A 144,179-nucleotide genomic window follows, 5' to 3' on the forward strand; every position below is an offset into this window, starting at 1 on the left:
AGGAAAGAACCTATCAGCAGACAGTGCCATCATAATTTTAGAAAATGAGCTGTATCTGGACAGAGGGGAACTTGCATGAGAGACTAAATAAGGAGAAACCCAGGCCTGGTGTAGAAGAACCTCAGTGTATGCTGTGCCCTCCAGAAAGGGTTGGGGAAAAGAAGCACCACATAATTTTAGAAAATTGAGGAAGATGACATTGCCCATGTTGGCACGCACATGTGTGTGCACAGGTGTGCATGTGTGTATGTGTGTGTTGAGGGTATTGGGCAGAAGGAAGAATACAAATAGACAGAGTGGTCACCTTGGGCCTCAGAACTGAGTATGTGACCCTTGGAAGCTTACTGTGGTTCAGTTGAGGTAAGGGAAACACATAAATTTGAAGGACTGATAACTTACAACCAAAATTTGATGTCCATTCTGGCCTTTCTGAACAGAGCACAGCTGAGCTGAGCTGTGGAGAAAAAACAATGAGAAACAATGAGAAGGAGACCTGGGTGTGTGGATCTGTCATCCAAGGGCTTCAGCCTGAACCCTTCAGCGGAGAATGATCAGATTTTCTGCTTTTGGCTCCAACATAGGCATCTGAACATACACAGGTAGTGAGGAGGAACACTAGCATAACAATAGGTACATTGGGCGCCTGGGTGGCTCAGTGGGTTAAGCCGCTGCCTTCAGCTCAGGTCATGATCCCGGGCTCCTGGGATTGAGTCCCACATTGGGCTCTCTGCTCAGCAGGGAGCCTGCTTCCTCCTCTCTCTCTCTGCCTGCCTCTCTGCCTACATGTAATCTCTCTCTGTCAAATAAATAAATAAAATCTTTTAAAAAAAATAGGTACATTGAAAGAGCTACAGTGATTAGTCTAAATGCTTTGCCTTCTTATCATAGTGTGATTTATTTCTACCTTAAATCATAGAGTGTGAACATGCATGATTCTTACAACATTTTTTTCATAATTCTTACATTTTATGTTGTTTACATAATTAATTAAAAGCAGTTTTTTAAAATTATGAAATGCTTCTGGAATTTGCATGTCATTCTTGCACAAGGTCATGCTGATTATCTCTGTATCATTCTAATTTTAGTATATATGCTGCCAAAGTGAGCCCTACCTGTCATATTTTCAGTAAGTGCCATCCACCCACTTTTATCACAGATGCAGTGAATAAACATATCACAGTTCGCTAAATCATTGATCCACAATCCTCATTTCAATATAAATTTTACTCATGTTTATTTTCAGTTGTAATGGTTTTATTTAAAGTTGCTTAATGCCCACTGGGTGCTGTCCGCAACTGATGAATTGTTGAACACTACATCTGAAACTATGTGAGGTACTATGTGTTGCTAACTGAATTTAAATAAGAAAAAGTTGCCTAATGCAAAAGGATGTGGGGTAGTGAGACTCTCAGCTAGAACACAGAGAATTATGACAGGACTCACACAACTTGCTATACCAGGAAACCCCTGTTTCCCGTTCTGGGGCCACAGCAGCACATAACCAGCAATCCTTTCCTCATCCTGTCAAGTTCTTCTCACAGTGCTGAGCCCTGAAGTTGAAGGGGAAGAAGACATTTTCCTTCTAGTGGGAGAACTCAAACATGTTGCTCTCCAACCTTCTCAAGGTGGTCATGGCTTCCGTGTGGCTAGGTAAGGATGGTCCCTGTTGGAATGTGTCTCCTCTATGACTTAAAATCAAGAGAGATAGGCAGGATCTTGTGCATACCTTGGGAAGAAGGGATGACAGTGGGTAAAACAGATGTTCTTTGTGCCACTCACCTATTCCAGAAGTCTCAGATTCTGTGTTTTTTTGTTTTTGTTTTTTTTGTTTTTGTTTTTTTTTCCCCCTTCAGGATCCAGTATTGCCCAGAAGGTCACTCAAGCCCAACCAGCAATGTTAGTGCAGGAGAAGGGGACTGTCATTCTGGAATGCACATATAACACCAATGAACCACGTTATAGTCTTTTGTGGTACAAGCAGCCCAGCAGTGGGGCAATGGTTTTTCTTATTCGTCAGGATTCTTACAACCTGCAAAATGCCACTGAAGGTCGCTACTCACTGAATTTTCAGAAGACAAGAAATTTCATCCAACTTGTCATCTCAGCTTCACAGCTGGAGGACTCTGCAGTGTATTTCTGTGCACTGAGGGAGGCCACAGTGAGAGGCATGATGGAAGGAGGTATACCCAAACCCCAGGGCTCTTGCTGATGCTTCTTCCTGCAGTAGGGCCCAAGTGGGGCAATTGCCATCCCAGACAGGAAGTGGCACAGGTGCAGGTTTAGAAGAAGAACCTCACTTTAAGAAAATACCGCTATGAAAAAAAAAAAAAAAAAAAAAAAAAAAAGAAAATACCGCTATGGACACTGGGGAGGGTATGTGCTTTGGTGAGTGCTGTGAAGTGTGTAAACCTGGTGATTCACAGACCTGTACCCCTGGGGATAAAAATATATGTTTATATAAAAAATTAAAAATTATAATTAAAAAAAAAAGAAAATACCGCTCTGAATAAGAGTTATCATTCTTCAAACACTTCCTAATCCCTGAAAAGTTGTGCTAAAATAATTTGTTGAAGACTAGAGTAACCACAATTTGCCATTTTGCAGTTAGATTCAGCCAGAGAATTGGCTAAGGAAGTTTAGAAACCTTTGGCTCAAGGTCAGCAATAATGTGTGTTAGTTGTTGGATTTTTCAAATCACTTTGTTCAGTAAACATTTACTGAGCTTATATTGTTGCTCAAATATTATTGAGCATATATTATGTTACAGACATTGCAAAATATGATAGGCCATGAAATGTTTCTGTGGATATGTGTGTGTGTGTGTGTATGTATGCGTGTGTATACACTTTATGCATATGTGTATATATATACACACATACATTCATATGTGTATATATATGCACATCATGCTGTTTTATACAATTTAGTGACAGTTTAATTGGGTTTGTTTGCTGTGAATTAATTGTACTCCCATTTAGTTTCCAAGGAGTCTGCTCTATAGCGTAGTTTTCTCATTTTATCTTATTAACACCACTTGTTAATACTTGTACTTAGTACAAGTACAAGTACTTAGTACTAAATACTTGTACTTAGTTTGCATATAGGAGGTTTACCTGCTATCCACCAGACTTATCCACAAATACTCATAATTAGGGGCTCTAGGGGGACACTGTGAAGGACAGAGTGTGAATTTTCCTCTATATCAGCTCCTGCCCTTCACTTCAATCTTTCTGCAAAGATTTTGTTATTTCACCTTCCTGGTTCCAGCGCTCATAGCATCTCCCTCCCCCTTCTGTTTAATTTAAGTTGGTGAGACTACTTTGGAAAATATTGTGGATGTTCCACAAGAAATTAAAAATAGACCTACCCTATGACCCAGCAGTTGCACTATGAGGCATTTATTACAAAGATACCGAGGTAGTGAAAAGAAGGGTCACAGGCACCCCAATGTTCATAGCAGCAATGTCCACAATAGGCAAACTGTGGAGGGAGGTAAGATGACCTTCAACAGAAGAATGCATAAAGATGTGATCCATAAGTACTCAATGAACTATTACTCAGCCATCAGAAGGATGGATACCTACCATTTGAACTGACATGGATGGAACTGGAGGAGAGTATGGTAAATGAAATAAGTCAGACGGAGAAAGTCAATTATTTTTTGGTTTCACTTATTTGTGGAACATAAGGAATAGCATGGAGGACATTAGGAGAAGGAAGGAAAAAATGAAGGGCATGGGAATCAGTGAGGGTGATGAACCATGAGAGACTATGGATCTTGGAAACAAACTGAGGGTTTCGGAGGGGAGGGATTGGGGGTTGGGTGAGCCCAGTGATGGGTATGAAGGAGAGCACATATTACATGGAGCACTGGGTGTTATACGCAAACAATGAATCTTGGAACACTACATCAAAAACTAATGATGTGGGGCGCCTGGGTGGCTCAGTGGGTTAAGCCACTGCCTTCGGCTCAGGTCATGATCTCAGGGTCCTGGGATAGAGTCCCGCATCGGGCTCTCTCCTCAGCAGGAAGCCTGCTTCCCTTCCTCTCTCTCTGCCTGCCTCCCTGCCTACTTGTGATCTCTATCTGTCAAGTAAATAAATAAATAAATAAAATCTTAAAAAAAAAACCCTAATGATGACTAACATCATTAGTGGTGATGGTGACTAACATATGTAATAAATGTTGACTAACATAATGTAAAAAAAAGCAATTATGGTGCTAACATAATATAATATGGTGACTAACATAATGTAATAAAAAGCAATTAAAAATCATCTATATTTAAAAAACATAAAAGCACATTTTTTGGCCAACAGATGAGTTAGTTTGCACATTTCCCAACCATCCTTTTTGATCAATGTTCCACACTCCAAATCTTCATTCTCTCCATTTTCATCCTCCCAGTTCTAACCCCAATGACCTAAGGCCTTAAAATTAAATGGTAATAGATGGTTGATAGTTGGTCTTACATCAAACACCCTCTTATATTTGTTTGGTAGGCAGATTTGTAGAGTGGAAATCTTAAGTATCTCCTCAAGTTTCTTTAGTCATAGAACCTGAATATTTTCACCATTTGAGAATATTTTGAGTGTATAGTTCAGGGTTATGAAATACACGTACATTGTTGTTCAATCAGCAGCACCTTTCATTTCTAGAATCTTGTCACCTTGAAAAACTGAATATTTGGACTAATTAAACAATAACTCCCCTCTATTCCATTCCTTCACTCCTTCAGAACTACTATTTTACATTCTCTTTCCTTGAGCTGAAGCTCTTTAGCTCTCATAGAAGTGGAATTATGCAGTATTGGTCATTTTCCAAAATGTCGTTTGACGTACTGTCTCCATGATGCTTCCACTTGCATTATGTGTCAGAATTTCTTTACTCTTTAAGGTTGAACAATATTCCTGTGTATGTAATATACCATTTTATTTATCCATGTCTATCTGTTGATGGCCTTTTGGGTTGCTTCCTCTTTTTGGTAGAAACTGGAATTCAAAAACATCTCAATATTTATGGAAATATCAAAATTCTTTCAATTTTTGAGTATATATCAGAAGTGGATTGCTGGGTCATAAGGTAATTCTATTTTAAGAAATTTAGACATATTTATAATGGTTATTTGTAAAAACTATGCTCTAGACTGCAGTATCGCAAATAAGTTCAAGGAACAGAGAAACAGAGTGATCACTAATCATGAATGGAGCCCGGAACCTGATGCGGGACTCAATCCCGGGACTCTGGGATCATGATCTGAGCCAAAGGCAGTCACTTAACCAACTGAGGAACCCAGGCTCTCCGGAAGGATAATCTTAATAGGTACTGAAAAAGCATTTGACAAAATTCAGATCCATTCCTGATTAAAACTCCCAGCAAATTACACAAAATTGAAGGGAATTTCCACACCTTAAAAAAGGGCTTAACAAAAAGTCTACATCAAATGTCACACTTGATGGTGAAAGCTTAAGTGCTTTCTCCTTAGTTTCAGAAGTAAGGCAAAAGTTTTGGCTTCACCACTTGTATTTAATATTGAAGTAGAGGTTCAATCCAATGTAATAAGGCAAGGAGAAGAAACAAAAGCCATACAGTTTAGAAAAGAAGAAGTGAACTTATCTTTATTACCAGAAATCATATCTGTGCATAAAATGCAAGGGAATATCCAGAACAGAGTGAAACAAACTACTAGAACAAATTGGTTTAAGAAAGTCAAGTGTACATCTACCACGTGATACATCCATTCTACTCCCAGATATAGCCCCAGGGGAAATAAAAGAATAGGTCTATAAAAAATCTTATATGCTAATGTTCATAGCAGTTTTCTTTGTATGGACCCACTGGAACTACTCCATATGGCCAGCAACAGGTGAATAGACCAACTCTTTTATAGGCATACGCTGAGATACTACACAGCAACAGAAGGAAACACTCTTGATAGTTATGACTATGGAAGAATTTTAAAATAATTATATTGTGAAGTGCCAGATAAGAGCATAAATATAATCCCATAATTCATAATATAAGTTATGCAGACTAAAGCATGACAAAAGCGTTCCCTGGAAATGGGAGTGGTGAGGGTTGAGAGAGGGGTTGCAAAGAGACATGAGGAAACTTTTGGGATGATGCATATGTTCATTATCTTGAATATCTTTTTTTTTAATCTTGAATCTCTTGAGTGCTTCACAAATACAAATGTCAAATTATATAGAATTGTCTAATTGGTGCAGTTTATTTTAATGTAAAATATGCATTAATAAAAGCCAGTAAGTATCCATATTTACTATGCAGTACCTTCCCTCAATGACATGCAAGTCCTCCGTGTGACACAGAGTGCAAAATATTTCTCCTGTAGGTTTTCATTGACCTGAAATTTTTTCTAAAGTTATGGATAGGGATGCCTGGGTGGCTCAGTCCATTAAGCGTCTGCTTTTGGCTCATGTCATGATCCCAGGGTCCAGCGCTGACCCTGCATGAGGCTCCTTGCTCAGCAGGGAGTCTGCTTCTCCCTCTGCCTCCTGCTCCCCCTGCTTGTGTCCTTTCTCTCTCTCTCTCTCTCTCTGACAAATAAAAAAATAAACTATTTAAAAAATTAAAGTTACAGATAATGACTTTCTGCATCCATGTACTATATTGTTTATTTTCCTTTTTAAAGAAGATTTTATTTATTTATTTTAGAGGGAATGATAGAGTGATAGTACGAGAGAGACACAGAGAGAAAGCAGACTCCGAATGAAAGCAGAGGCCCATGCAGGGCTCTGATCCAGAGATCATGACCCTAGCCATAACCAAGATCCTAAAGCTCTACCAGGTGAGCCATCTTGGTGCCCCATGTTTATTTTCAACCATTATCATTCTAACCTCCTTGAGATTTCCCCTGCATATCTGAATACAACTTTGCAGGCGTTTGTCCCAAATTCCTTTCTAGTATAGTTATGTGCAGGACTGGCAAAATGATTTGGAAGGTCAAGGGGAAGCAAAGGGACACATGAACCCAAACAGTATCTAGACCTGAATTTCTTACTTCCCTCTGCATTTGGGAAAGTGTTTCCATGTTGGTTCTGGACTCATGAACCTCCTTGATCTGAATCTCTTGGAGAGTGGCATCCAGGGTATAGCTTGGGCTAAGCTTCCATCTATGTGTTTAGAAATAAATGTTTACAGGGCTTTACAGAAGATGTGTCCCTTTCCTTACATATTAGTCATGTATTCTTGGTTTCAATTAATTTTTTATGTAATTGGTTTAAAATATAAACTTATCTTCATACCTCTATAAATATAAAGCCTGTGAAAATATACTTTAAACAATTCAAGAGGGTATGCAATAGAAATTTTTCTCAGGCTTTTAAATAAACATTGTAGACTAGGGATGCCTGACTGGCTCTGTGGGTAGAGCTGGGACTCTGGATCTCAAAGTCATAAATTTGAGACCTGTGGTATGTGTTGAGAGTACTTAAAATCTCTAAGAAAAAAAAACCCATTGTAGATTAATAATACTATTTATCTCTTGATTTCTCTAAAACCGTTTTAAAAAGATAGTGCAGATACTCCAAAGGGCAGAAAGCCACAAAAAACAAAGAGAAACAAGAAAGAAGCTATCAGCAGTCAGTGACATCAACCACTTTTAGAAAATAGGCTGTTTATGGATAGAGGCACTCTTGCAGGAAAGATTAGATAAGAGGACACCTGGGCCTACTGGGAAAGCACCTGTTTTTTTTAAGATTTTATTTGTTTATTTGACAGAGAGAGCAAGCACAAGCAGGGGGAGTAGCAGGCAAAAGGAAGGGAGAAGCAGGCTCCCTGCTGAGCAGAGAACCCCATCTGGGACTTGATCTCAGGACTCTAGGATCATGAGTGTGCTCATGTGTGTGCTGTGTGCTGTGCCCTCTGGAAAGGGTCAGGGAAAAGAAGCACCACATGATTTTGGGTAATTGAGGAAGATGTTGCCCACGCTGGTGCATGGGTGGGTGCGTGCATGTGTTTGCATATGTTGAAGGTATTGAGGTGGAGGGAAGTAAAATATGTGGACCCAGTGAGGCAATTTTCCAAGTCACAGAACAGCTATGCATCCACGACCCTATAAGAAACAATGATCATCTTCTAAACCCAGCAGAAAATGGGATTTTGGTCTTTGAGGAATTGAGAAGAGGACATAAAACATTTTCCCCAAATATTGTGCATTACAGAGCTTTTTGATTTTTGCTCACCAATTCAACTTTCCTTTACTTAAAGATGTTCTTCTGTTCTTCCCTCTAATCCCTGGCAACCACTGGTCTTTTTATTGTCTGCATAGTTTTCCTCTTCCAGAATGTCCTATCTTGGATGTCAAACAGATGCAGCCTTTTCAGATTAGCTTCTTTCACTTTGAAGTATGCATGTAGGGCCCCCTGGGTAGCTCAGTGGATTAGCCATCTGCCTTCAGCTCAGCTCATGATCCCAGAGTCCTGAGATCGAGTCCCATGTCGGGTTCTCTGTTCAGCAGTGAGCCTGCTTCTCCCTTCCCTTTGCCTGCTACTCCCCCTGCTTGTGCTTGCTCTCTCTGTCAAATAAACAAAATCTTAAAAAAGAAAAAGAAGAAAATATTCACACATGTTTCCTCCAGGTCTTTCCATGGCTTGATGGCTCATTTCTTTTCAGCACTGAATAAGATTCCCTTGTCTGGCTGTACCATTGTTTACTCACCCTTTCTTCTACTGAAGGATGTCTTGGTTACTTTCATGTTTTGGCAATTATGAATAAAGGTGTTATAAACATTTGTGTGTTGATTTTAATTCTTTTTGAAAAATACTCAGAAGTGGGATTACTAGATCATATGGTAGTTCTATTTTATACTCTTGGAAGAACTTTTATACTGTTTTCCATGGTTACAGCATTGTGCATTGCCTCCAACAGTGAACAAGTGTCCCAATCTCTTCACATCCTCGACCACACTTGCATTTTGTGTTTTTGAAAATAGAATTCAATTTTTTTTTTTGATCTTTAAAGTATGAAAGGTACCAGGGAATTTGTTGTAAATGTAGAGGCAAATACATTGAGATAGTCATCATTAAAAAGGAACTAGAAAATTACACATTTAAAGTATTTTCTTTTTTACTGCCACCTCCAATTTGTGGCTAGTACCAACATTTTATTTTATTATATTTTATTTTTAAACTATTTAAATTCAATTAATAAACATATAATGTATTATTAGTTTCAGAGTGATTCACCAGTCTTATATAACACCCAGTGCTCATTAGATCATGTGGCCTCTTTGATGCCCGTCACCCAGGTACCCCATCTCTCCACCCCACTCTCCTCCAGCAACCCTCAATTTGTTTTCTATGATTATGAGTGCCTTATAGTTTGTGTCCCTCTCTGGCTTCATTTTGTTTTATCTTTTCCTCTCTTCCCTGATGATTCTTTGCCTTGTTTCTTATATTCCTCATATCAGTGATATCATAAGATAATTGTCTTTCTCTGATTGATTTATTTCATTTAGCATAATACCTTCTAGTTCCAACCATGTCATTGCAAATGGCAAGATTTCAAAATTTTTTTTTTCTTCAAAGATTTTATTTTTTTGACAGACAGAGATCACAAGTGGGCAGAGAGGCAGGCAGAGAGAGAGAGGAGGAAGCAGGCTCCCTGCTGAGCAGAGAGCCCAATGCAGGGCTTGATCCCAGGACCCTGAGATCATGACCTGAGCTGAAGGCAGAGGCTTAACTCATTGAGCCACCCAGGCACCCCAAGATTTCAAATTTTTTGATGGTTGTGTAATATTCCATTGTTTATATGGTCAATAGGTTTAAGTTTTGATTTCTTTTTGAATTATTTTTATTTATGTTCTGATTACTGATATATTTGAACTTATTTCTAATATTTTGGTTTTGCTCCATATGCTTTTGCTTATTTCTTCTCTTTCCTTTTTTCTTGCACTGGTAGAATTTTCTCTTTTTTTTCTGCTGATTTGGGAAAAATAAAGTACCTTTCTGTTTCATGACAATAGCCTCAAACTGTTTGTGTGTGTACATGTGCAAGTGTGTACATTTTTTCTCTAATTTTATTCTGTTATACGTTTTCCTTGTATATTCCATGGCTTCTCCTTGGGTGTGCTTTTTCTCCTGCTGATTTAGTATATTTAGAGAACCTCAGTGCCTGATTGAAGCAAACTATACACTATCTCTATATCAGGACAGAATTTCTGAAATAGTTTATCAAATGAGCTGATAAGCTCCAGTTTTAATGCACATTAAGGAAAACATAGAAAATGAAAATCTTCCGGCACAATAATGAGAACATGAGTTCTCTTCATTCTTCTTCAAGCCCTTTGTCCCTGACTTTCCTCCACCTGGAGTAATTTTCACCTGCCAGCCTCAGGGCTTATTCTTCATTTCCTCCTAGTCTCTGTTCCTAGAAAAACATGTGCTCATGTGAGGAATGCGTATAAGGTTTGTTGTAGTGTAGTATTTCCTAGATTAAATAAGTCGACATAACCTTTAATCAATAGAGAAAATGATGCATAAATGGAAGTATATCCACAATATGGAATATAATGGAACAAAGGATATATATGGGTTAATGTAATAAGACCTACAAGATTTACTATTGAGGTTATAAATAAGAAATTTATATTTATATTATAATAAAGTCTAAATAAAATGCTGTATATTTTATGTTGGTTCAAATCTAGTAAAACATCTGGGAACATCAACCCCAAATTGTCAAGATGAATAAAGAAATAAGGTAATAAGTGATGAAAGCATCAGAATTGAAAGTGGTAGTCAAAAAGGATTTCAGGTGTATATATAGTGATGCAAAACTTCCACAGATCACCCGTGCTCATCAGGAACAGGGCACTCCTTCATGCCCTCACCTATTGAACCCATCTCCCAACCCTATCCATCTGATAACCATCAGTTAGTTCTGTTTAATTGAGTTGTTTAATTGATTCGTTTTTGTCTTGTTTTTTTCCTCCTTGCTTGTTTGGTTTGTTTCTTAAATTCCACTAGAGTGACATCACATGGTAGTTGTCTTTCTCTGACTGACTTATTTCCCTCAGAGTTATATTCTCTAGCTCCATCCCTGTCATTGCGAATGGCAGAATTTCATTTTTTGATGGCTGAAGAATATTCTACTACACTTTATATATTCTGAGCATCTAGGAAATTACCCCTTTGAAAAAGCTCAATGAATACTTATGGATTTCTTTCTTTTGAACTCTGGTAAAGAAATAAAATGACACAAAGTGAAATATATAAAATTTATTTTCTGATCTCAATTTCCATGCAATTTCATTTTAAAAGTAGGATTTGGTTTACCTGTAATACCCATTCAAACTAAGCAGTTATCTTCTTTTCTGACCATCTGCATTTCTTTCACCAGGAAGATTGGAATGAAAGGGTCTGGGGATTTGAGTCTGCTGAGTGGCTTGTTCTAAGAGATCTTTGCCACCAGCTTCATTCCTCTAGGGGGCACTCTAGACCTTAAGAGAAACCAGACTTCATGATGGGTGGAAGGTTGAATAGATACACAAAACAGAAATCATGAGAGCCAGTCCACTTATAGATAGCAAAGATAGGAGAGAGAGAGGACAGTTTTTTTTGTAAAGACCGTCTCAGGTTTTCAGTTCTGCCATTGCATATCAACTTCAGACATCTGGAGGCCATGTCCCTAGAAATCCATTATGCAGATAATTCTTCACAGGTACCAGCATAGGAATATTTCTGGGCATTGTGAGTATGGAAACTCAACAGAAAATATCCCATTATCTGCTGTCAATTATTATGAATAAAATCACCCAAATTTACTGGCCTTGAAACTATTTCAATACCCACATATCCTACCTTTTCAAGTGCTGAGCGTGGAGGGAAACAAAAATGAAGAGAAGAGAGGAAACAATAAGGAACAAAAAGCAAAGTAAAGGGAGAGGACAATATTGACTTTGGCCAGCAACGTGTGGCTGGTCAGACTGAGCTCTGTGGGTGAGCATGGTGTCTAGCAGTAGCACAGGAGAGATGGAGAGGTGGAAATTACATCAGTGAGGACATTAAGCACCACATCCTATCTTTCACTGACCACATTCTGGTAGGAATCATTTTCTTTACAGACGGTGACTGTCTGTCTTGGTTTCTAGAACTCTTTTGATGAATTGTATTTACTTCTACAATACTGAGTGGATGCTATCAGATAGTTTTCCTTTATCAGTATTTTTACATAACTGAATGCTCACATTGTCTGTCAAACTATGCAATTTGGGGAATGGAGTCATTCTTCCCTATGATTCTTCAAGGTTGTGGGTAATCCCATAAGATCTGCGTCTTCTAGAAGAATCATTCACCTTTCTTCACACATTAACCCACACTTTTCTTACATAAAGTGTTTTAAGAAAAAAATAAAAAAAGCCTTACATCCTCCTATATTGGAAATATTACTCCTACCTGCTGGCACTGCCCACAAGCACAGTTTGGGAGAGATTCCTGTGCAGTGTTAAAGGGCTCTGTGGGTGGAGTCTCAAGTTCTGTGAATGACAGGGCTGAGGTGTGATTGGTGCTCAGTGATTTTGGTGGGAAGGATTCACTGTAAGAACACAATTCCTCTGGACCCAAGACTACACTCTACACAGTAGGGGTGAAGGCACCTCATTAACTAGACAAAGAATTATGAGGAGACACTGGGGAGCTCTGCTGGGAATCCTGTGGCTCCAGGTTTGCTGTGAGTGGGGACGTTCCAGATGGGGGATGGGGAGTGTTCCACAATGCACAGTGATGGGAGGAGCTGACTCTGAGCTCCTAGAGTCCTGTATCCTCAGGGATGTGTTTTGAAATATTTTGCAAATTTGAAAACTGTATCAGTGACTCTCCAGTGACATCATTTGTGTTTGTTTCCTTCTTTCCACACAGGGGTGAGAGGGATGACGGTGGAGCAGAGCCCTTCAGCCCTGAGTCTCCAGGAGGGAGCCAGCTCTACTATCAAGTGCAATTTTTCTAGCACAGTATACAATGTGCAGTGGTTCCGACAGCACCCCAGGGGCGGCGGCCTCACCAGGCTGTTTTATATAACTTCAGGGATGCAGCACAGTGGAAGGTTAAACTGCACAGTCAATACTAAGGAACAGTCCAGCACCCTCCACATCATGGCGTCCCGACTGGAAGACTCAGCCACCTACCTATGTGCAGCCCAGGCACAGTGCTCTCTGGTGATCTGCAGCCTGCACCCAAACTGCACCTGGGCCTGCAGACCCGCCCTTCCTCGGGGCCGGCGCTTGCTCCCATGCAGCCTTTGCACATTTTCAGATTTATGTAACCGTGTCTTTTCCCTCCTAAAATTAGACCTACCGATGCTCTCATTTCACTTGCTTTTCTTGCACTTCTTTTTCCAAAAAGCTCTTCGCAGGTAAAAAGCTCTACCATGGAACCTTTGGAACAAGTGACAGAGATGTCCATATCCAGTACCCTGGGAAGACAGATGTCCTTGCCGCTACCATATAAATTATATATAAATTACTTAAATGGAAAATCCTAAAAAAAAAAAATAGTCATGAACAAACAAACAAAAGACGTGACATAATTTTTAAGTTTCCTGTAGGTTATTTTTCTGTATAATGTAAAGAGACCATGTAGAATGTTTTTACAAGTCTATTCAGCCTTTTTTTTTTTTTTTTTACAACTGGAAATAGAAATGTAATAAAATAATTCCTTAGAGGTTCACTCACTCTACTTATCTTATTACATTTATTTTCTTTATCAGTAAGATAAAACCCTGTAAATAAGTACTTTCATTTTATGCATGAATAAAGGGAGGATTTTAAATTTTTTATTTTTTTTAGAGCACAAGTGACTTGGTGGAACTCATATCATTCCAAAGTTGGTGAATCTGAGGTGACACAAATGCTTATCCTCTGAATGCCGATACAGAAGACCCTACAGAATCACAAAATCTCAGTGATTTCTATTGATCAATTTGTACAATATGTTAACAATATGTTATTGATCAATTTGGACACCACTGACAGAAATATCCATTTAAGTCATTTCTAAATAGCACCTTTTGTGGTTAAGCTCATGGAAATAATCATTCTGTTCCATGAATATCATTGCTCTTCCTTTCATTTTGAATGAACCTTTTTTCATGATCTTGCAGCTTCATTCCCAGTTTGGAAAAGGGAGCAGAAATCCTCCAGGACAACCCTAAAAGAACCCTTCTCGTTGTCGCCATGGAGCAAGACTGTTGACCCCAACACCAAAGTTGAAACTTGCATGTGGAAGATTCCAGCACATACTGAGTTCCAGCCTGCACTAGTTTTTATGTTGAGAAAAGGGCACTGATAGGAAGGCCTGTGCCCCTGAAAATTCAGATGAAGGTAAGTGGTCAGACTGCTAGAAGCTAGGAGCAGAGTCAGCTTCTGGATCATGGGACCTGTGCAGTTACACAGCCTCCAACTCTCCCAAGGTGGTTAAATGCTGTGCCCCCATTGTTTTGACACTAATACTAGTTTTATCTTTGTACCTGACTTTTAAAAGTGGGTTCCATAAGTTGGAAGAACAAGTGCTTGAGCAGAGAGATATGTGGGCAGCAGGACTCAGGCAGGAACACATGCAGACTCAGGTTCTGGGTCACAGCAGTCTGTGTGTGAGCTGAGCAGTTGGCTAGGCCACCTGTGGTGTCTGTGCCTGCTTTGGACTAGCTGGGGCTTTGACATGCAACCAAGGGTGTAGTAAGTATTGTTGGAAAATTATTACAAATTGGAAGTGTATATCTGGACATTTGAAAAAAGCAGTTTGGCAGTTTTACAGACCTAAACATACTCTTACCATATTGTCCAGACTTCCATTGTATTTATCCAAAGGGTTTGAAAAGTTATGTGTACACACAGACCTGTACGCAGGTGTTTTATAGAGGTTTTGTTCATAATTACCAAACTTGGAAGTAAGCAACATGTCTTTCAATAAGTGAATGAATAAATAAATCGTGGTACATTGAAACAATGGAATATGATTTGGTGCAAGAAAGAAATGAGGTATAAAGCCATGAAGAGAGAGGTGAAAATTGTATGCATTTTGCCAAGTAAAAACAACCCATCTGAAAAGGCCTTCAGGTATGATTTAGACTCTATGGCTTTCTGGAAGACAAAACTCTGGAGGGAGTAAAAGATTGTTGTTGCCAAGGGTTGAGGGGAACAAGAGGTATCAGTGTAGCTCAGAGCATGTTTAATGTAATGACTTACTCTCTATGATACTGCAATGGTGGATACATACTTTACACATTTGTTCAAACCCAAAAAACATACAACAGCAAGAATGAACTCTAGAGAAACTGTGGGAATTGGGTCACATGATGTGGCAACATAGGGTCTTCCACGGTGAAAAGGTCATGGGGAAGGTGATAATGGAAAGGCAATACCTATGTGGGGTCAGAGGGTATACAGGATACCTCAGCACAGTGTCCTCCTTTTTCTTTGAACCTGGTTGTGATGGTTGAAAAGAAGAAAAACTTTAAAAAATTAAATTGGGAGACATGAAACTAATATGTATGAAGAGTTAAAGCATTTTAGATAAATGATTCCCATAGAAACATTACCTAATGATGTATTTTAACCTGGTTTTTGAATTATGTTCCCAAGTTTTCATTTTGAGATGATCTCAAAAATTGTAGGGGCATCCCTGTTTGGAAATTTTGAAACTATGAACTAAAGATTCAAAGAGAAAGCCAGAATCCATAAAATAATTTGGCTGTTTTAAAAAGTGTATTTCGCTTTCTATATTAGTCAGCTCATCCACCTCCCCTAGGTTTTCTCAACTGCAGAGATTGTTTCTTTTTTCATACAGAACATAAGTTATCTGTAAAAGATATTTTTAAGAAATTGAAACATCAAAAGATTTTCCTGCTTACCCATGGCTCAGGTCATAGTGCACTCTCATCTCAGCGCCTCTTAAGGACTCCACTCAGTGAATAGATTCCCATTTTATTCGATGTTAATTTGGATTTATTTCTCCTTGATACATTAGTGATCTTAGAGAAGAAATGAATACCTAGATAGTGATCTCAGAGAAGAAACGAAAACCCAGGTAGGATCTCATCTTATTTCATCCTGCTGAAGAGGCCTCGGGGTGAGTTAGGATCAACCTCAGACCCACTAGATCACATGTGGTTATGAAAATGGTCCTGGGGTTCCATGATGCAGGCAATTTCACCCAATCTGACACCAGTCCACATTACACACAACCAGTCATCAATAAATATTTGCTTCGTTATATAGCATAGAAGAAATTAAGAGCTAAAAGGGCCCTTAGAAATTCTTGAGTCCAATTTAATTTTACACATCTTGACTGTTTCCAAGATGACTGTATGGAAAAATTAGGTAGTGAATGAGCTGGAGGAGAAAGACACTGGGTTTCCTAATTTCCTCTTTAGCATCCATTCCCCTGCCTCCATCGTGCTGAGCAAAGAGAAAGTGTCTAATGTAATCCCAGGCATTTATCTCTGTGGTTTGGGTCTGAGAAAGTTGTGGTCCCATCAGTTTGAAACCCTGAATGGAGAGTTCCAATTTGTATAAATGTCTGAGACCTTGGGCAGGAAGGGAGATTCAGGCTGAGCCACTATGATTTTACCAGCAAACTCATGCATCACCCACTGTTTTTATAAGAGTAAGCCAAAGGTGTTGGCACCATGTGAACACCTACATGTATTTCTAAGAACTTACCTTAAAAAGAAAAAACAAAACAAACATATTTAATATGCCAGTTGGGCATCCCTTGAAGGCATGATGCGCATAATGTACATAACTCATACATTGTCTGCAAAAAGATCACTGGAATTGGAAGACTTGCAGCTGGCAGTCCATGAAGATGGTAGATGAAGGTTTTCTAGGCCAACACTAGGAACATACTAAAACAAGAGTCTATGAAATAAGGAGTTGGAAATTTTGCATAAGGGATCGCCTTTTGTGTGTAATAGTGGATAAATGGAAAAGTGTTATTACACAGAAGGATCATATTCATACCATTACATTCAGTTCTAATAGTCATGCCTAAAAAGTGCAAATATTGACCTAAATAATGTATGTTGGAGAAGAGGGAAATTTACCCAGAGTAGTGTGAGAATTCTTACTTTATGAAGAATGTGTGAAAAAATGGAAGATTCTCAGAACCAAGAAGTTTTCCATACATAAAAACACATTTCATATATACACATATATTAATATATTGAGTTGATGTTCTGATAGCTGTCTTTAAATCTTCCAGGGTAGAACAGTAGAAAGAAGAAGAGTTGTATTCTTTGTCATTTGAGAGGCTCCATGAGTAGGAATCATAGGAAAGGGGATTCCATTTTTGGAAATGAGGTAGTCTTGGTTTCTCAGAGACCATTTCTCTTGATCAGTTCTTTAGGACCAATTTTCTGTTGGTACCATCCCCCAGCACACACAATATTTATGGTTTCCTGGATTTTTTCTCATAGAGGTCATCAGAAGATTCCAAAAAATTCATATGAATGAGAAAGGGGTTTTGGAAGAGAGAGATAATTCTGGAAACTCACAGGACTAGAGAACTTTACTAATGAGTCCTGGGGAAAGTACACTGTATTGGAGTTTAGGAGAAATATAATGGAGTATGGAATGTGGAGTAGTGTTGACCAGGAAGTGGGAAGCATGACAGGATGGATGGCTAATACTTTAGTGGAAATTCTCCTTAGGCTGTGAGTCAGTAACATTGGAGGACATGCCGTGTATTTTGATTTGAGAAAAGGAAATCACCTCAAGGATAAATTTACATGTGTTCATATTTTTCAAGTTTGCAGATTGATGTTTTTTTCAGAATTTCTATTGGGATTATTCTAAATATACTGTTAGATATCTCTATATAAATATTAGCGCAATATTAGGTCAAAAAGTTTCCTATCGTTGAAAAAGGAATAACAGTTGGAAGTTATCTTTGCTCCCTTATCATTTAGAGTTTGTCCATGACTTTTTGTCATAGTCATCTTAACTGAAAGGATAGTCCCCATTTTGACTGTTGGTACTGTCAATTCTTTTGAAAAAACAAGGTCAGGCAACACCATCCAGGAAGCAGAGCCTGAGATCAGAAGCATTTGAAATATCAAATAATCTTCTCTCTCTTACTGTAATCTTTGGTTACATTTTCCTTTTACAAAAGAGTTTTCTCTGTAATAGACAATTGAGGACAGTGGATTTGATAGAACAGAAAGAAAGTAAATAATGATTCCTTCCTGATTTCAAACATATACACCAGGACCATCACTGAATAAACAGCAATAGCATCTACCTCTTTCCAACTTACTAACAGTGACTCAGTAGTGTGCAGGTGGGTAAACCTTGATTTCCACATTCTTACTGTGCCCTTCATCCAGCATCTAAGATATAATTTGCTTGACCAATTGCTGCCTTGATGCATGTGAGTCCCTCAGAGGCACAGGCTAAGAGAAGAGCATTTCCCCAGAGAGTTCAATAGAGATGTGACCACAAGACGGCACTGCACCTGTGCTGATGCAGAACACATGGAGAATTCATCTTAGTGCACCTGATGGACTAGACCATGGCAGCAGCGGAGTCTTTACTTATTGGCAGGTAGACAGTGTGGGAATTACTCTGTTAGAGGAAAGATGGCCTGATAAGAAAAGGAGCTGAGCTGGCTGGAGGCTGCAATTCTGAACGTGAGCTTAACTGGGAGGAACTATGAAGACATCCATGGGAGCTTTAATCATGTTCTCATGGCTACCACTGAACTGTGAATTGAGCGTTTATGGGCAACAGAGTATATTAGGGGATATTACTCAGAGGTCAAGACTGGCTTTACTCGGGTTTCCTTCACTTAGTGTAGAAAAAGAGCATTCTGAAGCACAATAACCTGGAATCTCTCCTCTTTTCTCTGACCTTTTCTTTCTGCACAGGGTTCAGCCTGGGAGAGAATGTGGAGCAGCATCCTTCTACCCTGAGTGTTCAGGAGGGAAGCATCTCTGCTACCAACTGCAGTTATTCAGACAGTAACTCAGACTTACTTCCCCTGGTATAAGCAAGAACTTGGAAAAGGTCCCCAGATCCTTATGATATACATTCTTTCAAGCATGGCCGCAAAAGAAGACCAAAGACTCACTGTTTCATTGAATAGGACTGCCAAACAAACGTTTCTCCCTGCACATCAGAGACACCCAGCCCGAAGACTCAGCTGTGTACTTCTGTGCAGCAAGCACACATTGCTTCCCAGGCCTGCTGCCTGCACTCAAACGTGGGACTGGGGCAGCCCCCTGTCCTTTGACATATGCCTTCAAGGATAGGCTTTGTCCTGTTGTTTTTCTGTACATTGAATCTAATATTTTATTATTTTCTAAAATTTAAATTCAGTTAGCTATTGTATAGGACATTACTTGTTCCAAATGTAGTGTTCAATGATTCATCCGTTGCATGTAACACCCAGTTCTCATCACATCACATGCCCACCTAATGCCATCTTCCAGTTACCCCAGAAGCTAATATTTTAGACATTAAAAACAAATTATATAACTGTTATGATGATAGTAACCCAAAAAGGGTTAGAACACTTTGTTGGATGACTAGTGCTTAATGGATTCTTGAATGGAGTTAGTAATGTTTTATTTTGAAATTCAGGCATTGAGGAGCTCTACATTTGTTATTGAGATTCCTTTCCTTTAAATAACTTTTCAGTACCAGTTTCACAATTCTTATTATCAATGGTCACTTAAATATTGTGTTTCAAAAGGAGTGATTATGATTTTCTGATTCTAAGACATTGCATGCTAAATACAGAAGGATTTAAGATGCAAATATAAATGTCATAATTCTGTAATCATGTAATATTGCTAATATACCTTTTACTCTCAGAAATTCTTATTATTATCAGGATCATGATTTTTTCACCTCATGTGTTTTGATTTGAGTATTCCCCAATTCCTCAAGTCACTACCTCAATCATCTCCTTTGTTTTAATTCTATTTTTTGTTTTAATTTATGTTTTACAGTAGCTCTGTGAGATATTTTAATTATTTACAGTTGCATTTTCACTTTGTTCCCCTTTATTTGGGGCAAAATATCACAGCCATTTCATGTGTCTTCATCACTTTCTTGTTTAGAAATTGTGTTATGAGATTTCCATAAGAGTTCGGGGATGGCATGTGTTATTTGTGTGTTTGAGGGAAATTAAGAAATTTGACAATGTGAGCTTCCGATCAATCTCAGAAAAATATTCTTGTTTACAAATTCTGTCCATATCTGTCACAATAATTCTCTCAGAGGATTTATAAGACTGAATTTTATATTCATTTATTGCTATATTCGCAGTGCCTAGCACAATCTTTTCCACATGATTTATTATCAGTAGATGCTAGAGAAGAAAGAAGGGATAATTCTGTTACTGACTCATAATTTTAATTTAAGCTTTCTGTTTGAATTATATTTATAAATTGATTTGTGAAAAATAAAACTCCTTAAAGTATATATGTGATTATTTGATTGTTTGAAAACATACTGTTTCATTCCATTTTTATGTCTCTTTCATAATGATGCTCTGCTGTTAGAAGATTATTCAATTCATTCTTGAACTTGTAATTTTTTGTTATCATAATGAAAGGCTTTCTTTCTGAGGTATATGGGAAAACTTTTGTGTGCATATGTCAGCTACCTTACTATTATTAGTAGATTGCACAAAGGTATTTGGACTAATTGCTAATGTAGAGATGACGTGCTACCAACCTCCCTCCATGTTCACGTTTGACTGATATAACATGAACCACAACAGTTATTAAAAAAAAAAAAATTCCCTAGTGCTGCATAGAAATCAATGGAATTAAACAAATTGAGTAAATATTTGATTCCCTCATTCTCCCACCCCTGCTCAAGGGTAGTAGGCTCCTTTCAAGGTCCCTCCAAGTTTTCCTAAATAATGATGGATATAATTGTTAGGGTGGATGTTATAATTGTTCGGATGGTTATAATAAATAGAGTGACAGTTGTTCCTCTTAGCTGAGTTATGGTTGCCAGGTATTTGGTGAATGGCGTTCTCTTCCTGGAGAAGTCCCCAGACTAAATTCAGCTTATCACATCTGACCAAAGGAGGTTAGAACTGTAGCGCAACACGTCAGCGGGCTACTTTCCCTTCTTACGCTGCCAGCTCCTGTGCAGTAGAAGGAAGACGACTCCTGATTCATGCCTTTCCTCCAAGCCTGATAATGGAGTCAGAAGGAAGCATGCTTCTATATTATTCATATTTCCTTTTAAATCAATTAGAAGCAAGCCAGAGGGTACAGTTCCTACAGGTTTGAATGCTTGATCAGACTGAGGTGAGAATTGATGCAGTGGAAGAAAAGAAGTATTTAGCCTGAGTGTGCACTGAGTCTCAGATCCAGAAACATTCAGGTTTAAACCTTCATCACGTTTGATATATTTGTTTCCTACGTCAGAGGACAAGGTAGTACAAACTTTTAGGCCTTCTCTTGATCCTGTGAAGCCATACTGGGTGCTGAAAGTCTCCTTTTTGTTTCCTTTCTCTAGGATGGTGCTGACTGAATTTGTGTGATTTCTCCCAGTTCAGGATAGTGGGTCTACTCTCTGCGCATGCTCACTAGCCGCTTACAAAAGCTCTCTGCTGTTGTTATTCTGTGTGCACTGGTGGGAGGCGACAGGGTGGGATGATGTGTGGGTGAGGGACTGAGTGTTGTGCGTGCTCTGGACCACTTGTGGGGGTTTGCAGGCCATCTCCAGTGGGTCACAGGCAGATTCTTAAAAGAGGCTGCGCCATGGTGTGTAGGGTCCATGCTGTTTTACTGCCCTCCTAGAGCCCTGGGTGCTGTTCTGCGAGGAGGACCCCACACCTTAGTGGCAGTACAGCTCAAGTATTCTGGATGGGGCTAGAAAGAGGTCCCTCTTTGGGAGCATCCTTCAGACCTGGAGCGGCATATGTTCACTCACATATACCCACGTCCCTCTATGGGGAAATCACAGGCTGGAAGGTTCCTCTTGGTTGGGAGCTGTGCCATGCGCAGGGGTGAAGAAGGATAGTGAAATTGTTCTTCATGCCATCCTTAATATGTCAAAATCGTATTTGTTGTTGTTGTTCAACAGTGTGCTACGTGTTCTCTGCTGGACTTTTTCATAGGTACTCTTTTTAGTTTATGATTTTGAAAATCAGTAGTCTTGGGGAGGGGTGGAGATGGTAAAAAATTTCTATTTTGCCATTTTGATCTCAGTGTTTGAATTTTTCTTTTTAAAATAATTATTAGGAAAAATGGACTTTGTGTGTGTGTGTGTGTGTGTGTGTGTGTGTTTACATGGCTCTATTTCTTTTTTTTTTTATTTTTTATTTATTTTCAGCATAACAGTATTCATTATTTTTGCGCCCCATCCAGTGCTCCATGCAATCCGTGCCCTCTATAATACCCACCACCTGGTACCCCAACCTCCCACCCCCCGCCCCTTTAAAACCCTCAGATTGTTTTTCAGAGTCCATAGTCTCTCATGGTTCACCTCCTCTTCCAATTTTCCCCAACTCCCTTCTCCTCTCCATCTCCCCTTGTCCTCCATGCTATTTGTTATGCTCCACAAATAAGTGAAACCATATGATAATTGACTCTCTCTGCTTGACTTATTTCACTCAGCATAATCTCTTCCAGTCCCGTCCATGTTGCTACAAAAGTTGGGTCTTCATCTTTTCTGATGGAGGCACTATTTTTGATGTGCAGCTCTGTGAATTTTGAATTTTAGTACATTGTATAGATCATGTAATGATACAAGATCATGACACAGAATAGTATCATTACCCCCAAAAACTCCCTTGAGCTAGTCTAACGCTATCTCACATTTCCATATTCCCCACTCCTTGCAAACATTGGTCGATTCTTATTTTGTGTTTTTAAAAATGTCAGAGTGATGGGAGCATACAACCCATAGTCTTTTGAGTACTGTGTGCCTTGGTGGGAGGAAGCACATGCCACAGGACACATGTATGACCTCACCCTTGTCACCTGTCTCAGTGCTTCCTACCCCTAAGGTTTTGAACTTTGAAGTTATTTTCATAGGAATAGTTCATCATTTCAAGTGTTTGAATTCCTTTAGACAGTTGATTTATAGTTCTACAAAATATATTTGGCAATTGATAATGCAGAACTGGTGTTGAAGTTTGGATCATCTTATATAATCAAGTGGAGTCATGTTCTGTATACAAGTTCTATATACAAACTCCTTTCTAAATTATTATCAATAGATACTTTCTCACATTTTGAGGGTAATTTAATTAATGAAGGTTCATTCTAGCCATACCCATTAGAGTATGATTATTATTTGGCTTTTACAGGAGTCGATATGAAATAACATATCCAAAAATTCTTATACTTGTAGCATTCACAATGTCTGTGCAGAGCGGAACTATAGCAATAGGGTGGGTATTATGTCAGATAAAGGCCATACCCATGCAAGTTATTTTATTAGTAAGAGAACAAAATCAGAATAATCAGAAACACATAATATTTTACCATTAAAGTGGGAAAGTACCTCTAACGGGGTAAAAATAACCTGAAAAGTTCCATCCACCTCATCACAAATGCAAGATTTCATTTCTGATGGCTGCATAGTATTCCATCGCATATATATATACCACCTCTTCATTATCCATTCATCTGTTGATGGACATCTAGTTTATTTCCATAGTCTGCCTATTGTGGACATTGCTGCTATAAACATTCAGGTGCAGGTGCCCCTTCAGATCACTACATTTGTATCTTTGGGGTAAATACCTAGGAGTGAAATTGCTGGGTCATAAGGTAGCTCTATTTTCAACTATTTGAGGAACCCCTATTTTCCAGAGTGGCTGCACCAGCTTGCATTCCTACCAGCAGTATAGGAGGATTCCCCTTTCTGCACATCTTTGCCAACATCTGTCATTTCCTGACTTGTTAATTTTAGCCACTCTGACTGTTGTGAGATGCTATCTCATTGTGGTTTTGATTTGTATTTCCCTGATGCTGAGTGATGGTGAGCATTTTTTTGAGTATCTGTTGGCCATTTGTATCTTTTCTTTGGAGAAATTTCTGTTCATGTCTTCTGTCCATTTCTTGACTGAATTATATGTTCTTGGTTGTTGTGTTTGATAAGTTCTTTATAGATTTTGAATACTAACCCTTTATTTAATATGTCATTTGCAAAATCTTCCCCCATTCTGTAGGTTGCCTTTTGGTTTTGTTGACTGTTTCTTTCACTGTGCAAAAGCTCTTCATCTTTATGAAGTCCCAATAGTTCATTTTTGCCCTTGCTTCCCTTGCCTTTAGAGACTTGTCTAGTCAGAATTTTCTGGGCTGAGGTCAAAGACATTGCCGCCTGTATTCTCCTCATGGATTTTGATGGATTCTTGTCTCACATTTAGGTTTTTCATCCATGTTGTGTTTATTTTTGTGTGTAGTGTAAGGAAATTGTCCAGTTTCATTTTTCTGTGTGTGGCTGTCCAATTTTCCCAACACCATTTGTTGAAAGACTGTCTTTTTTCCATTGGATGTTCTTTCCTGCTTTGTCGAAGATTAGTTGACCATAGAGTTGAGGGTCTATTTCTGGGCTTTCTTTTCCATTCCATTGATCTATGTGTCTGTTTTTGTGCCAGTACCATACTGTCTTCATGATTAGAGCTTTGTAACAGAGCTTGGGGTCAGTAATTTTGAGGCCCTCAATTTTGGTTTTCTTATTCAACTTTTCTTTGGCTGTTACAGGTCTTTTCTGGTTCCATACAAATTTTAGGATTGTTTATTCCAGCTTCGTGAAAATGGTGATGGTATATATTTCACTGACTGTATATCTTGCTCTGGGAAGTGTATACATTTTCACAATATTTGTTCTTCCAATCCATGAGCATGGAAACTCCTCCCATTTCTTTGTAAACAGTTGCCTTCTTATCATAACATGATTTATTTTTACCTTCAGTGAAAGAGCAGCATATAGAGTGTGATGATACATGATTCTCAACCTTACATTGTGTTCATGATCCATTACATACAGATTGTTATGTAAGTGCCACCCACCCACTTCTGTCACAGATGCAATGAATGAACATTTTCTCTGACAATTAATGGTGGAAAAAACTGAGAACAGGTTTTTGATATCTTCCTGCTCTGTGTTCTAAGCTATTAGCTCTGCCACAAATTTCTTGATACTTAGGAGCTATGTTTCATTATTTGCAAAATGGGAAAATTGCATTTTCTTTATATTTTATTGTGACTATTTATCAATAATATTAAAGATATTGACAAGAAGCCAATAAGCAATTAGGGATGGCATCTCAATAGGTACTGAAAAGACATCTGACAAATCCAGATCCATTCCTGATTAAAATTTGATTAATTTGCTTTACTGATTGCTGCCCTGATGCTTGTGAGTCCCTCAGAGGCACAGGCTAAGAGAAAAGCATTTCCCCAGTGAGTTCAGTAGAGATGTGACCACAAGATGGCAGTGCACCTGTTCTGATGCAGAACACGTGGAGGGTTCATTTTAGTGCATCTGATGGACTAGACCCTGGCAGCAGCAGAGTCTTTTTCTTATTGGCAGGTAGACAATGTGGGAAGTTACTCTGTTAGAGGAAAGAAGGGATGTCCTGATAAGAAAAGGAGCTGAGCTGGCTGGAGGCTGAAATTCTGAACCTGAGCTTAACTGGGAGGCACCATGAGGACATCCATGAGAGCTTTAATCACGTTCTCGTGGCTGCAGCTGAACTGTTAGTTGAGTGTTTATGGGCAACAGAGTATACTACTGAATATTCTTCAGAAGTCAAAATTGGCTTTACTCAGGTTTCCTCCACTTAGTGTAGAAAAAGGGAATTCTGAAGCATAGTAACCTGGAATCTCTTCTCCTTTCTCTGACCTTTTCTTTCTGCACAGGGTTCAGCCAGGGAGAGAATGTGGAGCAGCATCTATCTACCCTGAGTGTCCAGGAGGGAAGCAGCTCTGTTATCAACTGCAGTTATTCAAACAGGGCCTCAGAATTCTTCCCTTGGTATAAGCAAGAACTTGGAAAAGGTCCCCAGCTCCTTACATATATTCGTACAACATGACCACAAAAGACCAAAGATTCACTGTTTTATTGAATAGGATGGCCAAGCATTTCTCCCCGCACATCAGAGACACCCAGCCTGAAGACTTAGCTGTGTATTTCTGTGCAGCAAGCACAAATTGCTTCCCAGGCACCTGCTGCCTGCACTGAAACCTGGTACTGGGGCAGTCCCCTGTCTTTGACATAGACCTTCAAGGATAGCTTTTGTGCTGTTGTTTATCCACAAGTGGAAGCTAACGTATTAGACATTAAAAGCATATAAGAGGAAAAGTAATTTAAGGATGACCTGGACAGAGTTAGAGCATTTTGTTAGATGACTGATGCTTAATGGATTCTTGAAGGCAGTTAGTAATGTTTTATTTTGAAATCTGGGTTTTAAAGATGACTTTACATTTGCTATTCAGAACCCTGTCATGCAAATAATTTTTAATACATTAGCACATCCTATTATGGATAAAGTTTTAATTCTTGTCTTTCAAATGTTACAAATGTTAACTTTTTCCTTGTTATAAAAACATTACATGCTAAATACAGAAAATATGTAAAATATAAATAGTGAAATTGGTAATTCTGTACCCAGATAATTTATTACTAATGTTTGGTTTGCTCTCTTCTTAAATCTAATGTAAGTAGGATTCTGATTTTTTTTTCACTTAATGTTATATCATGAATTGAGTATTCTCAATTTTAAGTCTCCTCCTCCAACACCTGCTTTTTAATAGCTCTGTGAGAGATTTTCAGAATTCACAATTCTGTTTTTAATTTTCTTCTTCTTCTATATTTCTGGTAAAATTTGAGAGCCCTTTCTACACATTCTGATTATTTTCTTATTGAGAAATGTGAATTAGAATTTTCTTTAGAGCCCAGCAATGGTACATATTGTTTGTATTTTTGAAGGAAATGAAAAAAGTGATTTCTTCAAGAATGAGTTGAGGATTAGACTCCTTTCAAATTTTGTTAATGTCTGTTAACATTTACACTCATAATTTAGAAGTAAAACTTGTATCTTATATAACACGAACTTTTTTTATTATTATTACCATGTAATGTATTATTAGCCCCAGGGGTATGGTCTGTGAATTGCCAGGTTTACACACTTCACAGCACTCACCATAGCATATACCTTCCCCAATGTCTATAACCCAACCACCCTCTCCCTAATCCCCTTCCCCCCTGGCAGCCCTCAGTTTGTTTTGTGAGATTAAGAGTCTTTTATGGTTTGTCTCCCTCCCGTTCCCATCTTGTTTCATTCATTCCTTTCCTATTCCCCAAACTCCCCATGTTGCTTCTCAATTTCCTTATATCAGGGAGATTATATGATAATTGCCTTTCTCTGATTGACTTATTTCGCTCAGCATAATACCCTTTAGTTCCATCCATGTGGTCACAAATGGAAAGATTTCATTTCTTTTGATGGCTGCAATATATATATACACACACCACATTGAAGCATAGTAACCTGGAATATATATATATACACACACACACACCACCTCTTCTTTATCCATTCATCTGTTGATGGACATCTAGGTTCTTTCCATAGTTTGCCTATTGTGGATATTGCTACTATAAAATTTGGGTGTACGTGCCACTTGGATCACTAAACTTGTATCTTTAGGCCAAATACCCAGTAGCCAATTTCTGGGTTGTAGGGTAGCTCAATTTTCAATTTTTTTGAGGAAACCTCCATGCTGTTTTCCAGAGTGGTTGCACCAGCATGCATTCCCACTAACAGTGTAGGAGGGTTCCCCTTTCTCCTCAACCTTGCCAGCATCTGTCATTTCCTGACTTGTTCATTTTAGCCATTCTGACTGGTGTGAGGTGATATCTCATTCTGCTTTCAATTTGTATTTCCCTGATGCTGAGTGATGTGGAACACTTTTTCATGTGTCTGTTGGCCATCTGAAAGGTCTGTTCATGTCCTCTGCCCATTTCTTGATTGGATTATTTGTTCTTTGGGTGTTTAGTTTGATAAGTTCTTTATAGATTTTGGGTACCAGCCCATTATCTGATATGTCGTTTGCAAATATCTTCTCCCATTCTGTTGGTTGTCTTTTGGTTTTGTTAACTGTTTCCTTTGCTGTGCAAAAGCTTTTGATCTTGATTCCCTTGCCTTTGGGGATGTTCCTAGTAAGAAGTTGCTGCGGCTGATATCGAAGAGGTTGCTGCCTGTGTTCTTCTCAAGGATTTTGATGGATTCCTTTCGCACACAGAGGTCCTTCATCCATTTTGAGCCTATTTTTGTGTGTGGTGTAAAGAAATGGTCCAGTTTCATTTTTCTGCATGTGACTATCCAATTTTTCCAACCCCATTTGTTGAAGTGACTGTCTTTTTTCCATTGGATATTCTTTCCTGCTTTGTTGAAGGTTAGTTGACCATAGAGTGGTCTATTTCTGGGCTTTCTATTCCATTCCATTGATCTATGTGTCTGTTTTTGTGCCAGTACCATATTGTTTTGATGATGACAGCTTTGTAATAGAGCTTGATGTCTGGAATTGTGATGCCACCAACTTTGGCTTTCTTTTTCAACATTCCTTTGGGTATTTGGTCTTTTGTGGTTCCATATAAATTTTAGGATTATTTGTTCCATTCTTTTGAAAAAAAATAGATGGGATTTTGACAGGGATTGTATTAAATGTGTAGATTGCTTTAGGTAGCATAGAAATTTTACCAATAATTGTTCTTCCAATCCATGAACATGGAACGTTTTTCCATTTCTTTGTGTCTTCCCTAATTTCTTTCATGAGTAATTTATACTTTTCTTAGTACAGATTCTTTGCATCTTTGGTTAGGTTTTTTCCTAGGTATCTTATAGTTTTGGGTGCTATTGTAAATGGGATTGACTCCTTAATCTTTCTATCTTCTGTCTTGTTGGTGGTGTATAGAAATGTAATAATTTCTGTGCATTGATTTTGTATCTTGAGACTTTACTGAATTCCTGTACAAGTTCTAGCAGATTTGGAGTAGAATCTTTTGGGTTTTCCACATAAAATATTATATCATCTGCAAAAAGTGATACTTTGACTTCTTCATTGAATATTTGGATGCCTTTAGTATCTTTTGGTTGTCTGATTGCTGAGGCTAAGACTCCTAGTACTATGTTGAGTAGCAGTGGTGATTAGCACAAACTTTTTTACATTATTTATCATCAGTAGATATTTATTAAAGAATTAAAGAAAAGGTGAATTCTGCTATATATTAAAATTTTTATTTAGGCTTTGAGATTAAATTAAATTTATACATTAAATTTCTGAATTTATAAGTTAACTTGTGGTTAATAAAATCCTAAAAGTCTGTATTTGGTTACTGAAGTACATAGTATTTCCTTCTAGTAATCTATGAATTTCTCAATTAAGCTCAATTGTTTTAATAAGCTAAATTCTAGCCATTTCATTTTTATTGTTACTTATCATTGAAGTATTTATTCTTGGTATATGGGAAAAATTTTATACACTTTTATCATGCACCTTACTCATGTCTTGCTAGTGGACTGCAGAAGATAGTGAGATTAATATTTATTGTAGATATAATTTATTACAAATTTTCCTGTCTTATTTTCATGTTTTGACTGAATTAAATAGTACTTCTTCCATTTTTAAAAAGTAATTTTTTAGTGCTGAAGATTAAATTAATGTAAGGAAAGAATTTGCATAAATAATTGATTCCCTAATTCTCCCACCCCTGCTCAGGGGTAGGCTATTTTCTAGATATCTCGTATTTTTCCTATGGATGGATATAACTGGTGATTTGGTATGATGAGAATGATCTCTCTTAGCTGAGTTATGGTTGATGGTTATGAGCTACCTGGTTTGTTCTTCTAGGGAAAGTCGTTAGGTTTAATTCAGTTTAAAATATCTGAATAAGAAGGGAACCAAGGTGGCTCAGTTGTTAAGCATCTGCCTTCACCTCAGGTCATGATCCCATGGTCCTGGGATCAAGCCAAACATGGAGCTCTCCCAACACCCCCCCCCCCACACACACACCCGTAACCCCTCCTAGCCTGGCATCAGGCTCCACGCTCAGCGGGATACCTGCTTCTCCCTCTCCCACTCCCCTGCTTGTATTCACTCTCTTGCAATCTTTCTTTCTCTGTCAAATATATAAATAAATTTTTAAAAATATCTGGATAGGAGGGAGGAGTCAAGATGGCGGAGAAGTAGCAAGCTGAGACTGCTTCAGCTAGCCGGAGATCAGCTAGATAGCTTATCTAAAGATTGCAAACACCTGAAAATCCATCGGCAGATCGAAGAGAAGAAGAACAGCAATTCTGGAAACAGAAAAACAACCACTTTCTGAAAGGTAGGACCGGCGGAGAAGTGAATCCAAAGCGACGGGAAGATAGACCCCGGGGGGAGGGGCCGGCTCCCGGCAAGCGGCGGAGCAACCGCGCACAAAATCAGGACTTTTAAAAGTCTGTTCCGCGGAGGGACATCGCTCCAGAGGCTAAACCGGAGCGAAGCCCACGCGGGGTCAGCGTGGCCTCAGGTCCCGCAGGGTCACAGAAGGATCGGGGGTGTCTGAGTGTCGCAGAGCTTGCGGGTATTGGAACGGGAAAGCCGGCTACAGAGACAGAGCCGACAGTAAGCTCGCAGCTCCGTATTACCTTGAACCGGTCGCAGGCTCGGTGAGCTCGGAGCGCAGCCGGAGGTCAGGCAGACGGGAGTAACTGGGCGCTGTTCTCTGAGGGCGCACTGAGGAGTGGGGCCCTGGGCTCTCGGCTCCTCCGGGCCGGAGACCAGGAGGCCGCCATTTGTATTCCCGTCCTCTGGAACTCTACGGAAAGCGCTCAGGGAACAAAAGCTCCTGAAAGCAAACCCGAGCGGATTACTCACCCCGGCCCCGGGTAAGGGCGGTGTAATTCCGCCTGGGGCAAAGACACTTGAAAATCACTACAACAGGCCCCTCCCCCAGAAGATCAACAAGAAATCCAGCCGAGACCAAGCTCACCTACCAAGGAGTGCGGTTTCAATACCAAGGAGAGCAGCAGAATTCCAGAGGAGGAGAAAGCCAAGCACGGAACTCATGGCTTTTTTCCTGTGATTTTTTTTAGTCTTGCAGTTAATTTAATTTTTTCTTTTTCATTTTTTTTTTTTTTCTTTTTCTCGCCTTCGGGTAAAATTTTTTTTTTTTTTAACTGTTACCTTTTTCTTTTTTAACGATTTTTTACTAGTTTATCTAATATATATATATATTTTTTTACATTTTTCTTAGGTGTTTTCTTTTTTAAAAAAAAATTCTTTTCTTTTTTTTTTTTTTTTTTTTTTTTTTTCTTTTTTCTTTCTTCCTTTTTGAACCTCTTTTTATCCCCTTTCTCCCCACTCACGATTTTGGATCTCTTCTAATTTGGCTAAAGCATATTTTCCTGGGGTTGTTGCCACCCTTTTAGTATTTTACTTGCCCCTTCATTTACTCTTATCTGGACAAAATGACAAGACGTAAAAATTCACCACAAAAAAAAGAACAAGAGGCAGTACCGAAGGCTAGGGACCTAATCAATACAGACATCGGTAATATGTCAGATCTAGAGTTCAGAATGACAATTCTCAAGGTTCTAGCCGGGCTCGAAAAAGGCATGGAAGATATTAGAGAAACCCTCTCGAGAGATATAAAAGCCCTTTCTGGAGAAATAAAAGAACTAAAATCTAACCAAGTTGAAATCAAAAAAGCTATTAATGAGGTGCAATCAAAAATGGAGGCTCTCACTGCTAGGATAAATGAGGCAGAAGAAAGAATTAGTGATATAGAAGACCAAATGACAGAGAATAAAGAAGCTGATCAAAAGAGGGACAAACAGCTACTGGACCACGAGGGGAGAATTCGAGAAATAAGTGACACCATAAGACGAAACAACATTAGAATAATTGGGATTCCAGAAGAAGAAGAAAGTGAGAGGGGAGCAGAAGGTATACTGGAGAGAATTATTGGGGAGAATTTCCCCAATATGGCAAAGGGAACAAGCATCAAAATTCAGGAGGTTCAGAGAATGCCCCTCAAAATAAATAAGAATAGGCCCACACCCCGTCACATAATAGTAAAATTTACAAGTCTCAATGACAAAGAGAAAATCCTGAAAGCAGCCCGGGAAAAGAAGTCTGTAACATACAATGGTAAAAATATTAGATTGGCAGCTGACTTATCCACAGAGACCTGGCAGGCCAGAAAGAGCTGGCATGATATTTTCAGAGCACTAAACGAGAAAAACATGCAGCCAAGAATACTATATCCAGCTAGGCTATCATTGAAAATAGAAGGAGAGATTAAAAGCTTCCAGGACAAACAACAACTGAAAGAATTTGCAAATACCAAACCAGCTCTACAGGAAATATTGAAAGGGGTCCTCTAAGCAAAGAGAGAGCCTACAAGTGGTAGATCAGAAAGGAACAGAGACCATATACAGTAACAGTCACCTTACAGGCAATACAATGGCACTAAATTCATATCTCTCAATAGTTACCCTGAATGTGAATGGGCTAAATGCCCCTGTCAAAAGACACAGGGTATCAGAATGGATAAAAAAACAAAACCCATCTATATGTTGCCTCCAAGAAACACATTTTAAGCCCGAAGACACCTCCAGATTTAAAGTGAGGGGGTGGAAAAGAATTTACCATGCTAATGGACATCAGAAGAAAGCAGGAGTGGCAATCCTTATATCAGATCAATTAGATTTTAAGCCAAAGACTGTAATAAGAGATGAGGAAGGACACTATATCATACTCAAAGGGTCTGTCCAACAAGAAGATTTAACAATTTTAAATATCTATGCCCCCAACGTGGGAGCAGCCAACTATATAAACCAATTAATAACAAAATCAAAGAAACACATAAACAACAATACAATAATAGTAGGGGACTTTAATATTCCCCTCACTGAAATGGACAGGTCATCCAAGCAAAAGATCAGCAAGGAAATAAAGGCCTTAAATGACACACTGGACCAGATGGACATCACAGATATATTCAGAATATTTCATCCCAAAGCAACAGAATACACATTCTTCTCTAGTGCACATGGTACATTCTCCAGAATAGATCACATCCTCGGTCCTAAATCAGGACTCAACCGGTATCAAAAGATTGGGATCATTCCCTGCATATTTTCAGACCACAATGCTCTAAAGCTAGAACTCAACCACAAAAGGAAGTTTGGAAAGAACCCAAATACATGGAGACTAAACAGTATCCTTCTAAAGAATGAATGGGTCAACCGGGAAATTAAAGAAGAATTGAAAAAAATCATGGAAACAAATGATAATGAAAATACAACGGTTCAAAATCTGTGGGACACAACAAAGGCAGTCCTGAGAGGAAAATATATAGCGGTACAAGCCTTTCTCAAGAAACAAGAAAGGTCTCAGGTACACAACCTAACCCTACACCTAAAGGAGCTGGAGAAGGAACAAGAAAGAAACCCTAAGCCCAGCAGGAGAAGAGAAATCATAAAGATCAGAGCAGAAATCAATGAAATAGAAACCAAAAAAACAATAGAACAAATCAACGAAACTAGGAGCTGGTTCTTTGAAAGAATTAATAAAATTGATAAACCCCTGGCCCGACTTATCAAAAAGAAAAGAGAAAGGACCCAAATAAATAAAATCATGAATGAAAGAGGAGAGATCACAACTAACACCAAGGAAATACAAACTATTATAAGAACATACTATGAGCAACTCTACGGCAATAAATTTGACAATCTGGAAGAAATGGATGCATTCCTAGAAACATATAAACTACCACAACTGAACCATGAAGAAATAGAAAGCCTGAACAGACCCATAACCAGTAAGGAGATTGAAACAGTCATTAAAAATCTCCAAACAAACAAAAGCCCAGGGCCAGACGGCTTCCCGGGGGAATTCTACCAAACATTTAAAGAAGAACTAATTCCTATTCTCCTGAAACTGTTCCAAAAAATAGAAATGGAAGGAAAACTTCCAAACTCATTTTATGAGGCCAGCATCACCTTGATCCCAAAACCAGACAAGGATCCCACCAAAAAAGAGAGCTATAGACCGATATCCTTGATGAACACAGATGCGAAAATACTCAACAAAATACTAGCCAATCGGATTCAACAGTACATTAAAAAGATTATTCACCACGACCAAGTGGGATTTATTCCAGGGCTGCAAGGTTGGTTCAACATCCGCAAATCAGTCAATGTGATACAAAACATCAATAAAAGTAAGAACAAGAACCATATGATACTCTCAATAGATGCTGAAAAAGCATTTGACAAAGTACAACATCCCTTCCTGATCAAAACTCTTCAAAGTGTAGGGATAGAGGGCACATACCTCAATATCATCAAAGCCATCTATGAAAAACCCACCGCAAATATCATTCTCAATGGAGAAAAACTGAAAGCTTTTCCGCTAAGGTCAGGAACACGGCAGGGATGTCCATTATCACCACTGCTATTCAACATCGTACTAGAGGTCCTAGCCTCAGCAATCAGACAACAAAAGGAAATTAAAGGCATCCAAATCGGCAAAGAAGAAGTCAAATTATCACTCTTCGCAGATGATATGATACTATATGTGGAAAACCCAAAAGACTCCACTCCAAAACTGCTAGAACTTATACAGGAATTCAGTAAAGTGTCAGGATATAAAATCAATGCACAGAAATCAGTTGCATTTCTCTACACCAACAGCAAGACAGAAGAAAGAGATATTAAGGAGTCAATCCCATTTACAATTGCATCCAAAACCATAAGATACCTAGGAATAAACCTAACCAAAGAGACACAGAATCTATACTCAGAAAACTATAAAGTACTCATGAAAGAAATTGAGGAAGACACAAAGAAATGGAAAAATGTTCCATGCTCCTGGATTGGAAGAATAAATATTGTGAAAATGTCTATGCTACCTAAAGCAATCTACACATTTAATGCAATTCCTATCAAAGTACCATCCATCTTTTTCAAAGAAATGGAACAAATAATTCTAAAATTTATATGGAACCAGAAAAGACCTCGAATAGCCAAAGGGATATTGAAAAAGAAAGCCAACGTTGGTGGCATCACAATTCCGGACTTCAAGCTCTATTACAAAGCTGTCATCATCAAGACAGCATGGTACTGGCACAAAAACAGACACATAGATCAATGGAACAGAATAGAGAGCCCAGAAATAGACCCTCAACTCTATGGTCAACTAATCTTCGACAAAGCAGGAAAGAATGTCCAATGGAAAAAAGACAGCCTTTTCAATAAATGGTGCTGGGAAAATTGGACAGCCACATGCAGAAAAATGAAATTGGACCATTTCCTTACACCACACACAAAAATAGACTCAAAATGGATGAAGGACCTCAATGTACGAAAGGAATCCATCAAAATCCTTGAGGAGAACACGGGCAGCAACCTCTTCGACCTCTGCCGCAGCAACATCTTCCTAGGAACAACGCAAAAGGCAAGGGAAGCAAGGGAAAAAATGAACTACTGGGATTTCATCAAGATCAAAAGCTTTTGCACAGCAAAGGAAACAGTTAACAAAATCAAAAGACAACTGACAGAATGGGAGAAGATATTTGCAAACGACATATCAGATAAAGGACTAGTGTCCAGAATCTATAAAGAACTTAGCAAACTCAACACCCAAAGAACAAATAATCCAATCAAGAAATGGGCAGAAGACATGAACAGACATTTCTGCAAAGAAGACATCCAGATGGCCAACAGACACATGAAAAAGTGCTCCATATCACTTGGCATCAGGGAAATACAAATCAAAACCACAATGAGATATCACCTCGCACCAGTCAGAATGGCTAAAATCAACAAGTCAGGAAATGACAGATGCTGGCGAGGATGCGGAGAAAGGGGAACCCTCCTACACTGTTGGTGGGAATGCAAGCTGGTGCAGCCACTCTGGAAAACAGCATGGAGGTTCCTCAAAATGTTGAAAATAGAACTGCCCTATGACCCAGCAATTGCACTATTGGGTATTTACCCTAAAGATACAAATGTAGTGATCCAAAGGGACACATGCACCCGAATGTTTATAGCAGCAATGTCCACAATAGCCAAACTATGGAAAGAACCTAGATGTCCATCAACAGATGAATGGATCAAGAAGATGTGGTATATATACACAATGGAATACTATGCAGCCATCAAAAGAAATGAAATCTTGCCATTTGCAACAACATGGATGGAACTAGAGCGTATCATGCTTAGCGAAATAAGTCAAGCAGAGAAAGACAACTATCATATGATCTCCCTGATATGAGGAAGTGGTGATGCAACATGGAGGCTTAAGTGGGTAGAAGAATAAATGAAACAAGATGGGATTGGGAGGGAGACAAACCATAAGTGACTCTTAATCTCACAAAACAAACTGAGGGTTGCCGGGGGGAGGGGGTTGGGGAGAAGGGGGTGGGATTATGGACATTGGGGAGGGTATGTGATTTGGTGAGTGCTGTGAAGTGTGTAAACCTGGTGATTCACAGACCTGGGGATAAAAATATATGTATATAAAAAATATATGTTTATAAAAAATAAAAAATAAAAAATAAAAAAAAAAAAAAAAAAAAAATATCTGGATAAAAAAGGTCAGTACTGTAGCCCAACACCCCAACAAGATTTGATTATTTGATAACACCACTACCTCCTGTCTAGTAGAAGCAAGGTGACTGTTGATAGGTCCATTTCCTCCAAGCCTGAAAAAGGAGTCAAAGGGAAGCACAGCTTATATTCTACTTTTGTATTTCTTCTTAAACCAAGATGGAAGAGACCGCGGGTACAGTTATTGTTAGCTTAACTGCTTGATCATACTTAAGTGAGAATATATTAAACAGAAGAAAAGAAAATGCTTAGTCAGAGGGTGCAGAGTCAATATATAGCTTAGATACAGACACATTCAGGCTTTAAGAATTTATCATTGTTAGTGGATTTGTTTCCTACCATCTCTGGGCAATTTATCACAGGCTTGTTGTCTTAAAGCAACAGAAATTCTTTCTACCATTGTTCTGAAGACCAGAAGTTGAAATTATTTTCACAGGGCTGATATCATGATGTCAGCAGATCTGTACACACTCCAGAGGCTGTGGGGAGAAACTGTTCCTTGCCTCTTTGGCTCTGGTTGCTGCTGGCCTTTTTTGGCTTGTGACCACACCACCCAATCTCTGCTTCCATGGTTTCAATGATTTCTCTTTTTTCTTGTCATTAAGCTTCCCTTGGCTTCTCTCTTAAGTATACATGTGATTGAGTTTGAACCCATATTATCTACCCATCTGAGGATCCTTAACTTAATCATATTTGTAATTATTTTTGTTTTTTTTCCTCCATTTTCACCCAATTTTTTTGTTGTTGTTACCATTTTGCTTATCACTGAGGCATGGCTGGTGTTTTCTTTTCCAAAATGAGAAAAAAAAAATATATATATATATATATGGCAGAGTTGAGTCATGAAAATAGAAACACGTTAGTTGTTTTATTTTCTCAGTGTCTGAAATGTTTGTTAAAGAAACTATATAGAAAAATGGACTATTTTCATGTATAGTTGTATCTGTGAATGTTGAAATTTAATATCTGGTATAGATTCATATAACCATGATACAATCATGATAGAGAACAACTTCATTGCTCCACACAAATCCCTTGTTTTATAACTTTGTAGTCATCCTCTCTCCCATCCATAACCTTTTATACATCTTGCTTGTTCTTTCATATTTTTCTCCTTTAAACATGTCATATGAATGGAGCACAATACCTAATCACTCTGAATCTTAGGGATAGGAAGCACGTACCTTGGGCACAGGTATAACCTCCACCCCTGCTGTCACGCTCAGTGTTTCCTAGTCCTGATTTTTTGAAACTTTATGTTATTTTATAGAAATAAGCTATCATGTCAAGTGTTTGGGTGACTTTAAAGATATAATTTATAGTTCTAGAAAAGAAACACTGTAGCAGTCCATGACAGAGTGGTTCAATGGAGTGTTGGACCAGCACTCCATATAAGAAATAACATATTCAGATTGAGACATATTCTTCATATAAGTCTCATTATACCAACTCTATTCTAAATTTTTCTAACATTTTAAGACAAATTTTATTGATCAAAATTTCCTCTAGTCATTCTAATTGGGGTCTTGTTATTATTTGACTTTTCCAGGCATTGGCACAAAATAACATGTCCAATAATATTTTACTTTTGTTGCACTACCAATGGCTTAGTAAAGATGAGCTACAGCGTTAGGATGGGTATTGTCTCTAATAAAGGCTATACTCAAGTTATTGTATTAGTAAAAGAACAAAAATCAGGTAATTCAGAAATATGTAAGTATTATTAAAATGGGAATATATTCCTAAAAGGACAAAGAAACAAAAGAATCTACAGAAGATTATGATAATCAGTATTGCCAAATATCTGCTATCTCTTCTAATGGCCTTGGATGGAGCTATCGGCTTCATGCTGTAGATGTTTGTTTCACATTTCTTGGGTCAGCACTCACTTTTATGAACTGTCTGCTTCTGCGGATTCTCTTGAAACCTCAGTTTAAGATTTCTAACATGAGGGGTACCTTGGCGGCTGTTGGTTAGGCCTCTGACTCTTGATCTCATTAGGTCTTGATCTCAGGGTGGTGAGTTCAAACCTTTTGTGGAGTTCTACACTGGGCATGAAGCCTACTAAAAAAAGAAAAAGAAAAAGAAAGAAAGAAAGAAAGAAAGAAAAAGAAAAGAAAGATAACACGCTTGCTCTAATATGAGCAACATTTCCCATTCCTGTCAATGAAGGCTGCAGGATGCCATACTAGTTGGTACACATGTAACCAAGGTTCCATTTCTGGCAGTTTATCTGCTAAACTGGTAACAAAAAGTGCCTAATAAGGTTATCTCACACGTCTCAATCTCAGTCTTTCTCTGAGATTTTGTTTAGAGCTGATTAAATGAAAGGCCAGGAGAGTATTCTGTGCCTGGGATGGAAGGAAAAGTATCAAGAGTTTATTTATCTAGTTAGTTTGTGAAGGGTTGGGTTGGGACAGTCTGAGTTATGTGGGCTACAGGGAACAGTTTATGGTAAGACAGCGCAGGACTTCATGAAGAAAGGAAGTGGCTAAAGCTAACATGTAGTGGGCCACAGTAGTCCAAGTGTATCTGCTACAGTAACTCATTTCAGTTTTCATATTCTATTTTTTGTTTCCATTATAAGAGAGGATTGAGGATGAGGGTGATAGGAAAAGTGAAGTTTCTATGTGAGGGCTAACTGACCAAACTGTCCCAGAGAAATGTTTTCCACACAGAGATTAATTGAAATGGCACCAGTAGTAAACACAAAATTCAGTTCATTACTTTTTAAAAGATTTTATTTATTTATTTGACAGAGAGGAGAGAGAGCGAGCAAAGAGAGAGTGAAAGAGAGCACAAGCAGGGGGAGCCGCAGAGGGAAAAGGAGAAGCAGGCTCCCCACTGAGCAGAGAGCCCCATGAGGGGCTCAATTCTAGACCCTGAGATCATGACCTAAGCCAAACGTAATCACTTAACTGACTGAGCCAACCAGGTACCCCAAAATCTAGTTGATTTTTAACTTTTGTGATTGGTGTTATTTTCTGATGGGAGAGGGCTTCAATCCATGCAGTAAATAAAATACTATTATTATTACATACACATAGATGATGAAGGGAATGAAATTGTGTAAGATCCTTTTAGAGATACTCAAATACTTCCTTGGGACAGATATCCAGACCATATTCCATGTTTCCAGATTTTATGGGATTTTATCAGTTCCAAGAGATGTATGAAGACCCCATCATCTGCTTTCCTAGAAAAGTTTCCCCACCAGTGTTCATTTAAAGTTGCATCCAGTATGCCACTTCTGCGATGTGTTGTCTCTGGCAGATTTTAGTATGTGTTCATTGGTGATCATTTACCTCTATCAGGATGCTATCCTGACTTTGATATATCTTGTTCTCATGGATCAAAGAAATCAGTCATTTTTAGTGATTCTTTACAAAATTGGGGCCAAATTTTCTACATCTAAGATGCAATTGTTAAACTTTTCCAGGACTTGTCTTTATATTCTATAAAAGGCTCTTGCACAGGAACCTTGATTAGAAAGGTGTGTTTGTACAATAACCTCCTCATGTTTCCCTGATTTACAGGGTCCTTTGTATTGTGAGACTTTGTCTTTATGGCAAAAAATATTTTGAGTAGCATGAAGACTTCAAAAAAAATTCATGTATTTTCTGCCCCTTTCTAATAGAATGCATGAGAAGGTTAAAGAAAGTTAAAACGTTAAGAAACTTCATTATCTTTATAGTATTTGGAAGCTGTGTCCTACATTAAAAACATATTACCTGACACCGACTACATAATTTTTTCTTTTAATGGCGTGCCTGAGAGATATCTACTAACTCAGCTACTAGAATTAGCACTGCTTTTGCTAAAGGGGTCTAGAGTACTAATTTCATGGCCAGGTTGATATTGTTTTCTTCAATGTTTAACATAAAATTATTTTTTTAAGAACCTATTAATATGGAATTTGATGCGGGATGTCCAAATGATCTGTCCAGCACATGAGCACTTCTTGAATGACAGAAGCACAATTATGAGATTCCTTTCATTAAGAAATATATTAAAGTTGAATGATAGGAGGAGAAATTAATAATATTCCCATTTACTCAGCTAGCTGGGCATTTTTAGATATAGTCTATTCCTTAGAGAGGAGGCCAGTGTGTATGTTATGTAGTTCCATCGTGTTTCATGCAGACATATACAATGCAATTTCTGAAGATGGTTCAACCAATTTAGCTGAGGCTACAATGATGTTGAGGCAAGGATGTTAAGCCTTGGCTGCTGTATCAAGAGACAGACAACGATAGGCAATGGATCTTTGCTGTTTGCTATGACGTGGAGGAATATCATTAGGGCACAGCCCTACTTTTAACATACTTACACAGGGAAAGTTCTAATACAATCAATTATTATATGATCAAAAGTTCTGTGGAGGTGCATAGGGTCACCTAGAGTATATTCCCTTTAGAACTGAAAATACGAACATGGAAACTTACTGTGGTTCAGCTAAGGCAAGGCAAAAACATAAATTCAAAGGCTTGATAACCTAATGACCAAACTCTGGTGTCTATTCTGGCCTTTCTGAACAGAGCTGAGCTGTGGAAACTGAACAGTAAGGAGAAGACCTTGGTGGCAGGTCTATTGTCTGAGAGCTGCAACCTGAACTCTTCAGCAAAGAGTTATTGGACTTTTCTATTTTTGGCCTCAACATAGGCATCTGAACAGATATGAGTAGTGAGGAGGAACACTGGCATAACAACAGGTACCTTGAAAGAGTTACAATGAATGTCTAAACACTTTGCCTTCTTATCACAACGTGATTCATTTCTACCTTAGGTGAAAGAGCAGCATATGTAATGTGAGGAAATATGATTCTCAATCATATGTTGCTTTCATAATCCATTACATGGAGTTTTTTTTTTAATTTTATTTATTTATTTGACAGAGATCACAAGTAGGCAGAAGGAGGGTGGGGGGGGGAGAGGAAGGAGGCTCCTTGCTGAGCAGAGAGACTGATGCGAGGTTCAATCACAGGACCCTGGGATCATGACCTGAGTTAAAGGTAGAGGCTTTAACCCACTGAGCCACCCAGGTGCCCCACATGGAATATTTTTAAGTAAATGACACCTACCCATATGCATCACAGATGCAATGATTGAACACAGCATAGTTAAACCATCAATCCTCATTTCAATATAAAATTTTACGAATTCATTTTCAGATAAAATTGTTTCCAAGTTAAGGGTTGTTGAATGCAAAAGGATGTAAGGTAGTGGGACTCTGATTGGGACATGAGAATTATGACATGACCCACACACTTGTTCTACCAGGAAACCCCTGTTTCTTATTCTGGGGCCACAACAGCAGATACCCAGCAATCCTTCCCTCACCCTGTCAGGCTCCCCTCACAATGCCAAGCCCTTATAGTGAAGAAGAAGAAGAAGAAGACATTTTCCATCTCATGGGGGAACTCAATCATGTTGCTCTCCAGGCTTCTGAAGGTGGTCATGGCTTCCATGTGGCTAGGTAGGAAGAAGCCCTGGGGAAATATGTCTCCTCTATGATCTAAAACAGGGAGAGAGGCAGCTTTGAGGATATTGTGGGAAGGAGGCGTGTTTCCACCTGCAGGAAACAGCCTGAGCTAAGCTTCTGCTACGTGTTTGGAGATGAATGTTTATACAGCTTTACCAAAGATGTGTCCCCCTCCAGAACTTTATTCTGATAATCCTTAGAAGTGTTTTTACTTTGTTTAGTTTTAAAAAATAAATGATCATAAAATGGGAGCTAAGGAAGTGTTTGTATTAGTCTTTGGTGTATTGTAGAAAAAGACCAGTTTTAAAAAATTTGTTTAGTCACAGGGACATTTTCCCATGCAGACTCTGGACATTTACCCCTGATATTTAATGACCATCTTGGCTAGAGGGAAGTTATCACAAATGAAATCTCACAAACCGGTGTGGCACCGGCTATGACAAAACCATGGTAGAGAGTTTTTAAAAAAGTTTAAAAAATTATAAACTTGTGGGTTTCAATCCTGCAAAATATGAGCCCTGGAGTTAGTGATGGGATCATAATATGAGTAATTTTAAATCACTGGTACATTGGTTTTACTATCAGCTACTGTGTGAATATAAGCTGTTATGTCTTTAACAATTTGAAAAGCTGGGGAGAAGGGAATCCTACATCATACTACAGGCATTTGGTACAAATCCACATCTTCAAGGTTCCCTACCCTACGGAGGAAAATTATTTGATTAAAGTATGGCAACATTATGATACACACAGCAACAGTGAAAAGCATCCTCAAGGCTAGATATCTACCAAGTATATGATTAATACTTGTTGCATGATTCACATATACTAGTTATGTTATATTAGAATCATTGAAATAGTGGAATAAGGTATTCCTACCTTAATAATTTCTATAGGGATTAGATAACTGTGATTATGGTCTTTTTCTGGCTAGGGCTAATATTTTTCACTTTTCAAATGATTTTGAAATGCAGAGATATTTGACTATCGCCAAGATAATGTGAGGTTTTTCCTCCTAAAAAGCTTTGATTAAAAATATTGCATCCCTTACAATTGGTATGATTTAGGACTAAGAAAATATTGTATTCTAGTAATAGTGATTCCTCAATCAAAACCTGTTCATTCATTATTTTTGTTTAATTTAGCAAATATACAGTGAGCGTGTAATGAATGACAGTCCTTGTTCCACATGTGGGGTGCATGTCTGAAAAATGAAGAATAATGATGTGACTTCTTATTACCTCCTTTGATTTCAAGTTAAACCTCTTATGACATTCTATTGGATTATTGGCTGACTCTGAATGGACATATGAAAATATTTTTTTAAAAACTGTTCTAAAATGCTCAAGAACATGGGTGTCTTCTCAGCTTCAGAAATTCCCTGGGATGTGTGTTAAAGAACTTCCATATCAGGTAGGGTAACAAGAACAAAATAGACCTTAGAGGTCAGGATTGCTGTTGTTCAGACTTCCAAGAGCCACCTGAAGACTGACATGTGCCTCATGAAGTCAGGAATGAAACAGGTGGCTGACTTGGGGAGGATTCTGGCCAACATGCACGCATTTCAGTCCCTGTCCACCAGGGGGTGCAGCTTCCTACCACAATCACATTTCCTGTGTGAAATGTGGGCGTCCACTGATCATTTCTGTCACTCCAACCTTCTCCATGGTAAGAATGAAGAACATTATTTAGGTGACACTCCAAAGATGAAGTGTTCTCCAGTCTTCGTGACTGTGGTACTCTTAATGCTTGGTAAGTAAAATATCTCTTAAAATTTGGATTCTTTCTTCCATTGTGTTAGCAAAATGCTTAACTGTAGTTTCTCCAAGAGCTTATACATAAGGTGACACAGGTCTCTTTTATTTTCCCTCAGGACAAACCCATGGAGACTCAGTGACTCAGGTGGAGAGCCAAGTGACCCTCTCAGAAGAGGCTTCCCTGACTATCAACTGTACTTATACAACAACAGGTTACCCCACTCTTTTCTGGTATGTCCAGTATCCAGGAGAAGGTCTAGAGCTCCTCCTGAAAGCCTCGAGGGACAAGGAGAAGGGAAGCAACAAAGGATTTGAAGCCACCTACAACAAAGATTCCAAATCCTTCCACTTGGAGAAAGGCTCAGTGCAAGCCTCAGATTCAGCTGTGTACTATTGTGCCATGTACGACACAGTGATGGGGACTGCAGGGGGAGCTGAGCACAAACTCTGAGCTGAACAGGGCCCTGGAAGCTGAGTGTCTCTGTCTGATCCACTCTGGTTCCAGCACAATCTGTTGTTTGTCCCTCAGTGTCTGGTTGATACAAAAATCACACAAATGACTAGAACATAGGAACCAGAAGTGACATTCCCCAACCCCAGCTGTTTCTTAGTGACACTGAAACCAGTTTCATGCCAAGAGTTCCTCAGCCAGAGCATAAGTACTTTCAAGGTAAAGCCGCATAACAAATGAAGTGGTCTCTTGCTCATCCTTGCAGTGAACGTCCAGCCCCACAAGTTGTTCATGGCACCCTGGTGGGTGTTGCTGTGTCTATACACTTTTAGAGACACACAGTGTGCCTGAGAAGGTGGCCTCTGCCCAGTGTCTTCCTGACAAAGTGTGGCAGGAGAGGTGATGCGAGAGCTTCAGCTCCAAACCAGCTGTTAGTAGAGAAAGGGAAGGGAAGAAAGGAAGAGAAACACATGTACCCGAGCAAGGAAAAGAGAGACCAGGAACCTTGGCACTGCTTTCTTTTCTAGTGAACAAGGTGGCAGGTTCAGGCTGATATTCAGCGTGAAAGCTTGGGAGCAGAAACAGAAGGGAAGATATATGGTTCATGTCCTGACCAGTTAAACAGATCAGCTGGCTTTCTGACAGTAAGAACCCAAGTGCGATTGTTCTCAGTGCCCAGAAAATATGGTGAGAGAAAATGCTCTTTCACTGATGTTTCCTAACAATATCGATAGTTAGGTGACATGGGGAGGGAAATCTCATTGATTTCTCTAACTCCTGCTTTGCAACCTTTCACAGAGGGCCACAAATCATGCAATTGGGAGAATGTATGGGAGTCAGTACAGATGTGTAAAGAATAATAGAAAAGCAATGTCTATGTTGCACTGACAGAGTTTGCGAATATTGTGGCAATCTTTTAAAATTATCATCTCCTTATCTGCAGGTGCTTTGAATGAGCTATGATCAGAATATTAATATACTTCCTATTGTATTAGTTACATATTCTTAGTATAATGTAATTTTTTGTTAAATTGATTTAAAACATAAATTTTATTTTCAAACCTGTATAAATATAAACGCATGTTTATATGCGTTTAACTATACTTTAAACAATCCAAAAGGGTATATAATAAGAGTTGTCCTCAGATATTTGTATAAACATGATAAATGAGGGGGGTGCTGAATGGCTCTTTCAGTAGAACTGTGACTCCAGATCTCATCATTGTAAATTTGAGCCCCATGGTGAGGGTTGAGGTTGCTTAAAAATATAATCTTTAATAAAACTTCATTATTAACACACATTAATAATACACATTTACCTCTTGAATTCTTTAAAACGGAGCAGACACTCTCGGTCTCCTCATGATATAAGATGCTTTTTAACTATATACTCCTGAGCCTCTTTCCATATCCTAGTGTGATTGCTCCCTGTTCATGAACTGTCTTTTTGGTGTGTGCACATGACACTTTTATTAATTACCACTTTGGTGAGGTTCACTGGATTGATCTGGAATATTCCTAAGTTTTTGATACCAGCATTTGGTGGTATTAGTGTTTTAGATTTTTGCCATTGTAACAGATGAGACCTGTAGGGTCTTATTTTTTTAAAATCAATCTGTAAAATATAAAGAACACTTACCATGACACAGAACCTCTGGAATTTTTAAGTGTATGATACATGATTGTTGGAATGGGTACAATGTTGTAGAGCAACACTCTATTCTTTCATCTTGCTCATGGATCAGTAACTCCCCCTGTCCCCAGAGCCCATGGCAAACTTTTCTTTGATTCACTTTTTGATTCTTTGAGTTTGAATATCATAGATACCACATTTAAGTGGAATCATGCATTATTTGTCTTACTGTGGCTGGTTTATTTCAGTTAGCGTAATGGCCTCAAGATTCATCCACATGTTTGCATATTGCAGGGTTTCATTTTTTTGTTGTTGTTCTCTTTAAGGCTGAATAGTACTCCACTTATGTATTGAGCACACTTTCTTTATCTGTATAACTGTATTTGGACATTCAAGTTGTTTCCCTAATTGGCTATTGTGAACAGTGCTATAATGAACATAGGAGTGCTTAATATCTTTTCAAGATCCTGATTTCAATTTTTTTAAAAGATTTTATTCATCCATTTGACGCATACACAGAGAAAGCATAAATATAAACAGGGGGCAGCAGAGAGAGAGGTAGAAGCAGATTCCCTGTTGAGCAGGGAGCCTGATGTAGGCCTCAATTCCAGAATGGTGAGATCATGACCCTAGCCAAAGGCAGACACTTAACTGATGAGCCACCTTGGTGTCCCTCTTTTTTTTTTTTTTTTTTTTTGAAAGAGAGAGAGAGTTGGGAGTGGGGAGGGTCAGAGGAAGAGAGAGAGTCTTAAGCAGGCTCCACGCTCAGCACAGAGCCCACCATGGGGCTCCATCTCAGGACACTGAGATCATGACATAATTCCACATCAAGAGTGAGATATTTAATCAACTGAGTCATTCAGTCGCCCCTCAATTCTTTTTGATAAATACTCAGAAGTAGGGTTTCTGGATCACATTGTAGTTCTATTTTCAACTTTTCAAAGAACTTCTTATACAGTATAAGAACCTCTATACTGTTTTCCATGGTTACACCATTTTGCATTCCCACCAGCAGTGTGCATTTTTCAATCTCTTCAATCATAAAAGCCATCATAAAGGTTTATGGGAGTTCTCATCTGTTTTTTCACCAAAAACAGGAAAGGAGAAAATGATCACATTTTTCATAAGATTTTGCACACTGACCAAAGTACAAGCATTTCCACCTCCTCTGGGATCAGATAGTTTTCCCTTTTCATTCCTCCTAGGGTCCCACTCATTGATTCTATTATAGCTATTTACCTTTTTCTTTCCCCTGTAGACTGTAAACTAGTATATTATCCACTTTTATGTATTATCTTAAAAGGTTCATTCATTCATTCACTCACTCACAGATTTTATTTAAATTCCAGTTACTTAACATACAGTGTTGTATTAGTTTCAGGTGTACGATATAGTGACTCAACACTTCCACAGAACACCTGGTGTTTGCTCATCGGGACAAGGGCACTGCTTCATCTCCTCACCTATTTAACCAATCCCCAGCCTCTCCCTCGGGTAACCATCAGTTTGTTCTGTTTAATGATGAGTCTGTTTCTTGATTTATCTCTCTCTGTCTTATTTTTTTCCTTTTCCATATTTGGCTTGTTTCTTAAATTCCACATGAGTGAAATCATATGGTATTTGTCTTTCTCTGACTGACTTATTTCCCATAATATTATGCTCTCCAGCTCCATCCATGTTGTTGCAGATGGCAAGATTTCATTCTTTTAAAGTGCTGAATAATATTCCATTACTCTTTTATATATTCTTAGCTCTAGTAAATTACCCCATTGAAACTAAAGGCTTAATAACTATTTATGGATTTCTTTTGATCTAAGGTAATGAAATCAAATAAGTAGAACAAGATGAGACTTACCAAACTATCTTTTATATCCATTTCTATGAAATTCCCTTTTAAAAGTAGAATTTGGTTCTCTTTTAGTCCTCATTCAATCCAAGCAGTTATTTTATTTTCTGATCATGGGCACTTCCTTCATCAGGAATCTTGGAATGAATGGGGTTGGGGGTTGTGTCTGCAGAGCTGCTTCCTCTGAGGTGTCTTTGCTGACAGCTTCATTACTCTAGGGGGCACTCTAGGCTTTACCAGAAATAAAGATTTCTCTGATAGTCCAAGGTTGAACAGTTAAGAGAGAACAGAAATCATGTGAGCCAGTCCAATTATAGATAGCAAAGGTGGGGAAGAAGGGGGACGGGGTTTGTGTAAATTTCATCTCGGGTTTAACATTCTGCCATTTCATATCAACCTCAGACATCTGAAGCCATGTTTCTAGAAATCCACTATACATATCTCTGTTGAGAGTGGAGGGAGCAAGAATGAAGAAAAGAAGAGAGGAAACAATAAGGAACACAAAGAGAAGGAAAGGGAGAGGACAACATTGACTTTGAACAGCAACAAGTGGCCCAGTCAGACTTAGCTATATGGATGAGCAGGTCCATGAACTGCACAGGAGAGATGGAGATGTGAAAGTTAGAAAGAACATTGTGCAGACCTTTTATTTTTCATCAGCCAAAGTCTGATTGCAATAATAATCAATACAGATTGTGACTGTCTGTCTTGGTCTAGAACTGTTGTAATTTCAGAAATTATGATTACTTCAGCAATATATATAACACATGATATCAGATGGTTTCCTTTATCATATTTTCATATAGTTGAATTCTCACGTGGTCTAACAAACTATGCAAATTGGGGAATGGAGACACTTTTCACTATAATTCTTCAAGGTTTTGTGGAATCCCCATTAGACCTTGAATCTTTTAGAAATATCATTCACCTTTCCTCACACACTATCTCACAAATCCCTTATATAAAGTGTTTTAAGAAAAAAAAATTTTTCCTCCTATATTAGAAGTATTGCCCCTACCACCCTGCACTGTTGGCCAGCACAGTTTTGGAGACATGACTGTGCCCTGTCCCGGGCCCCTGTGGGTGGAGTCTGGAGTTCTGTGAATGACAGGGCTAAGGTGTGATTGGTGCTCGGTTCTATTGAAAGGGATTGACTGTAAGACACAGTTTCTCTGAATCTGAGACTCTACGCTCTGCAGTAGGCAGAAGTACCTCATCAAGTAGACAAGAAATCATGAGGAGACATTGGGGAGCTCTCCTGGGGCTCCTGTGCATCCAGGTTTGCTGTGAGTGGGGGCGTTCCTCATGGGTACTCAGGTGGAGTCCACAGCCCACAGTCCATAGTGGTGGGGGGAACTCCAAGTGGGTCTTACAACCTTAGCGGTGTGTCTTAGGATATTTTGCAAGTTTGGAAACTGCATCAGTGACATCACTAGTGTTTGTGTTTCTCTTTCCACACAGGGGTGAGAGGGATGACAGTGCAGCAGACCCCTTCAACGCTGAGCCTCCAGGAAGGAGCCAACTCTACTCTGAAGTGCACTTTTTCTAGCACTCTAGGCAGTGTGCAGTGGTTCCGACAGCATCCTAGGGCCAGCAGTCTCACCAGGCTGTTTTACATAACTTCAGGGATGCAGCACAGTGGGAGGTTAAACTGCACAGTGAATACTAGGGAACAGTCCAGCACCCTTCACATCGGGGCCTCCCAACTGGAAGACTCAGCCACCTACCTGTGTGCAGGAGGCACAATGCTCCCTGGTGATCTGCAACCTGCACCCAAACTGCAGCTGCACCTGCAGCCCCCACCATTCCCTGGGGCTGGCATTTACCCCACAGCAGGCTTTGCACATGTTCAGACTTTCAGATTTACCTTAGGGCATGTTTTTGCTCCTAAAATTAAACCCATCTGGAGTGTCATTTCACATTTCTTGCCTGCCTCATCCCCCAGAAAGCCCTTTGCAGGTAAAGAGCTCTACCATGGCAGCATTGGAGCAAGTGACAGAGATGCCCATATCCAGTACCCTGGGAAGACAAATGTCCTGGCAGCTAGCATATAAATTATTTGTAACTAGTCAAATGGAAATGTCTTGAAGAATAAGAAGATCTTGAACAAACAGAGGGATCTGACTGAATTTTTTAGTTACTATAGATTTTTTATTTTCAAAGAATAGTAAGGAGAATGTATGTAACTTTTTTTTTAAGTTTGTGTTTAGCTTTTTCACTATGGGAAATACAAATATAATAAAATAATTTTTTGAGGGCCAGGCACTCTACTTGTCTCATTACATATATTTTCTATTTCAGTGAGGAAATACACGGTAAATAGGTATGTTCATTTTATTCACAAATAAAGGGAAGATTTTAGAGCATAAGTGACTTGGTGGAATCCAATGTTAGTGAATCTGAGGTGACAGGAGAGCTTATCCTGTGAGTACCTCATCTAGAAGACTGTAGAATCACAAAATCTGAATGATTTCCTTGATCAGTTTGTATGATGTGTTGACATATATCACTGACAGAGGTATCCATTTCTTGTGGAGAACAGCTCATGGAAGTTTTCATTATGTTCCATGAAAATCCATTGTTCTTCCTTCCATTTTGAATGAATCCTTTTTGATGATTATGTAAAATCATTCCCAATTTGGAAACGGGAGTCAAAAGCTTCCAGGACAACCCTAAATGATCCCCTTCTCTGTTGTAGCCAGAGAAAAGACTGTTGACCCCAAACCCAAAGTTGAAACTCGCATGTGGAAGATTCCAGCACATACTGCGCTCCAGCCTGCACTAGTTTTTATGTTGAGAAAAAGGCATTGATAGGAAGGCCTGTGCCCCTGAAAATTCAGATTGAGATAGATGGGCAGACACCCTGAAACTGGGAGGAAAGTTAGCTTTTTGAGCATGGAAACTGTGCAGTTATACAGCCCTCCACTCTCTCAAGGAACCCTGTCTTTGGGTTAATGCTGTGCCCTCACTGTCTTGAAATTAATACTAGTTTTAGCTTTGTACCTGTCTTTTATAAGTGAGTCCCATAAGTGGGGGAACAAGTGCCTGAGCAGAGAGAGAGGTGGGCAGCAGGACTCAGGCAGGAACACATGCAGACTCAGGTTCTGGGTCACAGCAGGCTGTGTGAGAGCTGAGCAGTTGGCTGGGCCACCTGTGGTGTCTGTGCCTGCTTTGGACTAGCTGGGGCTTTGACATGCAGCAAAGGGTGTAGTAAATACCTACAGGAAATTACTACAAATGCAAAATGTTTACCTGGACATTTCAATTAAGTGGTTTGGTAGTTTCTTACACAACTAACATATTCTTATCCTGTGATCTAGCAATGGCCTTCCTGAGTCCTTTTACCCATAGGGTTGAAAACTTACGTCCACACAAAAACCTTACACAGGTGTTTCTGGGCAGTTTATTCCCATTTGCCAAAACTATGAAGTAAACAGCATGTTCTTTAATAAGCAAATGAATAAATAAATGGTGTTACATCCAAATAATGGAATATGATTTGCTGCTAAAAAGAAATGAGCCATGAAGGAGTGAAGAGATAGGGGAACCTTAAAAACATTTTCTTAAGTGAATACAACCCATCTGAAAAGGCTATGTAGGGTATGATTCTGATCCTCTGACTTTCTGGAAAAGGCAATACTATGGAGAAAGTAAAAAACTGTGGCTTCCAAGGGTTGAGGAGAGCAGCAGGGATCAATAGAACACAAAGAATACTTAGTGTAGTGAGCCTAGTCTCTATGATACTATAATGGTGGATACTTGCCTTATACACTTGTTCACACCCACAGAATGTCCAACAGCAGGAGAGAACCCTAGAAAAACTGTGGGCTTTGGGTGACATGATGTGGCAGTGTAGGCCCCTCTGTTGTGAAATAGTCATGGGGAAGGTGATAGTTGGAAGCCCATACCTGTGTGGGGGTATGAGATGGACTGAAAACCTCAGTACATTGGCCTCATTTTTCTTTGAACCTGATTGAGATAGTTGAAAAGAAAATAAGTCTTTAAAACATTAATATCAGGAGTGCCTGTGTGGCTCAGTGGGTTAAAGCCTCTGCCTTTGGCTCAGGTCATGATCTCAGGGTCCTGGGATCGTGTCCCACATCGGGCTCTCTGCTCAGCAGGGATCTTGCTTCCACCTCTCTCTCTGCCTGCCTCTCTACCTGCTTGTGATCTCTGTCTGTCAAATAAACAAGTAAAAAGTCTTAAAAAATTAAAATCAGAGACATGAAACTAATATGTATGAAGAGTTAAAGCATTTTATGTTATTTTTTTAATTAATTTTTTTTTAGATTTTTTTACTTGTTTATTTGACAGAAAGACAGAGAGCACACACAAGTAGGCAGAGCGGTAGGCACAGGGAGAGAGAGAAGCAGGCTAATCACCGAGCAAGGAGCCTGATGTGGAGCTCAATTCCAGGACCCTGAGATCACGACCTGAGCCAAAGGCAGAAGCTTAGCCCACTGAGCCACCCAGGTGTCCCAAGTTAAAGAATTTTAGAAATATCTCCCCTAGAAACATTACCTAATGACAGCTTTTCCTTGTTTTTTGAATAAAGTCCCCAAATTTTCATTTTGAAATGATCTCAAAAATTGTATACACATCCCTGGCTGGAAATTTTGAAACTCCAAACTAAGTTTTAGGGAAAAGCTAGAATCCAGAAAGCAATTGGGATATTTTAAAAAGTGCTTCTTGCTTTCCATGTTAGTAAGCTCATCCACCTCCTCTAGTTTGTCTCAATTCAGGAGATTCTTTCTTTTCTTCCTACAATAGATAAGTTATATGTAATAAATATATATAAGAAATATGTCTCCAAAAGAATATCCTGCCTACTCATGGCTCAGCCATGGAGTCCCCAGGTCCCACTGCCTGTGAGGAGTTTTCAGTCAGTGAATAAAGTCCCATTTTAGTTGATGTTAATATTGATAAAGTTCTCCTTGATACACTCTTGATCTCATAGAAGAAATGAAAGCCAAGATAGGATCTCATGCTAAGAACCATGTCTCTGCTTCCAACGAGTCCTCAGGGTTGGGTAGGAGCAACCTCAAACCCACTAGATCATATGTGCTTGTGAAAATGGTCTTGGGATTCCATGATGAAGGCAATTTCACCCACTCTGACACCAGTCCACAGTGTGTACAACAAGTCCTCAATACATATTTGCATTGTTATATAATATAAGAGAAATTTAGGGTTGGAAGAGCCCTTAGAAATCCTTTAGTTCAAGTTAATTTTTCACATCAGAGACTTTATCCAAGGTGACAGTCTGGAACAATTAGGTAGTGAATAAGCTGGGCAAGAAAGAAAGTGGGTTTCCTCAGGTCCGGTTTAGCATTCTTTCCCCTGCTTCCTTGCTGTAGGGCCATTGTGATGGGTAAATAAAAAGTGTCTAATGCAAGCCCAGTCATATAACTGCAGCATTGCTCTGAGAAAATTGTGGTCCATTTGGTTAGAATGCCTTAATGGAGAGTTCTAATTTGTGTAAATGTCTGAGACCTTGGGCAGGAAGGGAGACTCAGGCTGAGTCACTATGATTCTACCAGCAAACTCATATATCACTCACTGTTTCTGTAGGAGGAAGCCAGAGGTGATGGTGTCATGTGAACACCAACATGTATTTCTAAGGACTTTCCCAAAATAACAAATATTTATTATCCCAGGTGCACATCCCTTGAAGGCAGAGTGAGTATAATGAGCATAAGTCACACACTGTCTGTAAAATGATCACTGGGTATTTAGGGGTCCTGCAGCTGGCAGTTCATGAAGATGGTAGATGAAGTTTTCCTAGGCCATAAGGAAAACAATATTCTTTGAAAACATGATGGAGATGGAATTTTACACAAGGGATAACCTTATCTGTGCAATAGTTAATCCATGGAAGAGAGTCATTCATATGAATGATCACATTGAGTTCTGAAGGTCACACCTAAAAATTGCAAAAATTGACCTTCCCACCAGTAGAGGGAATTTTGCCCAGAGAAGAATTTGAGAATTCTTACTTTATGGGGAGTGGAGAACGGAATGGAAGATTCTCAGAATTAAAAAGTTTTCCACACATAAAAACACATTTCATATATATGCATATATTTATATTTTGAGTTGATATTCTTCACTATAGCTGTCTTTAAATCTTTTATGGTGGGAGAGGAGGAAGCACATGAGTTTTATTCTTTGTCCTTTTGTGGATCTAAGAGTAGGCTTCACAGAAATTAGGAAAGTCTTGGTCTTGGAAGTGAGGTGGTCTTGTTTTCCCAGGGACTATTTCTCTAGATCAGTTCTTTAGGACCAGTTTCTTTTTGGTACCATTCCCTGAGCACACACAATGTTTATGCTTCTCTGGATTTTTTCTCACAGAGGTCATCAGAAGATTCCAAGAAATTCATGTGGATGAGAAAGGGGTTTGGGAAGAGAGAGATAATTCTGGAAACTCACAGGATTAGAGAACTTCATCAATGAATCTTGGGGAAAGAACACTGTCATGGCATTTAGGAGAAATATGATGGAGTATGAAATGTGAAGCAGTGTTGACCAGGAAGTGGGAAGCATGACAGGATGGATAGTGGATTCTTTAGAGAAAACTCTTCTGAGGCTATGAGGCAGCATTGCATTGGGGGACATGCCATCTATTTTGATTTGGGAAAATGAAAGCACTTCAAAAATGAACTCACATAGTTATATTTTCTGAGTTTGCAGCTTGATGATTTCTCAGAATTTCTATTCTGTCTTTTAATATTTTGCATTATATAAGACACACAGCATTCAAATAAATTTCTCAAAGCAAGTCAGATTTCTCTATGCAGATTTGTCCCTCAGAGACACAGGCTAAGAGAAAAGCATTTCCCAAGCGAGTTCCCTAGAGATGTGACCACAAGATGGCAGTGCACCTGTGCTGATGCAGAACACGTGGAGGGTTCATTTTAGTGCATCTGATGTACTAGACTATGGCAGCAACAGAGTCTTTTTCTTATTGGCTGGTAGACAATGTGGGAAAGTACTCTGTTAGAGGAAAGAAGGGACAGTCTGATAAGAGAGGGAGCTGAGCTGGCTGGAGGCTGCAATTCTGAACCTGAGCTTAACTGGGAGGAACCATGAAGACATCCATGGGAGCTTTAATGATGTTCTTGTGGCTGCAGCTTAACTGTGAGTTCAGAGTATATTAGTGGATATTATTCAGAAGTCAAGACTGGCTTTACTCGGGTCAGTTGGTTAGAAAGAGAGCATTCTGCAGCACAATAACCTGGAGTCTCTTTTCCTTTCTCTGACCTTTTCTTTCTGCACAGGGTTCAGCCAGGGAGAGAATGTGGAGCAGCATCCTTCTACCCTGAGTGTCCAGGAGGGAGGCAGCTCTTTTATCAACTGCAGTTATTCCGATGGTGGCTCAGACTACTTCCCCTGGTATAAGCAAGAACTTGGAAAAGGTCCCCAGCTCTTTATATACATTCGTTCAAGCATGGCTACAAAAGAAGACCAAAGACTCACTGTCTCATTGAATGAGACGGCCAGACGTTTCTCCCTGCACATCAGAGACACCCAGCCTGAAGACTCAGCTGTGTACTTCTGCGCAGCAAGCACACATTGCTTCCCAGGCACTTGCTGCCTGCACTCAAACCTGGGACTGGGGCAGCCCCGTCCTTTGACACAGACCTTCAAAGATAGCTTTTGTGCTGTTGTTTATCCACAAGTGGAAGCTAACATATTAGACATTAAAAGCATATAAGAGGAAGAGTAAGCCAATGATGACCTGGACAGAGGTAGAACATTTTGTTAGATGACTGTTGCCTAATGGATTCTTGAAGGTAGTTAGTAATGTTTTATTTTGAAATCTGGGTTTTAAAGATGAATTTACTTTTGCTATTCAGGCTCCTTTTCTATAAATAACTCCGTAGTTCCAGTGAACAGTCCTTACTATGGATAGACTCAAACACTGTGTTTCAAAGGTAGCATTTATGATATTTCTGATTCTGAAACATAATTGGACATTTAGAAATATTGAAAGTACAAATATGAAAATGAAAATTCTGTGATCACATAATGTTGCTATTATTGTTTTTAGACTCTAAAATTCCTTATTATAATTATGATCATGATTTTTTTACTTTATATATTTTGATTTGAGCATGACCCTTTCATCAATTTTTTCCTCAAAGATCTGCTTTATTTTATTTTATTTTTTAATTTAGTCATTTAGCATGTGTTTTAAAATAGCTCTGTGAGATATTTTACTTAATTACATTTTCATATTAATTTTGTCCCTCTGTATTTCAGGCAAAATTTGAGAGCCATTGCTATGTGCTTTGATTGCTTTCTTGTTCAGAAATTTTGTCACGGGTTTTCCTTTAGAGCCCAGGGATGGTATGTACTATTTGTTTGTTTGAGGGAAATTAAGCAGGGAGTGGTTTGACAATGTGAGCTTCAGCTAAAACTCAGAAATCTATTCTCATTTACAAAATTCTGTATCTGTTCACAAAAATGCTTTCATAGAATTTAGGAGACAGAATTTTGTATTTCCTTCATTGCTATATTTTCAGTAGGTACAACAAATTTTTTCACATAATTCATTATCAGTAGATGTTAATGAAAGAAGGATAGAAGAATTCTGCTACCCATAATTTAATTTAAGCTTTATGATTGGATTGAATTTGTAAATTTATTTGTGACAAATAAAAGTCCTTGAAGTGTCTGATTATTTGTTTTTATTTTTGTATTGTATTGTATTTTATTGTAATTATTTGATTATTTAATTGTTTTACAACATACTGTTTCTTTCCATTTATACATGTCTCTTTTTTAATAGTGCTCAGTGGTTCAAAGATAATTCAATTTTTCCTGGACTTGTAATTTTTTGTTATCATTATAATGAAAACTTTTCTTTCTGACATACATGGGAAAATATTTATATGTATGTATCAGCCATTTTACTATTTTTTAAAAGATTTCATTTATTTATTTGACAGAGAGAGAGATCACAAGTAGGCAGACAGGCAGGCAGAGAGAGAGTGGGGAAGCAGGCTCCCTGCTGAGCACAGAGCCTAATGCAGGGCTCAATCCCAGGACCCTGGGATCATGACCTGAGCTGAAGATAAGGGTTTTAACTCACTGAGCCACCCAGGTGCCCTTAAAGTTTTATTTATTTATTTGTCATAGAGAGAGAGCCCAAGCAGGGAGAGCAGCAGGCAGGGGAGAAGCAGGTTTCCTGCTAAGCAAGGAGCATCATGTGGGACTCAATCCCAGGACCCTGGGGTCATGATCTGAGCAGAAGGCAGAGGCTTAACTCACTGAGCCACCCAGGTGCAGCTCAGCCCCCTTATTATTAGTAGTAGATTGCACAAAGGCATTTGGAATAATGGCTAATGTAGAGATGACCTGTTACAAACCTCCCTGACACATATATTCACATTTCACAGAATTAAACATTGTTAATCACAACCTTTTTTTAAAAAAGCTATTTCTCTAGTATTGTGGAGACATCAATGGAGCTAATGAAGTTGTGTAAATATTTATTTCTCTCATTCTCCCACCTCTGCTCAAGGGTAGGCTCCTTACAGTGTTCCCCCAGGTCTTCCTCACTAAGGATGGCTATAATTGGCAATTGAGAGAGTGCTTTCTCTTAGCGGAGTTACAGTTGTGCGTTATTTGCTCCCTGGCTTTTTCTTATTGGAAACACATCAAATTAAATTCAGCTTATCACATCTGGCCAAAGGAGGTTAGAACTGTAGCCCAACACGTCAATGGGCTTGATTCTTTCCCTCCTTATACCGTCAGCTCCTGCGCAATAGAAGGAAGATGACTCCTGGCGGGTGCCTTTCCTCCAAGCCTGATAATGGAGTCAGAGGAAGCATGCTTCTATATTATTCATTCGTTTCCTCTTAAGTCCAGTTAGGAGCAAGAGAGAGGGTGCAGTTCCTTCAGGTTTGAATGCTTGATCATACTGAGGTGAGAATTGATGCAGTGGAAGAAAAGAAGTATTTTAGCACAAGTGTGCACTGAGTCTCAGATCCAGACACATTTAAGTTTAAATCTTCATCATGTTTGGTGTATTTATTTCTTACGTCCTGAGACAAGGTAGTACAAAATTTTTTTTTTTTTAATTTTACTTATCCACTTGACAGAGAGAAATCACAAGTAGACAGAGAGGCAGGCAGAGAGAGAGAGAGAGAGAGAGGGAAGCAGGCTCCCTCTGAGCAGAGAGCCCAATGCGGAACTCGATCCCAGGACCCTGAGATCATGACCTGAGCTGAAGGCAGTGGCTTAACCCACTGAGCCACCCAGGCGCCCCAAGGTAGTACAAATTTTTAAGCCTTTTCTTGATCCTGTGAAGCCAAACTAGGTGCTGAGAGTCTCCCTTTTGTTTGCTTTCTCTAGGACGGTGCTGACTGAACTTGTGTGATTTCTCCCAATCAGGGAGAGTGGATCTACTCTCTGCGCATGCTCACTAGCCCCGTACAAAAGCTCATTGCTGTTGTCACCCTGTGTGCACTGGTGGGAGGCCACAGGATGAGATGATGTATGGGTGAGGGGCTGGGTGTTGTGTTTAGGGTTTAGTCTAATTCAGCTTGGTTGCTGTGGGTGTTCCATACTTACTTTCTGAAGGTCTACTCTATGAGGTAGTTTGTACTAGTGTTTGTTCCTTCTTATTAACACCTCTAGCCTAGGTGTTCTCAGTTTGCACACTGGAAGTTTACTTGCTTCCCAGCAGTCTTACCCACAAATGCTCATAATTAGGAGCTCTTAGGGGAACACTGTGAAGGAGCAGAGTGTGAATTTGCCACTTCGTTTCTGTCCTTGACTTCAACACTTCTTCAAAATCACTTTTTGCCAACACCTGGCTCAGTTTGCACACTTCCCAGAACTCTTTGTTTGTTTGATGTTCCACACTACATCTCTAAGCCCATTCCTGGAGTGCCTTAAATTTTGGATGGTAATGGATGGTTGATAATTGGTCTTGCATTCTAATATTCTCATATTTGATTTGAAGGCTTATGTGTAGAGTAGAAATCTTAAAAAGAATCTCTTAAAATGTTTTTAATTATAAAATTTTACCATTTTAACATACAATTTACCATTTTAACAGTTTTTAAGTGTAGAATTTACTGATATTAAATACATTTACATTGTTGGTCAACAGCAACACCATTGATTTTTAGAATTCTTTTCACCTTGAAAAACAAAATATTTGTAGTCATTAAACAATAACTCTCCATTACTCCATCCCTCCAGTCCTTGGGAACTACCATTCTGCTTTCTCTTTTGCTGAGTTTGACTAGTTTAGAGATCTCATAGAAGTCAATTCTGCAGTATGGGTCATTTTGTGACATTTCATTTAAAATTATCTCCTCAGGATTCATCTATATTGCAGCTTGAATTTCTTTCCTTTTCAAGGTTGAATAATCTTCCAGTGTATGTTATATCCCATTTTGTTTATCCATTCCTATCTGTTGATGGACTTTGGGGTTGCTTCCACTTTTTGGTAGAAATAGAAATTCAGAAACATCTCAATATTTTTGATATATAGACAAATTCTTCCCATTTTTGAGTATACACCAGAAGTGGATTGCTGAAGGCAATTCTGTTTCTAGGTTTTTGAGAAAGGTTTATACTTGTTAACTGGAACAACTATGCTCTAGACTGGGTCGCCACAAGCAATTGTCAAGGAATAGAGTGATCACTAGTCATGAGTGGAGCTCCAATATCACTGAATCACAAAATCCTAGAATGGTTTGTCCCTTTTGCTGCAGTCCCTTGCATAGATCAGGTGTCAATAATTGGTCTGAATGGAATGATGAAGCCTCAACTCAGGAGTCACCTCCTGAATAGCAGTTTGGGCATCCATTATAATGTATTTCCTTTCAAATTCTGGTAAAGGGGCCAAACCTGCACGTGTTTGAATTTCTTTCTTAGTTCCAACTATATAATAAAGAGCCTGTTAATGAGTGTCTTAAAATATTTCAAAGGTTTTGGAAGAAGTCATTTTGCTACTCTGCAGTCTCTCTTCCATTTTTTCTCTGTCAACATCTTTAGTGGCAAATACAGGAAATGGTTTTTTTGTTTGTCTGTTTTTTTTTTTTTTCATTTTAAAGAATAGTACATTATTGAATAAGTTTTATTATCAGAAAAATAAGCTTCAATCTTCGATGATGGGCAGATTATATGGTGGAAAGCAATTTCCTTTGCTTTCCATACTGATGGAAAGGTTTCTACTAAATGAAAAAAGTCATACAAATATATTCACAAATATAGCATCTATCTCAAAACATTTCACATGATTATTCACATCACTCATACAATGACATAAGAATCTGTCATTCTGTCAGATTGATTTGATAAAATATACCAGTAGCAGAAAAAAATACAAAATATTCTAACAAAAATTAATAAAAATGTACAAGACTGTCCTTGCATACCTCAGGAAAATTATTTCTTATATACATACTCCTAAAACTTAGGATTGGTTTATATGAATAGCATACCAAGTAAAGATGAAAAAATAGTCATTTTAGAAATAACTCTGTTTACTCCCATACCACACAGATTGTATGAGGATTTAAACAGCAATCATGGATTTTGAATATATATATATGTATATTCTTTATATATATAATCTTACCTATAAAAACAGTAGTATACAAACTTCAAACTAAAAGCTTATGCAAAGTAACAATGTTCTAAATATTTTTAAAGATTTTTATTTATTTATTTAACAGAGAGAGACACAGCAAAAGAGAAAACATAGCAGAGAGAGTGGGAGAGGGAGAAACAAGCTCCCCATGGAGCAGGAAGACTGATGTGGGGCTCCATCCCAGGACCTTGGGATCATGACCTGAGCCAAAGGCAGATGCTGAACAATTGAGCCACCCAGGTACCCCCAAATTTTCTAAATCTTAAGGAAACTTTAAAATACCTCTTATATTTGCAAATAAAAAATAGAATAAAGCTGATCTGATCACCTTATTAGGTAATTTATTCTGGAAACTTGTTAATAAAGAATTGGTGGGAATTCCTATTCTTCATTATGCTGTCACCTGAAGCACTCAATCATTTTCTTCAGTAAAGGAATAAGTAAATGAATAGACTACATGTCAGTTATCACATGTTACAACCAGTCTAACTCTGACAATAACAGGAGTGGCCACAAAGTGCCTCAGAGTTGGCTGTGTCTTGAATTTCTCACTGAAGGACTGGATCAATCTACCTTTGGAACAATTTTATCAGTAGACAGCAACAATAAGTGTCTTTTTATCCTGTTTTCTTAAAGTCCATATCTCTAGTCTTTAACAGATAGCAATGAGATAGCTCTAGCAGATAAAGCAGGAAGGGAACTATGTGTTCTAGAAGAAGCATTTATCCGTCTTTGATACAAGATTCTCAATTAATTCCTGAAGAGGTGCCAACTCATGCCTATCAATCAGATTAAACTCCTGAACAAAGAAAATAAAGGGCTTAAAGGAGGTGTTGAGGTAGACCTCCTCTCACAGCTGCATCACAGAATCAAACTGCTGGTGATGAATACGCATAAACCCAGAACAATCCTTTGAAGGGTCTTTGCCATAGACATAAAGTTTTTTGGGAAGGGGACACCAATCTTAGAAGGCAAAGACTTTCATCATCAAGCTAATCCTGAACCCAAACATTTGATTGGCTTTTTGATATTAGTACCATTTTCCCAATGATATTCATATCTTGGACCTGCAGACCTGACTGGACAGCTTGCCTCAGTGCAGAATTCTGTAATAGTTCCATACAGCATGTTGATCAGGTTGAAGAAATCTACAGTGTTAACTGCAATCCATTCTCTCTGGCAAAATAAGAGCTTGTCTCAGATTTCCACTTCTTAGAGTTGCTTCTGCCTGTTTTAAGAGCTGATGAGAAGCCTCAGGCATATTCTTCTTTGGTTTGAATATTTTAGAAGAATAGCAGCTGAAGAGGTAGCTCAACTTCTATCCTCAGAGGAGAGGGACCGCTGGCCCCCAGTGCTGCCTGGATTCAGAGCCCAGGCAGGCACCAGAAGGAAGCAAACAGTCCTCAACTCTTGGCCCATGAAAGTACAGGGTGCCCCTGCTATGAACCACAGGTCTAGCAGGAGCAAGTTGCTATGCTGGCCTCTCCCACCTTGCTGACCTGAAAATCAGGGAACAGGCTTTTTTCTATCATCTATCTCTGTGTTCAGAAGTATTAGCTCTGCCATCAAGTTCTTGATACTTTTGAGCTTGCTTTATTCATTTTTATTTTTATTTATTTTTAAATATTTTACTTATTTAATTGAGAGAGAGAGAGAGATACAGAGCAGAAGCAGAAGGAGCTGCAGGCTCCCTGCTGAGCAAGTAGAAGATGTGGGACTTGATCCTAGGACCCTGGGATCATGACCTGAACAGAAGGCAACTGCTTAACTGTCTGAATCACCCAGGTGCCCCTTGAGCTTGTTTTATTATTTGTAAATTTGGGAGAATGATATCTTCTTTAATATTTTGTTGTGATAGCATATCAGTAATATATCTGAAGAGACTGGCACATAGAAGATGAGTGATTTAGGAAGGTACCTCAATACGTACAGAAGAAGTGTCTGACAAATCCAGATTCATTACTGAGAGAAATTCCCAGGGAATGAGGAACTGAAGGAAATTTCCTTAATGAAAAAGGGCTCAACCAAAAACCTGCATCAGATGTCATAGTTGGTGGTGAAAGCCTCAATGCTTTCTCCTTAGTTTCAGAAATAAGGCAAGAGTTTTGGCTCTCACCACTTGTATTTCATATCGAGGTAGAGGTTCCAGCCAATGCAATACAGCATGGAGAAAAAACAAACGCCACACAATCTGGAAAGGGGGAAGTGAACTTATCTTTTGACAACCAACATAACTGTCTGAGCACAAAACTCAAGAGAATCTACAAAATAGCTACTAGACCAAATTGGTTTAAGAAAGTCAAATGTATGCCTACCATATGACCCACCTGTTGTGCTCCCAGAAATTGATCCAAGAGAAATGAAAGCATATGTCTAAAAAACATCTTATACACAAATGTTCATAGCAGCTTTATTTCTAAGAGCCCCACTGAGATTAATTGAGATGGTCAGCCACAGGTGAATAGACAAGTTGTTTTATAGGCATATGATGGGGTAGTACAGAACAACAGAAAGAAACAAAGTCTTGATAAACATGACTAGGGAAGAATCTCAAAATATTTATGCTGAGAAGAAGCATATGATTCCATTTATGCAAAATTATAAAATATGCAAACTAATTCATGACAGGAAAGTTCCCTGGGAATGGGGATGAGGAGGGTTGAGAGGAGGATTACAAAGTGACATGAAGAGAGGGAGAAGTCAAGATGGCGGAGAAGTAGCAGGCTGAGACTACTTCAGCTAGCTGGAGATCAGCTAGATAGCTTATCTAAAGATTGCAAACACCTGAAAATCCATCGGCAGATCGAAGAGAAGAAGAACAGCAATTCTGGAAACAGAAAAACAACCACTTTCTGAAAGGTAGGACCGGCGGAGAAGTGAATCCAAAGCGACGGGAAGATAGACCCCGGGGGGAGGGGCCGGCTCCCGGCAAGCGGCGGAGCAACAGCGCACAAAATTAGGACTTTTAAAAGTCTGTTTCGCTGAGGGACATCGCTCCAGAGGCTAAACCGGGGCGAAGCCCATGCGGGGTCAGCGTGAGCTCGGAGCGCAGCCGGAGGTCAGGCAAACGGGAGTAACTGGGCGCTGTTCTATGAGAGCGCACTGAGGAGTGGGGCCCTGGGCTCTCGGCTCCTCCGGCCGGAGACCAGGAGGCTGCCATTTGTATTCCCGTCCTCCGGAACTCTACGGAAAGCGCTCAGGGAACAAAAGCTCCTGAAAGCAAACCGGAGCGGATTACTCACTCTGGCCCCTGATAAGGGCGGTGCAATTCCGCCTGGGGCAAAGACACTTGAGAATCACTACATCAGGCCCCTCCCCCAGAAGATCAGCAAGAAATCCAGCCAAGACCAAGTTCACCTAACAAGGAGTGCGGTTTCAATACCAAGGAGAGCAGCAGAATTCCAGAGGAGGAGAAAGCAAAGCACGGAACTCATGGCTTTTTCCCTGTGATTTTTTTTTTTTTAGTCTTGCAGTAAATTTAATTTTTTTCTTTTTCATTTTTTGTTTTTTTTCTCGCCTTCTGCTAAAATTTTTTTTTAACTTTTACCTTTTTCTTTTTTAACGTTTCTTAACTAGTTTATCCAATATATATATTTTTTCTTTTTTATATTTTTATTATTTGTTTTCTTTTTTTAAATTCTTTTCCTTTCTTTTTTTTTCTTTGTTCTTTTTTTTTTCTTTCTTCCTTTTTGAACCACTTTTTATCCCCTTTGTCCCCCCTCACGATTTGGGATCTCTTCTTATTTGGTTAAAGCATATTTTCCTGGGGTTGTTGCCACCCTTTTAGTATTTTCCTTGCTCCTTCATATACTCTTATCTGGACAAAGAGACAAGACAAAAAAATTCAACACACAAAAAAAGAACAAGAGGCAGTACCGAAGGCTAGGGACCTAATCAATACAGACATTGGTAATATGTCAGATCTAGAGTTCAGAATGACAATTCTCAAGGTTCTAGCCGGGCTCGAAAAAGGAATGGCAGATATTAGAGAAACCCTCTCGGGAGATATAAAAGCCCTTTCTGGAAAAATAAAAGAACTAAAATCTAACCAAGTTGAAATTTAAAAAAAGCTATTAATGAGGTGCAATCAAAAATGGAGGCTCTCACTGCTAGCATAAATGAGGCAGAAGAAAGAATTAGTGATATAGAAGACCAAATTACAGAGAACAAAGAAGCTGAGTAAAAGAGGGACAAACAGCTACTGGACCACGAGGGGAGAATTCGAGAGATAAGTGACACCATAAGACGAAACAACATTAGAATAATTGGGATTCCAGAAGAAGAAGAAAGAGAGAGGGGAGCAGAAGGTATACAGGAGAGAATTATTGGGGAGAACTTCCCCAATATGGCAAAGGGAATGAGCATCAAAATTCAGGAGGTTTAGAGAACGCCCCTCAAAATCAATAAGAATAGGCTCACACCCCGTCACCTCATAGTAAAATTTACAAGTCTCAGTGACAAAGAGAAAATCCTGGAAGCAGCCCAGGAAAAGAAGTCTGTAACATACAATGGTAAAAATATTAGATTGGCAGCTGACTTATCCACAGAGACCTGGCAGGCCAGAAAGAGCTGGCATGATATTTTCAGAGCACTAAACGAGAAAAACATGCAGCCAAGAATACTATATCCAGCTAGGCTATCATTGAAAATAGAAGGAGAGATTAAAAGCTTCGAGAACAAACAAAAACTGAAAGAATTTGCAAACACCAAACCAGCTGTACAGGAAATATTGAAAGGGCTCCTCTAAGCAAAGAGAGAGCCTACAAGTGGTAGATCAAAAAGGAACAGAGACCATATACAGTAACAGTCACCTTACAGGCAATACAATGGCACTAAATTCATATCTCTCAATAGTTACCCTGAATGTTAATGGGCTAAATGGTCCTGTCAAAAGACACAGGTTATCAGAATGAATAAAAAAAACAAAACCCATCTATATGTTGCCTCCAAGAAACTCATTTTAAGCCCGAAGACACCTCCAGATTTAAAGTGAGGGGGTGGAAAAGAATCTACCATGCTAATGGACATCGGAAGAAAGCAGGAGTGGCAATCCTTATATCAGATCAATTAGATTTTAAGCCAAAGACTATAATAAGAGATGAGGAAGGACACTATATCATACTCAAAGGGTCTGTCCAACAAGAAGATCTAACAATTTTAAATATCTATGCCCCCAAAGTGGGAGCAGCCAACTATATAAACCAATTAATAACAAAATCAAAGAAACACATCAACAATAATACAATAATAGTAGGGGACTTTAACACTCCCCTCACTGAAATGGACAGATCATCCAAGCAAGAGATCAGCAAGTAATTAAAGGCCTTAAACGACACACTGGACCAGATGGACATCACAGATATATTCAGAACATTTCATCCCAAAGCAACAGAGTACACATTCTTCTCTAGTGCACATGGAACATTCTCCAGAATAGATCACATCCTCGGTCCTAAATCAGAACTCAATCGGTATCAAAAGATTGGGATCATTCCCTGCATATTTTCAGACCACAATGCTCTAAAGCTAGAACTCAACCACAAAAGGAAGCTTGAAAAGAACCAAAATACATGGAGACTAAACAGCATCCTTCTAAAGAATGAATGGGTCAACCGGGAAATTAAAGAAGAATTGAAAAAAATCATGGAAACATATGATAATGAAAATACAACGGTTCAAAATCTGTGGGACACAACAAAGGCAGTCCTGAGAGGAAAATATATAGCGGTACAAGCCTTTCTCCAGAAACAAGAAAGGTCTCAGGTATACAACCTAACCCTACACCTAAAGGAGCTGGAGAAGGAACAAGAAAGAAACCCTAAGCCCAGAAGGAGAAGAGAAATGATAAAGATCAGAGCAGAAATCAATGAAATAGAAGTCAAAAAAACAATAGAACAAATCAACAAAACTAGGAGCGGGTTTTTTGAAAGAATTAATAAAATTGATAAACCCCTGGCCAGACTTATCAAAAAGAAAAGAGAAAGGACCCAAATAAATAAAATCATGAATGAAAGAGGAGAGATCACAACTAACACCAAAGAAATACAAACTATTTTAAGAACATACTATGAGCAACTCTACGCCAATAAATTTGACAATCTGGAAGATGGATGCATTCCTAGAAACCTATAAACTACCACAACTGAACCAGGAAGAAATAGAAAGCCTGAACAGACTCATAACCAGTAAGGAGATTGAAACAGTCATTAAAAATCTCCAAACAAACAAAAACCCAGGGCCAGACGGCTTCCCAGGAGAATTCTACCAAACATTTAAAGAAGAACTAATTCCTATTCTCCTGAAACTGTTCCAAAAAATAGAAATGGAAGGAAAACTTCCAAACTCTTTTTATGAGGCCAGCATCACCTTGATCCCGAAACCAGACAAGGATCCCATCAAAAAAGAGAGTTATAGACCAATATCCTTGATGAACACAGATGCAAAAATACTCAACAAAATACTAGCCAATAGGATTCAACAGTACATTACAAGTATTATTCACCACGACCAAGTGGGATTTATTCCAGGGCTGCAAGGTTGGTTCAACATCCGCAAATCAGTCAATGTGATACAACACATCAATAAAAGAAAGAACAAGAACCATATGATACTCTCAATAGATGCTGAAAAAGCATTTGACAAAGTACAGCATCCCTTCCTGATCAAAACTCTTCAAAGTGTAGGGATAGAGGGCACATACCTCAATATCATCAAAGTCATCTATGAAAAACCCACCGCAAATATCATTCTCAATGGAGAAAAACTGAAAGCTTTTCTGCTAAGGTCAGGAACACGGCAGGGATGTCCATTATCACCACTGCTATTCAACATAGTACTAGAGGTCCTAGCCTCAGCAATCAGACAACAACAGGAAATTAAAGGCATCCAAATCGGCAAAGAAGAAGTCAAATTATCACTCTTCGCAGATGATATGATACTATATGTGGAAAAACCAAAAGACTCCACTCCAAAACTGCTAGAACTTATACAGGAATTCAGTAAAGTGTCAGGATATAAAATCAATGCACAGAAATCAGTTGCATTTCTCTACACCAACAGCAAGACAGAAGAAAGAGAAATCAAGGAGTCCATCCCATTTACAATTGCACCCCAAACCATAAGGTACCTAGGAATAAACCTAACCAAAGAGGCACAGAATCTATACTCAGAAAACTATAAAGTACTCATGAAAGAAATTGAGGAAGACACAAAGAAATGGAAAAATGTTCCATGCTCCTGGATTGGAAGAATAAATATTGTGAAAATGTCTATGCTACCTAAAGCAATCTACACATTTAATGCAATTCGTATCAAAGTACCATCCATCTTTTTCAAAGAAATGGAACAAATAATTCTAAAATTTATATGGAACCAGAAAAGACCTCGAATAGCCAAAGGAATATTGAAAAAGAAAGCCAACGTTGGTGGCATCACAATTCCGGACTTCAAGCTCTATTACAAAGCTGTCATCATCAAGACAGCATGGTACTGGCACAAAAACAGACACATAGATCAATGGAACAGAATAGAGAGCCCAGAAATAGACCCTCAACTCTGTGGTCAACTAATCTTCGACAAAGCAGGAAAGAATGTCCAATGGAAAAAAGACAGCCTCTTCAATAAATGGTGCTGGGAAAATTGGACAGCCACATGCAGAAAAATGAAATTGGACCATTTCCTTACACCACACACAAAAATAGACTCAAAATGGATGAAGGACCTCAATGTGAGACAGGAATCCATCAAAATCCTTGAGGAGAACACAGGCAGCAACCTCTTCGACCTCAGCCTCAGCAACATCTTCCTAGGAACAATGCCAAAGGCAAGGGAAGCAAGGGCAAAAATGAACTATTGGGATTTCATCAAGATCAAAAGCTTTTGCACAGCAAAGGAAACAGTGAACAAAATCAAAAGACAACTGACAGAATGGGAGAGGATATTTGCAAAGGACATATCAGATAAAGGACTAGTGTCCAGAATCTATAAAGAACTTAGCAAACTCAACACCCAAAGAACAAATAATCCAATCAAGAAATGGGCAGAGGACATGAACAGACATTTCTGCAAAGAAGACATCCAGATGGCCAACAGACACATGAAAAAGTGCTCCATATCACTGGGCATCAGGGAAACACAAATCAAAACCACAATGAGGTATCACCTCACACCAGTCAGAATGGCTAAAATCAACAAGTCAGGAAATGACAGATGCTGGCGAGGATGCGGAGAAAGGGGAACCCTCCTACACTGTTGGTGGGAATGCAAGCTGGTGCAGCCACTCTGGAAAACAGCATGGAGGTTCCTCAGAATGTTGAAAATAGAACTGCCCTATGATCCAGCAATTGCACTACTGGGTATTTACCCTAAAGATACAAATATAGTGATCCAAAGGGGCATGTGGACCCGAATGTTTATAGCAGCAATGTCCACAATAGCCAAACTATGGAAAGAACCTAGATGTCCATCAACAGATGAATGGATCAAGAAGATGTGGTATATATACACAATGGAATACTATGCAGCCATCAAAAGAAATGAAATCTTGCCATTTGCGACAACATGGATGGAACTAGAGCGTATCCTGCTTAGCGAAATAAGTCAAGCGGAGAAAGACAACTATCATATGATCTCCCTGATATGAGGAAGTGGTGATGCAACATGGGGGCTTAAGTGGGTAGAAGAAGAATAAATGAAACAAAATGGGATTGGGAGGGAGCCAAACCATAAGTGACTCTTAATCTCACAAAACAAACTGAGGGTTGCTGGGGGGAGAGAGGTTGGGAGAAGGGGTGGGATTATGGACATTGGGGAGGGTATGTGCTTTGGTGAGTGCTGTGAAGTGTGTAAACCTGGTGATTCACAGACCTGTACCCCTGGGGATAAAAATATATGTTTATATAAAATTAAAAATTAAAAAAAGAGATAGAACTGATTGAACTTTCCCCTGGTTTTGTTTTTATGTTTTTAAGAAGTGCTTACATAAGGACTATCTTGGAATTCATATTTATGATGACCTGCTCAAGCATTTTTTCTTAGCTTCTACTAGTGTCTTTTTAAATCTGAGACTTTGTTCTGATGACAATTTAAAAAATAATTCCTTAATACATGAAATAATTAATGGAGTTGCTGTTCCTTTCTAGTAGAATGTAGGAGATACATGAAAGGGTTAAGAAAAGTTAGAAACTTAAGAAACCTCATTGTCTTTATAGTATTTGGAAGAAATGACCTACCTTAAAAACATACTCACTAACATCAAGCACATGATTTTTTGTAATTTGAAATATACAAGAGATATTCATTAGTTCAGCTACTTAATTTGATGAGGCTTCTCAATGGACTGGATTTTGTAAAGAAGTCTGGAGTAGTAATTTTGAAGTCTGGTTTTGTTTTTCAGTGTTTAAGGATTCTGTCCAGCAAGCACCCATTTCAGCCCCTGTCCACTAGGGGGTGCAGCTTCCTACCGCAATCACATTTCCTGTGTGAAATGTGGGCTTCCACTGATCGTTTCTCTGTCACTACAAACTTTTCTTCATGGTAAGAATAGAGAACATTATTTAGGTGACACTGCAGAGATGAAGTGCTCTCCGGGGTATGTGACTGTGGTACTCTTAATGCTTGGTAAGTAAATTCCTTCTTAAAATTTGTATTCTTTCTTCTTTTGTATCAGTAAAAATTTGAACTATAATTTATCCAAGAGCTTCATGCCGAAGGTGACACAGGTCTATTTTCTTTTCCTCAGGACAAACCCGTGGGGACTCAGTGACTCAGACGGAAGGCCAAGTGACCCTCTCAGAAAATGCTTTCCTGACTATGAATTGTACTTTTTCAGCTTCACGGTACCCTGCCCTTTTCTGGTATGTCCAGTATCCAGGAGAAGGTCTAGAGCTCCTCCTGGAAGCCTTGAAGGACAAGGAGAAAGGAAGCAACAAAGGATTTGAAGCCACCTACGACAGCAAATTGAAATCCTTCCACTTGGAGAAAGGCTCAGTGCAAACCTCAGATTCAGCTGTGTACTACTGTGCCATGTACGACACAGTGATGGGGACTGCAGGGGGAGCTGAGCAGAAACTCTAAGCAGAACAGGGCCCTGGAAGCTGAGTGTCTTTGCCTGATGCACTCTGGTTCCAGTACAATCTGTTGTTTATCCTTCAGTGTCTGGTTGATACAAAATCATACAAACGACTGGAGCATAGGAGCCGGAACACATTCCCCAGCCCCAGGTGTTCCTTAGTGAGATTGAAAACAGTTTGATCCCAAGAGTTCCTCAGCCAGAGCTTAATTTCAAGGTAGATTCACATAACAATGAAGTGGTCTTGTGGTCATCCTTGTAGTGATCGTCCAGCCCCACAAGTTGTTCATGGCACCCTGGTAGGTGTTTCTTTTTTCTTTCTTTTTTTTTTAAAAAGATTTTATTTATTTATTTGACAGATAGAGATCACAAGTAGGCAGAGAGGCAGGCAGAGAGAGAGAGAGAGAGGAGGAGGAGGAAGCAGGCTCCCTACAGAGCAGAGAGCCTGATCTGGTGCTCGATCCCAGGACCCAGGGATCATGACCTGAGCCGAAGACAGAGGCTTTAACCCACTGAGCCACCTAGGTGCCCCTGGTAGGTGTTTCTGTGTCTATGACACTTTTAGAGACACACGGTGTGTGTCTGAGAAGGTGATGATGCCTAATGTCTTCCAGACAGAGTATGGCAGTGGAGGTGATGAGACCATCAGCCCAAACCAGGTTTTAGTAGAGAAGAAGGGAAGGAAAGAAAGGAGGAGGAACACATGTACCTGACCAAGGAAAAGAGAGGCCAGGGACATCTGCCCTTCTTTTTTCTTCTAGTAAATCAGGTGATAGACTCAGGTTGATACTTGACTTGAAAGCTTGGGGGCAGAAACAGAATGGAGGAAGTGGCTTATGTCCTCAGCAATTAAATAGATCAGTTGACTTTCTGATAGTAAGAACTCAGGGGAAATAGCTTTCAGTGCTCAGGAAACATGGTGAGAAAAAATGTTCTTGCACTGAGGCTTCCTAACGATATAGATAGAGAGGTGACACTGGGAGGGAAATCCTATTGATTTCTCTAACTCCTGTTTTGCAACTTCTCAGAGAGAGCCTCAAATCATGGAGTTGGGAAAATGTATAGGAGAAAGTGAAGATGTACAAAAAATAATAGAAAAATCAATGTCTATTTTGTAGTGCAAGACTTTGCCAGTATTATTTCAATCTTCTTTAGTTACTATCTCCTTATTTGCAGAGTTTACGAATGAGCTATGATCAGAATATTAATATATTCCCTTAAATATTCTTGGTTAGTTAATTTTTATTTCATTGGTTTAAAATGAATATTTTATATTTAAACCTGTGTAAATGTAAATGCATGTGAATATGTACTTTAAAGTATTCAAAGGATATATAATAAGAGTTTTATTAGACTTCTGAGAAACACAGTAGACTAGGGGTGCATGGCTGACTCTGGTTTGAGCTGGAATTCTGGTTCTTCAGGTTGTAAGTTCGAGTCCATTTTGGGTAGAGATTACTTAAAATTGAAATTTCAAAAAAATAAAAAGTAAAAATTAATGGTCGATTAATAATACATGCTTACCTCTTGATTTCTCTAATACTCTTTTTTTGAATCAACTATTTATTTGAGGGAGAGAGTGCGTGAGCACAAGCAAAGGGAGAAGATGGGGGAGGGAGAAGTACACTTCCCACTGAGCAGTGAGTCCAACAGGGGGCTGGATCCTAGGACACTGAGATCATGATCTGAACTGAACTTAGAAGCTTAACTGAATGAGCCACCCAAGCCCCTCTAATACTCTTTTAGAACTTTAGCAAAGCTATCCTTTAGGGCAGAAAGCTGAAAACAGAAAGCAAAATAAGAAAGAACCTATCAGCAGACAGTGCCATCAATAATTTAGAAAATGAATAGTATATGGATAGGGGTGAACTTGCATGAGAGACTAAATAAAGAGAAACCCAGGCCTGGTGTAGAAGAACCTCAGTGTGTGCTGTGCCCTCCAGAAAGGGTTGGGGAAAAGGAGCACCACGTATTTTTAGATAATTGAGGAATACAGCATTGCCCATGTTGGTACACATGTGTGTGTATCACTGGTGAGCACATGTGTATGTGTGTGTTGTGGGTATTGGGGCAGAAGGAACAATACAAGTAGATGGAGTGGTCACTTTGTGTCTCAGAACTGAGCATATGATGCTTGGAAGCTTATTGTGGTTCAGCTGAGGTAAGGGAAAAACATAAATTCAAAGGACTGATAACTTATGACCAAAATTTGGTGTCTATTCTGGACTTTCTGAACAGAGCTGAGCTGAGCTGTGGAGAAAAAACAATGAGAAGGAGACCTTGGTGAGTGGATCTATTGTCTGGGGGCTACAGCTGAACCCTTCAGCAAAGAATGATCAGATTTTTCTGCTTTTGGCTCCAACATAGGCATCTGAACAGAAATAGGTAGTGAGGAGGAACACAGGCATAACAATAGGTACATGGAAAGAGCTACAGTGATTGGTCTAAACTCTTTGCCTTCTTATCATAGTGTGATTTATTTCTACCTTAAGTAAATCACAGAGTGTGAACATACATGACTCTTACACACTTTTCTCATAATTCTTACACTTTATGTTGTTTACACAATTAATTACAAGCAGTTTATTAAAATTATGGAATGCTTCAGGAATTTGCATGTCATTCTTGCACATGGGTCATGCTGATTTTTCTCTGTTTCATTCTAATTTTAGTGTATGTGCTGCCAAAGCGAGCCCTACCTGTCATATTTTCAGTAAGTGCCATCCACCCACTTTTATCACGGATGCAATGAATAAACATATCACAGTTCACTAAACCATCGATCCACAATCCTCATTTCAATATAAATTTCACTTATGTTTATTTTCAGTTGCAATGTTTTTAGTTACAGTTGCTTAATGCCTGCTGGGTGCTGAATGCAACTGATGAATTGTTGAACACTACATCTGAAACTAGTGATGTACTATGTGTTGGCTAACTGAATTTAAATAAGAAGTTGCCTAATGAAAATGGATGTGGGGTAGTGAGACTCTCAGCTAGAACGTAGAGAATTATGACAGGACCCACACAACTTGCTATACCAGGAAACCCCTGTTTCCCGATCTGGGGCCACAGCAGCACATAACCAGCAATCCTTCCCTCACCCAGTCAGGTTCTTCTCACAGTGCTGAGCCCTGAACTTGAAGAGGAAGAAGACATTTTCCTTCTAGTGGGAGAAGTGGGAGAACTCAAACATGTTGCTCTACAACCTTTTCCAGGTGGTCATGGCTTCTGTGTGGCTAGGTAAGGATGGTCCCTGTGGGAATGTGTCTCCTCTCTGACTTAAAATCCAGAGATGTAGGCAGGATCTTGTGCGTACCTTGGGAAGGAGGGATGACAGTGTGTAAAACAGAAGTTCTTTGTGCCACATCATGTATTCCAGAAGTCTCTGATTCTGTGTTATTTTCCCTTCAGGATCCAGTATTGATCAGAAGGTCACTCAAGCCCAACCAGCAATGTTAGTGCAGGAGAAGGGGACTGTCACTCTGGAATGCACATATAACACCAATGGAACATGTTATAGTCTTTTGTGGTACAAGCAGCCCAGCAGTGGGGGCAACGATTCTCCTTATTCGTCAGGATTCTTAACCAGCAAAATGCCACTAAAGGTCGCTACTCACTGAATTTTCAGAAGACAAGAAATTTCATCCAACTTGTCATCTCAGCTGTGAAAGCTGGAGGACTCTCTAGTGTACTTCTGTGCACTGAGAGAGGCCACTGTGAGAGTCGTGATGGGGGAGGTATACCCAAACCACAGGGCTCATGTTGATGTATCTCCCTACAGTAAGGCCCAAGGGGGGGCAATTGTCATCCCAGACAGGAAGTGGCACAGGTGCAGGCTTAGAAGGAGAAACTCATTCTAAGAAAATACCACTCTAGATAAGAGTTATCATGCATAAAACAGTTCCTAATCCCTGAAAATTTGTGCTGAAATTATTTATTGAAGACTAGAGTAAGCACAATAAATAATTTGTCATTTTGTAGTAAGATTTAGCCAAAGAATTGGCTAAGAAACGTTTGGCTCAAAGTCAGCAATAGTTTGTGTTAATTGTTGGAGTTTTCAAATCAGTTTGTTCAGTAAATATTTATTGAGCTTATATTATTGCTCAAAATATTATTGAGCATATATTATGTTACAGACATTGTTAGAGTAAGATAGACTATGAAATGTCTCTTGGATATATATATATATATATATATATATATATATATATATATATGTATACACATCATGCATATGTGTATATCTATACACATACATACAAATGTGTATAGATATGCACATCATGCTATTTTATACCATTTAGTGACAGTTTAATTAGGTTTGTTTGCTGTGAGTCAATTGTACTCCCATTTAGTTTCCAAGGAGTCTGCTCTATAGCAAAGTTTTCTTCATTTTGTCTTATTAACACCACTAGGATGCTTGTGCTCAGTTTGCATACAGGAGGTCTACCTGATTTGAACCAGTCTTATCCACAAATGCTCATAATTAGGGGCTCTAGGGGGACACTGTGAAGGACAGAGTGTGAATTTGCCCCTTTGTCAGCTCCTGCCCTTCACTTCATCCTTTCTTCAAAGGCATTTGTTGTTATTTCACCTTCCTTGTTCCAGCGCTTATAGCATCTCCCTCCCCATTCTGTTTAATTTACGTTGGTGAGGCCACTTTGGAAAACACTGTGGATGTTCCTCAAGAAATTAAAAATAGAGCTACCTTACGACCCAGCAGTTGCACTACTAGGCATTTGCCCCAAAAGATACAGAGGTAGTGAAAAGAAGGGCCACAGGCACCCCAATGTTCATAGCAGCAATGTCCACAAAGGGAAAACTGTGGAGGGAGCCAAGATGACCTTCAACAGACAAATGGATAAAGAAGATGTGGTCCTTAAATACTCAATGGATTATTACTAAGCCATGAGAAAGGATGAAACCCTACCATTTGCATTGACATGGATGGAACTGGAGGAGATTATGGTAAATGAAATAAGTCAGATGGGAAAAGTCAATTATCATTTGGTTTGACTTATTTGTGGAACATAAAGAATAGCATGGAGCACATTAGGGGAAGAAAGGGAAAAATGAAGGGGATGGGGAATCAGTGAGGAAGACAAACCATGAGAGACTATGGACTCTTGAAAACAACTGAGGGTTTCAGAGGGGATGAATTGGGGGTTGGGTGAGCCCAGTGATGGGTATTAAGGAGAGCACATATTACATGGAGCACTGGGTGTTATACGCACACAATGGATCATGGAACACTAAATTAAAAACTAATGATGTGGGATGTCCATTATCACCACTGCTATTCAACATAGTACTAGAGGTCCTAGCCTCAGCAATCAGACAACAAAAGGAAATTAAAGGCATCCAAATCAGCAAAGAAGAAGTCAAATTATTACTCTTCACAGATGATATGACACTATATGTGGAAAACCCAAAAGACTCCACTCCAAAACTGCTAGAACTTATACAGGAATTCAGTAAAGTGTCAGGATATAAAATCAATGCACAGAAATCAGTTGCATTTCTCTACACCAACAACAATACAGAAGAAAGAGAAATTAAGGAGTCCATCACAGTTACAATCGCACCCCAAACCATAAGGTACCTAGGAATAAACCTAACCAAAGAGGCACAGAATCTATACTCAGAAAACTATAAAGTACTCATGAAAGAAATTGAGGAAGACACAAAGAAATGGAAAAATGTTCCATGCTCCTGGATTGGAAGAATAAATATTGTGAAAATGTCTATGCTACCTAAAGCAATCTACACATTTAATGCAATTCGTATCAAAGTACCATCCATCTTTTTCAAAGAAATGGAACAAATAATTCTAAAATTTATATGGAACCAGAAAAGACCTCGAATAGCCAAAGGAATATTGAAAAAGAAAGCCAACGTTGGTGGCATCACAATTCCGGACTTCAAGCTCTATTACAAAGCTGTCATCATCAAGACAGCATGGTACTGGCACAAAAACAGACACATAGATCAATGGAACAGAATAGAGAGCCCAGAAATAGACCCTCAACTCTGTGGTCAACTAATCTTCGACAAAGCAGGAAAGAATGTCCAATGGAAAAAAGACAGCCTCTTCAATAAATGGTGCTGGGAAAATTGGACAGCCACATGCAGAAAAATGAAATTGGACCATTTCCTTACACCACACACAAAAATAGACTCAAAATGGATGAAGGACCTCAATGTGAGACAGGAATCCATCAAAATCCTTGAGGAGAACACAGGCAGCAACCTCTTCGACCTCAGCCTCAGCAACATCTTCCTAGGAACAATGCCAAAGGCAAGGGAAGCAAGGGCAAAAATGAACTATTGGGATTTCATCAAGATCAAAAGCTTTTGCACAGCAAAGGAAACAGTGAACAAAATCAAAAGACAACTGACAGAATGGGAGAGGATATTTGCAAAGGACATATCAGATAAAGGACTAGTGTCCAGAATCTATAAAGAACTTAGCAAACTCAACACCCAAAGAACAAATAATCCAATCAAGAAATGGGCAGAGGACATGAACAGACATTTCTGCAAAGAAGACATCCAGATGGCCAACAGACACATGAAAAAGTGCTCCATATCACTGGGCATCAGGGAAACACAAATCAAAACCACAATGAGGTATCACCTCACACCAGTCAGAATGGCTAAAATCAACAAGTCAGGAAATGACAGATGCTGGCGAGGATGCGGAGAAAGGGGAACCCTCCTACACTGTTGGTGGGAATGCAAGCTGGTGCAGCCACTCTGGAAAACAGCATGGAGGTTCCTCAGAATGTTGAAAATAGAACTGCCCTATGATCCAGCAATTGCACTACTGGGTATTTACCCTAAAGATACAAATATAGTGATCCAAAGGGGCATGTGGACCCGAATGTTTATAGCAGCAATGTCCACAATAGCCAAACTATGGAAAGAACCTAGATGTCCATCAACAGATGAATGGATCAAGAAGATGTGGTATATATACACAATGGAATACTATGCAGCCATCAAAAGAAATGAAATCTTGCCATTTGCGACAACATGGATGGAACTAGAGCGTATCCTGCTTAGCGAAATAAGTCAAGCGGAGAAAGACAACTATCATATGATCTCCCTGATATGAGGAAGTGGTGATGCAACATGGGGGCTTAAGTGGGTAGGAGAAGAATAAATGAAACAAGATGGGATTGGGAGGGAGCCAAACCATAAGTGACTCTTAATCTCACAAAACAAACTGAAGGTTGCTGGGGGGAGGGGGTTTGGGAGAAGGGGATGGGATTATGGGTCCATTTGGGGAGGGTATGTGCTTTGGTGAGTGCTGTGAAGTGTGTAAACCTGGTGATTCACAGACCTGTACCCCTGGGGATAAAAATATATGTTTATAAAAAATAAAAAATTTAATTAAAAAAAAAGAAATGCCAATAAAATAGAAAAGAAGGAAAAAAAAACTAATGATGTACTGTATAGTGACTAACATAATGTAAGAAAAAGCTATTAAAAATCATCTATATTTAAAAACAAAAAAAGCACATTTTCTTGCCAACAGGTGAATCAGTTTGCACATTTACCAGCCCTCCTTTTTGATCAATGTTCCACATTCCAAAATCTTCATTCCCTCCATTTTCTTCCTTCCAGTTCTAAGTCCAATGACCTAAGGCATTAAAATTGAATGGTAATAGATGGTTGATAATTGGTCTTGCATCAAACACCCTCTTATATTTGTTTGGAAGGCATATTTGCAGAGTAGAAATCTTAAGTATCTCCTCAAGTTTCTTTAATCATAGAATCTGACCATTTTCACATTCGTTTTTACCACTTGAGTATATTTTGAGTGTATAGTTCAGGGTTATGAAATACACGTACATTGTTATTCAATCAGCAGCACCTTTCATTTCTAGAATCTTGTCATCTTAAAAAACTGAATATTTGGACTCATTAAACAATAACTCTCCTTTATTCTATTCCTCCACCCCTTCAGAACTACTATTCTGCATTCTCCTTCCTTGAGCTGAAGATCTTTAGCTCTCATAGAAGAAGAATTATGTAGTATTGGTCATTTCTCAAAATTTCATTTGATGTACTGCCCCCATGATGCATCCACTTGCATCATGTGTCAGAATTTCTTTACTTTTTAAGGTTGAACAATATCTCTGTGTATATAATGTACCATTTTATTTAACCATGTTTTCTATGTGTTGATGGACTTTTGGTTTGCTTCCAATTTTTGGTAGAAACTGAAATTCAAAAAACCTCAATATTTTTGGAAATATCCAAATTCTTTCCATTTTTGAGTACATATCAGAAGTGGAATGCTGGGTCATAAGGTAATTCTATTTTAAATATTTGACACATTTATATTGATTATTTGGAAAAAACTATACTCTAGACTGCATTATCACAAAAAAGTTTCAAGGAACAGAAAAACAGAGTGATCACTAGTGATGAATGGAGCTCTACTATATTGGTGAATCACAAAATCCTAGAGGAGTTTGTCACTCTAGCTACAGTGTGTTGCTTCTTTCAGGTATGAATAATTGGTCCAGATGGAATGGTGAAGCCACTGGTCAGCTCCTAGATACATTCTGAGTATCCATTATTTCTTTCCTCATTTGGTAAAAGATCTAAACTTGCAATTATTGAATTGTTTTTAGTAGTTCCATTTGCATAAATAAAGAACCTGAAAAAGACTCTCTTAAAATATTTCAAAGGCTTAGGAAGAAGTCTTCTGCTACCCGCTATCTTTCTCTGAAATTTGACAATCTATACTGTCAAAAGGAAGTAACAGGCTTTTGCTATCCCAGCTCTGTGTTGTAATCTATTAGCTTTGCCATGAACTTTCTTGATACTTTTGAGCTTTGTTTCATTTTTGTATACTTATTATTGTAAATTTACTATTAGCAGTAAATTTATTATTAGTAGTATTATTAGTATTTTGTTATGACAATTTATCAATAATATACCCAGAGAGATTGACAAGTAGCAGATAAGCAATTTAGGAGGATAATCTTTTCTTTTTTTTTTTTTTTTAGAGATTTTATTTATTTACTTGAGAGAGAGAGAGTGAGAGAGAGCACAAGAGCAGAGAATGTCAGAGGGAAAAGCAGAATCCCCATGGACCTGGGAACCTGATGCAGGATTGGATCCCGGGACTCCGGGATCATGACCTGAGCCGAAGGCAGTAGCTTGACCAATTGAGCCACCCAGGTGCCCCAGGAGGATAATCTTAATAGGTACAGAAAAGGCAATTGACAAAATTCAGATCCATTCCTGATTAAAACTCCCAGCAAATTACACAAAATTGAAGGGAATTTCCTCACCTTAAAAAAGGGTTTAACAAAAAATCTTCATCAGATGTCACACTTGATGGTGAAAGCTTAATCTCTTTTTCCTTAGTTTCAGAAGTAAGGCAAATGTTTTGGCTTGGCCACTTGTATTTAATATTGAAGTAGAGGTTCAATCCAATGTAATAAGGCAAGTAGAAGAAACAAAAGCCATACAGTCTGGAAGGGAAGAAGTGAACTTCTCTTTATTACCAGAAAGCACATTTGAGCAGAAAATGCAAGGGAATCTACAAAACAAAATGAAAGAAACTACTAGAACAAATTGGTTTAAGAAAGTCAAATGTACATCTTCCGTGTGATCGATCCATTCTACTCCCAGCTATAGGCCAGGGGAAATGAAAGGATAGGTCTATAAAAAAAATCTTATATGCAAATGTTCATAGCAGTTTTGTTTGTAAGAATCTGCTGGGAGTACTCCATACAGCCAGCAACAGGTGGATAGACCAACTGTTTTATAGGCGCACGAGATACTACACAGCAACAGAAGGAAACAAACTCTTGATAGTTATGACTATGGAAGAATTTTTAAATAATTACATTGTGAAGTACCAGATAAAAGAGTACATATAATTCCATAATTCAAAATTATAAATTATTCAGACTAAAGCATGACAGAAGTGTTCCCTGGAATGGAAGTGGGGTTGGTGAGGATTGAGGGAGAGGTTGCAAAGAGACATGAGGAAACTTTTGGGATGATGCATATGTTCATTATCTCGAATATCTTGAGTGCTTCACAAATACAAATGTCAAATTATATAGAATTGTCTAATTGGTGCAGTTTATTTTAATGTAAAATATGCATTAATAAAAGCCATTACTTATCCACATTTACTATGCAGTACCTTCCCTCAATGACGAGCAAGTCCTCTGTGTGACACAGAGTGCAAAATATTTCTCCTGTAGGTTTTCATTGGCCTGAAGTTTTTTCTAAAGTTATGGATAGGGATGCCTGGGTGGCTCAGTCCATTAAGCGTCTGCTTTTGGCTCATGTCATGATCCCAGGGTCCAGGGACTGAGTCCTGAATGAGGCTCCTTGCTCCGCGGGGAGTCTGCTTCTCCCTCTGCCTCCTGCTCCCCCTGCTTGTGCCCTTTTTCTCTCTCTCTGACAAATAAAAAAAGTAAACTGTTTAAAAAACTAAAGTTACAGATGATGGTTTTCTGCATCCATGTACTATATTGTTTATTTTCCTTCTTAAAAAAAGATTTTATTTATTTATTTATTTATTTAAGAGAGAATGATAGAGTCATAGAGACTAAGAGAGAGACACAGAGAGAGAAAGCAGATTCTGAATGAGTACAGAGGCCCATGCAGGACTCTGATCCTGAGATCATGACCCTAGTCATAACCAAGAGCTTGAAGCTCTACCAGCTGAGCCATCCTGTTGTCCCATGTTTATTTTCAACCATTATCATTCTAACCTCCTAGGGATTTCCCCTGAATATCTGAATACAATTTTGCAGGGGTTTGTCCCAAATTCCTTTCTAGTATAGTTATGTGCAGGACTGACAAAATGATTTGGAAGGTAGAGGGGAAGCAAAGGGACACGTGAACCCAAACAGTATCTAGGCCTGAATTTCTTACTTCTCTCTGCATTTGGGAAAGTGTTTCCATATTGGTTCTGGACTCATGAACCTCCCTGATCTGAATCTCTGGAGACTGGCCTCCAGGATACAGCTTGGGCTAAGCTTCCATCTATGTGTTTAGAGATAAATGTTTACAGGACTTTACAGGAGATGTGTCCCTTTCTAGAACTTTTTCCTGATAATCCTGATTTCTTACCTTGTGGGAAAATTATTTGATTAACGTTTGGCAACAAAATGTGACAGATGGATGGTAATAGAAAGCATCCTTGAGGTTAAACTTGCTAAGAGTATAGCACTAATATTTTTGGCTTAATTCATATACACTAGTCACCTGATGTTAGAGTCAACAAAATATTGAAAACTTAATTTCAGACAATTCTATATGGATTTAATGACTCCATGTATGATGTTTCTTCTGCCCATATTTGCTATTTTTCACTTTTTAATTATTCTGAAAATCAGTTATATTTGACTATTAAAATGGTGACTAAGAAATAGTGTGACTTCTTTTGAAAACTTTTATTTAAAAATAGCATTTCTAGGGGCACCTCGGTGGCTCAGTGTGTTAAAGCCTCTACCTTTGGCTCGGGTCCCGATCCCAGGGTCCTGGGATTGAGCCCTACATCGGGAATCTCTGCTCAGCAGGGAGCCTGCTTCCCCTCTCTCTCTGCCTGCCTCTCTGTGATCTCTGTCAAATAAATAAAATCTTTAAAAAAAATAGTATTTCTAGCAATTGCTAATAGTTTAAAAAAAGTAAATACAGTATTTCAATTAAAGGTCATTTGTTCATTATTTTTGTTTGATTTAGAAAACATTTAAAGAATACTAAAAAAATGACAGTCACAGTTCTAAATATTGGGTTAAAGTGTCCAAAACACAGAATCAGTCACCAATGATTTGACTTCCTCTTACTTATTCCATATTCAACTCAAATCTCATTTCTGGCAGTCAGTGGTTTTTGGGCTGGTCCACATGGATACATGAAAATATGAAGTACTGTAGTAAGATGCTTTAAGAAGTTTGTTACCCTCCCAGGCACAGAAATGCCCCAGGATGCTGTGTTAAATAATTCCATATCAGGCAGTGTCTTAAGAACAAAACAGACCTAATAAGTCAGGATTGCTGTTGTTCAGATTTCCAAGGGCCACCTGAAGCCTGACATGTGCCTCATGATTTCAGGGATGAAACAGATGGCTGACTTGGGGAGGATTCTGACCAACATGCACGCATTTTAGTCCCTGTCCACCAGGGGGTGCAGCTTCCTACCACAATCACATTTCCTGTGTGAAATGTGGGCTTCCACTGATCATTTCTCTGTCACTCCAACCTTCTCCATGTTAAGAATGAAGAGCATTATTTAGGTGACACTCCAGAGATGAAGTGTTCTCCAGGCTTCGTGACTGTGGTACTCTTAATGCTTGGTAAATACAATGCTTCTTAGTATTTGAATTCTTTCTTCCATGGTGTCAGTTAAACTTTTAACTATTATTTATCCATGAGTTTTGTGCCCAAGGTGATACAGATCTCCTTTCTCTTTCCTCAGGACAAATCCGTGGAGACTCAGTGACTCAGATGGAAGGCCAAGTGACCCTCTTAGAAGAGGCTTCTCTGACTGTGAACTGCACTTATTCAGCATTAGGGTCCCTTACTCTTTTCTGGTATGTCCAGTATCCCGGTGAAGGTCTACAGCTCCTCCTGAAATCCTTGAGGGGCAAGGAGAAAGGAAGCAACAAAGGATTTGAAGCCACCTACAACAGCGAATCGAAAGCCTTCCACTTGGAGAAAGGCTCAGTGAAAGCCTCAGATTCAGCTGTGTACTACTGTGCCCTGAGTAACACAGTGACGGGGACTGTAGGGGGAGCTGAGCACAAACTCTGAGCAGAACAGGGGCCTGGATGCTAAGCATCTCTGCCTGATCCATTCTGGTTCTAGCACAGTCTGTGGTTGTTAGTCCCACAGTGTCGGGTTGATACAAAATCATACAGACAACTAGAGCTTAGGAACCAGAAGTAACATTCCCCAAATTCAGGTGTTCCTTAGTGACACTGAAAGTAGTTTGATGCCAAGAGTTCCTCAGTCAGGGTGTAACTAAATTAAGGTAAAACCACATAATAATGAAGTGGTCTTGTGCTCATCCCTGGAGTGAACGTCCAGCCCCACAAGTTGTTCATTGCACCCTGGTGGGAGTTCCTGTGTCTTATGATACTTTTAGAGAGACACAGTGTGACCAAGAAGGTGATGATGTCCAGTGTCTTCCTGACAGAGTATGGCAGGAGAGGTGATGGGAAAGCTTCAGCCCCAAACCTATGTAATGGGTACATGTTGGCCAGAATCCTCCCCAAGTCACCCATGTGTTTCATTCCTGACTTCATGAGGCATATGCCAGTCTTCAGGTGGCCCTTGGAAATCTGAAGAACAGCAATCCTCACCTCTCAGGTCTGTCGTTATGATCACGGGGTCAGGGACATCAGTCGGAGGGGCACAGAAGGAGGGAGAGAGAATCTCAAGCAGATTCCTCAAAAAGTATGGAGCCTACATGGAACTTGATCTCATGAACTGATCATGACCTGAGCAGAAACCAAGAGCCAATCATTTAATCAACCTATTGAATCACCCAGGCACTCTATGGTCTTTAATTTAATAATTAAATTATTAAACTTAATAATCCCCTTATCAGTAGATTTTATAAATGAGCTATGATCAGAATATTAATACAGAATATTAATGTAATTTTCTTATATATTAGTCATATATTCTTGGTTTCAATTAATTTTTTTGTAATTGGTTCAAAATATAAACTTTTCTTCATACCTTTATAAATATAAAAGCATGTGAAAATGTACTTTAAACAATTCAAGAGGGTATACAATAGAAATTTTTCTCGGACTTTTAGATAAACATTGTAGTCTAGGGGTGCCTGACTGGCTCTGTGGGTAGAGCTCAGACTCTGGATCTCATGGTCATAAATTTGAGACCCATGTTGTGTGTTGAGAGTACTTAAAACCTCTAAGGAAAAAAAAACCATTGTAGATTAATAATACCTGTTATCTCTTGATTTCTCTAAAACTGTTTTAAAAAAGATAGTGCAGATACTCCAAAGGACAGAAAGCCACAAAAACAAAGAGAAAAAGAAAGAAGTTATTAGCAGTCAGTAACATCAACCACTTTTAGAAAATAGGCTCTTTATGGAGAGGGGCACACTTGCAGGAAGGGCTAGATAAGAGGACACCTGGGCCTACTGGGAAAGCACCTCAGTGTGTGCTGTGCCCTCTGGACAGTGTCAGGGAAAAGAAGCACCACATGATTTTTGGTAATTGAGGAAGATGTTGCCCACATTGGTGCATGGGTGGGTGCATGCATGTGTTTGCATATATTGAAGTTATTGAGGTGGAGGGAAGTAAAATATGTGGACCCAATGAGGCAATTTTCCAAGTCACAGAACAGCTATGCATCCACGACTCTATAAGAAACAATGATCATCTTCTAAACCCAGCAGAAAATGGGATTTTGTTCTTTGAGGAATTGAGAAGAGGACATAAAACATTTTCCACAAATATTGTGCATTACAAAGTTTTTTGATTTTTGCTCACCAGCTCACCAACTTTTCTTTACTTAAAGATGTTCTTCTGCTCCTGCCTCTAATCCCTGGCAACCACTGGTCTTTTTATTGTCTGCATAGTTTTCCTCTTCCAGAATGTCCTATCTTGGGTGTCAAACAGAATGCAGCCTTTTCAGATTAGCTTCTTTCACTTTGAAGTATGCATGTAAGGCCCCTGGGTAGCTCAGTGGATTAACCATCTGCCTTAGGCTCAGCTCATAATCCCAGAGTCCTGAGATCAAGTCCCAGGTCGGGGGGGGGGGGGTAATCTCTGCTCAGCAGGGAGCCTGCTTCTCACTTCCCTCTGCCTGCTTGCTGCTCCCCCTGCTTGTGCTTGCTCTCTCTGTCAAATAAACAAATAAAATCTTAAAAAAAAAAAAAGAGGAAAATACACACGTATATTTATTGCATGTCTTTCCATGGCATGATAGCTCACTTCTTTTCAGCACTGAATAAGATTCCCTCGTGTGGCTGTACCATAGTTTACTTACCCTTTTTTCTACTGAAGGATGTCTTGGTTGCTTTCATGTTTTGGCAATTATGAATAAAGATGCTATAAACATTTCTGTGTTGATTTCAATTCTTTTTGGTAAATACTAAGAAGTGGGATGACTGAACCATATGGTAGTTCTATTTTATACTTTTTGAAGAACTTCTATACTGTTTTTCATGGTTACAACATTATGCATTGCCTCCAACAGTGGACAAGTGTTCCAACCTCTTCATATCCTCAACCACACCTGCATTTTGTGTTTTTGAAAATAACATTAATTTTTTTGAACGTTAAAGTATGCATTGCATCAAGGAATTTATTGTAAATGTAGAGACAAATACATTGAGATAGTCATCATTAAAGAGGAACTAGAAAATCACACATTTCAAGTATTTGCTTTTTTTCTCCCACCTTCAATTTGTGGCTAGTACCAACATTTTATTATATTTTATTCTAAAACTATTCAAATTCAATTAATTAACATATAATGTATTATTAGTTTCAGAGGTACAGGTCAGTGATTCATCAGTCTTATATAACACCCAGTGCCCATTATATCATGTGGTTTCTTTAATGCCCGTCACCCAGTTACCCCATCTCTCCACCCCAATCCCCTCCAGCAACCCTCAGTTTGTTTTCTATGATTATGAGTCTCTTATGGTTTGTCTCCCTCTCTGGCTTCATCTTGTTTTATTTTTTCCTCTCTTCCATGATGATTCTCTGCCTTGTTTCTTATATTCCTCATATCAGTGAGATCATAAGATAATTGTCTTTCTCTGACTGACTTACTTCATTTAACATAATACCCTCTAGTTCCAAACATGTTGTTGCAAATGGCAAGATTTCAAATGTTTTGATGGTTTTGTAATATTCCATTGTGTATATAGAACAATAGTTTTAAGTTTTGATTCAATTCAATAATTTCTTTTTATCTATGTTTTGATTGCTGATATATTTGAACTTATTTCTAATGTCTTGGTTTTGCTCCATATGCTTTCACTTCTTTCTTCTCTTTCCTTTTTGTTGCACTGATAGAATTTTCTTTTTTTTTTTTCCTGATGATTTGGGAAAAGTAAAGTACCTTTCTGTTTCATTGACAATATCCTCAAACTGTAAGTGTGTGTACATGTATGTACAAGTGTGTACATTTTTTCTATGTTTAATTTTATTCTGTAATATTGTAATATTCCTTGTATATACCATGGCTTCTCCTTGGGTGTGCTTTTTCTCTTGCTGATTTACTGTATTTAGAAAACCTCAGTGGCTGATTGAAGCAAACTATACATTATCTCTATATCAGGACAGAATTTCAGAAAGAGTTTATCCAATGAGCTGATAAACTCAGTTTTAATGCACATTAAGAAAAACATAGAAATGAAAATCTTCCAGCACAATAATGAGAACATGAGTTCTCTTCATTCTTCTTCAAGCCCTTTGTCCCTGACTTTCCTCCACCTGGAGTAATTTTCACCTGCCAGCCTCAGGACTTATTCTTCATTTCCTCCTAGTCTCTGTTCCTAGAAAAACATGTGCTTAGGTGAGGAATGCTTATAAGGTTTATTGTAATGTAGTATTTCCTAGGTTAAATAAGTCATATTAGCCTTTAATCAACAGAGGAAAAGATGTATAGATGGAAGTAAATCCACAATATGGAATGTAATGAAAACAGGATGTATATGGGTTAATATAATGAGACCTACAAGATTTACTATTGAGGTTATAAACAAGAAAGGTATACCCTAAATCAATATTTATATTATAATAAAATTTAAATAAAATGCTGTGTATTTTCTGTTGATTCAAATCTAGTAAAACATCTGGAAGCATCAACCCCAAATTGTCAAGATGAACAAAGATACAAGATAATAAGTGATGAATGGGTCAGAATTGAGAGTGGTAGTCAAAAAGGATTTTACTCTACAGGTAACGTTTTATTACTTTTAATAATTCACATATTCACAAATTTCTCCTATTGTTAAAAGTAATGAGAATCATAAAAGCCATCATAAAGGCTTATCTGTGTTCTCCTTCCTTCTTGTCACCAAAAAGGGGAAAGGAGAGATGACCACCTTTTTCATAACATTATGTCTGTAGACCTTAACTATATGTATTCCTCTGGGGTCACATAGTTTTTAGTTTTCATTTCACTTAGTGTCCTATTCTTTGACTCTATTATAATTATATATATTTTCATCTTCCCCTGTAGATGATAAACTAGTATGTGTTCCTCTTTTGTATATTTTATTTATATATGTATTGTTTTCACTTTATTTCCAGTAATTAACATACAATGTTACATTAGTTTCAGGTGTATATATAGTGATGCAAAACTTCCACAGATCACCCGTGCTCATCAGGAACAGGGCACTCCTTCATCCCCTCATTTATTGAACCCATCTCCCAACCCTATCCATCTGGTAACCATCAGTTAGTTCTGTTTAATTGAGTTGTTTAATTGATTTATTTTTCTCCCCCTTTTTTCCCCTTGCTTGTTTGGTTTGTTTCTTTAATTCCACTAGAGTGACATCATATGGTAGTTGTCTTTCTCTGACTGACTTATTTCCTTCAGAATTATATTCTCTAGCTCCATCCATGTCATTGCAAATGGCAGAATTTCATTTTTTATGGTTGAATAATATTCTATTACACTTTATATATTCTGAGCATCTAGGAAATTACCCCTTTGTAAAAGCTCAATGAATACTTCTGGATTTCTTTTGAATTCAGGTAAAGAAATAAAATAAATAGCATAAGGTGAGATTTATGAAATTATTTTCTGATCTCAATTTCCATGCAATTGCATTTTAAAGTTGGATTTGGTTTTCCTGTAATCCCCATTGAAACTAGGCAGTTACCTTCTTTTCTGGCCATCTGCATTTCCTTCATCAGGAAGATTGGAATGAAAGGGGCTGGGGATTTGTGTCTGCTGAATGGCTTGTTCTGTTGTCTTTGCCACCAGTTCTGTTCCTCTAGGGGCACTCTAGACCTTAGGAGAAGCAAAGACTTTGTGATGGTTGGAAAGTTGAATAGTTACAGAGAACAGAAATCATGTGAGCCAGTCCACTTATAGATAGCAAAGATAGGGGAGAGAGAGAACAGGGTTTTTTGTAAAGACCCTCTCAGGTGTTCAGTTCTGCCATTGCATATCAACTTCAGATATCTGGAGGCCATGTCTTTAGAAATCCATTACGCAGATAATTCTTCACAGATACCAGGATAGGAATATTTCTGGGCATTGTGAGTATGGAAATTCAACAGAAAATATCCCATTATCTGCTAATATTTCTGGGCATTGTGAGTATGGAAATTCAACAGAAAATATCCCATTATCTGCTGTCAATTGTTATGAATAAAATCACCCAAATTTACTGGCCTTGAAACTATTTCAATATCCATCTATTCTACCTTTTCATATATCTCCACTGAGAGTGGAGGGAAACAAAAATGAAGAGAAGAAAGGAAACAATAAGGAACAAAAAGAAAAGGAAAGGGAGAGGACAATATTGACTTTGACCAGCAATGTGTGGCTGGTCAGACTGAGCTCTGTGGGTGAGCATGGTGTCTAGCAGGTGCACAGGAGAGATGGAGACGTGGAAATTACATCAGTGAGGACATTAAGCACCACATCCTATTCTACACTGACCACATTCTGGTAGGAATCATTTTCTTTACAGATGATGACTGTCTGACTTGGTTTCTAGAACTCTTTTGATAAATTGTATTTACTTCTACAATACTGAGTGGATGCTATCAGATAGTTTTCCTTTATCAGTATTCTTACATAACTGAATGCTCACATTGTCTGTCAAACTATGCAGTTTAGGGAATGGAGTCATTCTTCCCTATGATTCTTCAAGGTTCTGGATAATCCCCAATAGACTCTGACTCTTCTCGAAGAATCATTCACCTTTCTTCACACACCAACCTGCACTTTTCTTACATAAAGTGCTATAAGGAAAAGAAAAAAAAAAAAAAAACCTTACATCTTCCTACATTGGAAATATTGCTCCTACCTGCTTGCACTGCCCACAAGCACAGTTTGGGAGAGATTCCTGTGCACTGTTATAGGGCCACTGTGGGCGGAGTCTCAAGTTCCGTGAATGACTGAGCTGAGGTGCAATTGGTGCTCAGTGATTCTGGTGGGAAGGATTCACTGTAAGAACACAATTCCTCTGGACCCAAGACTACACTCTACACAGTAGGGCTGAAGGCACCCCATTAACTAGACAAGGAATCATGAGGAGACGCTGGGGAACTCTGCTGGAAATCCTGTGTCTCCAGATTTGCTGTGAGTGGGGGCGTTCCAGATGGGGCTGGGGAGTGGTCCACAATGCACAGTGATGGGAGGAGCTGACACTGAGCTCCTAGAGTCCTATATCCTCAGAGGTGTGTCTTAGGATATTTTACACATTTTCAAACTGCATCAGTGACTCTCCAGTGATATCATTTGTATCTGTTTCCTTCTTTCCACACAGGGGTGAAAGGGATGAATGTGGAGCAGACCCCTTCAGCCCTGAGCCTCCAGGAGGGAGCCAGCTATACTCTGAAGTGCAATTTTTCTAGCAGTCCATACAGAGTGCAGTGGTTCCGACAGCATCCCGGGGACAGCGGCCTCACCCAGTTGTTTTACATAACTTCAGGGATGCAGCAGAGTGGGAGGTTAAACTGCACAGTGAATACTAAGGATCGGTCCAGCACCCTCCACATCACGGCATCCCAGCTGGAAGACTCAGCCACCTACCTGTGTGCTGTGGAGGCACAGTGCTCTCTGGTGATCTGCAGCCTGCACCCAAACTGCAGCTGTAGTTTGGGGCTACAGCCCCTCCACCCACTTACCTAGGGCAGGCCTTTGCTCCCACTGCAGCCTTTGCATATTTTCAGATTTATGTAACTGTCTTTTCCCTCCTAAAATTAGACCTACCAGTGCTCTCATTTCACTTTCTTCCCTTGCTCTTTTTGTTTCAAAAAGCCCTTTGCAGGTAAAAAGCTCTACCATGGAACCTTTGGAGAAAGTGACAGAGATGCCCATATCCAGTACCCTGTTAAGACAAATGTCCTGAAACCTAGCATATAAATTATATATAAATTACTTAAATGGAAAACCCTCAAAAAAAAAATAGATGGCCATGAACAAAGGATGTGACACAATTTTTAAGTTTCCTGTAGGTTATTTTTCAGTGAAATGTAAAGAGGCCATGTAGAATGTTTTTTCAAGTCTATTCAGCATTTTTTTTTCTCCTGGAAATTAGAAATGTAATAAAATAATAATGTAATAAAATAATAATTAGAAATGTAATAAAATAATTCACTCACTCTACTTATCTTATTAAATTTATTTTCTTTATCAGTAAGTAAGATAAGACCCTGTAAACAAGTACTTTCATTTTATGCATGAATAAATGGAGGATTTTAGAGCATAATTGACTTAGTGGAGCTCATATTTTTCCAAAGTTTGTGAATCTGAGGTGACATGAATGCATATCCTCTGAGTACCTGATGTAGAAGACCCTACAGAATCACAAAATCTTAATGATTTCTATTGATCATTTGTACATATTTGTTAACACACCACTGACAGAAGTCACCATTTAAGTCATTTCTAAATAGCACCTTTCATGGGCAAGCTCATGGATATATTCATTCTCTTCCATGCAGATCATTGCTCTTCCTTTCATTTTGAATGAATCTATTTTCATGATCTTGTAACATCATTCCCAGTTTGGAAAAGGGAGCAGAAATCCTCCAGGACAACCCTGAAAGAACCCTTGTTGTTGTGGCCATAGACAAAGACTGCTGACCCCAACCCCAAAGTTGAAACTTGCATGTGGAAAATTCTAGCACATACTGAGTTCCAGCCTGCACTGGTTTTTATGTTGATGAAAGGGCATTGATAGGAAGGCCTGTGCCCCTGAAATTTCAGATGAATGTAAGTTGTCAGACTACTAGAAGCTAGGAGCAGAGCTAGCTTCTGGATCATGGGACCTGAGTATTTACACAGCCTCCAACTCTCCCAAGGTGGTCAAATGCTGTGCCCTCATTGTTTTGAAACTAATACTAGTTTTATCTTTGTACCTGTCTTTTAAATGATAGTTCCATAAGTGGGAAGAACAAGTGCCTGAGCAGAGAGATATGTGGGCAGCAGGACACAGGCAGGAACACATGCAGATTCAGGTTCTGGGTCACAGCAGGCTGTGTGTGAGCTGAGCAGCTGGCAGGGCCACCTGTGGTGTGTATGCCTGCTTTGGACTAGCTGGGGTTTTGACATGCAGCCAAGGGTGTAGTAAGTTTTGTTGGGAAATTACTACAAATTGAAAGTGTATACCTGCACATTTCAAGAAAGCAGTTTGGTAGTTTTTTTACAGAACTAAACATACTCTTACCATATTATCCAGCAATGGCCTTCCGTTGTATTTATCCAATGGGTTTGAAAAGTTATATCTACACCCAGACTTGTACACAGGTGTTTTATAGAGGTTTTTACTTCCAAACTTGGAAGTAAGCTACCTGTCTTTCAATAAGTGAATGAATAAATAAATTGTGGCACATCCAAACAATGGAATATGATTTGGTGCAAAAAAGAAATGAGGTATGAAGCCATGAAGAGATAGGGGGAAACTGTATGCATTTTACTAAGTAAAAACAACCCATCCGAAAAGGCTATATAAGGTATGATTCAGACTCTATGGCTTTCTGTAAAAGACAAAACTCTGGAGGCAGTAAAAGATTGTTGTTGCCAAGGGTTGAGGGGAACAAGAGGTATCAGTGTAGCTCAAAGCATGTTTAATGTAATGACTTACTCTCTATGATACTACAATGGTGGATACATATTTTACACATTTGTTCAAACCCATAGAACCTACAACAGCAAGAATGAACTCTAGATAAACTGTGGGTCACCTGATATGGAAGCATAGGGTCTTCCACTGTGAAAAGGTCATGGGGAAGTTGATAATGGGAAGGTGATACCTGTGTGGGGTCAGAAGATATACAGGATACCTCATGTCCTCCTTTTTCTTTGAACCTGGTTGTGATGAAAAGAAGAAAATCTTTAAAAAATTAAATGGGGGAAATTAGAAGGGGAGGTGAACCATGAGAGACTATAGACTCTGTAAAACAATCTGAGAGGTTTGAAGCGGCGGGGAGTGGGAGGTTGGGGGAACCAGGTGGTGGGTATTAGAGAGGGCACGGATTGCATGGAGCACTGGGTGTGGTGCAAAAACAATGAATACTGTTATGCTGAAAATAAATTTTTAAAAAATTAAATGGGAGACATGGGGAACTAATATGCATGAAGAGTTAAAGCATTTTAGATAAATGATTCCCATAGAATCATTGCCTAATGATATATTTTAACCTGTTTTTTTTTTGTTTGTTTGTTTGTTTTTTGTCAGAGAGAGAGCAAGCAAGAGCGAGCACAGGCAGACAGAGTGGAAGGCGAGTCAGAGGGAGAAGCAGGCTCCCCGCGGAGCAAGGAGCCCGATGCGGGACTCAATCCCAGGACGCTGGGATCATGACCTGAGCCGAAGGCTGCTGCTTAACCAACTGAGACACCCAGGCGTCCCTTAACCTGGTTTTTGAATCTAGTTTCAAGTTTTCGTTTTGAGATGATCTCAAAAATTGTAGAGGCATCCCTGGTTGGAAATTTTGAAACTCCAAACTAAGGATTCAAAGAGAAAGCCAGACTCCATAAAGCAATTAGGCTGTTTTTAAAAGTGCATCTCGCTTTCTATATTAGTCAGCTCATCCACCTCCCCTAGGTTGTCTCAACTGCAGAGATTCTTTCTTTTTTCATACAGTACATAAGTTATATGTAAAAGATATTTTTAAGAAATTGAAACTTCAGAAGATTTTCCTGCTTACCCATGTTGGTCATAGTGCACGCTCATTTCAGTGCCTGTAAAGGACTCCACTCAGTGAATAAATTCCCATTTTATTCCATGTTAATTTGGATTTATTTCTCCTTGATACATTAGTAATCTCAGAGAAGAAACGAAAACCCACATAGGATCTCATCTCACTCTGCTGAAGAGGACTCAGGGTAGGTTGGGATCAACCTCAGACCCACTAGATCACAAGTGGTTGTGAAAATGGTCCTGGGGTTGCATGATGCAGGCAATTTCACCCAATCTGACACCAGTACATATTGCATACAATCAGTCATCAATAAAGATTTGCTTCGTTTTATAGCATAGAAGAAATTAAGAGCTAGAAGGGCCATTAGAAATTCTTGAGTCCAACTTCTTTTCACACATCCTGACTGTTTCCAAGATGACTGTATGGAAAAATTAGGTAGTGAATGAGCTGGAGGAGAAAGACACTGTGTTTCCTAATTTCCTCTTTAGCATTCATTCCCCTGCCTCCTTCCTATAGAACCATCGTGCTGAGTAAAGAGAAGGTGTCTAATGCAATCCCAGGCATTTATCTTTGTGATTTGGGTCTGAGAAAGTTGTGGTTCCAATTTGAAACCCTGAATGGAGAGTTCCAGTTTGTGTAAATGTCTGAGCCCTTGGGCAGGAAAGGAGACTCAGGCTGAGCCACTGTGATTTTACCAGCAAACTCATGCATCACCGACTGTTTTTATAAGAGTAAGCCAAAGGTGATGGCACCATGTGAAGACCTACATGTATTTCTAAGGACTTTCCTTAAAAAAATATATATACATATATACATATATACATATATATGTATATATGTATATATGTATATATGTATATATGTATATATATTTTTTAAATATCCCATTTGGGCATCCCTTGAAGGCATGATGAGCGAGCATAATGTGCATACTCACACATTGTCTGCAAAAAAGATCACTGGAATTGGAAGATTTGCAGAGCTGGCAGTCCATGAAGCTGGTAGATGAAGGTTTTCTAGGCCAACACTAGGATCATACTAAAACAAGAGTCTATGAAATAATCAAGGAGCTGGAAATTTTGCATAAGAGATGGCCTTATCTGTACAATAGTTAATTAATGGAAAAGTGTTATTATAGTAATGGTCATATTCAGACCTTTACATTCAGTTCTAATAGTCATGCCTAAAAGGTACAAATATTGACCTAAATAATCTCTGTTGGAGAAGAGGGAAATTTACCCAGAGAAGTGTGAGAATTCTTACTTTATGGAGAATGGGTGAAAGAATGGAAAACTCTCAGAACCAAGAAATTTTCCATACATAAAAACACATTTCATATATACACATATATTAATATATTGAGTCGATGTTCTGATAGCTGTCTTTAAATCTTTCAGGGTAGAACAGGTAGAAGGAAGAAGAGTTGTATTTTTTGTCATTTGAGAGGCTCCATGAGTAGGAATCATAGGAAAGGGGATTCCATTTTTTGGAAATGAGGTAGTCTTGGTTTCTCAGAGACCATTTCTCTTGATCAGTTCTTTAGGACCAGTTTCCTGTTGGTACCATCCTCCAGCACACACAATATTTATGATTTCTTGGATTTTTTCTCACAGAGGTCATCAAAAGATTCCAAGAAATTCATACGAATGAGAAAGGGGTTTTAGAAGAGAGAGATAATTCTGGAAACTCACAGGATTGGAGAATTTTATTAATGAGTCCTGAGGCAAGAACACTGTAGTGGAGTTTAGGAGAAATATAATGGAATATATATGGAATGTGAAGCAGTGTTGACCAGGAAGTGGGAAGCATGACAAGATGGATGGCTAATACTTTAGCAGAAATTCTCCTTAGGCTGTGAGTCAGTAATTACACTGGATGACATGCCATGTATTTTGATTTGAGAAAAGGAAATCACCTCAAGGATAAACTTACATGTGGTTATATTTTCTGAGTTTACAGCTTGATATTTTCTCAGAATTTCTACTGAGATTCTACTAAATCTACTGTCAGATTTCTCTTTACAAATTAGTGCAATATTAGGTCAAAGAGTTTCCTATAGTTGAAAAAGTAGTAACAGATGGAAGTTATCCCTGCTCCCTTATCATTTATATTTGGTCCTTTACTTTTTGTCATAGTCATCTTAACTGAAGGGATAGTCCCCGTTTTGACTGTTGGTACTGTCATTCCTTTGGAAAAAACAAGGTCAGGCAACACCATCCAGGAGGAGCAGAGCTGAGATCAGAGGCATTTGAAATATCAAATGATCTCTCTTACTGTAATCTTTGGTAACATTTACCTTTTACAAAAGGGTTTTCTCCGTAATAGACAATTGAGGATGGGAGATTTGGTGGAACAGAAAGGAAGTAAATCATGATTTCTTCCTGATTTCAAACATGTACACCAGGACCATCACTGAATAAATAGCAATAGCATCTACCTCTTTCCAACTTACTAACAGTGACTCAGCAGTGTGCAGGCATGTAAAGCTTGATCTCCACAACTTACTGTGCCCTTCATCGCTGAACTAAGATATAATTTGCTTGACCGATTGTTGCCTTGATGCATGTGAGTCCCTCAGAGACACAGGCTAAGAGAAGAACATTTTCCCAGCAGAGTTCAGTAGAGCTGTGACCACAAGATGGCAGTGCACCTGTGCTAATGAAGAACACGTGGAGGGTTCATCTTAGTGCATCTGATGGACTATATCATGGTAGCAGCAGAGCCTTTTTCTTATTGGCTGGTAGACAATGTGGGAAGTTACTCTGTTAGAGGAAAGAAGGGATGGCTTGATAAGAAAACGAGCTGGGCTGGCTGGAGGCTGCAATTCTGAACCTGAGTTTAAGTGGCAGGAACCATGAAGACATCCATGGGAGCTTTAATCATGTTCTTGTGGCTGCAGCTGAACTGTGAGTTGAGTGTTTATGGGCCCCGAAGTATATTAGTGGATATTCTTCAGAACTCAAGATTGGCTTTATTCATGTTTCCTTCCACTGGTGTAGAAAAAAAGCACTCTGAAGTACAATAACCTGAAATCTCTCCTCCTTTCTTTGACCTTTTCTTTCTGCACAGGGTTCAGCCAGGGAGAGAATGTGGAGCAGCATCCTTCTACCCTGAGTGTCCAGGAGGGAAGCAGCTCTGTTATCAACTGCAGTTTTTCAGATGGTCGTTCAGACTATTTCCCTTGGTATAAGCAAGAACTTGGAAAAGGTCTCCAGCTCCTTATATACATTCGTTCAAACATGGCCACAAAAGAAGACCAAAGACTCACAGTTTCACTGAATAGGACGGCCAAACATTTCTCCCTGCACATCAGAGACACCCAGCCTGAAGACTCAGCTGTGTACTTCTGTGCAGCAAGCACACATTGTTTCCCAGGCACCTGATGCCTGCACTCAAACCTGGGACTGGGGCAGCCCCCTCTCCTTTGACATAGACATTCAAGGATGGGCTTTGTCCTATTGTTTGTCTGTACATGGAATCTAATGTTTTATTATTTTCTAAAATTTAAATTCAGTTAGCTGTCATATAGGACATTATTTGTTTCAGGTGTGGTGTTCAGTGATTCATCTGTTGCATGCAACACCCAGTTCTTATCACATCACATGCCCTCCTTAATGCCTATCACCCAGTTATCCCAGAAGCTAATATTTTAGACATTTAAAACAAATTATATAACTATTATGATGGAGTTAACCCAAAAAGGGTTAGAGCACTTTGTTGGATGGGTAGTGCTTAATGGATTCTTGTGGATTTAGTAACATTTAATTTTTGAAATTCAGGCATTGAGGAACTCTACATTTGCTATTGAGATTCCTCTCCTATAAATAACTCGTCAGTATCAGTTTCACAGTTCTTATTATTGGTGATCACTTAAATATTGTGTTCCATAAGGAGCTATTATGATTTTCTGATTCTAAGACATTGCATGCTAAATATAGAAAGATTTAAGATGCAAATATAAATGTCACAATTCTGTAATCATGTAATATTGCTAATATTCCTTTCAGTCTCAAAAATTCTTATTATAATCAGGATCATGATTTTTTTCACCTCATGTGTTTTGATTTGAGTATTCCTCACTTCATCAAGTCATTACCTCAATCATCTCTCTTGTTTTAATTTTATTTTTTGTTTTCATTTAATCTGTGTCTTACAGTAGATCTGTGAGATATTTTAATTATTTTACAGTTGCATTTTCATTTTGTTCTTCTCTACTCGGGGCAAAATATCACAGCCATTTCATGTGTCTTCATCACTTTCCTGTTCAGAAATTGTGTTATGAGATTTCCGTAGGAGCTCAGGGATGGTGTGTATTATTTGTGTGTTTGAGGGAAATTAAGAAAGAGAGTCATTTGACATTGTGACCTTCAGATCAATCTCAGAAAAATATTCTCATTTACAAATTCTGTTCTTATCTGTTGCAGTAATTCTCTCATAGAATTTAGAAAACAGAATTTTATATCTCATTCTGGTCTATCTTTGCAGTGCCTAGCACAACCTTTCCCACATAATTGGTTATCTGAGGATGCTAAAGAACGAAAGAAGAGATAATTCTGTTACTGACTTATTTTAATTTAAGCTTTCTGTTTGAATTATATTTATAAATTGATTTGTGAAAAATAAAGATCCTTAAAGTGTGTGTGTGATTATTTGATTGAGAACATACTGCTTCATTCCATTTTTATGTCTCTCTTTCTTAATGATGCTCTGCTGTTAGAAGATTATTCAAAGAGATTATTGCCTATGTTCTCCTCTAGGATTCTGATGGATTCCTGTCTCACGTTAAGGTCTTTTATCCATTTTGAGTTGATCTTTGTGTACAGTGTAAGAGAATGGTCGAGTTTCATTCTTCTACATATAGCTGCCCAGTTTTCCCAGCACCATTTATGAAGAGACTGTCTTTTTTCCACTGTATATTTTTTCCTGTTTTGTCGAAGATTATTTGACCATAGAGTTGAAGGTCCATATCTGGGCTCTCTACTCTTCCACTGGTCTGTGTGTCTGTTTTTATGCCAGTACCATGCTGTCTTGGTGATCACAGCTTTGTAGTAAAGCTTGAAATCAGGTAACGTGATGTCCCCAGTTTTATTTCTGTTTTTCAACATTTCCTTAGCGATTCGGGATCTCTTCTGATTCCATACAAATTTTAGGATGATTTGCTCCAGCTCTTTGAAGAATACCGGTGGAATTTTGATCAGAATAGCATTAAAAGTATAGAGTGCTCAAGGCAGTATAGACATTTTAACAATGTTTATTCTTTTGATCCAAGAGCATGGAATGGTCTTCCATCTTTTTGTGTCTTCTTCAATTTCTTTCATGAGTGTTCTGTAGTTCCTTGAGTACAGATCCTTTTCCTCTTTGTTTAGGTTTATTCCCAGGTATCTTATGGTTCTTGGTGCTATAGTAAATGGAATCGATTCTCTAATTTCCCTTTCTGTATTTTCATTGTTAGTGTATAAGAAAGCCACTGATTTCTGTACATTGACTTTGTATCCTGCCACGTTGCTGAATTGTTGTATGAGTTCTAGTAGTTTGGGGGTAGAGTCTTTTGGGTTTTCCATATAAAGAATCATGTCATCTGCAGAGAGAGAGAGGTTGACTTCTTCATTACCAATTTGGATAACTTTTATTTCCCTTTGTTGTCTGATTGCTGTTGCTAGGACTTCTAATACTATGTTGAACAAGAGTGGTGAGAGTGGGCATCCTTGTTGTGTTCCTGATCTCAACGGGAAGGACGCAAGCTTTTTCCCATTGAGGATGATATTTGCTGTGGGTCTTTCATAGATAGATTTGATGAAGTTCAAGAATGTTCCCTCTATCCCTATACTTTGAAGCGTTTTAATCAGGAACGGAGTAATCTCTTCGATATCAGCCACAGCAACTTCTTTCAAGATATGTCTCCAAAGGCAAAGGAAACAAAAGCGAAGATGAATTTTTGGGACTTCATCAAAATCAAAAGCTTCTGCACAGCAAAGGAAACAGTCAACAAAACAAAGAGGCAACCCACAGAATGGGAGAAGATATTTGCAAATGACAGTACAGACAAAAGGTTGATACCCAGGATCTATAATGAACTCCTCAAACTCTGCACACACAAAACAGACAATCATATCAAAACATGGGCAGAAGATATGGACAGACACTTCTCTAATAAAGACATACAAATGGCTATCAGACACATGAAAAAATGTTCATCATCACCAGCCATCAGGGAGATTCAAATTAAAACCACATTGAGATATCACCTCACACCAGTTAGAATGGCCAAAATTAGCAAGACAGGAAACAGCATGTGTTGGAGAGGATTTGGAGAAAGGGGAACCCTCTTACACTGTTGGTGGGAATGCAAGTTGGTGCAGCCACTTTGGAAAACAGAGTGGAGATTCCTCAAGAAATTAAAAATAGAGCTTCCCTGCCATTGCACTACTGGTTATTTACCCCAAAGATACAGATGTAGTGAAAAGAAGGGCCATCTGTACCCCAATGTTTATAGCAGCAATCGCCACGATCACCAAACTGTGGAAAGAACCAAGATGCCCTTCAATGGACGAATGGATAAGGAAGATGTGGTCCATATACACTATGGAGTATTATGCCTCTATCAGAAAGGACGAATACCCAACTTTTGTAGCAACATGGATGGGACTGGAAGAGATTATGCTGAGTGAAAGAAGTCAAGCAGAGAGTTAATTATCATATGGTTTCACTTATTTGTGGAGCATAACAAAAAGCATGGAGGACATGGGGAGTTAGAGAGAAGGGGGTTGGGGCAAATTGGAAGGGGAGGTGACTCATGAGAGACTATGGACTCTGAAAAACAATCTGAGGGGTTTGAAGTGGCAGGGGGGTGGGAGGTCAGGGTACCAGGTGGTGGGTATTATAGAGGGCACGGATTGCATGGAGCACTGGGTGTGGTGAAAAAATAATGATACTGTTATGCTGAAAATAAATAATTGCACAAAAAAAGATTAATTTATTCTTGGACTTGTAATTTTTTGTTATCATAATAAAAACTCTTCTTTCTGAGGTATATGGGAAAACTTTTGTATGCATGTGTCAGCCACCTTACTATTACTAGTAGATTGCACAAAGGTATTTGGACTAATGGCTAATGTAGAGATGATGTGCTACCAACCCCCCTCCATGTTCATGTTTGACTGATATAATATTATGAACCACAACATTTATTTTAAAAAATATTTCCCTAGTGCTGCAGAGAAATCAATGGAATGAAGCAAATGGAGTAAATATTTAATTCCCTCATTTTCCCACCCCTGCTCAATGGTAATAGGCTCCTTCCAAGGTCCCTCCAAGTCTTCCTAAATAATGATGGATACAATTGTTAGGGTGGATGTTATAATTGTTCAGATGGATATAATAAATAGAATGACAGTGGTTCCTCTTAGCTGAGTATGGTTGCTAGGTATTTGGTTAATGGCTTTGTCTTCCTGAAGAAGCCCCCAGATTAAAATCAGCTTATCACATCTGACCAAAGGAAGTTAGAACTGTAGCCCAACATGTCAATGGGCTTGATTCTTTCCCTCCTTATACTGCCAGCTCCTATGCAGTGGAAGAAGACTACTCCTGATGGTTGCCTTTCCTCCAAGCCTGATAATGGAGTCAGAAGGAAGCATGCTTCTATATTATTCATTTGTTTCCTCTTAAATCAATTAGAAGCAAGACAGAGGGTGCAGTTCCTACAGGTTTGAATGCTTGGTCATACTGAGGTGATAACTGATGCAGTGGAAGAAAACAAGTGTTTTAGCCCGAGTGTGCACTGAGTCTCAGATCCAGACACATTCCAGTTTAAACCTTCATCATGTTTGGTATATTTGTTTCCTACATCCTGGGACAAGGTAGTGCAAACTTTTAGGCCTTCTCTTGATCTCGTGAAGCCAAACTGGCTGCTGAGAGTCTCCCTTTTATTTGCTTTCTCTAGGACAGTGCTGACTGAATTTGTGTGATTTCTCCCAATCCGGGAGAGTGGGGTTGTCTCTGTGCAAGCTCACTAGCTGCTTACAAAAGCTCACTGCTCTTGTCATCCTGTGTGCACTGGTAGGAGGCCACAGGGTGGGATGATGTGCGGGTGAGGGACTGAGTGTTGTGTGTGCTCATGGACCATTTGTGGGGGTCTCCCAGTGGGTCATGGGCAGATTCCTAATGGAGGCTGTGCTATGGTTTGTAGGGTCCATGTTTTTTTACTGCCCTGCAAGAGCCCTGGGTGCTGTTCTGCTGGGAGCACCCCCACTCCCCAGTGAGCAGTACATCTCAGTGTTCTGGATGGGGCTAGAAAGAGGTTCCTCTTTGGGAGCATCCTCCAGACCTGGAGGGGCATGTGTTCACTCACATGTTCTCACTTCCCTCTACAGGGAAATCACAGGCTGGAAGGTTCTCTTGGTTGGGAACTGTGCAATGCACAGGGGTGAAGAAGGTAAAGTGAAACAGTTCTTCATGCCATCCTTAATCTGTCAAAATTATATTTGTTGTTGTTGTTGTTGTTGTTTTTCCACAGTGTGCTATGTGTTCTCTGCTGGACTTTTTTATAGGTACTCTTTTTAGTTTAATGTATGACATTGAAAATCAGTGGTTTTGGGGAGGAGTGGAGATGGTAGAAAATTTCTATTTTGTCATTTTGATCTCAGTGTTTGAATTTTTTATTTTAAAATAATTATTAGGAAAAATGGACTATTTTTTCTGTGCAGTTCTGTGAAGTTTGAATTTAACATTGTATAGATCATGTAATATACAAGATTATGATACAGAATATATCATTGCTCCCCAAAAGTCCCTTGAACTAATCTAACGCCATCTCACGCTTCCATATTCCCCATTCCTTGCAAACATTGGTCTGTTCTTATTTTGTGTTTTTAAAAATGTCATAATGATGGGAGCATACAAACCATAATCTTTTGAGTACTGCGTGTCTTGGTGGGAGGAAGCATATGCCACAGGGCACATGTAAGACCTCACCCCTGTCACCAGTCTCAGTGCTTCTTACCCCTGAGGTTTTGAATGTTGAAGTTACTTTCATAAGAATAGTTCATCACTTCAAGTGTTTGAATTCCTTTAGACAGTTGATTTATAGTTCTACTAAATACATTTGGCAATTGATAATGCAGAACTGGTGTTGAAGTTTGGATCATCTCATATAATCAAATGGAGTCATGTTCTGTATACAAGTTCTGTATACAAACTCCATTCTAAATTTTTATCAATAGATACTTCCTCACATTTTTTTAAATTTTTAAATTTTTTATTTCTTTTCAGCGTAACAGTATTCATTGTTTTTGCACCACACCCAGTACTACATGCAATCCGTGTCCTCTCTAACACTCACCACCTGGTTCCCTCAACCTCTCACCTCCCACCCCTTCAAAATCCTCAGATTATTTTTCAGAGTCCGTAGTCTCTCATGGTTCACCTCCCCTTCCAATTTCTCTCAACTTCCTTCTCCTCTCCATCTCCCCTTGTCCTCCATGCTATTTGTTATGCTCCACAAATAAGTGAAACCATATGATAATCGACTCTCTCTGCTTGACTTATTTCACTCAGCATAATCTCTTCCAGTCCCGTCCATGTTGCTACAAAAGTTGGGTATTCATCCTTTCTGATGGAGGCATAATACTCCATAGTGTATATGGACCACATCTTCCTTATCCATTCGTCCATTGAAGGGCATCTTGGTTCTTTCCACAGTTTGGTGACCGTGGCGATTGCTGCTATAAACATTGGGGTACAGATGGCCCTTCTTTTCACTACATCTGTATCTTTGGGGTAAATACCCAGTAGTGCAATGGCAGGGAAGCTCTATTTTTAATTTCTTGAGGAATCTCCACTCTGTTTTCCAAAGTGGCTGCATCAACTTGCATTCCCACCAACAGTGGAAGAGGGTTCCCTTTCTCCACATCCTCTCCAACACATGTTGTTTCCTGTCTTGCTAATTTTGGCCATTCTAACTGGTCTAAGGTGGTATCTCAATGTGGTTTTTTTTTTTTTTTATTTTTTTTTTTATTTTTTTATTTTTTATTTTTTATAAACATATATTTTTTATATACATATATTTTTATCCCCAGGTCTGTGAATCACCAGGTTTACACACTTCACAGCACTCACCAAATCACAATGTGGTTTTAATTTGAATCTCCCTGATGGCTGGTGATGATGAACATTTTTTCATGTGTCTGATAGCCATTTGTATGTCTTCATTGGAGAAGTCTCTGTTCAAATCTTCTGCTCATTTTTTAACATGATTATCTGTTTTGTGTGCATTGAGTTTGAGGAGTTCTTTATAGATCCTGGATATCAACCTTTTGTCTGTACTGTCATTTGCAAATATCTTCTCCCATTCTGTGGGAGCATACCTTTGTTTTGTTGACTGTTTCCTTTGCTGTGCAGAAGGTTTTGATTATGATGAAGTCCCAAAAATTCATTTTTGCTTTTGTTTCCTTTGCCTTTGGAGACATACCTTGAAAGAAGTTGCTGTTGCTGATATCGAAGAGGTTACTGCCTATGTTCTCCTCTACGATTCTGATGGATTCCTGTCTCACGGTGAGGTCTTTTATCCATTTTGAGTTGATCTTTGTGTACGGTGTAAGAGAATGATCGAGTTTCATTCTTCTACATATAGCTGTCCAGTTTTCCCCACACCATTTATTGAAGAGACTGTCTTTTTTCCACTGTATATTTTTTCCTGTTTTGTCAAAGATTATTTGACCATGGAGTTGAGGGTCCATATCTGGGCTCTCTACTCTTCCACTGGTCTCTGTGTCTGTTTTTATGCCAGTACCATGCTGTCTTGGTGATCACAGCTTTGTAGTAAAGCTTGAAATCAGGTAACGTGATGCCCCCAGTTTTATTTTTGTTTTTCAACATTTTTTAGCGATTCAGGGTCTCTTCTGATTCCATACAAGTTCTAGGATTATTTGCTTCAGCTCTCATTAATGAAGGTTCATTCTAGCCATACCAATTAGAGTATGATTATTATTTGGCTTTTCCATGGGTTGATATGAAATAACACATCCAAAAATTCTTACACTTGCAGCATTCGCAATGTCTGTGCAGAGTTGAGCTATAGCAATAGGGTGGGTATTACGTCAAATAAAGGCCATACACATGCAAGTTATTTTATTAGTAAGAGAACAAAATCAGAATAATCAAAAACACATAATATTTTATGATTAAAGTGGTAAGAGATAAAAATAACCTGAAAAGGTCCATCCACATCATTGCATATGCAAGCTTTCACTTTTTTGATGGCTGCATAGTATTCCATTGCATATATATACCACATCTTCTTTATCCATTCATCTGTTGATGGACATCTAGGTTCTTTCCATAGTTTGCCTATTGTGGACATTGCTGCTATAAACATTGAGTTGCAGGTGTCCCTTCAGATCACTACATTTGTATCTTTGGGGTAATACCTACTAGTGCAATGGCTGGGTCATAGGGTAGCACTATTTTCAAATTTTGAGGAATCTCTGTTTTCCAGAGTGGCTGCACCAGCTTGCATTCCTACCAGCAGTGTAGGAGGGTTCCCCTTTCTCTGCACCTTTGCTAACATCTGTCATTTCCTGACTTGTTAATTTTAGCCATTCTGATTGGTGTGAGGTGGTATCTCATTATGGTTTTGATTTGTATTTCCCTGATGCTGAGTGATGGTGAGCATTTTTTTCAGTGTCTGCTGTCCATTTGTATGTCTTCTTTGGACAAATTTCTATTCATGTGTCCTGGCCATTTCTTGACTGGATTATATAATCTTGGGTGTTGTGTTTGATAAATTCTTTATAGATTTTGGATACTAACTCTTTATCTAATATGTCATTTGCAAAAATCTTCCCCCATTCTGTAGCTTGTCTTTTGGTTTTTTTGACTGTTTCCTTCACTGTGCAAAAGCTTTTGATCTTGATGAAGTCCCAATAGTTCATTTTCAGTCTTGCTTCCCTTGCTTTTAGAGACATGTCTGCTAGAATTTTCTGGATTGAGGTCAAAGAGGTTGCTGCCTGTGTTCTCCTCAAGGATTTTGATGGATTCCTGGCTCACATTTAGGTTTTTCATCCATGTTGAGTCTATTTTTGTGTGTAGTGTAAGGAAATAGTCCAGTTTCATTCTTCTGAATGTAGTTGTCCAATTTTCCCAACACCATTTGTTGAAAGGCTGTCTTTTTTCCAATGGACATTCTTTCCTTGTTTGTTGAAGATTAGTTGACCATTGAGTTGAGGACCTATTTCTGGGTTCTCTCTTCTGTTCCACTGATCTAATTGTCTGCTTTTTTTGCCAGTACCATACTGTCTTTATGATTACAGCTTTTTAATAGAGCTTGAGGTTGGGAGTTTTGATGTCCCCAGTTTTGGTTTTCTTTTTCAACTTTTTTTTAAGCTATTACAGGTCTTCTCTGGTTCCATACAAATTTTAGGATTGTTTATTCCAGCTCTGTGAAAATGTTGATTGTATTTTGTTAGAGATTGCATTGAATGTATAGCTTGCTCTAGTAAATGTAGACATTTTAACAACATTTGTTCTTCCAGTCCATGAACATGGAACCTTTTCCCATTTCTTTGTAAACAGTTGCCTTTGAAACCATATGATAATTGACTCTCTCTGCTTGACTTATTTCACTCAGCATAATCGCTTCCAGTCCTGTCCATGTTGCTACAAAAGTTGGGTATTCATCCTTTCTGATGGAGGCATAATACTCCGTAGTGTATATGGACCACATCTTCCTTATCCACTCATTCGTTGAAGGGCATCTTTGTTCTTTCCACAGTTTGACGACCGTGGCCATTGCTACTATAAACACTAGGGTACAGATGGTCCTTCTTTTTACTACATCTGTATCTTTGGGGTAAATACCCAGTAGTGCAATTGCAGGGTCATAGGAACTTATCTTTATTAATAGCATCATAATTTTCTGAGCAGAAAACTCAAGGGAATCTGTGAAACAGCTAATAGGAAAAATTGGTTTAACATGTCAAATGTACACCTACCGTATCATCCAGCCATTTTATTCTCAAATATGGACCAAGAAAAATGAAATCATATGTCTATAAAAAACCTTATACACAAACATTCACAGCAGCTTTATTTATAACAGCCCCGTGGAACTAATGGATATGGTCAGCAACATGTGAATAGACAAATTGTTTTATACGCACATGATGGGATACACCACAGCAACAGAAAGAAACAAACTCCTGATAATTGCAACCAATGAAGTCTCTCAAAACAATTATGTTGAGAAAAAGCCAGATGAAAGAGTACAATTTGTGCAAAATTTATACAAAACTTTAAAATATGCGACTAATTCATGGCAGAAGCATTTCCTGGAAATGAGAGTGGTGAGGGTTGAGAGAAGGATTACAAAGAGACATGACATTTGGGGTGGTGCTTATGTTCATTATCTCCAATGTGGTGAGGACTTTCCAATACATACATACGTCAAACCTTATAAAATTGTTTATTTTTATTTGGTACAGTTTATTTTTATGTAAATTATGCATTATAATAACCATTAAATATCCAAATTTACTATGTGATACCTTCCCTCAATGTTGTACCAGTCTTTTTGTATGATCCCAAATACAAAATATTTCTCCTATAGGCATTAATTGGCCTGAAAGTATTTTTTTAAGTTATAGATAATGAATTTCTGCATCCACGTGGTACTGTTTCTTTCTTTTTTTAAAAAAGATTTTATTTATTTATTTATTTGAGTGTGAAAGAGAGAGAAAGAGAGTGTGCAATAAGACTAGGGGGAGAGGTGGAGAGAGATGAAGAGGGAGAGAATCTTGATCAGACCGCTTATGAGCTAGGAGCCCCATGTAGGGCTTGATCCAACTACCCTGAAATCATGACCCCAGTCAAAACGAAGGACCTGAAGACCAACAAACCAAGCCCCTATTTGCCCCCTATTTATTTTCAACCAGCATCACCCCACCTCTTTGGGATTGTCCCTGCATATCTGAATACAAATTTATAGTGGCTGGTCCCATATTCCTTTCTAGCATAGTTTTTTTTTAATTTATTTTTTATTTTCAGCATAACAGTATTCATTATTTTTGCACCACACCCAGTGCTCCATGCAATCCGTGCCCTCTATAATACCCACCACCTGGTACCCCAACCTCCAACCCACCCGCCAATTCAAACCCCTCAGATTGTTTTTCAGAGTCCATAGACTATGCTTTCTAGCATAGTTTTGTGGCAGGTTCTGACAATGTGATTTAGAAGGTGGAGAGAAAGGGAAGTGATACATGAACCTGAACACAGTCTTGAGTTTCTTACTTCACTCTGCATCTGGGAAAGCATTTCCATGTTGGCTCTGGGCTCATGAAGCTACTTGATATGAATCAGTGTAGAATGCTCTCCATTGATTAGCTCCTTTAACTAAACTTCCATCTATGCATCTAAAGATAACTGTTACAGGGCTTTATAAAAGATGTGTCCCTGACTAGATCTTTATCCTGATAAACTTGATTTCTTACCTTTTGGGGCAATTTTTTAAAATTGAATGCTAGCAACAAAATATGACAGATGCATGGTAATGATTAGCATCCTTGAGGGTAAAACCTGTTAAGAGGATAGCATTAGGGGGTGGGAAGTCGGGGTATCAGGTGGTGGGTTTTATAGAGGGCACGGATTGCATGGAGCACTGGGTGTGGTGCAAAAATAATGAATACTGTTATGCTGAAAATAAAAATAAATTTTTAAAAAAGAGGATAACATTAGTATTTGCTGCCTGATTCACATAGACTTGTCACCTGATGTTGGAGTCAACGAAACAGTGAGAACATAAAATAAGAATCTCAGATCATTCTACAGGGATTTGAAAACTTCATGCATCATGATTCTTCTATTTAGAATTCCTATTTTTAATTTTTTAATGATTCTGAAATTTAGGAATATTTGACTATAAAATACTGTGGTGTTTCCTCTAAAATGCTTTTATTAAAAAGATAATATTCCTTACAATTGGTATTATTTTAGAACTACATAAATGCTGTATTTCAAGTAAAGACCATTTGTTCATTTGTTTAATTTAACAAATATTAATGAATGCTTAAAAAAATGACAGTCATAGTTCTAAATATTGGGACACAGTGTTGAAAAGAGACTCAGCAATGACTTGACTTCTTATTACTTTTTCTGTATTCAACCCCAACCTCTTTTCTGCCAGGCAGTAGGTTATAGGCTGGCCCACATGGATACATGAAAATATAAAGTACGGTAGTAGAATGTTTCGGAAGATTACTATCCTCCTGCTACAGAAATGCCCAGGATGTGTGTTAAAGAATTCCCATATCAGGTAGTGTCTTAAGAACAAAACTGACCTGAGAAGTCAGGATTGCTGTTGTTCAGATTTCCAAGGGCCACCTGAAGACTGACATATGCCTCATGAAGTCAGGGATGAAACAGATGGCTGACTTGGAAAGGATTCTGGCCAACATGCACGCGTTTCAGTCTCTGTCCACCAGCGGGTGCAGCTTCCTACGACAATCACAGTGAAATGTGGGCTTCCATTGATCATTTTTTCTGTCACTCCAACATTTTTTCATGTTAAGAATGGAAGACATTATTTAGGTAACACTCCAGATATGAAGTTTTCTCCAGGCTTCATGACTGTGATACTCTTAATGCTTGGTAAGTAAAATGCCTTTTAAAACTTGGATCCTTTTATCTATTGTGTCAGCAAAACTTTTAACTATAATTTTATCCAAGAGCTTTATGCCCAAGGTGACACAAGTCTCTTTTCTTTTTCACCAGGACAAACTCATAGAAATTCAGTGACCCAGAGGAAGGCCAACCGACCCTCTTAGAAGAGGCTTCCTTGACTTTGAATTGTATTTATTCAACAACTATGTTTCACACCTGTGTAGGTAAAAAGGCATGTAGAAAATATGCTTTAAACAATTCAAAGGGTATATAATAAAAGTTTTCCCAGACATTTGGATAACCATGGAAGATCAGGAGTTTCTGACTGGATCTGTGGTTTGAATTGGACTCTGGATCTCAGAGTTATAAATTCAGGCCCATGTTGGGTGTATATATTATGTAAAAATAAAATCTGTAAAAAAAATTCCACGTTAGATTAATAATAAACATTTATCTCTTGATTTTGGAATATCTTTTTTAAAAGATTATTTATTCATTTGAGAAAACAAGTGCATGAGCATAAGTAATGGGAGGGGTAAAGGGAGAGACATACTCTCCACTGAGCAAGGAGACTGCTGAGGGGCTTGATCCTAGGACCCTGAGATCATTACCTGAGCTGAAGCCAGAGATTTAAATGGCTGAGCCACCCAGACACCTCTCTAATGCTCCTTAAAAATTTTAGTAAAGACATCCCAAAGGGCAGAAAGCCACAAACAGATAAAGATGAAGGGGGCTATCAACAGACAATGATTAACCAATTTAGAAAATGAGTTGTATGTAGATAGGGGTGAACTTGCATGAAAGACTAGATTAAAGAAACCTGGGCCTATTGTAGAAGCACCTCAGCTGTGCTGTGCTTTGGAAAGGGTCAGGGAAAGGAAGCACTTCATATTTTCGGATAATTGAGGGAGATGGCATTGCCCACATTGGTGCACACATGTGTGTGCACAGGTGTGGTTGTGTGCGCGTGTGTTGAGGGTACTGGAGGAGAGAAGGTATAAAAGAAGACTGAGTGGTCACCTTGGGTGCTCAGAACTGAGCATACAAAGCATGGGAGGTTATTGTGGTTCAAATGAAGTTAGGGGAAAACATAAACTCAAAGGATTAATAATCTAATGAACAAATTCTGGTACCTGTTCTGAGCTTTCTGAACACAGCTGGGCTGTGGAAACTAAACAGTGAGGAGGAGACCTCGATGACAGATCTATTGTCTGAGAGCTGCAACCTGAACTCTTCAACAAGAAATGATTAGATTTTTCTGCTTTAGGCTTCAACATAGGCATCTGAACAGATAATGAGTAGTGAGGAAGAACACTGGCATAACAATAGGTACACTGAAAGAGGTACAGAGGTACAGTGAATGTCTAAATACTTTGCCTTCTTGTCATGTGATTTATTTCTACCTGAGGTGAAATAACATACTGGGAGCATACATGATTCTTACATCTTTTCTTTTCTTTTCTTTTTTTTTTTTTTTTTTACAATTCTTACACCTTATGTTGTTTACATAATTCATTACAAGCAGTTTTAAAAAATCATGGAATGTTTCAAGAATTTGCGTGTCATTCTTGAACACAGCTATGCTGATTTTCTCTGTATAGTTTGAATTTTACAAGATGTGCTGTCTAAATGAGTCCTACCTGTCTAATTTTTCAGTAGTGCCATTCACCCACTTTTTTTTTTTTTTTTTTTTTTTTTTTTTTTTTTTTTTTTAAAGATTTTATTTATTTATTTGTCAGAGAGAGAGCGAGCGAGAGCAAGCACAGGCAGACAGAGTGGAAGGCAGAGTCAGAGGGAGAAGCAGGCTCCCTGCGGAGCAAGGAGCCCGATGTGGGACTCGATCCCAGGACGCCGGGATCATGACCTGAGCCGAAGGCAGCTGCTTAACCAACTGAGCCACCCAGGCGTCCCAGCCATTCACCCACTTTTATCATAGATGCAATAAATGAACATATCATAGCTAGCTAAATCATCAATCCTCAATTCTAATTTCAGTACAAATTTTACTTATGTTTCTTTTCAAATGTAAGGTTTTCAAAGTTGCATCATGAAAAAGAATTTTAGGTAGTGAGACTCTCACTGGGACATAGAGAACTATGACATGACCCACACAACTTGCTACACCAGGAAACCCCTATTTCCTATTCTGGGGCCAGAGTAGCACGTAACCAACAATCCTTCCCTCACCCAGAATCCCCTCACAGTGCCGAGTCCTGAAGTTGAAGAAGAAGACATGTTTCATCTTGTGGGAGAATTCAAACATGTTGCTCTCCAACCTTCTCAAGGTGGTCCTGGCTTCTGTGTGGCTAGGTAAGGATGGTCCCTGTGGGAACGTGTCTCCTCTATGACTTAAAATCAGGAGAGATAGGCAGGATCTTGTGGGAGCCTTGGGAAGGAAGGATGACAGTGTGTAAAACAGAAGTTCGTTGTGGCACATCACATATTCCAGAAGTTTCTGATTCTGTGTTTTTTCCCTTCATAATCCAGTATTGCCCAGAAAATAACTCAAGCCCAACCAGCAATGTTAGTGCAGGAGAAGGGGACTGTCACTCTGGAATGCATATATAACACCAGTGATCCACGTTATATTCTATTTTGGTACAAGCAGCCCAGCAATGGGGCAATGGTTTTCCTATATTCATCAGGATTCTTACAACCAGGAAAATGCCACTGAAGGTCGCTACTCACTGAATTTCCAGAAGACAAGAAATTTCATCCAACTTGTCATCTCAGCTTCACAGCTGGAAGACTCTGCAGTGTATTTCTGTGCACTGTGGGAGCCCACAGTGAGAGGCATGATGGAGGGAAGTATACACAAATCCCAGGGCTCTTATTGATGCATCTCCCTGCAGTAGGGCCCAAGGGGGGGAAATTGTCATCCCAGACAGGAAGTGGCACAGGGGCAGGCTTAGAGGGAGAACCTCACACTAAGAAAATACCACTCTGGTTAAGAGTTATCATGCATTAAACACTTTCTAATCCCTGAAAATTTGTGCTATAATTATTTATTGAAGGCTAGAATAGCCACAAAAAAGAATTTGTCATTTTGCAATTAGATTCAGCTAGAAAAATTGGCTAAGGAATTTTAGAAACATTTGACTCAAAAATCAGCAATAATGTGTGTGAATTGCAGAATTTTTCAGATCAGTTTCTTCAATAAATATTTATTGAGCATATATTATGTTACAGACATTGTTAGAATAAGGAAGGTCATGAAATGTCTCTGTGGTTTTCCTTTTTTTAATATCATGCTGTTTTATACCACTTAATGTTTTATTTTAATTGTGTTTGTTTGCTGTGAATCATTGTACTTACATTTAGTTTCTAGGGCGTCTATTTTGTGATATGTTTGTATCCATCTTATTAACACCTCCAGGATAGATGTGCTCAGTTTGCATACAGGAAGTTTACCTGCTTCCCACCAGTATTATTTACAAATATGCACAATTAGGGGTCCTGAAGGGGATATTATGAAGGAGCAGAGTATGAATTTTTCCAATAGTCTGTTTCTGCCTCTGACATCAACACTCCTTCAAAATTACTTTTTGCCAACACATTGCTCAGTTTGCATACTCCGCAGCACTGTTTGTTTAGGGTTCCACACTCCAAAATCCTCATTCTCTCCATTTCCCTCCTTCAACCTCTAACTCCATTCCTACAATGCCTTAAAATTCAGTTGGTAATAGATGGTTGATAATTGGTCTTGCATTCTAAGACTCTCATATTTGCTTGGAAGGCAAATGTATAGAGATCTTAACAAGAATCTCTTAAAATGTTTTAATTACAAAATTTTACCCTTTTAATATCAAATTTACCATTTTAACAATTTTTTGTATTTATTTTTTTAAATTTTTTTAAAAAAATTTTATAAGCATATAATGTATTATTATCCCCAGGGGTATAGGTCTGTGAATTGCCAGGTTTACACACTTCACAGCACTCACCATAGCACATACCCTCCCCAATGTCCATAACCCCACCACCCTCTCTCTACCCTCCTCCTCCTAGCCACCCTCAGTTTGTTTTGTGACATTAAGAGTCTCTTATGGTTTGTCTCCCTCCTGATCCCATCTTGTTTCATTTATTCTTTTCCTAGCCCCCAAGCCCCCCACGTTGCATCTCCACTTCCTCATATCAGGGAGATCATATGATAGTTGTCTTTCTCTGATTGACTTATTTCACTAAGCATAATACCCTCTAGTTCCATCTATGTGGTCGCAAATGGCAAGATTTCATTTCTTTTGATGGCTGCATAGTATTCCATTCTGTATATATACCACATCTTCTTGATCCATTCATCTGTTGATGGACATCTAGGTTCTTTCCATAGTTTGGCTATTGTGTACATTGCTGCTATAAACATTCAGGTGCATGTGCCCCTTTGGATCACTACATTTGTATCTTTAGGGTAAATACCCAGTAGTGCAATTGCTGGGTCGTAAGGTAGCTCTATTTTTCAAATTTTTGATGAACCTCCATGCTGTTTTCCAGAGTGGTTGCACCAGCTTGCATTCCCACCAACAGTGTAGGAGCATTCCCCTTTCTCTGCATCCTCACCAGCGTTTGTCATTTCCTGACTTGTTAATTTTAGCCATTCTGACTGGTGTGAGGTGGTATCTCATTGTGGTTTTGATTTGTATTTCCCTGATGCTGGGTGATGTGGAGCACATTTTCATACATCTGTTGGCCATCTGGATGTCTTCTTTGCAGAAATGTCTGCTCATGTCCTCTGCCCGTTTCTTAATTGGATTATTTGTTCTTTGGGTGTTGAGTTTGATACGCTCTTTATAGATTTTGGGCACTAGCCCTTTATCTGATATGTCATTTGCAAATATCTTCTCCCATTCTGTCAGTTGTCTTTTGATTTTGTTAACTGTTTGCTATGCTGTGCAAAAGCTTTTGATCTTGATGAAGTCCCAATAGTTCACTTTTGCCCTTGCTTCCCTTGCCTTTGGTGATGTTCCTAGGAAGAAATTGCTGTGGCAGGGGTCAAAGAGGTTGGTGCTTGTGTTCTCCTCAAGGATTTTGATGGATTCCTTTCTCACTTGGAGATCTTTCATCCATTTTGAGTCTATTTTTGGGCATGGTGCAAAAAAATGGTCCAATTTCATTTCTATCACTCTTTGCAGATGATATGATACTATATGTGGAAAACCCAAAAGACTCCACTCCAAATAGACCCTCAACTCTATGGACAACTAATTTTCAACAAAGCAGGAAAGAATGTCCAATGGAAAAAAGACAGCCTCTTCAACAAATGGTGTTGGGAAAATTGGACAGCCACATGCAGAAAAATGATTTTAGGTGTAGAGCCTACTGGTATGAAATACATTTACATTGTTGTTGGACCAGCACAACCATCCATTTCCAGAGTTCTTTTCATCTTGAAAAAATGAGCATCTGTACTCATTACACAATAACTCTCCATTACTCCACCCCTCTAGTCTCTGGAATCTTCCATTTTGCTTTCTCTTTCCATGAGTTTGACTAGTTTAGATCCCTCATCGAAGTGGAATTCTGCAGTATTGGTCATTTTGTGACATTTCATTTAACATAGTCTCAGGGTTCATCCATATTATTAATAATATATCCAAAGAGATTGACAAGTAGCAGATGAACAATTTTTGAAGATATCTCAATGGGTACAGAAAAAGCATTTGACAAAATTCAAATCCATTTCTGATTAGAACTCCCAGCAAATTATATAGAATTGAGGGGAAATTCTTCAACTTAAAATGGCTCAAACCAACACTGACATCATGGACCATAAATACTATATTTTAAATAAAGGCCATTTGTTTAATTTTTTTTAAAGATTTTATTTATTTATTTGACAAAAAAAGAGAGATCACAAATAGGCAGAGAGGCAGGTAGAGAGAGGGGGAAGCAGGCTCCCTGCTGAGCAGAGAGCCTGATGCGGGGCTCAATCCCAGGACCCTGAGATCATGACCTGAGCTGAAGGCAGAGACTTTAACCCACTGAGCCACCCAGGTACCCTCATTTGTTTAATTTAATAAATATTTAGTGAGTGCTTAAAAAATTATGGTCATCGTTCTAAATATTTGAGCACAGTGCCAAAAACACAGACTCACTCAGCAATGACATGACTTCCTGTTACTTTTTCCATATTCAACTCCTACAACTTTCCTGGCAGTCAATGAATTATAGGCTGGCCCACACGGGCACATGAGAATATGAAGTATGATACTATAGTAAGATGCTTTAGAAGATTGCTATCCTCCAGCTAAAGAAATGCCCTGGGAGGCTGTGTTAAGGAACTTCCACATCAGGTAGTGTCTTAAGAACAAAGCAGACCTGAGAAGTCAGGATTGCTGTTGTTCAGACTTCCAAGAGCCACGTGAAGATTGACACATGTCTCATCAAGTCAGGGATGAGACTGATGGCTGACTTGGGGAGAATTCTGGCCAACATGCACGCATTTCAGTCCCTGTCCACTAGGTGGTGCAGCTTCCTACCACAATCACATTTCCTGTGTGAAATGTGGGCTTCCATTGATCATCTGTCACTCCAACATTTCTTCATGTTAAGGATGAGAATATTTTTTAGGTGACACTCCAGAGATGAGGTGCTCTCCAGGCTTCGTGACTGTGGTACTTTTAATGCTTGGTAAGTACAATGCCTCTTAAAGCTTGGATTCTTTCTTCCATTGTGTCTGTAAAATTTCTAACTATAATTTTATCCAAGAGCTTTATGTCAAGGTGACACAAGTCTCTTTTCTTTTTCCCCAGGACAAACTCATGGAGACTCAGTGACTCAGACGGAAGGCCTAGTGACTCTCTTTGAAGAGGCTTTCCTGACTATAAACTGTACTTTTTCATCAACACAGTACCCTGCCCTTTTCTGGTATGTCCAGTATCCAGGAGAGGGCCTAGAGCTCCTCCTGAAAGCCTCGAGAGACAAGGAGAAGGGAAGCAACAAAGGATTTGAAGCCACCTACAACAAAGATTCCAAATCCTTCCACTTGGAGAAAGGCTCAGTGCAAGCCTCAGATTCAGCTGTGTACTATTGTGCCATGTACGACACAGTGACAGGAACTGCAGGGGGAGATGAGCACAAACTCTGAGCAGAACAGGGGCCTGGGTGCTGAGCATGTCTGCCTGATCCACTCTGATTCCAGAACAATCTGTGGTTGTTTGTCCCTCAGTGTGTGGTTGGAACAAAAATCATACAAACCACTAGAGCATAGGAATCAGAAGTAACATTCCCCAAACCCAGGTGTTCCTTAGTGACATTGAGAACAGTTTGATGCCAAGAGTTCCCCAGCCAGAGCATAAGTAATTTCAAAGTAGAATCACATAACAATGAAGTGGTCTTGTGGTCATCCTTGCAGTGTTGTTCAGGGCACCCTGGTGTGTGTTGTTGTGTCTATTATACTTTTAAAGAGACACAATGGCATCTCCTCAGTGTCTTCCTGACAGAGCATGGCATGAGGGGTGATGGGGAACTTTAGCCCCAAGCCAGGTTTAGTAAAGAAAGAATAGAAGGTAAGAAAAAAGGAGGAACACATGTACCCAAGGAAGAGAAAGAGAGGCCAGAGACTTCTGCCCTGCTTTCTTTTCTCGTAAATGAGGTGGCAGACTCAGGCTGATATTCAACATGCAGAGGTAGGTGCAGAAACAGAATGGAAGAAATGGCTCATATTCTGACTGATTAAATAGATCAGTTGGCTTTCTTTTTTTTGAGAATGAATTTTATTTTATATAGCTGTATCTGTATATGCATACATATGTGTATGTGTATGTGCAAACACATTTATACAGAGTGGAGGTTTTTTCAAAATTAACATATAAAGTATTATATGCTTCAGGGATACAGGTCTGTGAGTCATCAGTCTTGTATAATACCCAGTGTTCATTAGAACACATACCCTCCCAAATGTCCATCACCAATTTACCCCATCTTCTTACCTCCCTGCCCTCCAACAATCCTCAGTTTTTTTCCTGTGATTAAGAGTCTTTTATGTTTGTCTCCCTTTCTGATTTCATCTTCTTTCATTTTTATTTCTCTTCCCTGATGATCCTCTGCCTTGTTTCTTAAATTCTTCATATCAGCAAGATCATATGATTATCGACCTTTTCTGATTGACTTATTTCACTTAGCATAATACCCTCAAGTTTCATTTTTGTAAATGTCAAGATTCAATTTTTGCTGGCTGTATAATATTCCATTGCGTGTGCACGCACACGCGCGCACACAAACACGCACACACACCACATCTTCTTTATACAATCATTGGTCAATGGACTCTTTTCATAGTTTGGCTACTGGACATTGCTGCTATAAACATTTGGGTGCAAGTGCCCTTTTGGATCACTATATTTGTGTCTTTGGAGTAAATACCAGTAGTGCAATTATTGGGTTATAGGGTAGTCCTATTTTCAACTTTTTGAGGAACCTCCATGCTGTTTTATAAGTGGCTACATCAGCTTGCATTCCCATCACTGTAGGAGGTTTCCCCTTTGTCTGCATCCTCACGAACATCTGTTGTTTTCTGACTTGTTAATTTTAGCCATTCTGACTGGTGTGAGGTGGTATCTCATTGTGGTTTTGATTTGTTATTTCCCTATTGCCCAGTGATGTTGAGCACTTTTTCATTTGTCTGTTGGCCAACTGCATGTCTTCTTTGCAGAAATGTCTGTTCATGTCTTCTGCCCATTTCTTGACTGGATTATTTTTCTTTGGGTGTTGAATTTTATAAGCTCTTTATAGATTTTTGGATACAAACTCTTTATCTGATATGTCACTTACAAATAACTTCTCCCATTCTGTTGTTTGTCTTTTGGTTTTGTTGACTGTTTGCTATGCTGTGCAAAAGGTTTTTATCTTGATAAAGTCCCAATAGTTCATTTTTGTCTTTGTTTCTCTTGCCTTTAGAGACATGTCTAGCAAGAAGTTGCTGCAGCCAAGGTCAAGGAGGTTGCTGCCTATGTTCCCCTCAATGATTTTGATGTATTGTTGCCTACTTTTAGGTCTTTCATCCATATTGAGTCTTTTTTTGTGTGTGTGTATGGTAGAAGAAAATGGTCTGGGTTCATTCTTTTGCATGTGGCTGTTCAATTTTCCCAACACCAGTTATTGAAGAGACTCTGTTTTCCATTGGATATTAGTTGAACATTGAGTTGAGGGTCCATTTCTGGGTTCTCTATTCTGTTCTGTTGATCTATGTGTCTATTTTTGTGCCTGTATCATACAGTCTTAATGATTACAACTTTGTAATAGAGGTGGAGGTCAGGAATTGTGATGCCCCCAGCTTTGGTTTTCTTTTTCAACATTCCTTTAACTATTTGGGATCTTTTCTCATTCCATATGAATTTTAAGATTTTTTGTTCCAGCTCTGAGAAGAAAGTTGATGGTATTTTGTTAGGGATTGGTTTGAATGTGTAGATTGCTCTAGGTAGCACAGGCATTTTAACAGTAATTGTTCTTCCAATCGATGAGCATGGACTGTTTTTCCATTTCTTTGTGTCTTCTTAAATTTCTTTTATGAGTATTCTATCGTGTTCTGAGTACAGATCCTTTGCATCTTTGGTTAGGTTTATTCTTAGGTATCTTACAGTTTGGGGTGCAATTGTAAATGAGATCAACTTCTTAATTTCTCTTTCTTCTGCCTCATTGTTAGTGTATAGCAATGCAACTGATTTCTGCGCATTGATTTTATATCCTGCCACTTAACTGAATTGCTGTATGATTTTTAGCATTTGGGGTGACATCTTTGGGATTTCTGCATAGAGTATCATGTCATCTGCAAAGAGTGAGAGTTTGATTTCTTTGCTGATTTGGATGCTTTTTACTTCTTTTTTGTTGTCTAACTGCTGAGGCTAGGACTTCTAGTACTATCTTGAACAGTAGTGGTGATAGTGGTGATAAATAGCAATGGTGATAGATACTGTTGTGTGCCTGACCTTAGCGGAAGAGCTCTCAGTTTTCCCACACTGAGAATGATATTTGCTGTGAGTTTTTCATAGATGGCTTTTATGGTATTGAGATATATACTCTCTATCCCTTGATAAAAGAGTTTTAATCAAGAAAAGATACTGTACTTTGTGAAATGCTTTTACTGCATCTCTTGAGAGGTCAGATGGTTCTTGTCCTTATTTTATTTAGGTAATGTATCACATTGATTTATTTGTGGATGCTGAACCAACCTTGCAACCCAGGAATAAATCCCCCTTTGTCATGGTGAATAATCCTTTTAATGTACTATTAGGTTTTATTTCCTAGTACTTTGGTGATAATTTTTGCATCCATGTTCATCAGAGATATTGATCTATAATTATTTTTGTTGGGGTATTTGTCCAGTTTGGGGATCAAGGTAAGTCTGGCCTCATAAAAAGAGTTTGGTGAGACTGGCTTTTCAGTGCTATGCTGGATAAAAGTAGTGACACTGAAAAAAAAATAAAAATAAAAATCAGTCAGTCAGTCTTATTTTTTTTTTAAGTTTGGAAGTTTTCCTTCCATTTCAATTTTTTGAAAAAGCTTCAGAAGAATAGGGATTAATTCCTCTTTAAATGTTCAGTAGAATTCTCCTGGGAAGCCATCTGGCCTTGGGCTCTTGTGTATTGGAAGATATTTGATTACTGCTTCAATTTCCTTGCTGGCTATGGGTCCATTCAGGTTTTTTATTTCTTCCTGGTTCAGTTTTGGTAGTTTATATGACTCTAGGAATGCATCCATTTCTGGCAGATTGTCTAACTTTTTGGCATATAGTTGCTCATATGCTTTTATAATTGTTTGTATTTCTTCAGTGTTGGTTGTGATCTCTTCTCTTTCACTCATGATTTTATTTATTTGAGTCCTTTCTCTTTTCTTTTGGATAAGTCTGGCCAGGGGTTTATCAATGTTGTTCTTTCAAAGAACAGCTCCTACTTTTGTTGATCTGTTCTTTTGGTTTCTATTTTATTGATTTCTACTCTACTCTTTATTATTTCTCTTCTCCTGCTGGGCTTAAGGTATATTTGTTGTTCTTTCTTCAGCTTCTTTAGGTGTAGGGTTAGGTTGTGTATTTGAGACCTTTCTTGTTTCTTGAGAAAGGCTTGTAGTGCTATATTCTTTCTTCCTGGACTGCCCTTGCTGTATCCAAAAAATTTTGTTGTGTTTTCATTTTTGTTTCTATGATTTTTTTTTAGTTCTTTAGTTTCCTGTTTGACCCATTCATTCTTTAGTAGGATGCTCTTTAGCCTCCATGTATTTGAATTCTTTCCAACTTTATTCTTGTGATTGAGTTCCAGTTTCAAAGCATTGTGGTCTGAAAATATGCAGGGAATGATCCCAATCCTTTGGTGCTGGCTGAGACATGATTTGTGACCCAGTATGTGATCTCTTCTGCAGAATATTCCATGTGCACTAGAGAGAAATGTGTATTCTGTTGTTTTGAGATGAATGTTCTGAATATATCTTGAAGACTGTCTGTTCCAGTTTGTCAATCAAAGCCCTGACTTTCTTGTTAATCATTTGCTTAGATGATCTGTCCATTGCAGTGAGGAGGTTGGTAAAGTCTCCTACTATTATTGTATTATTGTCGATGTGTCTCTGATTTTGTTATTAATTGGCTTATATAATTGACTGATCCCATTTTAGAAGCATAAATACTTACAAATGCTTGATCTTCTTATTGGGTAGATCTTTTAATTATGATATAGTGTCCTTCCTCATCTCTTATTACAGTCTTTGGTTTAAAATCTAATTTGTCTGATAGGATTGCTACCCAGCTTTCTTTCTCTCTTTTTTTTAAAGATTTTATTTATTTATTAGACAGAGAGAGAGAGAGAGAGAGAGAGAGATCAGAAGTAGGCAGAGAGGCAGGCAGAGGGGGAAGGGGAAACAGGCCCTCTCCTGAGCAGAGGGACCATGCAGGAGTCAATCCCAGGACCCTGAAATCATGACCCAAGCTGAAGGCAGAGGCTTAACCCACTGAGCCACCAGGCACCACCCTCTAGCTTTCTTTTGATGTCCACTAAGCTTTCTTTTGTGAGGGGTTTTCCATCCCCTCACTTTCAATCTGGTGGTGTCTTTGAGTCTAAAATTAGTCTCTTGCAGAAAGCATATCAATGAGTCTTGATTTTTTTTTTTTATCTAATCTGATACCCTGTGTCTTTGATTGGGACATTTGGCCCATTTACATACAGTGTAACTATTGAAAGATATTAATTTGCTGCCGTTGTATTGCCTGTGAGGTGACTGTTACTGTATATTGTCTATGTTACTTTTAGGTAACAAAGGTCTATGTTACTTTTAGGCTCTCTATTTGCTTAGAGGACCGCTTTCAATATTTTTTGTAGGGCTAGTTTGGTGATCACAAATTCTTCTAGTTTCTGTTTGTCCTGGAAACTTTTTACTGTGCTTTCTATTTTGAATAAGATCCTAGCTGGATAAAGTATTCTTGGTTGCATATTTTTCTCATTTAGCACCCTAAATATATCATGCCAATCCTTTATGGCCTGCCAGGTATCATGAATAGGTCTACTGACAATCTAATGTTTCAACCCTTGTAGGTTATAGACCTCTTGCCTCAAGCTGCTTTCAGGATTTCCTCTTTATCTCTGAGATTTGTGAGTTTCACTATTTTATGTCGGGGCATTGATCTATTTTTATTGATTTTGAGGGGTGTTCTCTGTGCCTCCTGGACTTTGATGCCTGTTTCCTTCCCCCAGGTTAGGGAAGGTCTGCACTATAATTTGCTCCAAATATACCTTCTGCCCTTCTCTCTTTCCTCTTCTTCTGGGATCCCACTTATTCTAATATTGTTTCACTTTTGGTATCACTTGTCTTTCAAATTCCTCCCCTCATGATCCAGTAACTGTTTATCTCTCTTTTTTCTCAGATTCTTTATTCTCCATCATTTCATCTTACATATCATAAATTCTCTCTTCTGCTCCATTTAACCTAGCCATTAGAACCTCCATTTGTGATTGTATCTGATTAATAGCCCTTTTTATTTTGACTTGGTTAGCTTTTATTTCTTTTATTTCTACAGAAAGGGATTCTTTACTGTCTTCTATGCTTTTTCCAAGCCCAGCTAGTATCTTTATAATTATTATTCTGAACTCAGTTCTGAATTCTTACTAATGTCCATATTGACTTGGTCCCTGGCAGTCAGTACTGCCTCTTTTTCTCTTTTTTGAGGTGAGTTTTTCTGTCTTTTCATCCTGTCCAGAGAATAATAGATTATGAGAGAGCAAAATACTAAAATGGCAACAATGACCCTAGAAACATATACACTAAACAAATCAGAAGAAACCCAAAACTGGAAAAAAAGAAAGAAAGTAGAACAATATAATCAGACAGCTGAACAGAATAGAGCAATACACTGGATTCTGTGTCGTTTTGGTCTGTTTTTTAGAAAACCAGATCTCAGAATTATAAAGAAAGAAAAACTTATATATGTACAAAAATAAAATTAAATACAATGAAAGGATAGAATGTAACTGTAAAAAGGGGAATTGAAAGACAAAAAAAAGGAGAAAGAAACAACAGCAACAAAAGGGATATAAACAGACAAATGAATGGAACACTATCTTCTGAGAGTATTTTCATCAGTTTGTAAGAGGAAATTACATGTCAAAATTACAAAGGAAGGAAGACTTATAAATACAAAAATAAATTGAGTACATTGAAGTGATATAATTTAACTATAAAGATGAAGATTAAGAAAGATTAACAAAACAATTTTTAAAATGGAGGGAAAAAAAAGAATATGATCAGGTGAATGAATAGAACAGAGCCATACACCAGATTTGGGGTGGATTTTGGTCTGTTAGAAGAAACTGCATCTCAAAATTCTAAAGAAAGAAAGAGAGAAAGAAAGAAAGAAAGAGAGAAAGAAAGAAAGAAAATTTTATATATATATATATGCATACACACATATGAGATTAAATACATGAATGTATAGAATGTGACTAAAATTTTAAAAGATTTTAAAAAAGAAGTTGATAAAATGAGAAGCTGGTTGAAACAGAAAAGAAGAAAAATTTTAAAAAAAGAAAAAAGCAAAGAAAAATTTTTTAAAAGTTGATAGATTAAAGAATCACGGGGAAAAAAACATGTGCTCCATGTGCTGTATTCCCCTAGAGCTGGAGTCATTGATCAATAATCTTGGTCTTCACCGGATATTCTTGCTGATCTTCTGTGGGAGGGGCCTGTTGTGTTGATTCTCAAATGTCTTTGCCCAAGGCAGAATTGCACTGCCCTTGCCTGGAGCCAGGATAAGTAATCTGTTCAGGTTTCCTATATGGCTTTTGGTCCCTAAAGTCTTTCTTAGCAGCTTTAGAGGATGAAAATGGAAATGGCAGCCTCCCAATCTTCAACCTCAGAGCCAAAAGCTTGGAGCCCCACTTCTCAGTGTGCCCTCAGGAAAAAGCAGTCCCTCACTCCTGTTTCCCTGGTCTCTATCTGCACTCTGTGTTCACCCAGCCTGTGACCTAGCATTTCTACCTCAGGCACACCACCCCATTTTGAGCCTCCAAACCCAGCAGACTCCTGCAGTATGCTCTCACACCACTCCTCATGGGGGAAAAAAGGGGGTCTTGCAGGTTTAGCCATTTGTTGGGATGCTGCTTGAAGAACAGTGGCTTGACTTTGCTGTGGATCACAGTGTATGGTAACCCTGAGCTGAGAGCCCACTCCTGGGCTCATCCTTTGCAGCCGGCTTCTCCACTCCAATACCTATGAACTCTGCCACACTCAGGAACCCTCAGGTTTCCTGTGACCATGAGGATCCTGAGACCACACTGTCCCACCCAGTGAGTGTTCTACCACTGTCCCCCCCCCGCCCCCGCCCAACTCAGCTGCCTGACCAAAGTCCTTCACCAGAGCAGACTTCTACAAATTCCAATTTTGTGCTCCGCTGCTCTCCCTTGCTGGGAGATGGTTGACAGAGGCCCCCTCCCCCTGCAGTCTATCTTCCCAGATAGACTGGATAGATGGATTCACTTCTTTGGACCTCCTACCTTGCAGAAAGTGGTGGCTTTTCTATCTGTAATAGAGTTACAGCTATCCTTTTCTTTGATCTCCAGTTGGGTTTGCAGGTGTTCAGAGTGGTTTGATAGCTATTTAGCTGAACTCCTGGGACCTGAAGAAGTTAAGACCTCTTATTCCTCAGTCTTCTAGGACTCCTCCCTTAGATCAGTTAGCTTTCTTACAGTAACAACTCAAGTGAGATTGTTCTCAGTGCCCAGGAAATATGGTGAGAGAAAATGATCTTGCACTGAGGTTTCCTAACAATATAAAAGGAAGACACTGGGAGGGAAATCCTATGGATTTCTCTAACTCCTATTTTTCAACCTCTCATAGAGAGCCGTAAATCACGGGATTGGGAATATGCATGAGAGTCAGAGAAGTCATGTAAAAGATAATGAAAAAGCAATGTCTGTATTGCACTGCCAGAATTTGCCAATATTGTTGCAATCTTCTTTATTCTTAAAATACTTTTAAGTATTTTTTAATTTATCTTAGAGAGAGAGGGAGAGTTGGGGGGTGAGTAGAGAAGGAGAGAGAATCTGAAGTGGACTCTGTGCTCACACTAGAGCACAACAGGGGGCCAGATCTCATGACCCTAAGATCAAGACCTAAGCTGAAACCAAGAGCCAGTTGCTTAACTGAGTGTGCCCAACAGGTGCCTGCAATCTTTTTAAAATTATTATCTCTTTATTGGTAGATTTTATGAATGAGTTATAAGAATATTAATATTAGATTTCCTTATATAAGTTATATTTTCTTTATTTATATTAGTTTTCTATTTAATTGGCTTAAAATACAAAATTTTTCAAACCTCTATAAATGTAAATCCATGTCAAAATGTGTCTTAAACAATTCAAAAGGGTATATAAGAATCTTCCTCAGATATTTGGATAAATGTGGTAAACTATGGGTGCCTGGCTGGCTTAGTTGCTAGACCTACAACTCTTTTTTAAATTTTTTTTTTAACTTATACAATTGACAATACTGTGTACATTGTGAATTAAGCACTGTAGATAATTTGTTTCCAAAAATTCTAGAGTGAAAGCTCTTGAATTTCACCTTTTCCCCAACACCACAGTTCTAAGAGATAGCTGGCACTCTTTTTATTGCCAGAGCAGTGTATAGCTGGAGCTGCTACCCTGGTAAGCTGGAAGAATGGAAGAAACAAAAAATGTTTTAAAGAATTTATTTATATATTTTTGTGGGAAAGGGGGAGAGAGAGAGAGAGAGTGTGTGTGCAAAAGCACAGGGTGGGAAGGGGCAGAGGGAGTAGTAGAGTCTCCACTGAGCAGGGGCCCAGATGTGGCCCATGACCTGAGCCAAAGACAGATGCCTAATGGACTGAGCCACCCAGTCACCCCAAACAGCAACTCTTGATCTCAGGTTTGTAAGATTCCACCTCATGGTGGGTGTTGAATTACTTAAACTGAAGCTTTTCAAAACAATTCATGGTATTAATTATATATGCTTTTCTCTTGATTTGTTTAAAACTCTATTAATAAGATAGTAAAGACATCCCAAAAGGCAGAAAGTGACAAACAAAAAGAGAAACAGAAAAGAAGCTAATAGCAGACAGTGAGGCCAACCAATTTTAGAAAATGTGTTGTATACAGAGAAAGGCAAACTTGTATGGAAGACTAGAAAACTTGGCCTAGTGTGGAAGCACCTCAGTGTGGGCTGTGACATCTGGTAAGAGTTAGGGAAATGAAATAACACATAATTTTGAATAATTGAGGAAAATGGTGTTGCCAAAATTGGTACGTGTGTGTGTGTGTGTGTGTGTGTGTGTGTGTGTGCATGTGTTGAAGCTAGTGGTGTGAAGGGAAGTAAAATAACTGGACTGAATGAGAAAATTTATAAGTCACAGAAGAGCCATGCATCCATAGCCCATTATAAGAAGCAATGATCACTTTCTTAACCCAGCAGGAAACTGGATGTTGGTCTTTGAGGACCTGAGAGGAGAACATAAATAATTTCCCCCAAATCTGTGTGTTACTAAGCTTTTTGATTTTTGCTCAAGTGTTAAACTCTCATTCCTTAATGAAGTGCTTCAGTTCCTCCCTCTATCTCCTGGAAACCACTGATTTTTTTTACTGTCTCCATACTTTTTCTTTTTCAATAATGTCACATACTAGATATCAAAGAGAATGTATTCTTTTTCGGATTGGCTTCTTTCACTTAGAAATATGCATGTAAGATACCTCCATGGCTACCCATTGCTTGATAACTCATTTCTTTTAAGCACTGAATAAGACTTTTTGTCTGATCTATAAAGAATTTTTCAAACTCAACAACCCCCAAAATAAAAAAGAAATGGGCAAAAGAATGAACAGACATTTCTCCAAAGAAGAAATACAAATAGCCAACAGACACATGAAAAAATGCTTAACATCACTCAGCATCAGGAAAATACAAATCAAAACCACAATGAGATATCACCTCACACCAGTCAGAATGGTTAAAATGAACAATTCAGGAAACAACAGATGTTGGCAGGGATGTGGAGAAAGGGGTACCCTCTTACGTTCTTGGTGGGAATGCAAACTGTTGCAGCCATTCTGGAAAACAGTATGGAGTTTCCTCAAAAAGTTAAAAACAGAGCTACCCTATGACTTAGCAATTGCATTACTAGGTATTTATCCAAAAGATACAAACATGGTGATTTGTAGGGGCGCCTGCACCCCACTATTTATAGCAGCAAGGTCCACAATAGCCAAACTATGGAAACCGTCCAGATGAAAGGATAAAGAAGATGTGAGATATATACATATATCAAATACACACACACACACACACACCATGGAATATTAGTCATCAAAAAGAATGAAATCTTGCCATTTGCAATGACATGGTTGGAATTAGAAGGCATGATGCTAAGTGAAATAACTCAGAGAAAGACAAATACCAATGATTTCAGTCATATGTGGAATTTAAGAAATAAACATATGAACATAGCAAAGAGAAGGGAAAATAAAATAAGAGGAAAACAGAAGGAGGCAACCTCTAAGAGACTCCTAATTATAGGAAACAAACTGAGGGTTGCTGTAGGGGGCTGCATCGTAGACTGGGGAAACTGAATGATGGGCATTAAGGATGGCACTTGATGTAAGGAATACTTGGTGTTGTATGCAACTGATGAATCACTGAATTCTACCTCCAAAACTAATAATACAGTATATGATAATTCAATTGGGTTTAAATAAAAAAATTTAAAAATACAACTTTAAAAAAAAAAAGAAGACTCCTTTATCTGGATATACCATCCTTTACCTGTTTTTTTTTTCTTTTTCTTTTTCTTTTTTTTTTTTTTTTACCTTTTCTTCTACTGAAGGTCATCTTCCTTTCTTCCATATTTTGGCAATTATGAATAAGACTGCTATAAATATTTGTGTGCAAGTTTTTATGTACACAGTTTTCTAGCCATTTGGGTAAACACCAAGAATTGTCATGGCTAGATCATATGGTAGAAATCTGTTTAGTTGTGTAAGAGCCTACTAAATTTGTGTTCCAATGTTGAGGTACCACTGTGTATTCCTGTCAGCCAAGAAGGTTTCCTGTTGCTGGACATCCTTCCTGTGCTAAAACAACAACAAAACAAAACAAACAAACAGACAGACAGACAAACCAAAAAACAGATCAGCCTTGAAATTTCCCTCCCTGAGCAGACAAAATCAGTGTAGTCCTACAAATAAAGTTTATTTTAGTTTATTTGCCAGACTATCTTGACCTGCATCATTTTTTGCTATGCTTCTGGAAATCAAATCAAAATTTGAACTATTTTCCAAGTTTGATATGAAGTACCCACTGAACGATATCTGATATCATTTATAGCAATTCTGATATTATAACTAATAACTGTGAATAATAGACATTCAATGTCTCCTCACTTATATAAGCTGCTTTCTAACAATATATCCCTGAGCTTCATTCCATGTTTTGGTTTGAGTGCTCCCAGTTCATGAGCTGTCTTTTTGGTGTGTGGACATGACATTTTTACTTATTACTACTTTGGTGATATTCACTGGATTGATCTGGTCTATTTCTAAGTTTTTGACACCAGCATTTTGTTGGTATTAGTGTTTTAGATTTTGGCCATTCTAATAGGTGAGATCTGCCATGTCTCTCTTTTTTTTTTTTTATTTAATTTGTAACATGTAAAGAATACCTAACATGAGATAAAGCCTCTTAAATCTTTAAGTGTACAGTACATGATTGTTGGAATGGGTGCAATGTTGTACAGCAACTCTCTATTCTTTCATCTTGCTCATGGATCAGTAACTCCAAATCACTCCATCCCTAGAGCCCATGACAACTTCTTCTTTGGTTCACTCTTTGATTCTATGAATTTGACTACTTTAATGCCAATTTAAGTGGAATCGTGCACCATATGTCTTACTGTGACTGGCTTATTTCAGTTAGCATAATGTCTTCAAGATTCATCCATGTGCTTGCAAATTGCAAGTTTTCCTTTTTTTCTTTTTAGGCTGAATAGTATTCCACTTTTTGAAGAACGTCTATACTGTTTTCCATGGTTAGAACACTGTGCATTGCTTCCAAAAGTGTACAAGTGTTCCAATCTCTTTTACATCCTTAAGAATACTTCCCTGAGAATATTTTGTGATTTTGATAATAGCTATATATTTTAATGTATACAATATGGATGTTATTAGAGAATTTATTGTAAATGTAGTGGCAAATACATTAAGATTGTCATTACTAAAAAGGAACAAGAAAATTACACATGTTTATAGTATGTACTTGTTTCTGCCACCTTTGTAAGTTGTGGCTAGTACCAACATTTTAAATACTGAAATATTTAATGGATTGGTCCATTTTCACATACCTGCATGACTGTGTGAGGTGATATTTCACTGGAACTTTGATTTGCATTTTTCTTATAATTAGTGATATTAAATATTTTCTCACATACTTGTTGGCCATTTGAATATCTTCTTTAGGTAACTGTCTATTCTAGTCCTTGGACCATTTTTAATTGGCTTATTAGTGTTATTTTTTTAAGTTATTGTTGTGGGAGTTCCCTATACAGTTTGGATACTAGCCCCTTATCATATATGTGGTTTGCAAATATTTTCTCCAACTCTGTAAGATGACTTTTGATGCTGTGGATTGTTTCCTCCATTTACTGAACTTTTTAGTTTGAGGTAGTGCCCCATGCTAATTTTTGCTTCTCTTCCCTGTGCTTTTCAATGATCATTGATCATTCCCAAAACCAGTATCATAGAACTTTTTTCTATGTGTTCTTTTCAGAAAAATAACTCTTAGGGGCAGCTTCATGGCTCAGTCCTTTAAGCCCCCAACCACTGATCTCACCTCAGGTCATAATCTCAGGGTAGTGAGACTTAGCTCCTTCTTGGGCTCTGGGCTGAGCATGGAGTTTACTTAAGATTCTCTTTCTCCCTCTCCATCTGCCCTTCCAAACCACCCCCACCCCCAGCTTACATGGACTTTATTTCTCTAAACAAACAAACAAATAAACAAAAAAAAACAGCTCTTAATTTGTGACTTTTTCTATTGTTTTGCTATTTCTGCTGTAACTTTTGTTATTTCCTTCCTTCTCTAGACCTTGGACTACTTCATTCTTGTCCTAGTTCCTTGAGCTGTAAATTAGGTTATGTAGTGGGTATCTTTTGTTAGGATGTTAGACCTCTATACATAATTCCTAGGGGAATATCTAAGACAAAAGAACACTTTAATCTAGGAAACAATGCACTAAAGCATGCATTTAAAAGATAAACTATTAAAATGATTAAGATATTTATATGTGTGGGTATGATTCCAAGATTGCTTTTTGTGATACACTTCATTTAATAGGATACTAAAATTGTCCCTCTAGTAAATAAATGTGATGTTCATAAACAAAACAGTTGAAGTCTCCCTTGATTCAAATTTGCACTTGATTTCTTATGCAGAGTATGATTATACACAATTTTGATGATGGTTTCTCAACCTCTCTTAATGGGTTTTTAGAGGCATTAGCAATGTGTGCTTTCAATAGCTCTTAATGCATTCCCAGTTGTGAAAGAATTTATATTTGGGGGACCACTGATGAGTGTGTAGAGGCTCACACTTGTTTATATCCTGTGCTCTATCAAGATGTGAAATTTGCTCAATTTTACTTTCATCCTTTTCTGTAAGTCTCAATTTATTCTTGGTATTTCCTCTCTCCCAGTTTTCTATTTTCTCTCCTATTAAATGCTTTAATGTCTGTCTTTTCTTTCATAGTTCTTTGCAGGTATTACCTTAGTTTGCTAACTAGGTGTTCTCCCAACTTTGACAGCTTCTTCCACAGAACTGACATTCTTTGGGATCTCTCTGGTGGGTGTGGTGGGGTTAGCAAGTGAAGAGGAGGCTTTGGTCTTTGCACAGAGAGGCAGCAGGAAAATCCCATCCTATCTGCTCACATTTCTGGGCTGTTTTCTTTTAAGTTTGTCTCTAAATCAATACATAGCAAGATTTTAAAATTTTGCTTCAATCCAATAATTTCTTTTTTAGTATGTTTTGATAACTGATATATTTGAAATAATTTCTAATATTTTGGTTTTGCTCCATATGCTTTTGTTTCCTTCTTTTCTAGACTGCCCTCTGTTGCACTGGAGAATTTTCTTTCTGTTTTAATGACAAATATCCTTAAATTGTGTGTTTGTGCTTGTGCAAATGTGTATATTTTCTCTATGTCTAATTTTATTCTGTAACATTTTTTCCTTGTATATACCACTTCTTTCTCTTGGTGTGCTTTTTCTCTTGTTGCTTTACTATATTTAGAAAACCTCAGTGTCTAGCTGGAGCAAACACTACATTAGGTACCTATCAGGACAGTAATTTCAGAAACAGTGTCAAATGAGCTGATAAACTAAAGCTGAAATGCGCATTAAGAAAAATAATAGGGGTGCCTGGGTGGCTCAGTCAGTTAAGTGTCTGCCTTCAGTTCAGGTCATGATCCCTGGGTCCTGGAATCAAACCCTGCATCAGGATTCTCGCTCAGCAGAGAGGCTGCTTTTCCTTCTCCCTCTGCTGCTTTCCCACTTGTATACACACACACACACACTCTCTCTCTCTCTCTTTCTGCCAAAAAAAAAAAAAAATCAAAATCTTTTAAAAATTCTTTATAAAAAAAGAAAAATAATAGAAAAAAAATCAAACACGATAATCAGAACATGAGCTCTCTCCATTCTTTTTCACACTTTTTGTCCCTGGCTTTCCTGTGCTTTGAGTAATTTTCACCTAGTAGACCCATGGCTTGTTCCTTCAGTTCTTCTAGTTTCTGTTCCTAGAAAAACATGTGCACAATATGATGAATGCCTATAACATTTTTTGTAGAATAATATTTTATAAATTTAAAAAATCATCTTAACTATTACTCAGTAAGGGAGGTATAAATGGAAGTACACCCACAATATGAAATATAATGGAACAAGGGATGTGTATGGGTTAGTATACTACAAGATTTGCTATTGCATTTATAAAGCAAGTTACAGAAAGGTATACCCAAAATGTGTATTTGTATTATAACAAAATCTAAATAAAATACTGTCTACTTCCTGGTGATTGAAATCAAACAAAACACCTGGAAACATCAACTCCAAATTGTCACAATGAAGAAAGAATTAGGGTAATAAGGGACAAAATGGTCAGAATTGGGGGTGATAGTCAAAAGAAATTTTAGACTATAGGCAATAATAGTTTTAATGATTCATATATTGGAGGCACCTGGGTGATTTAGTAAGTTAAGCATCTGTCTTTGGCTCATGTCAAGATCCAAGGATCCTGGGATTGAGCCCCATGTTGGTGGGGAATTTTCTTCTCCCTCTCCCTCTGCCTGCTGCTCCCCTTACTTGTTCTCTCTTTGTGTGTCAAGTAAATAAATAAAATATTTTAAAAAATAATTTATATATGCACAAATTCCTCCTATTGTTAAAATTATTTAAAATTAATAAAAGCCATCATCAAGGATTAGGCATATTCTCTTTTGCTCTTTTCACCAAAAGATTTTGTCCATCCACCCAAAGTGTAAACATTTCTTCTTCCTGGTGTCCCACAGTTTTTAGTTTTCACTCCTCTTAGACACTATTATAATTATGTGTATTTTTGTCTTCCCCTGTAGATAGTAAACTTGAGTGTTTTCCACTTTTAAATATTCTTTTAAACATTTCATTTATTTATTTATTTATAATTTTTATTTGAATTCCAGTTAGTTAATATACAGTGTTATGTTAGCTTCAGGTGTACAATATGGTGATTCAACACTTCCACAGAACACCCAGTGCTCATCAGGACAAGGGCATTGCTTCATCCTCTCAGCTATTTAACCCATCCTCCACGGCTCCTTTCTGGTACCCATCAGTGTGGTCTCTTTAAGTGTTTATTTCTTGATTTACCTCTCTCTATCTTGTTTTTTCTTCCCTTTGCTTGTTAGGTTTGTTTTTTGAATTCCACACGAGTGACATCATATGGCATTTGTCTTTTTCTGACTGACCTTTTTCCCTTAGCATTATACTCTCTAGCTCCTAGCATGTCATAGCAAATGGCAAGATTTCATTTTTTATGGCTGAATAATATTCCATTACACTTTTAGATATTCTGAACATCTAGAAAATTAACCCACTGAAACTAAAAGCTCAAGAAATACTGATTTCTTTTGAACTAAATGAAGAAATGAAATAAATAGCACAAGATGGGATTAACCAAATTATTTTCTGATATCAATTTCCATGAAATTCCATTTTAAAAGTAGGATTTGATTCACTTGTAATCTCCATTAAATATAAACAGTTATCTTCTTTTCTGATCATCTGAATTTCATTCATCAGGAAGCTTGGAATGGCTGGGGGTTCTGACTGTTGAGTTGCTTGGTCTGAAGTGTCTTTGCTGACCACTTCGGCCCTCTAGGGGGCACTCTAAGCTTTACCAGAAACAAAGACTTTCTGATGGTCCAAAGTTGAATGGTTACAGAGAGAACCGAAATCACGTGAACCAGTCCAATTATAGATAGCAAAGATTGGGAGAGAGTGCGGACACGATTGGTGTAAAATTCATCTAAGGTTTCCAGTTCTGCCATTGCATATCAACTTCAGACATCTGGAGGCCATGCCTCTAGAAATCCATTAAACAGATAATTCTTCACAGGTACCAGGATAAGAATATTTCTGGACATTGTGACGGTGGAAACTCAACAGAAAACTTTCCACTACCTGTTGTCAATTGTTATGAATAAAATCCCCAAACCCACTGACCTAGAAATTATTTCAAAACCCCAGATGTCCTACCTCTTCATACATCTTGGCTGATTGTGGAAGGAGCAAAAATGAACAGAAGAAGGAGAAAAAAAAAAAAAAAAGAAATAAAAAGTGAAGGAAAGGGAGAGGACAGTTTTGACCTTGACCAGAAATGTGTTGCCTGGCCAGACTCAGCTGTGTGGGTGAATAGAGTGTCCACAAGTTGAACAGGAAAGGTGGGGAGGAAATTAAATCACAGGGGACATTATGCAGACATGTATTTTTCACCAACCAAATTCTCTTTGGAAACATTTTTAATGCAGATGGTGACTGTCTGTCTTGGTTTCTAGAACTCTCCTGATTTCAAGAAATTATAGTTACTTCTGTAATACACAATACATGCTATCAGATAGTTTTCCTTTGTCAGTATTTTTATACGAATGAATTCTCATTTTCTGTCACACTATGCAATTTGGGGACTGGAGTTACTCTTCCCTAAGATTCATCAAGTTTCTTTGTAACCCCCAATGAGACACTGAGTCTTCTAGAAAGACCATTCAGCTTTCCTCACACACTAGCCCACAGATTTATTCCATAATGTGCTTTAAGAAAAAAAAAGAACCCTTATATCTTTCCATATTGGAAATATTGCCTCTACCTGCCTACACTGTTGGCAATCACAATTTTGAGAAAGATTGCTATGAGTGTCACTGGGCCACTGTGGGTGCAGTCTGGAGTTCCCTGAATGACAGGGCTGAGGTGTGATTGGTGCTCAGTGATTCTGGTGGAACTGATTGGTTGTAAGAATACAATTTCTCTGAAAACAACTCTACTGTACTCTCTGCAGACTCAGGGTCTTGGTAATTCAGCAACTAGACAACGAAGAATGGAGACACACTGGGAAACTCTGCTGGGGCTCCTGTGGCTCCAGGTTTGCTGTAAGTGGGGCATTCCAGATGGGGGCTGGGGAGTGGTGGGGGAAGCTGACATGTGCTCCTAGAGGGTACTACATCGTCAGGGGTGTTTCCTGGGATATTTTGCAGGTTTGAAAATGGCACTGGTGATTCCCTAGTCATGTCATTTGTGTATGATCCTTTCTTTCCACACAGTGGCGAGAGGGATGACGGTGGAGCAGAGCCCTTCAGACCTGAGCCTCCAGGAGGGAGACAGCTCTACCCTGAAGTGCAATTTTTCTAGCACTCCAGACAGTGTGCAGTGGTTCCGACAGCATCCCGGGGGCGGCGGTCTCACCCGGCTGTTTTACATAGCTTCAGGGATGAAGCAGAGTGGAAGATTAAACTGCACAGTGAATACTAAGGAACAGTCTAGCACCCTCCACATCAGGGCCTCCCAACTGGAAGACTCAGCCACCTATCTGTGTGCGGGGGAGGCACAGTGCTCCCCGGTGATCTGCAGCCTGCACCCAAACTGCAGCTGTGCCTGCAGCCCTGGCCTCTCCCTGGGGCAGGCATTTGCTCCCACAGCAGCCTTTGCATATTTTTAGATTTATGTTACAGCACATTTTTCTTCCCCAAATTAGACCCATTGGGGCTGTCATTTCATTTGGTTTTGTTCCTCCTTTTCTTCCCAGAAAGCCTTTTGCTGGTAAGGAGCTCTACCATGGAACCATTGGAATAAGTGATACAGGTGTCCATATCCAATACCCTCGGAAAACAGATATCTTGGCAGCTAGCATGCAAATTATATGTAAATTACTCTGATGGAAAAGGCTGAAAAAGTAGACTTTGTCAACAAATACAGATTACTAAATTTTTTAGTTACCTGTTGATGTTTCCATTTTCAAAGGATAGTAAAGAAAACATGTGCAGGGTTCTTTCAAGTCTGTATTCAGATTTTCTCTCCTGGAAATGCAAATATAATAAAATGATTTTATTGAAGGTCAAGCACTCTACTTACACTATTACGTTTATTTTCTTTTTCAGTAATTTAATACACTATAAATAGGTACTTTTATGGACAAATAAAGGGAGGATTATAAAGCATAAGTGACTTGGTGGAGCTCATATTATTCCTAAATTAGTCAACTGAGGTAATATGACCTATCCTCTGAGTACCTGATATAGAAGACTCTATAGAATCACAAAATCTAAATGACTTCTTTTGATGAATTTGTACGTTGTGCTGCCATATACCAATGAGAAAATGATCCTTTTAAGTCGTTTCTAAATAGCACTTTGTGGGGAAGAGCTCATGGAGATTTTCATTCTGTTCAATGAAAATCCATTGTTCTTTTTTGCATTTTGAATGAACCTATTACTTATAATTTTATAACATCATGCCCAGTTTGGGAAGGGGTGCAGAAATCTTCCAGGACTACTATAAAAGAACCCTTCTCTGTTGTAGCCAGACAAAGACTGCTGACCCAGACCCAACTTGAAACTTGCATGTAGAAAGATTCCAGCAATTTTGCATTCCAGACTGCACTGGCTTTTATGTTGAGAAAATGGCATTGATAGGAAAGCCTGTGCCCCTGAAAATTCAGATGGAGGTAACTGGGCAGATTCCCTGAAGCTGGGAGCAGAGCCATTGGACCTGTGAAGTTACACAGCCCTCAACTCTCCCAAGGAACCCTGCCCTTGGCTTAATGCTGTGCCCTCACTGTATTGAAATTAACACTAGTTTTTTCTTTATACTTGTTTTTTTATAGGTGAGTCTCATTAGTGGGAGGAACAAGTGCCTGTGCAGAGAAGTACATGGGCAGTAGGGCTCAGGCAGGAACACATGCAGACTCAGCTTCTGGGTCACAGCAGGCTATGTGTGAGCTGAGCAGTTGGCAGGGCCACCTGTGGTGTCTGTGCCTGCTTTGGACTAGCTACGGCTTTGACATGCAACAAAGGGTGTAGTAAATATTGTCAGGAATTACTACAAGGGAAAGTGTTTACATGACAATTCAATTAAGTAGTTTGGTAGTTTCTTACACAACTAAGCATACTCTTATCCTATGATCCAGCAATGGCCTTGAGTATTTACCCAAAGGGATTGAAAACTCATGTCTGCACACAGTCTTTACACAAATGTTTTTTAGGAGTTTATTCATAATTGTCAAAACTCTGAAGTAAAAATCATATTCTTCAATAAGTGAATGAATTAATAACGGAGGTATATCCAAAACAATGAGATATGATTCAGTGCTAAAAAAAAAAAAAAAAAATGAACTATGAAGCCATGAACAGATAGGGGAATCTTATATGCATTTTACTAAGAGAAAGAAGACCATCATCATTAGCCATCAGGGATTCAAATCAAAACCACATTGAGATACCACCTAACACCAGTTAAAATGACCAAAATTAACAGGGCAGGAAACAAATGTTGGAGAGGATGAGGAGAAAAGGAACCCTCTTACACTGTTGGAAGGAATGCAAGTTCGTGCAGCCACTTTGGAAAATGGTGCAGAGATTCCTTAAGAAATTAAAAATAGAGCTACCCTATGACCTAGCTGTGGCACTACAGGGTATTAACCCCAACGATATAGATGTAGGGAAAGAAGGGCCATATGTACACCAATGTTCATAGCAGCAATGGCCACAGTCACCAAACTGTGGAAAGAGCCTAGATACTCTTCAACAGACAAATAGATAAAGAAGATATGGTTCATATATAAAAGGGAATATTATGCCTCCCTCAGAAAGGATGAATACCCAACTTTTGTATCAATATGGACAGGACTGGAGGAGATTACGGTGAGTGAAATAAATTAAGCAGAGAAAGTCAATCATCATATGGTTTTACTTACTTGTGGAGCATAAGGAATAACATGGAGGACATTAGGAGAAGGAAAGGAAAAGTGAATTGGGCGAAATGAGAGACTATGGACTCTGAGAAACAAACTGAGGGTTTTAGAAGGGAGAGGGGATGGGGGATGTGTGAGCCTGGTGGTAGGCGTTAAGGAGGGCACATATTGTATGGAGAACTGGGTATGGTGCATAAACTATGAATCTTGGAATGCTGAAAAAATAAAATTAAAAAATAATAAACTTACACATGGTTATATTTTCTGAGTTTGTACCTTGCTGTTTCATCAGAATTTCTACTCTACTTTCAGTGCTTTCCAGAATGTAAGACACACAGCATTCAAATGGATTTTTTCAAACACACCAGATTTCACCTTGCAAAGTTGTCCAATCTTGGTTCAAACAGTTTCCTGTTGTTGAAATATGAATAACTGATGGAAGTTTCTCCCATGCTACCTTATCATTGAGATTTGGTCCTTTACTTTTTGTCACAGTCATCTTAACTGGGAGAAGATTCCACATTTTGACAGATGGTACTTTCAATCCTCTCCAACAGCAAGGTTATGAGAAACACCAGCTAGGAGGAGCACAGTTTGAGATCAGAGACATTTGAGATATCAGATGATCTTGACTCTGTTACTCTAATCTTTGGCTACATGTTCTTTTTTTTTTTTTTAAGATTTGTTTGACAGACAGAGAGGGTACACACAAGGGCCACATGAGTCATTGGTGGGATGGGATGGGCAGAGAGAATGAGAGGAAGAGAATCTTGAGCAGTCTATACATTGAGTGTGGAGCCAGGTGTGGGGCTCCAACTCATGACCCATGAGATCAAGACCTATGAGATCATGACCTGAACTGAAATCAAGAGCTGGTTGTTTAAGTGACTAAGAGACCCAGGCTCCGTGCTACATGTTCTTTTTACAAGGAGTTTTTCTACATAACAGACAATTGAGGGTGGTAGATTTGGTAGAAATGGAAGACCTTCTATTTTCTTTGTTTAAGGAATGGAATCATGATTTCTTCTTGATTTTTTTTAAAAGATTTTATTTATTTATTTGTCAGAATGGAGAGATCACAAGTAGGCAGAGAGACAGGCAGAGAGAGAGGGGGGCAGCAGGCCCCTGCTGAGCAGAGAGCCCGATGTAGGACTCAATCCCATGACCCTGAGATCATGACCTAAGCAGAAGGCAGAAACTTAACCCACTGAGCCACCCAGGCGCCTCCATTCCTGATTTCTAACATGTACGCCAGGGCCATCACTGAATAAAAACCAAAAGCATCTACCTCTTTCCAACAACAGTGACTCAGTAGTGAGCAGAGATGTAAATCTTGATCTCCACATTCTTCCTGTGCACTTCTTCTCTGATCTAACAAACAATTTGCTTGACCAATTGCTACCTTGATGCATGTGAGTCCCTCAGAGGCACAGACTAAGAGAAGAGCATTTCCCCAATGAGTTCAATAGAGATGTGACCACAAGAAGGCAGTGCATCTGTGCTATGCAGAACACGTGGAGGGTTTATTTAGTGCATCTGATGGACTAGACTATGGCAGAAGCAGAGCTTTTTTCTTATTGGCTGGTAGACAATGTGGGAAAATACTCTGTTAGAGGAAAGAAGGGACGGCCTGATAAGAGAAGGTGCTAAGCTGGCTGGAGGCTGCAATTCTGAACCTGAGCTTACCTGGGAGGAACCATGAAGACATCCATGGGAGCTTTAATCATGTTCTCATGCCTGCAGCTGAACTGTGAGTTCAGAGTATATTAGTGGATATTCTTCAGAACTCAAGACTGACTTTACTCAGGTTTCCTACCATTAGTGTCGAAAAAGAGCATTCTGAAGCACAATAACCTGGTATCTCTTCTCCTTTCTCTGACCTTTTCTTTCTGCACAGGGTTCAGCCAGGGAGAGAATGTGGAGCAGCATCCTTCTACCCTGAGTGTCCAGGAGGGAAGCAGCTCTGTTATCAACTGCAGTTATTCAGACAATAACTCAGAGTACTTCCCCTGGTATAAAGAAGAACCTGGAAAAGATCCCCAGATCCTTGTATACATTCTTTCAAGCATGGCCACAAAAGAAGAACAAAGACTCACTGTTTTATTGAGTAAGACGGCCAAACGTTTCTCCCTGCACGTCAGAGACACCCAGCCTGAAGACTCAGCTGTGTACTTCTGCGCAGCAAGCACACATTGCTTCCCAGGCACCTGCTGCCTCCACTCAAACGTGGGACTGGGGCAGCCCCTGTCCTCTGACACAGACCTTCAAGGATAGCTTTTGTGCTATAGTTCGTCTGTAGGTGGAAGCTAATATGTTTGACATTAAAAGAGTTTAGTAAGACTATTAGGATGGAGATGATCCAGAGAGATTTAGAATATTTTGTTGGATGATCATTTTTTAATGGATTCTTGATCGGAATTGGTAATGTTTTATTTTGAAATGCAGGAATTAAGGAACTCCACAATTGCTTTTGAGACTCCTCTCCTATAAATAACCCCTTAATACTAACATTACAATCCTTGTTATTGATGGGTACTTATAATATTGTGTTGCAAAAGTAGCATTCATGACTTTTTGAATTCTAAAACATTACATGCCACACATAGAAATATTTAAGGTACATATATGAAAGTGATCATTCTATGAAGAATTTTGGGTAATGAGACTCTGCTGGAGCATAGAGAACCATGACATGACCCACACACTTACTACACCAAGAAACTCCTGTTTTCTGTTCTGGAGACACAGCAGCAGGTACCCAGCAATCTTTCCCTCACCCTGTCAGGCTCCCCTCACTGTGCTGAATCCTGAAATTGAAGAATAAGGCATTTTCCATCTAGTGGGAGAACTCAAACATGTTGCTCTCCAACCTTCTCTATGACCTAAATCAGAGGAGATGGACAGTGTCTTGTGGGTTTTGTGGGTAAAAGGAAGAGTAGCATGTAAAATAGAATTTCTTTGTGCTAAATCATTATTCTGACACCACTAATTCCATGTCTTTTCCTTTAGGATCCAATATTTCCCAGAAGGTAGCTCAAACCCAAGCAGCGAAGGTAGTGTATGAGAAGGGGGTTGTCATTCTGAAATGCACATATGACCCCAGTGATCTAAGTGATAGTCTATTGTGGTACAAACAGCCCAGCGGTTGGGTGGTGTTATACCTTATTCATTAGGATTCTTAGAACCAGCAATACACCACAGAAGTTTGCTACTCATTGAATTTCCGGAAGACAAGAAAACACATCCAACTTGTCAACTCAGATTCATAACTGGAGAACTTCACAGTCTATTTCTGTAAACTGAGGGAGCCCACAAGAAGAGGTATGATGGAGGGAGGTGTGCTCAAACCCAGAACTCTTGCTGATGCCTCTCCCTTTTATAGGGTCCAAGGCAGGGAATTGCCATCCCACACAGGAAGTGGCAAGGTTTAGGCTTAAAGGGAAAAACTCACTCTGAGAAGATACCTCTCTAGATAAGAGTTACCATGCATCAACAATATCATTATCCCTGAAATTTGTGTTGAAATTATTTATTGGTGACTAGAATTTGCACAATAAACAAATTACCATTTTGCAATTAGATTCAGCTAGAAGAATTGGCTAAGAAAGTTTAGAAAGATTTGACTCAAAAATGAGTAATATTGTGTGTGAGTTGTTAGAGTTTCAGATCAGATTTGTTCAGTACATAGTTATTGAGTATATATTAAGGTACAGACCTTCTTTAGAATCAGAAAGGCAGAGAAATGTCTCCGGTGTTCCTTTTTCTGTTTTATTTCATGCTTTATACCACTGAATGATTTAATTTAATTAGGCTATTTTACTGTGAGTCATCTCTACTCACATTTAGTTTCTTATCCTTTCTTTCTTTCTTTTCTCTTCTTTTCTTTTTCTTTTCCTTTTTTTGGTTTTTGCATGTCAGCTTGGCTTGTTTTATTTTTTTATTTGTTTTAAAGATTTTATTTATTTATTTGAGAGAGAGTGAGAGAGAACATGAGAGGGGAGAAGGTCAGAGGGAGAAGCAGATTCCCTGCAGAGCTGGGAGCCCGATGTGGGACTTGATGCTGGGACTCCAGGATCATGACTGGAGCTGAAAGCAGTGGCTTAACCAACTGAGCCACCCTGGCTTGTTTTATTTAAAAAGTTTTTTACCCATAGAGTTGAGGGTAATCTCAACAAAGCAGGAAAAAATATACAGTGGAAAAAAGACAGTCTCTTCAATAAATGGTGCTGGGAAAATTGGGCAGCTATATGTAGAAGAATGAAACTCGACCATTCTCTTACACAGTACACAAAGATAAACTCAAAATGGATAAAAGACCTCAACGTGAGACAGGAATCCATCAGAATCCTAGAGGAGAACATAGGCAGTAATCTTTCTGATATCAGCCACAGCAACTTCTTTCAAGATATGTCTCCAAAGGCAAAGGAAACAAAAGTGAAAATAAACTTTTGGGACGTCATCAAAATCAAAAGCTTCTGCACAGCAAAGGAAACAGTCAATGAAACAAAGAGGCAACCCACGAAATGGGAGAAGATATTTGCAAATGACAGTACAGACAAAAGGTTGATATCCAGGATCTATAATGAACTCCTCAAACTCAACACACACAAAACAAACAAGCATATCAAAAAATGGGTAAAAGATATGAACAGAGACTTCTCCAATGAAGACATACAAATGGCTATCAGATACATGAAAAAATGTTCATCATCACTAGCCATCAGGGAGATTCAAATTAAAACCACATTGAGATATCACCTTACACCAGTTAGAATGGCCGAATTAACAAGACAGGAAACAACATGTGTTAAAGGGGATGTGGAGAAAGGGGAACCCTCTTACACTGATGGTGGGAATGCAAGTTGGTGCAGCCACTTTGGAGAACAGTGTGGAGATTCCTCAAAAAATTAAAAATAGAACCTCCCTATGACCCTGCCATTGCACTCCTGGGCATTTGCCCCAAAGATACAGATGTAGTGAAAAGAAGGGCCATCAATACCCCAATGTTTATAGCAGCAATGGCCACGGTCGCCAAACTGTGGAAAGAACCAAGATGCCCTTCAATGGACGAATGGATAAAGAAGATGTGGTCCATATACAATATGGAGTATTATGTTTCCATCAGAAAGGATGAGTACCCAACTTTTGCAGCAACATGGACGGGACTGGAAGAGATTATGCTGAGTGAAACCAGTCAAGCAGTGAAAGTCAATTATCATATGGTTTCACTTATTTGTGGAGCATAACAAATAGCATGGAGGACATGGGGAATTAGAGAGGAGAAGGGAGTTGGGGGAAATTGGAAGGGGAGGTGAATCACAAGGGACTATGGACTCTAAACACAATCTGAGGGGTTTGAATTGAAAGATGGGTGGGAGTTTGGGGTACCAGGTAGTGGGTATTATAGAGGGCACAGATTGCATGGAGCACTGGGTGTGGTGAAAAAATAATGAATACTGCTATGCTGAAAATAAATAAAAAATAAATTAAAAATTTTTTATTATGTTATGTTCGTTGCCATACAGTACATCATTAGTTTTTGATGTAGTGTTTCATGATTCATTGTTTGCTTATAACACCCAGTGCTCCATGCAATATGTGCCCTCCTTAATACCCATCACCAGGCTTATGCATCCCCCACTGCCTCCCCTCTGAAACCCTAAGTTTGATCCCTGGAGTCCATAATGTCTCATGGTTCATCTTCCCATCTGATTCCCGCCCCCCTTCATTTAGTTTCGAAGGGGCCTGCTCCATGACTTAGTTTGTACTAGTTCTCATTCCATCTTTTTTTTTTTTTTTCCATTCCATCTTATTAACACCTCTAGCATAAGTGTGCTCAGTTTGCGCACTGGAGGTTTACCTGCTTCTTCTCACCAGTCTTACACACTAATGCTCATAACTAGGAGCTCTAAAGGGAACACTGTGAAGGAGTAGTGTGAATTTTCCTCTTTGTCTGTTCCTGCCCTTCATTTCAACAATCCTTCAAAAGCACTTTTTGCCAGTATGTCAGCACACTTCCAAACCCTGCTGGTTTGAACAGTGTTTCACACTCCAAAATCATCATTCTCTCCATTTCCCTCCTTCCACCTCCAACCCCATTTGCCCAGTGTCTTATAATTTGAATGGTAATCGATTGATAATTGGTCTCACATTCTAACACCCTCTAATATTTGATTTGAAGGTAGATGTGTGGAGCAGAAATCTTAACAAGAATCTCTTAAGATGTATTAATTACAAAATTTACCTTTTTAAAAAATATTAAATTTACCATTTTAACAATTTTTAATTGTACAATTACTGGTAAAACACATTTACATTGTGTTCAACCAGCACCACCATCCATTTCCAGAGTTGTTTTCGTCTTGAGAAGCTAAATATTTGTACTCATCAACAATAAGTCTCCATTACTCCATCCTTCCAGTCCTTGGGAACTACCATTCTGCTCTTTTTCCATGAGTTTGACTACTTTAGGTATCTCATGGAAGTGGAATTATGCAGTATTGGTCATTTTGTGACTTACACTTTTTTTTGACATAACGTCCTCAGGGTTTATCCGTGTTGTGACATGTGACAGGATTTATTTCCTTTTCAATGTTGAATAATACCCCACTGTATGCACATTTTTGTTTATTCACAACCATCTGTGGACGGTCTTTTGGGTTGTTTTTGCCTTTTGGTGGAAATCAGAATTCATAAACATCTCAATACTTTCGTTAAATAGCCAAATTCCATCCAATTTTGAATATATACCAAAAGTGAATAGCTGGATCATAAGGTTATTCTATTTAAAAGTTTTTGGGAAACATTTGTAGTAGTTAACTGGAACACCTATGCTCTAGACTTTGTTTTCAAAAGCAAGTTTCAAGGACAAGAGAAAAAGAGTGATCACTAGTCATGAATAGAGCTCCAATATTTGGGTGAGTCACAAAATTCTGAAAGAGTTTGTCACTCTTGCTACAGTGCATTGCTTAAATCAGGTGTCTAGTAACCACTCTGAATGGAATGATAAAGCCACTCTCCAGTGATTAGCTCCTGAATAGCAGTTTGGGCATCCATTAAAATATGTTTTCTTTCTTATTTTGATAAAGATCCAAACTTACAATTACTTAATTTTTCTTTAGTAGTTCTATTTGTATAAAGAAAGTACCAGTAAAAGACTGTCTTAAAAATATTTCAAAACTTGGGAAGAAGTCATTTTGCTACCCTCTAGTCTCTCTTTCAGTTTTCTCTGGTAACCATCTATAG

The 144,179-nt window shown here is 38.7% G+C and overlaps 3 non-coding genes, 2 pseudogenes and 11 gene segments (V, D, J or C); 12 read left to right on the forward strand and 4 right to left on the reverse strand.

The window, feature by feature from the left end:
• Window positions 1–1,003: 1,003 nt before the first annotated feature.
• LOC131837428 (U6 spliceosomal RNA) lies at window positions 1,004–1,109 on the reverse strand. Its single transcript, XR_009356039.1, has one exon. It is a non-coding gene; the product is annotated as a U6 spliceosomal RNA (small nuclear RNA).
• A 387-nt stretch (window positions 1,110–1,496) lies between these two features.
• LOC131836316 (T cell receptor alpha variable 14/delta variable 4-like) lies at window positions 1,497–2,272 on the forward strand. The segment is given in 2 exon segments: window positions 1,497–1,650; window positions 1,854–2,272. Coding segments are annotated over 2 exon segments (405 nt in total).
• A 10,294-nt stretch (window positions 2,273–12,566) lies between these two features.
• On the forward strand, window positions 12,567–13,570 carry LOC131836314 (T cell receptor alpha variable 22-like). The segment is given in 2 exon segments: window positions 12,567–12,691; window positions 12,880–13,570. Coding segments are annotated over 2 exon segments (549 nt in total).
• Window positions 13,571–43,742: 30,172 nt separating this feature from the next.
• LOC131837194 (T cell receptor alpha variable 9-2-like) lies at window positions 43,743–44,292 on the forward strand. The segment is given in 2 exon segments: window positions 43,743–43,836; window positions 43,958–44,292. Coding segments are annotated over 2 exon segments (381 nt in total).
• A 10,477-nt stretch (window positions 44,293–54,769) lies between these two features.
• On the forward strand, window positions 54,770–56,448 carry LOC131836317 (T cell receptor alpha variable 13-1-like). The segment is given in 2 exon segments: window positions 54,770–54,908; window positions 55,049–56,448. Coding segments are annotated over 2 exon segments (489 nt in total).
• Window positions 56,449–61,093: 4,645 nt separating this feature from the next.
• Window positions 61,094–62,344, reverse strand: LOC131837195 (MOB kinase activator 1A-like; annotated as a pseudogene).
• A 7,540-nt stretch (window positions 62,345–69,884) lies between these two features.
• Window positions 69,885–70,738, forward strand: LOC131836318 (T cell receptor alpha variable 9-2-like). The segment is given in 2 exon segments: window positions 69,885–70,002; window positions 70,124–70,738. Coding segments are annotated over 2 exon segments (381 nt in total).
• Window positions 70,739–73,041: 2,303 nt separating this feature from the next.
• Window positions 73,042–73,149, reverse strand: LOC131837427 (U6 spliceosomal RNA). The gene has a single exon (XR_009356038.1). It is a non-coding gene; the product is annotated as a U6 spliceosomal RNA (small nuclear RNA).
• A 498-nt stretch (window positions 73,150–73,647) lies between these two features.
• LOC131837196 (T cell receptor alpha variable 14/delta variable 4-like) lies at window positions 73,648–82,610 on the forward strand (annotated as a pseudogene).
• A 104-nt stretch (window positions 82,611–82,714) lies between these two features.
• On the forward strand, window positions 82,715–83,253 carry LOC131837197 (T cell receptor alpha variable 9-2-like). The segment is given in 2 exon segments: window positions 82,715–82,796; window positions 82,919–83,253. Coding segments are annotated over 2 exon segments (381 nt in total).
• Window positions 83,254–89,624: 6,371 nt separating this feature from the next.
• LOC131837198 (T cell receptor alpha variable 22-like) lies at window positions 89,625–90,306 on the forward strand. The segment is given in 2 exon segments: window positions 89,625–89,754; window positions 89,942–90,306. Coding segments are annotated over 2 exon segments (417 nt in total).
• Window positions 90,307–96,114: 5,808 nt separating this feature from the next.
• LOC131836334 (T cell receptor alpha variable 13-1-like) lies at window positions 96,115–96,995 on the forward strand. The segment is given in 2 exon segments: window positions 96,115–96,226; window positions 96,390–96,995. Coding segments are annotated over 2 exon segments (366 nt in total).
• Window positions 96,996–110,502: 13,507 nt separating this feature from the next.
• On the reverse strand, window positions 110,503–110,608 carry LOC131837437 (U6 spliceosomal RNA). The gene has a single exon (XR_009356046.1). It is a non-coding gene; the product is annotated as a U6 spliceosomal RNA (small nuclear RNA).
• Window positions 110,609–115,504: 4,896 nt separating this feature from the next.
• Window positions 115,505–118,340, forward strand: LOC131836336 (T cell receptor alpha variable 9-2-like; the record flags this gene model as incomplete). The annotated part of the segment is given in 3 exon segments: window positions 115,505–115,598; window positions 115,721–116,006; window positions 118,325–118,340. Coding segments are annotated over 3 exon segments (348 nt in total), but the record flags the coding sequence as incomplete, so codon positions are not given.
• Window positions 118,341–133,990: 15,650 nt separating this feature from the next.
• On the forward strand, window positions 133,991–135,073 carry LOC131836326 (T cell receptor alpha variable 22-like). The segment is given in 2 exon segments: window positions 133,991–134,118; window positions 134,290–135,073. Coding segments are annotated over 2 exon segments (447 nt in total).
• A 3,559-nt stretch (window positions 135,074–138,632) lies between these two features.
• On the forward strand, window positions 138,633–139,208 carry LOC131837199 (T cell receptor alpha variable 13-1-like). The segment is given in 2 exon segments: window positions 138,633–138,684; window positions 138,832–139,208. Coding segments are annotated over 2 exon segments (429 nt in total).
• The last annotated feature ends 4,971 nt before the right edge of the window (window positions 139,209–144,179 follow it).

This window comes from Mustela lutreola, chromosome 7 (genome assembly GCF_030435805.1).
Source record: "Mustela lutreola isolate mMusLut2 chromosome 7, mMusLut2.pri, whole genome shotgun sequence".
NCBI lineage: Eukaryota > Metazoa > Chordata > Mammalia > Carnivora > Mustelidae > Mustela > Mustela lutreola.